Source organism: Halichoerus grypus, chromosome 4, assembly GCF_964656455.1.
Source record: "Halichoerus grypus chromosome 4, mHalGry1.hap1.1, whole genome shotgun sequence".
Taxonomy (NCBI): Eukaryota; Metazoa; Chordata; class Mammalia; order Carnivora; family Phocidae; genus Halichoerus; species Halichoerus grypus.
Window position 1 is genome coordinate 24,332,328 of NC_135715.1, and position 144,179 is coordinate 24,476,506.

A 144,179-nucleotide genomic window follows, 5' to 3' on the forward strand; every position below is an offset into this window, starting at 1 on the left:
TCTTTTCTTACCTGCTTTGGACCCAAAATAATGTATCCATTTTTGCACATTTAATTTGTGAGAACTAGTTACATGGCCCCTATCTGATGCAGAAACTCTAGAAAATGCAGTTTGTCTATGTGTCCAGAAACAGAAAAAATGTTTGCTCAGCAATGATAGACTATGGCATGCTAGTAATACCCCACCCAAGAAGCTGAGTACTAATAATTAAAAACAAAAAGGCAAAACAGCAGTGACAACAACTGGTATATATATATTGCTATAAATCCTCTGTCCTGTTCAGCAGTTTTGTGACATTTCTCTAGTTAGTTCACCCTTCTTTGTTATGCTATTTCTCTTTCAATTATCTTCTAAGCTCCGACCCCCTTTTTGCTTCTCTTGCTTTATCATAGAGAAAAGAGAAACCTCCAGGTAGAAATTTTATCTATCTCTTGCCACCATATCTAAACACATTCCTGTATCTAAGTCTTTCTTTCTCACTTTTGGTTCTGTTGCACAGAAAGAATTGCCCATCTCCCATTTCAAAGACAACCTTCCAATATACAAAGTCCCACATCATTATACATTTGATAAACAGACAGTCCCCATTAACATTCAGTCATGCCAGCGACTCCCATCTGTAGGTGTCTGTACAACTCTCTCCTGTTGTCTTCTCATTTCTCTTTTCTCCTCCAAAGTGTCTTGAGAGGGTTATGTGTATTGTTGCTTCTGCTTCTTGGTACCTCCAGAACTCTTCTGCCCACAACACTCGAAAGTTGGTCTTCCCAAGATTCTGTTGATTTTTGTCATAAAATCCAACAGCAACTTTTTAATTACACTTGTTATTTTACACTTTAACAACTTTCGATACACTTGAATATTCAATCCTATTTTAAACAGTTTCCTGGACTCCTCTTATGTTATGCTCCCCTTTTCTACTTTACTTTCAGTTCCATTTTTAGGTTGCATTTCTTTGCTGGAACTTTATATATTACAGCTCTTCAGATTCACCTTTAGTTTCTATTCAACTTTTAAAGACAACTCAAACGGAATATGTTCAACAACAAATTCATGATTTCCTCTTTTTCTGCCAAATCTATGCTTCCTCCATAATCTCCCACCTCAGTATCTCAGTTACTCAGATCTGAAATCTGGGAATCACGAAGATTCCTCCTTCTCTGTCGGCCACCAAATCAAATCAGTTATGAAGTCCTGTTCAGTGTAAATTGATGTTTCCAGTTCCATAGAAGCCACCACCATTTTTTTGCAATGGCACTCCAAAAATATGAAATACCTCTAATTTTCTTGAATCTATTATTTATTGCCATTTTTTTTGTATCCCCAAGAACATTCAGAATGTCTCCTTTAGTCACTAATCAGATCTTATCTTTCTCTTTTAAAACTCATTGCTTTTAAATTAAGGAGCATACCTATTTATCTTGCTCTATAAGACCTTTAATTGATTCTATCTTCTTCTTCCAATTTATGTTTGGCCATGCTCCCTCCTCACCTCATTACTTCAGTCAAAATGGTTCTTATTTGGTGCCTCAAATGTGTTCAGCTCCTTCTAGCCACAGGAGTTTCAGAACATTTGGTTCCACTTGCTCCAACTTTCACCTAGAAAATTGATCCTAATTTTCAGTTCTCTGTTCAATTTTCACTTTTCTGAGAACAAGTATGGCACCCTTTACTTTGTATTTCATTAATCGATTCAAAAAGTTTCTCAGAACCAGCATCATATACGTGCATTTAGTCGTACTTTAAAAACCCATGTATATGGTGTGATTCAGAGTTGCTAATAGGTGGTTACCTACTATGACCTTATGCTATTGTGTCCCCTCTGTTAACGCAAACTATTCTTGAACAGTGAAATCAATAATACTAAAAAAAATTTTTTTCTATACGTATCTCCATTTCTCAGTTGTTAACTCTATTCTGTTCTTCTGTCTAATGCCATTGTATTTTTCTCACTACTCCAGATTAAACAAGAGTATTTCTTATCGAATATTTTACATTTGTTAATTAGCATGTTACATCAATGTTGGAAATGTATTACATTATAACATTTTAAACTACAATTACTTTATAAAATGTATTTTTTTCCTCTTACGGTAGTTTCTGTGAAATGGAGTTTGAAGGAAATGAAATAACACTAAACTTGCTAGTCTGATTATTCTCACGTAAAAGGAAGTCTCTTGAGAGAACAATAGGAAAGCTCAGTAGCATTTGCTACAGATTATGTGACAGCAGTTATTTCTTTACTTCAAGACTTTTTAGTGCATTTGGCCATCAATAGCAGATAAAATCTACTGAGTACTCAGTCCTTTCCACCTGTGACTTCATTTCAATGTAACAGAACCTTAAGGCTGGGTACTTTTATTACCATCTAATGAAGAAACTTACAGCTAAAAATAATATCTACTTTGCTTAAAGTCACACAGCTACTAAATTGGGCTGAGATGTGAAGCTAGACTCTGTGAAGGTAGGACCCTTACTTCTAATCAATAAGCTATATGATACTTTATTTTACTATATAGAATACTCAGATGATATCTGGATAATCTGTGAAGGGCTAATTTTACCTGACTTTCTTTATGCATTTAGCTTAATTTTAATTATAAAATTCAGAGGAAGTCCAAGCCCCAGAGATCTAAAGTCACAGTATCTAGGAAAGGGTTTTTTACTTGGAATTTTATAAAAGTAATTTTAGGATTCATTGATATACCATAAACTTATTCTCAATAAAGGAAGTTTACAAATTTATTATATATTGTAGGGGAGCACTCTAAAGTTTATGAAGTTGCTTGTAATATCAGTATCCAGAGTGCCCTCATTAAGAATCCCCTCCAGATATTGGCTATAACTCATATTTATCTATCCTGCCTACACAAATATTTTTGCTATTTTGTTTCCTGACCTGTATTATTCATCCCAGATAGTTATTGATAATTATCTATCTCTCTAACCTAAAAATTCTATAGAGGTTCAGGATGTTATATGCTCTCTAGGAGTTCAAGGTTCCTGTGGGAGAGAAGGAGTGTATATATCCCTCTGGTGGAAAAAACAATTTCAAGATAAAAAACTAAAATAAATTCCACTATTTATACCATGTCATTTATTTTTACTCACGTGGAAAATTGTTGAAGTTATAGCCTCCAATTTTTTCTTCCCTGAATTATTCCTCCTTGGATAGGTCCTCTGTCAACACATTCTAGTCTTTTATTTTATTTTATTTTAACAAAAAAACATTTATTTCTCACAGTTCTGGAGGCTGGGAAGTCTAAGATCAAGGCAGCACCAGTAGATTTGATGTCTGATAAAGGCTCACTTTCTGGTTCTTAGACCACCATTCTTGCTATGTTCTCTCATGGCAGAAGAGGAAAGTGAGCACTCTATGATTTCTTTCATAATGGCACTAATCCCATTCATTAGGTTTCCACTTTCATGACGTAGTCATCTCCCAAATACCCCCCTTCCAAATACTGTCACATTGGTGACTAGGTTTCAACATCATGAATTTTGGAAAGGGATGTAAACATTCAGTCTCTAGCCTTTTTTTTTTTTTTTTTTTTTTAATAGTCCTTAGATAACTCTTCACTCATCCTAGTCTTGATAATGTGACTTGCTTTGGCCAAGGGGCTGGGGGATAGCTAATGTGACACAGAGACTTGACAAATGTTTATGCATCAGGACTTGATTTGTCTTGTTGCTCTTGTGCTTTAAATTGACCATGAGCAAGCCCATGCTAGCCTGCAGGATGGCACATGACCCAGTTTCTCCTGCATCCATAGTAGCTAATCATTAGTCAAATGGAGAAGGAGAGAGCCACTGTGTTGGATGGCTACAGATGACAGGTAAAAAGGTGAACCCAGTAAAGGCCAACAGAAGCACTGCTCCTCTAAGCATAACCTGCTTGTTGATCCACAGAATTTTGAGCCAACTAAATGGTGGTGTTTTCATTTAGTTTGGTGGTGTTGGTTTTGGTGTTTTGTTATACAGTAAAAGGTAACTGATGCAAGTATTCTCTCAGCTACAGAATTTATGCTACAGAGTTTAATCACTATTGGCCCTATAGCGTATACTTATGCCACTATATTTTCAAGTTAGTAATATTCATTTTATAGGCATCATAGCTGGAGGAGGAAAAAGGGAATAAAGGAAAAGGAATAAAGAAAAAAACATTAAAATTGAGTGTTCAGTTGGTGCCAAGTATTATATTATGTGCTTATATCCATATTATAAAATGTATGTGTTTCTTTGAGATAGCTCAAATATCAGCAGGAGTCCAAGAATCAATTATCTTGGTATGTGAAAAGAATTTGTGAAAAGAATGTGAAAACGAAATGATAATTTCCTTTTTTTAATTTTATTATGTTGTGTTAATCACCATACATTACCTCATTAGTTTTTGATGTAGTGTTCCATGATTCATTGTTTGCTCATCATAATCTCCAAGGTAATAATTCTCTTTTAAAGAGTTCTATGACTTGCATTAAATTAAAACCTGATTATTTCAGAGATTATGTGTACCATGATGGATAGAAATATTTCTCTCCCAGTTCATACACACTAGGAAGTAAAGTCTTACAATGGGCTAAAATTTCACAAATATACCTGTATTCAAAATGTTCCCTTAAAGTCATTCATACTATAGGAAGTTTCTTTTTCATTCATCACCCTGTTGTGGGAGGTTTTTCAACTGTATGGCAGACAGCTCTGTAAGCAGAAGGAGTAGCAGCTAAAATAGAAAAGTTGTTAGTGGTATTTTTAAATAAACAGAATAATAAATCTTTGTAAATCATAATAACCTTGGGAAACTAAAAACATGTCATATTTTTGATATTTTAATAACATTTCTTTTTTTCCTTAAGCAAGAGAAGTGAAAGTTTCCCATTATAAAACAACTGATATATATTTGTTAGATACCCATATTGTATAACTTTAAAGGATTAAATCTGCAATATTAAATTATTTAATTTGATGAATTAGATTTGGGGTTATATATTGGTTATAAATGGAGAGGATGGGATTAGTTGGTAATTAATGTAAAAAATTGGGCTGTCCACACTTTTTAATAGAGAATGAGAATAACTTCAAATTGATGAAATGAGATTTGTTAATGTACCAGAAAATATGAGTTTTCAGTCTATTAGCATAAATCAAAGATATCCTTTTATAATGTATTCAAAATATAACAATGCTAAAAATTACCTTTTAGCAAGTAGATGAGATACTTTAAATTGCTTAGCATCCACACATATGAAAACAAAATATTACTGAATATTTGAAGTTAATTTTGGAGGCAGATATACTTTTACATTGCTTGCACTATATAGCCCTGATTAATTTCTTCCTTCTTAAGATATTTAAAAATTTTTTCAGAATTCGATTTTTTCCCAAGAAGCATATTGTATAAATAAAATTATGTTTCTTTTTTTTTTAATTTTTTTATTGTTATGTTAATCCCCATACATTACATCATTAGTTTTAGATATAGTGTTCCATGATTCATTGTTTGTGCATAACACCCAGTGCTCCATGCAGAACGTGCCCTCCTCAATACCCATCACCAAGCTAACCCATCCTCCCAACCCCCTCCCCTCTAGAACCCTCAGTTTGTTTTTCAGAGTCCATTGTCTCTCATGGTTCTTCTCCCCCTCCGATTTCCCCCCCTTCATTCTTCCCCTCCTGCTACATTCTTCTTCTTCTTTTTTTCTTTCTTAACATATATTGCATTATTTGTTTCAGAGGTACAGATCTGAGATTCAACAGTCTTGCACAATTCACAGCGCTTACCAGAACACATACCCTCCCCAGTGTCCATCACCCAGTCACCCCATCCCTCCCACCCCACCCCCCACTCCAGCAACCCTCAGTTTGTTTCCTGAGATTAAGAATTCCTCATATCAGTGAGGTCATATGATACATGTCTTTCTCTGTTTGACTTATTTCGCTCAGCATAATACCCTCCAGTTCCATCCACGTCGTTGCAAATGGCAAGATCTTATTCCTTTTGATGGCTGCATAATATTCCATTGTATATATATACCACATCTTCTTTATCCATTCATCTGTTGATGGACATCCTGGCTCTTTCCACAGTTTGGCTATTGTGGACATTGCTGCTATAAACATCGGGGTGCACGTAGCCTTTCGGGTCCCTACTTTTGTATCTTTGGGGTAAATACCCAGTAGTGCAATTGCTGGATCATATGGTAGCTCTATTTTCAACTTTTTGAGGAACCTCCATACTGTTTTCCAGAGTGGCTGCACCAGCTTGCATTCCCACCAACAGTGTAGGAGGGTTCCCCTTTCTCCGCATCCCCGCCAACATCTGTCATTTCCTGACTTGTTAATTTTAGCCATTCTGACTGGTGTGAGGTGGTATCTCATTCAGGTTTTGATTTGGATTTCCCTGATGCCGAGTGATATTGAACACTTTTTCATGTGTCTGTTGGCCATTTGGATGTCTTCTTTGGAAAAATGTCTGTTCATGTCTTCTGCCCATTTCTTGATTGGATTCTTTGTTCTTTTGGTGTTGAGTTTGATGAGTTCTTTATAGATTTCGGATACTAGCCCTTTATCTGATATGTCATTTGCAAATATCTTCTCCCATTCTGTCAGTTGTCTTTGGTTTTGTTGACTGTTTCCTTTGCTTTGGAAAAGCTTTTTATCTTGATGAAGTCCCAATAGTTCATTTTTGCCCTTGCTTCCCTTGCCTTTGGCGATGTTTCTAGGAAGAAGTTGCTGCGGCTGAGGTCGAAGAGGTTGCTGCCTGTGTTCTCCTTTAGGATTTTGATGGACTCCTGTCTCACATTGAGGTCTTTCAACCATTTGGAGTCTATTTTTGTGTGTGGTGTAAGGAAATGGTCCAGTTTCATTCTTCTGCATGTGGCTGTCCAATTTTCCCAACACCATTTGTTGAAGAGACTGTCTTTTTTCCATTGGACATTCTTTCCTGCTTTGTCAAAGATTAGTTGACCATAGAGTTGAGGGCCATTTCTGGGCTCTCTATTCTGTTCCACTGATCTATGTGTCTGTTTTTGTGCCAGTACCATACTGTCTTGATGATGACAGCTTTGTAGTAGAGCTGGAAGTCTGGAATTGTGATGCCGCCAGCTTTGCTTTTCTTTTTCAACATTCCTCTGGCTATGCGGGGTCTTTTCTGGTTCCATACAAATTTTAGGATTATTTGTTCCATTTCTTTGAAGAAAGTGGATGGTATTTTGATGGGGATTGCATTGAATGTGTAGATTGCTCTAGGTAGGATTGACATCTTCACAATATTTGTTCTTCCAATCCATGAGCATGGAACGTTTTTCCATTTCTTTGTGTCTTCCTCAATTTCTTTCATGAGTATTTTATAGTTTTCTGAGTACAGATCCTTTGCCTCTTTGGTTAGATTTATGCCTAGGTATCTTATGGTTTTGGGTGCAATTGTAAATGGGATCGACTCCTTAATTTCTCTTTCTTCTGACTTGTTGTTGGTGTATAGGAATGCCACTGACTTCTGTGCATTGATTTTATATCCTGCCACTTTACTGAATTCCTGTATGAGTTCTAGCAGTTTTGGGGTGGAGTCTTTGGGATTTTCCACATAAAGTATCATATCATCTGCAAAGAGTGAGAGTTTGACTTCTTCTTTGCCAATTTGGATGCCTTTGATTTCTTTTTGTTGTCTGATTGCTGTGGCTAGGACTTCCAATACTATGTTGAATAGCAGTGGTGATAGTGGACATCCCTGCCACGTTCCTGACCTTAGGGGGAAAGCTCTCAGTTTTTCCCCATTGAGAATGATATTCGCTATAGGTTTTTCATAGATGGCTTTTATGATATTGAGGTATGTACCCTCTATCCCTATACTCTGAAGAGTTTTGATCGAGAAAGGATGCTGTACTTTGTCAAATGCTTTTTCTGCATCTATTGAGAGGATCATATGATTCTTGTTCTTTCTTTTGTTAATGTATTGTATCACGTTGATTGATTTGCGGATGTTGAACCAACCTTGCAGCCCAGGGAAAAATCCGACTTGGTCGTGGTGAATAATCCTTTTAATGTACTGTTGGATCCTATTGGCTAGTATTTTGGTGAGAATTTTTGCATCCATGTTCATCAGGGATATTGGTCTGTAATTCTCCTTTTTGATGGGGTCTTTGTCTGGTTTTGGGATCAAGGTAATGCTGGCCTCATAAAATGAGTTTGGAAGTTTTCCTTCCATTTCTATTTTTTGGAACAGTTTCAGAAGGATAGGTATTAATTCTTCTTTAAATGTTTGGTAGAATTCCCCTGGGAAGCCATCTGGCCCTGGGCTTTTGTGTTTTGGGAGATTTTTGATGATTGCTTCTATTTCCTTAGTGGTTATAGGTCTGTTCAGGTTTTCTATTTCTTCCTGGTTCAGTTTTGGTAGTTGATACATCTCTAGGAATGCATCCATTACTTCCAGGTTATCTAATTTGCTGGCATAGAGTTGCTCATAATATGTTCTTATAATTGTTTGTATTTCTTTGGTGTTGGTTGTGATTTCTCCTCTTTCATTCATGATTTTGTTGATTTGGGTCATTTCTCTTATCAATCTTGTTAATTCTTTCAAAGAACCAGCTCCTCGTTTCGTTGATCTGTTCTACTGTTCTTTTGGTTTCTATTTCATTGATTTCTGCTCTGATCTTTATTATTTCTCTTCTCCTGCTGGGTTTAGGCTTTATTTGCTGTTCTTTCTCTAGCTCCTTTAGGTGTAGGGTTAGGTTGTGTACTTGAGACCTTTCTTGTTTCTTGAGAAAGGCTTGTATTGCTATATACTTTCCTCTTAGGACTGCCTTTGCTGTATCCCAAAGATTTTGAATAGTTGTGTTTTCATTTTCATTGGTTTCCATGAATTTTTTTAATTCTTCTTTAATTTCCTGGTTGACCCATTCATTCTTCAGTAGGATGCTCTTTAGCCTCCATGTATTTGAGTTCTTTCCGACTTTCCTCTTGTGATTGAGTTCTAGTTTCAAAGCATTGTGGTCTGAAAATAGGCAGGGGATGATCCCAATCTTCTGGTACCGGTTGAGACCTGATTTATGACCTAGGATGTGATCTATTCTGGAGAATGTTCCATGGGCACTTGAGAAGAATGTGTATTCCGTTGCTTTGGGATGGAATGTTCTGAATATGTCTGTGAAATCCATTTGGTCCAGTGTGTCATTTAAAGTCTTTATTTCCTTGTTGATCTTTTGCTTAGACGATCTGTCCATTTCAGTGAGGGGGGTGTTAAAGTCCCCCACTATTATTGTATTGTTGTCGATGTGTTTCTTTGCTTTTGTTATTAACTGCCTTATATAATTGGCTGCTCCCATGTTAGGGGCATAGATATTTACAATTGTTAGATCTTCTTGTTGGATAGACCCTTTAAGTATGATATAGTGTCCTTCCTCATCTCTTATTACAGTCTTTGGTTTAAAATCTAATTTGTCTGATATAAGGATTGCCACCCCAGCTTTCTTTTGGTGTCCATTAGCATGGTAAATGGTTTTCCACCCCCTCACTTTCAATCTGGGGGTGTCTTTGGGTCTAAAATGAGTCTCTTGCAGACAGCATATCGATGGGTCTTGTTTTTTAATCCAATCTGATAGCCTGTGTCTTTTGATTGGGGCATTTAGCCCATTTACATTCAGGGTAACTATTGAAAGATAGGAATTCAGTGCCATTGTATTGCCTGTAAAGTGACTGTTACTGTATATTGTTTGTGTTCCTTTCTGGTCTATGTTGCTTTTAGGCTCTCTCTTTGCTTAGAGGACCCCTTTCAATATTTGTTGTAGGGCTGGTTTCGTGTTTGCAAATTCCTTTAGTTTTTGTTTGTCCTGGAAGGTTTTTATCTCTCCTTCAATTTTCAATGACAGCCTAGCTGGATATAGTATTCTTGGCTGCATATTTTTCTCATTTAGTGCTCTGAATATGTCCTGCCAGTCCTTTCTGGCCTGCCAGGTCTCTGTGGATAAGTCTGTTGCCAATCTAATGTTTCTACCATTGTAGGTTACATATCTCTTCTCCCGAGCTGCTTTCAGGATTTTCTCTTTGTCTCTGAGACTCGTAAGTTTTACTATTAGATGTCGGGGTGTTGACCTATTTTTATTGATTTTGAGAGGGGTTCTCTGTGCTTCCTGGATTTTGATGTCTGTTTCCTTCCCCAAATTAGGGAAGTTCTCTGCTATAATTTGCTCCATTATACCCTCTGCCCCTCTCTCTCTTTCTTCTTCTTCTGGGATCCCAATTATTCTAATGTTGTTTCGTCTTATGGTATCGTTTATCTCTCGAATTCTGCCCTCATGATCCAGTAGTTGTTTATCTCTCTTTTTCTCAGCTTCTTTATTTTCCATCATTTGGTCTTCTATCTCACTGATTCTTTCTTCTGCCTCATTTATCCTAGCAGTTAGCGCCCCCATATTTGATTGCACCTCATTGATAGCCTTTTTGATTTCTACTTGGTTAGATTTTAGTTCTTTTACTTCTCCAGAAAGGGTTTCTCTAATAACTTCCATGTTTTTTTCAAGCCCAGCTAGTATCTTTAAAGTGATGATTCTGAACTCTAGATCTGACATCGTACTAATGTCCGTATTGAGTAGGTCCCTGGCAGTCGGTACTACCTCTTGTTCTTTTTGTTGAGGTGATTTTTTCCGTCTTGTCATTTTGTGCAGAGGAGAATAGATTAATGAGAGAACAAAATGCTAGCAGGGTAACAACGTCCCCAGAAAATATACTCTAAACAAATCAGAAAAGACCTGAAGCAGTGGGAAAAGAAAGGGAAAGAGAGAAAAAAGAAAAGGAAAGAAAAAAAGAAAAAAGAAAAAGATAAAGATAAAAACAAACAAAAGCAGAACAAAACAAAACAAAACAAAAACAGAATGTGATCAAATATGATCAGGCTGGATTATAGATCAGTGCCACACACTAGATTTTGGGTGTATTTTGGTCTGTTAAAAGAAAGTCCCTCCCAAAATTTTAAAGAAAGAAAAACTTATATATGTACAAAAATAAGGGTTGATATGATGAAGGGATGGAATATGACTGTAAAGATGGAAATTATAAAAAATTTTAAAAAAGGATTTGATAAGTTGTTTGAAAAAAGAAAGAAGAGGATTAAAAAAAAAAAAAAAGAAAGAAAAAAGGGAGAGAATGTGATCAGGCAGGGGAGTAGAAAAAAACCATACACTAGAGATTTAGAATATATTTTGATCTGTTAGAAGAAACTATCTCAAGATTTTAAAGAGAGAACAACTTATATATATATGCCAAAAATACGGGTAACTACTATAAAGGGATAGAATATGACTTTAAAAATGAAAAATAAAAATGTTTTTTTTTTAAAAAAGGGATTGATAAGATGTTGGTTGAAAAAGGGAAAAAGAAAAATTCAAAAAAAAAGGAAAAAGGAAAAAGGAAAAAAAGACAGTTAAAAAAAATAATTAACTTTGAAAGACTAAAGAATCATGGTAAAAAAGCCATGAATTCTATGTGCAGTATTCCCCTAGCGCTGGAGTTCTGCCGTTCTCATTGATCGGTAAACTTGGTCTTGGCTGGCTGTTCTCGCTGATCTTCTGGGGGAGGGGCCTGTTGCCGTGGTTCCCAAATGTCTTTGCCTGAGGCAAAATTGCCCCGCCCTTGCCGGTCCGGCTAAGTAATCTGCTCGGGTTTGCTCTCCGGAGCTTTTGTTCCCTGCAAGCTTTCCGTACAGCTTTGGAGGCGGAGAGTGAAAATGGCGGCCTCCCAGTCTCCGCCCCGGCGGAGCCCAGAACTCGGGGTCCTGCTCCTCAGCGAGCCCCCAGAGAAAAGCAGTCAGTCACTCCCGTCTCCCCGGTCTCCGGCCACACTCCGCGCTCACCCGGCCTGTGACCGCGCCTTTCTATCTGGCACCCGACCCCGGGTGGAGTCTCCAAACCCAGCAGATCCCCGCGGTGCGCTCCCGCACCTCTCCTCCTGGGGGAAGAAGGTGAGTCTCCCCGGATCTGCCGCTTGTTGGGTCCCTGCTGGAGGAGCAGTGGCCCGACTGTGCCGCGGATCACGGTTTATGACAACCCCGAGCTGAGAGCCCGCGCCTGGGCTCCGTCTCTGCAGCCGGCTTCCCTGCTCCGATACCTGGGAGCTCTGCCGCACTCAGGCACCCCCGGTCTTTCTGTGACCCCGAGGGTCCTGAGACCACACTGTCCCGCGAGGGTTCCACCCCCCACTTCGCCACCAGAGTGACGTCCCTCAGCAGAGCAGACTTCTAAAAGTTCCGATTTTGTGCTCCGCGGCTCTATCACTTGCCAGAAGCGGCCGACGGAGGCCCCTCCCCCGCCGTCTGTCCTCCCGAATATCGCCTCGGATTCACTTCTCCGTGTGTCCTACCTTCCAGAAAGTGGTCGCTTTTCTGTTCAGAGAGTTGTTGCTATTCTTTTCTTCGATCTCCTGTTGAGTTTGTAGGTGTTCAGAATGGTTTGATCCCTATCCAGCTGAATTCCTGAGAGGAGACGAAATCCAGGTCTCCTACCCCTCCGCCATCTTGCTCCGCCCTCCTCTCAGTTTCTTTATATCAACTACTCTCTAGAAAGTTGCAAATTTGTCAGGGACATAATTTCAATCAGGTGAACTCTCACTTGCCAATATTTTTGTAATGAAACTTATTTTTCATGTGTTGAGGTTAAATTAAAAGGTGGGACTACATTCTAAAATATTCTCTTCTGATACAAGATTATTGAAAGCTGAAATACAGGGGGGAAAACTGTCAGCATTATTACTTATTTAGCAATTATCAAAAATGTATAGCCTACATATGACTTTGTAAAATTTTCTACATAACAAACCTATATAACTGTTCATTTCATAATATATAAATATCAAGTTTAAATAGTTATTTTACAGGAACCTGGGTAGAATAATATGTATTAAAGTTATAAAATAAAAGGAGATGATTTTTTTCCTATCATATGGCAACTAAAATAACATAGATTTAGAAATCATGGCAGTGGCATGATTTTAGGTTTGAAAGACATATTTGAATCTGATTTTTGATTCTCAAGAGAGTAAAGATGATGTGGCCATTTACTCCCTTGTGGATAAGAACAAGTGAGATGATTGAGAGGAATGACAACTATTTTTTTGACCACAAAGGTAATACTTGACCTACAGTTAAAATTTAAAAGGTAAATATATGTGTAATGGAGTCTGAACTTTTCAAAGAATATGAGTTTTGCTGTCATAGATAATGAAGAGATGGCTGCTGACTACTGTTATATAGTGACTCAGCCTGGGTAATTATGGCATTGTCATACAGAATCAACTAAAAACATGGAACAGCCAAGAGAGTTTTTCATGCATGGGAAGATAGGGGCCTAGAATAAGATCAGAACTATGGAAATACAAACAATGGCTTAAATCTTTAAGACATAGGGGTAAGTAAAAACGTGATCTAGTAGGTGAATAAAAGAGAGTGAGCACCCTAAAAAGGTGCTGAATAGAAAACAATACAAAACAAAACAAAACATATAAAGCCCCCAATAAGTGGTACAGATTGTTAATGGAGATAGAGAAATTCAGAAGGATCATTCCTGAAATGAGAAAGATAATAAGTGTATTTCTAAGCAGAGAACTTACTAGGTTACAAGAAAAAAAAAAAAAAAAACAGAAGGATGCTCTGCTGGAGATGCAAATATGGGAGTTATCCAGTTACTAATATCACCAGAGGTGCCTGTAAAAGCAAAACAGAGGAGGCAGACACTGACAAAGGGAAGAAAGGAAACTAAATAAAGAAAAATGCAAACAGTATCACAGAAGTCAAGAAAGGTGATTTGAGAAGGATAATAGTCAGGAATAGCAAATTTTAAAGATGAAAGAAAATAAGGCATTATCTAGTGGGAGAAAATTATAGGCAAAATTATAGAACAGTTTAAATGTGGTTATTAGGAAGGAAATCAAATTCTAGAGAGCTATGGAGGGAATAGTGAATGAGAAATTGGAGTCGACAGTAAAAAAAATCTTACTTAAGAAGCTTAGATATAAAAAATAAGAGAAATACAATATTTTGGTAAGCAAATGAAAGCTATTCTTCTAGTCCATTATCTTATTTTCCAATGTAAGAAAAAATAACTGGCAAATCTTTTCTTCTGTTATAAAATGGGGGAAAATTTTTGGAAAGTGTGGAATTTTAAGGGAAAACATTGGAGAATACTGCAGAAAAGGAAGAGAGGGAAGAGGAGGAGGAGGAGAAAGAGAGAACCAGGGAGATGTCAAGTAAGGGAAAAGATACTGACTGAGTGAACTTTCACCTCTTAATGTATACAGTCAAATTAAAGCAAAGACTGACATCTGCTTGGGCTTAACAGGAAAAAAAAATCAGAGAGATGGAAAATAAGGCTATATAGCAATCACTTTAAAGGACAGTTGTGACATCCTGGCTTTGGCTAGAGGAGAATTATCACTATTAATTCTGAAGCAGCAGTAAGTTAGAGCTAATGGATTCTCAGACTTCTTGTAGCATTATTTTTAACATATGCATAATAAATATTAAAATGCTGAATTTGTCTAGAATTGAGGTTCAGATGATGGCAGGCAGAAGTCTATTGTCCTAAAATGGAGGACAAGGCATCAAGTAGTAAATAAGGAGAGATTGCCCATATCCTGGGTAGGAGGAGTGCCAGAAATAAGAATTTCATATATAGAGTGACAGTGGAAAAGGGAGAATTATTAGAATAGAGAATTTGTAGAAAATAACATTCATGACAAAAACTGTGCAGGAAGATTCAAGCCATAAGGGAAAGTCTTATTTGGGGGTGACCCAGGGAAGAAGAAAAAAGTTACATAGCAAAAATTCACACAGAAATTCATGTGGAGATAGATAAAAGAAGCAAAAATGAAAGAAATATTGCATAAACAAATATGCCCTAGTAAATAGGTATAAACAATAATGTTCGCCTTTATAGGTATTAATAAGCAAGTGTATACAAAAAGGATGTTCTCTGGGGTTAAAGTTATTAAATACTACAGACTTTTAAAGACTCCATACTATTTGCAATGACGTGGATGGAACTGGAGGGTATTATGCTAAGCAAAATAAGTCAATCAGAGAAAGACAAGTATCATATGATCTCACTGATATGAGGAATTCTTAATCTCAGGAAACGAACAGGGTTGCTGGAGTGGTGGGGGGTGGGAGGGATGGGGTGGCTGGGTGATAGATATTGGGGAGGATATGTGCTATGGTGAGCACTGTGAATTGTGTAAGACTGATGAATCACATACCTGTATCTCTGAAACAAATAATATATTATATGTTAAAAAAAAAAGAAGATAGTAGAAAGGGAAAAATGAAGGGGGGAAATCGGAGGAGGAGATGAACCATGAGAGACTATGGACTCTGAGAAGCAAACTGAGGGTTTTAGAGAGGAGGAGGTTGGGAGGATGGGTTAGCCCGGTGATGGGTATTAAAGAGGGCACGTACTGCATGGAGCACTGGGTGTTACGCACAAACAATGAATCATGGAACACTACATCAAAAACTTAATGATGTAATGTATGGTGTCTAACATAACATAATAAAATAAAATTTAAATAAGTAAATAAATAAATAAATAAAATGAAGACTCCATGCTGCTGTTAGCTACTATAGCTTTTGTCCTTCTGTATCAAGATTTTTTTCCAGGGATAATATGCTTCACTTGGAAGTTTGGAAAACAAATGCCACTAAATATGCAAATTTTAACTCAATAACTGGTGTCTTTTTAGCACATGTATCTGTAAGACTATAAACAGCATTATTTGGAAATACAACTTGATCAAAGTTTATTCAATAAATATTCTTATTACTCCTTCTTATCAATATATTTTTCTACTATGAAAAGTTATTTTCTCAACTCAAAAACTGTACAAATTTTCATCAACTAGTTTTATTAAATTATTTATTAAAAGTGTATATACCAAACCACAATTTATAACATACATAGTTTTAATAATGTTACAGATACTGCCGCTTGCCTGCCTAATACCGGGTCTTATTTTTCTTTTTCAAAAGAATTCCTCAGCCTTTTAGAGTTTTATATAGGATACGAAATGTAATCTGATATACAAAATATTTCTTTGGAGGATAGCTTCATGAAAAGCTATTGCTTCATATTTATTCTGAAAAAAGTGATAAGGATTGTATATCATTACATTGATAGAATTTACATTGTATACAATGTTACATTGCATCATTTACATTGTGTACAATGTTAATTCTATCAATGTAATGTATTTTATGTCAATGTATATAATATTAATGTATAACTATAGTGATATAAAAGTGATAGCTCTCTCATGTTTCAGCTAATATGCATATTTTCCCTATGCATTTCTTCTTCTTCTTGACTTGAACACACACTTGATACTAGAAGATAGAGTAACAACCTCTCACAATGGGTAAGCAAGCTACAAACTGAGAAACACAGAGAAAGAGTAGAGGGGACCTGGAGTGTAAGCACTTGTCCCAGCCATAGTTGCTCATCCCCAAACTATGGATTATCTAAGAAAAATAAAACTTTCATTTGTTAAGCAACTGTTATACATAGCCAAAGATGGTCATAATTGATATTTAATGTTCTTGTTCAGAATCAGTTATATTTGTGAAGACTTCTGAATCCAAATGTTGAGACATGATATTAAAAATACATTAGCCTAGGGGCGCCTGGGTGGCTCAGTCGTTAAGCGTCTGCCTTCGGCTCAGGTCATGATCCCAGGGTCCTGGGATCGAGCCCCGCATTGGGCTCCCTGCTCAGCAGGAAGCCTGCTTCTCCCTCTCCCACTCCCCCTGCTTGTGATCCCGCTCTCACTGTGTCTCTCTCTGTCAAATAAATAAATAAAATCTTTAAAAAAAAAAAAAAAATACATTAGCCTATCAATCAAACATGTTAACAGCTTTAAAAGAAGCCACTAAAACTAAAGAACAATCTGGCCAGTATTCTCAAAAGAAAAGTTATGCTCTGACAGTTTTCAAAGATTTCTCTACCTAAACTACTGGAAAGCCCTATATTTTGTTGCAGGGTCACTGGGCAAGGTAAATAGGGGGGATGATTTATTTTTTTAAAAAGGCAGCAATCTTATGTATTGACTGTTAAAGCTGTATTAGATGGAAAAGATACTAAATTTCTCTTTTTGAACACCTCAGCACAGAATAAGCTCTAAAAATCATTTGCATAAGCAGGGGCTCTCAGATCCTACTTGAAGGGCCTACTTTGACTCCCGAAAACCATTGACACTTACTTCACATTAGAGTCAGAATGTTAGAGGAGATAAACTCATCTACTGAGGAGTTTCCTGGTGCATCTACTACAACATAAATTAGATGACCATTTTCTTACCACAGGGAGTCTTATGAATATTGAATCAGGTTCATATAAAGAAGTGTAATATACCTGGAGAAAATCTTGTTGGGATTATTTCTGGAACTCTCTTGGTTTGCTTAGAGTTTAAGGTGAAATCCATGACTTTGACAATTATATAAATTCTACCGTGCTCAGCTGATGCAGAACATGGTTTAAAGCCATTTTCCAAAGGCTTTAGGTACTTTAAAGTGAACAGAGCCTTTACTTCACAGCATGACTTCCTTATTCAAGAATAAAATAGAACTTGCAGAGCAACAATAAAAATGATACCAAATAAAAGCCTGTGCTTTGTTGAGTGGGGTAAGAGCCCAGAGCAATATTTTAATTCAAGCAGAAAAGCAAAAGTTTCACATTATTGGTCCGACACACCACTTCATGCTCAAAGAGACACATCTCTCCTGTGATGAATATATGCATAACAAAGAAGCATCTCTCTTATGTCCCAGCCTCTGAGGAGGATTTTTTTTTAAGATAGAGTTTGAACATATATAGGTTCTCTAATAAATTAGAGAGAAAGAGAGGCATGGGTTTGGATAAGATTCTACAAATACCAAAATGATATTCCTTTTAGTTACCAGTAAATAAACCCATGGGGGCTCAGATACTAGTGTGTCTTCATAGGTTTAACCTCACATGGTTCTATTTCTGTCATATTACTTGGCAGGGGATTGGGGGAGCGGGGATTGTTTACTTGCAAAATATTTATTTATTGAGCATTGAGAAGGAATTTTCTTCTAAATTGGTATAATTTCATACTGGGGTATAAGAAAAGTTTTACTTACAACCAAGCCAGACTCCAGCTATAAATAATTACGTAAAATATTAGGGAAAAAATCTGAGGGAGAGGAAAATTTTTGGAATTAACTTTTTGATACATGCAGCATTGCATTTCAAATATTAGAATAATTTCATAGTATAAATAACTTCCTGAAAGTCAGAAAAATATGAGAAAGTCTAAAACTGTATCTCAGAAAAAGCTTTTGTTGCCATTTCTCTGGAATTATTGCCAAGACCAATGTCATGAAGATTTACCCTATGTTTTCTTCCAGACATTTTAGTTTCAAGTCTTACAATTAATTCTTTAATCCATCCTGTCATAACGGCTATTATTTAAAAAAAAAAAAAAGTGTTGGCAAGGATGTGGAGAAATTGGAATTCTTGTTTCATTTTTTAGTTTTTGCTAACCTAAAACAGTCCCAGAGCAGTCAATGTGCAATTAATATCCCTAACTATGTATGGATAGCTGTGCCTATAATCAGGAATCTTGGATTTATTTGGGCTGAGACTGGGTTTTGTATATTTTCTTTTAATCCCTGAATTTATATTCTATTCCAAATTATGAAAGCTGGGCAATTTAGATAGCATGGAGAGACCATGGATGGTCATGGCTAAAATTAGTCAAACCAGAGGATTTTCTTTTTCATTGTCTTTGATTGATCACATATACTATTTAACTTTCTGCCTTAAAAAGCCTGGAGTCGAAAGGTGCTCCCCTTCTCGTCATGTGCTATATAAATGAGTTCTGAAAGTTAGCTCTTCCATATCCACATGAATAACAGTCAAATATATAATCCTAGCCTATTTTCTAGTTTTTTTAAAAAACCGATTTTAGAGGTCTACTTTGCAACTGATAAAATTCAACAATACTAAGTATAAATTTTGATACATTTTGACAGTTATATACAGTTATGCAGTTATGTAATCACCACCAAAATTATGAAGTAGGACATTTCCATCACCAGAAATGTTCATTTCTGTCCCTTTGCAGTAAATACTCTTTATACATCCCCCTGATTTCCATTGTGTAACCATAGGTTTATAGCATAAAAATGGAACTGTCCAATATGTGGTTTCCTGTATTTGTCCCTTTTCTCTTAACATCATGCTTCTTAGATACATTTGTGTGGGGGTGCATCTGTGGACTGCTCCGTTTTATTGCAGAGTTGTATTCCATTGAATGGACAAACCAGAATTTGTTTATTCATGCACAAACTAATGGCCATTTGGGTTGTTTTGAGGTCTTGCTTATTATAAATAAAGCTGCTGTGAATATTTGAGTAAAAGTCTTTGTGTGAGCATAGGTTTTTACTTTATATTTAGGAGTGGAATTACTAGGTCATATGGTAGGTATATGCTTAATTTTATTTAAAAAAAAAAACAAAAACTGCCATCTGTTTTCCAAAGTAGTTGTACTATTTTGATTTCCAACTAGTAAAGTATGAGTTCCGGTTTCTCTGCATTCTCTCCAACACTTTTTATTTTCTGTGTTTTTCAGTATATCCACTTTAGTAGGGTAGAGTGGTATATCATTGTAGTTTTAATTTGTATAGCCCTAATTGTTAATTATGTTGGGCTCTGTTTCATGTGATTATTAACAATTCACATATCTTCTTTGGTGCAGCACATGAACAGATCCTTTATGATTTAATTTTTTTTCTTATTGAATTGTAAGCATCGTAGCATCAGCAATCAGACAACAAAAAGAAATAAAAGAAAACTATTTTAAACCAAATATAATTAACAAAGAACAAGACAATGTTGAGCATCACAAATTTTGTAAGTCTATGAAACACAAAGACATTTTAGCATGTTTTCTAACCTTGTCCCTAATTGTAATTCCTGTGAATTTGCACAAAAGTGATCTGATTGACATAGGATCTGGGAAAAGACTAGGAAAGATAGTATAGATAGTGAAGTTTTAAGTATCCTGAAATGGAAACTCAAGAAAAGAAAACTGGGCGATCAGAACTTGTCATTCTCCAGGACAATTGTTTTAAGATAGAGAAAGAAGCTACAACCTATGTGAGGTTGGTATATTCCTGGCTGGGTGGAGAAGGTTTTGTTATGGGACAGTCAAGATGGCTTTAGAGAAAAAAAAAAAAAAAAAAGATATTATGGGATGCCTGGGTGGCTCAGTTAAGTGTCTGCCTTCGGCTCAGGTCATGATCCCAGGGTCCTAGGATCAAGTCCAGCATTGGGCTCCTTGCTCAGCAGGGAGCCTTCTTCTCCCTCTGCCACTCCTCCTCCTTGTGCTCTCTCTCTCTCCCTCTATCTCTGACAAATAAATAAATAAAATCTTAAAAAAAAGAAAGAATTAATAATAAAATAAAATAGGAGAGCCCATGTTCTCTACCCTATAGCATGAAGCCTTAGATGTATTACCTCCTTTTCTACAATTCAGATTGCAAACATATTGATTGAAAGCAACATCCAGACCTCAAATTACAGCTCTAAAGAAAAGAAATACAGGTCATAGGTAAAATGGAAGGGCAGAAATAAATTTCTTAAAAGGGGCAAGGGGAAAGGGAGGACAAGGGCAGAGAGAGAGAAATAGAGGGGCATAACAGAAAAATCAGATGAAAATAGAGTGAGATTATAATAGGCAAAAGAAATAAAACAATAGGGAACAAAATTTAAACCATAATATAAACTTTTTTTTTTAAAGATTTTATTTATTTATTTGACAGAGAGAGACACAGTGAGAGAGGGAACACAAACAGGGGGAGTGGGGGAAGGAGAAGCAGGCTTCTGGCCCAGCAGGGAGCCTGATGCAGGGCTGATCCCAGGACTCCAGGATCATGACCTGAGCTGAAGGCAGACGCTTAACGACTGAGCCACCCAGGCGCCCCTAAAAAACTTTTTAAAAAGTGTTTCAATATGTTACAAAAATAATTAACACATAAATTTATTAGAATAAGTGCTCAGACATGAAAGGATAAAATTACGTAGAGTATTTAAGAGCCAAGGTAACAAACATGAATCAAAACTATAATAATTTAAATAGAAACAGCAAGAAACAGAAATGACTCAGCTGAAAATCAAATTTTGGCATGAAGGTTTGGTTTGTAATAATTACAAGGAATAAAGAAACAAAATATATAGCAAGATTAGAAACAGAGAGGGGATACAGAGTTTTTTTAAATCAATATATTAATAACTGTTGACCATGATACAGCAGGATATATAAACTACTACTCAGATATATAAGAGGAAAAATTAGCATTGATATTAAAGAACATTAATGGTTTTAAGGTTACATCATATAAGATGAAAACTGTTACCAAATGATTTATTCAGTACATATCAAATTATGAAATTTCAGGACCCCTGGCTGCCTCAGTCAGTTAAACGTCTGCCTTTGGCTCAGGTCATGATATCCAGGTCCTGGGATCAGCCCTGAATTGGGCTCCCTGCTCAGCGGGGAGTCTACTTGTCCCTCTCCCTCTGCCCCTCACCCCTTCTCGTGCACTTTCTCTCTCTCTCAAAAAAAAAAAAAAAAAATTGGAAAATAAATAAATAAATATGAAATTTCAAAAATAAAGAATACATCAGCCACCCTGACAGAAAAATAACACCTATATGTGGGGAGGGGGTGAAAATATCCATTTAAGACCTTTCCACAAATTCTCAGCCAGAAAATACTGGTATAATTTTGCAAAAGAATTTGAGGAAACTTTGACACATAAAATTATACTGATGGAAGTTAATCCTTTGCTAAATATTTCTACAAACATTTTACAAAAAATTATTCTGCCTTCATGTTGAATAATGGAAATGAACTCACTAATTCCCTTGGGTTTGACTGAGGCCATGTAGCTGGTTGTGGCCAATCAGTTGAGAGCAGAAGGGCCCACTTCAGTCCCAGATGAGTCCTCCATTCAGACCCTTCTGTGGAGCATTATCCAACAGAACCTTCCATGATGAGGGACAATAGTGTGTCTTCCTATATAGTAGTTATTAGCCACATGTAGCTATTGTGGGTAGTATGACTCAGGAACTGAATTTTATTTTATTTTTTTTTTAAGATTTTATTTATTTGCGAGAGAGACAATGAGAGACAGAGAGCATGAGAGGGAGGAGGGTCAGAGGGAGAAGCAGACTCCCTGCTGAGCAGGGAGCCTGATGTGGGACTCGATCCCGGGACTCCAGGATCATGACCTGAGCCGAAGGCAGTCGCTTAACCAACTGAGCCACCCAGGCGCCCAGGAACTGAATTTTAAATTTTATTGAATTTTAACTATCTTAAAATTGATAGTCACATATGGCTAGTGATTGTCCTTTTGGACACTAGAGCCCAGAACATTCTTTTCCCTATATTGTGCTGACCAGCCTCAATTTATTGGCCTTGAGCTCAGAAATGAGTAGAATGGAAAGAACCCATGCTTGATCTCTGGTGGACATTTAGCATGAGAGATAACAATGGTGTGTTGTTTTCAGTAACTGAGATTGTTTTTGTTTGTTTGTTTGTTTTTTAAATAATATAACCTATCCTGATTTAGATGCCCAGGTAAGTTGATTTTAATTTAACAGACAAACATTCACACAATTGAAAGAACTCACTTTATAAATAATATATTCTTCTTGAAAATACAATCTATCTTGAATGCTAAATTGAAGTAAGAGCTCAAGAATGTGTAAGATTGATAAAGTCCTGCTGATAGGCACTAAATCAACTAATATATATATTAATATATATAATGTGTGTATATATATATATTTTCAATATATGTTCTCATTGTATTATACAATTTGAATATATATTAATATATATATAGAAAACTAGGAGAATGAATGGCTGACAGGTTGTAAACATACTTATATAAATGATATAAGCAACAAAAATGAGAATAGAAAGAAAATATAAAACTGGTATATATAAATTCTGAGCATGGGAATTGAATTTTTGCCATATATAATTAAAGCATATAGGTACAAGGAATATAATAACAATAATTCTTTTTTAAAAATTCTCATATTCCACATTTTCCATCTTATGCTTCTTTTCCAGTTTTTTCTTTAGTATTAGTGATACCTCAGATCTTTTATTCTTTAGATTTAAACGTTTGCCACTATCTTTCACTTCTTTCTACTGCTAATCATTCATTTCCAATGTAAGCAGTCCTGCGCTTGTTTTCTCAGAAAATCTCTAATGTTTTTGTCTTTAATTTCAATCTCTTGCAACCCAGTTAGGCCTCATTCACTTACTCTCTCCATAATGGCCTGACATAGAAAGTGGATCTGTAATTATTTGTCATGTGGATTAATGTTAAATGATAAACACCAATAGCCTCCTACTTCTTTCAATAGTTCTTATCACTCTGTTTTATTTTTAACAGCCTGAAAATAGGCTTCAAATCTCCTTAATGTAAGAGCTGTTCTTCAGCGCTCACATAGATCACATTTCTCTGCAAGAACTTAGAATTCACCTATTCTAATCTCATTCTTCTGTGTCATCCTTGAATGAGCCTCTATTCTACCAGTTTTATGAGATAATCATTTTTATCCTCATTTAACCTATCAGAAGACAGGAAATTAGTGTCTCAATGCTTGTCACAGACTAGTGCATGGTAAAACCAGCCTTTGAGTCCAGGTGAGCCAACCACAGAGACTCCCAATAGGCAAATTGCTAATGAAGACTATAAATGAATGAGCTAAATTTGCTTTATAGGGCTCTCCCTCAAGGCAGGGAATCAGAAAACACATGCCTAAAAAAACAATTTAGAAGCAAGAAATAGGACACTTGTAATTCAGAAAACAATGCAAAAATGTAGAAGTGCTAAACAAAATGTTACAAGGAAAAAGTGGACCCAGCCAAGTACAAGAAATAGAGGAAATGTTTTTAGTAGCAAAAAGAAACCTGAAAGCCAAAAGGAGCAAGTCCCCAAGCAAATAGCACATTGCCCCTGAATGTTCAAGACACAGAGAATAGCAGCAATAGATCTACATTGCTAGGTGATTGGATTTATTTCTGATTTTAGATTTTGTAAATGTCAATTTTGATATAATTTTAGATGTGTAGAAATGTTGCAAAAAAGTAAATATTTGCAAAAATAAAAAAGTAAATATTTGCCAATTGTCAACATTTTTGGCTCTTTTATTTATCATCTTCTATTTATCTATGCACACATATGTAAATGTATGAAAGTATATGCATATATATGTTTGTTTTTTCTGAAACACTTGAGAATAAGTTACAGTTTTCATAATCCTTTATCCATAAATATGTTAGTGTGTGTTTCTTAAAAACAGGATATTCTCTTTTATGACTAAAGTACAAGTACCAAAATTTGGAAATTTAACATTGATGACATTGATAACAACATCCACAGCCCCAAGTCAAACTTTACCAATTGTCCTAATGTCCTTTTCAACCTAGAATGGTTCTTTAACCATTTTTGTTCTTTCATGAACTTGACATTTTTAGGAGTACTAGCAGATGATTTTGTAATCTGTCCCTCAATTTAGGTTTGTCTGATGTTTTCTTATTATATTTGGATCAAACGTATTTAAAATTTCTTTTGGCAAGAATATTGCAGATGTGAAGTGATCTTGGTGCACCATTAACAGGAAGCATATGATGTCAGTTTGCCTCATTATCGGTGATATTCAGTTTGATCACTTAATTAAGTTTATGAAAGCCGTGTTCTTCCCCGGTAAAGTTACTATTTTCCCTTTCCCATTCATCATTTGTCCAGATATACTTTTGGGGTTCTGTAATACCTTGTTCATCAAACTTTCCTATTTTTAGTATCTATCCACTGATGATTTTTGTCTTAATCAACTATGACTATGTTGGTGAAGAATATAATTTTCAAATCCCATCATTTTTCTGTATTTATTAGTTCAGATTTCATGATGAGGAAAAGTTCTCTCTTCTACCTCATTTATGTACGTGTGTATGTATGTATGCATTTATTTTTAATTATTGATTGAATTTTAATATCCTCTCAGGGATAAGGCATGAGGTCTTGGGATTGTGCAAAGTTTTGACATTGGAACTGAAAATATATTTGAGACTCTCCAAGCACCGGATCTTTAACTTTAGGGAAACCAGAAAAATCTGAATATTAGTCAGGGAAAATGGCCAAAAGATTTTCTCTACCCAGGACTCTGTATAAATAAACTTTTTGTAACAGATAATAAGAATTAAAAATATGCATGCTTATGCTAGTTATAGATTTGGGGATTGACTTTGTATAATCTGCATTGTACAGAAATATCCAAACTTCGAAAGTAACATGTAATTGTTACTAGTCTAATGAAATCCCTGAATTCCATGGAATATGCCAGTGAACAACACACTTCCGTAATTATGGCAGTAGAGTGTTCCTGAAGGAAAACAATAACAATTTCAAAAACATTAACAGTAAACAAACATAATGGAATCAGAAAATACAACAACAGGAGTATTAATAAGCCCCAAGAATCCCTTATAGTAAATAAATGTTTAAAGTAACTAAAGATAGAAAGAATGGAGATGACGAGCAAAACATTTTATACCATGAGAAATATAAACAATATGAAAAAGAGCTTCAAAAAAATGAAAAACAGAGCCATTTGAAATAAAATGGCAAATGACTGATCAGAAAACACATTATACACCTAGCAGACAACTGGAAGATGGATCAGAGGACATTAACCTTAATGAGCACAGATAGAAAAATGATGTTAAAATGTGAAAGAGAGTTTAAGAGACAAGAAAAAGAGAATTAGCAAAAGAGATCACTGCTACAGGGAAAAGGAAAGGTTTTAAACATTCAGGTTAAACTAGAACTAGATGTATAACTTTGTCAAATAAAACAAATGTGGACTTAAGTAAGGACGGGCTTTAATGGAAAGGATGATGGCAATGGAGGAAAGGGATGAAGAGGGGAAGGGGGATTATTGTAACAGAGAGGATGCTCTGACCATGCAGTCTACAAGTGATTCTTTTCTCTGACAGGGAGGATTAAACAAGACTAGAAAGAACCAGGTGTGAGGGAGTAGGTGGCATGATCAGACAGTTGATCAGGAGAAGTCTTATGGCTAGTCAGTTCCCAAGATGGACTATTGAGGAGGGGCTGTATGCTGGATCAGGCTGAGCATGGGTCAGAATTCTCTGGGAGAAGAGAAGAAGCTTCATCAAAGTTTAGTCTAGTCAGGTGTTTTGTCCAAATTGGTCAGTGGACACAAACTTTTAAACTAATAATTTATGATGCAAAGAATGTAGTTTGGAGGATATGTGTTTGGCTTTATCATAGGCAAACAAGGGAAGAATCTTTGAGTCTTACCTAATTCATACTGGGAACATAAAGGATAGTGGCATTTCTTTCTTTTTTTTTTTAAGATTTTTATTTATTTATTTGACAGAGAGAGACACAGCGAGAGAGGAACACAAGCAGGGGGAGTGGGAGAGGGAGAAGCAGGCCTCCCGCTGAGCAGGGAGCCTGATGTGGGGCTCGATCCCAGGACCCTGGGATCCTGACCTGAGCCGAAGACAGACGCTTAATGACTGAACCACTCACTGGTGTCCAGGATCATAGGACTCTGATAACATTCAACATTGTAAATTTTAAACCAGTATAAGAAAAAAAAGGAAATGCAGAAATACACAGTAGTTTATGCTTAAGGGCAGTGTGAGCAAGAAAGGCAAAACATAATGCAATATTTCCTGTTCAATAAACTTTTATCTAGTAGAGGTTGTGCACTGCGTAACATTGAAAATCCATGAGTCGAATAGATAATCCCTATAACTTCAAAGGGTATCTCATCTAATGTGGGATTTTTTTGAGTCCTATTGCATAACTCCTATAACGTAGACATAAATTAAAAACTTTTGTAGCCCAGAGGGAAGAATAGTTTTCTTAGATGTAGGACACAAAAATACTTCCTGAATGAGGTATATTTGTGTTGCTTCAATCTAGTAAAGCTTGGTTCTTTTCAAATTGCTGTCACATATATAATCTCACCTGAAAATCATAGAACATCAAGGCTTAATCATAACAGGCATGGTTTTTCTCATTTTACGGTTAGAAAAATATGGCCAATTAATGATAGAATTAATTCACCAGACTCCAGTTTGGTTGACTGCTAATATAGTAACTTTTTTCCTACTCTCCTATATTATATTCTAAGGGTAGTCAAGAGATTAGTGAGATCATGAAAGAAGTGGATCTTCCTTAGGACGGAAAGGAAAATTAAGAAGAGGAAGAAGAGAACTAAGAAATTTAAAAAGAGTTAAGGTAGAAATATATACCACTGAGCCTAGGGTTTAGGAAGAAAACTAATGAAAAAATCTGTAAGATGGATATACCCTTGAATATGGCCTTACCTGGAATACTAGAATTTACTCTTGTGCAATGGAGTGTCTGAACATTTCTGGCAATCTTTTCTGTCAAAGCTACCCCCAAATCAGTTTCTCTTTAGAAACCTTGATTTTCACCCTGGTCTGTCCACTTTATTTCTCTTTTAGTACATCATCAATTTGAGTTTTCTTTAATCTGAATTTTAATTTTATTCTGTTTTTTAGTCACTTGTATTTTATTTTCTTTCCAAATTTATTGAGGTATAATTGACAAAGACTGTATGGTTAAGGTGTGCAATGTGATAATTTGATATACCCATACTTTGTGAACTGATTATCACCATCAAGCCAATGAACAATCCATCACTTCACATAATTATTTTATTTTTTTTAACACGTGTGGTGAAAACACTTAAGATCTACTTTCTTAAGAAGTTTCAAATATAAAATGCAGTATTATTAACTACAGTCACCATGCTATCCATTAGATTCCCCAGAACTTGTCATCTTATAGCTGGAAGTTTGTACCCTTTGACCAGAATCTTTCTATTTCCCCCACACCCCAAAAAGAACTTGTATGTGTGTATGCATATATAATATATGCATTCATTTGTGTATACACATATATATCTACAATGATATATTCAGAAATAATGCAAATAACGATGAAGGGCCTGCAGTAGATACTGAGACACTTAACATGCTGATTATTGTGCAGTTTTAATGGTTTATCAAAGTTATCTACTAATAAAGAGAAATACAAATGCAATACTGATATAAAATAAAACATTGCAGATTTTATAGAAAATGAATCTTTTCCTTTTTTTAAAGAATTCTTGTTTCATCTAATAATGAGATGATTTTCAGTGACTTGTGAAATTATTCAAGCTTGTGAGAACATCTCATCATTTACATGATTGCACGTTAAGGAAACAAATTTGATTAATAATATTCAAGGCTGGGCAGTGTCATTAGATTAAAAAAAAGTCATCACCTTTTGAAACAATCTTCTAGATTATTTTTGTTTATTAGAATATGCTCTATTCAAGAAGGTAAGTTAGACATTAATTATGTATTGATAAAGGTAGGCTTGCAATAAAAAATGAAATGTTCACTTAAAACATTTCCCTTTTTTTCCTGGATAAACATCAAATTCACTATATCCTTCTCACTATAGCTACAATCACTGTAGTAAAAGCCAAAAGAAAAGAGAAAAAATTATTTTTCAATAAAAACCTATAGTGTCACATACAAAAAGTTGAAACAATATGCATAAGTTTAGTTGTCACCATGTGAAGGACTTGAAGGAGCTATAATTGAAACATCCTGAAAGGAACTGATACTCTAATTTGCCAATAGTTTGTGGTAGACACACTAGCTGGAAGAGGCAGAATATCAATCTTTTTTTTTTTTTTCAAAATGAGTTGCTTTATTTGGATTATGTAAGTACAGCAAACGACAGAATATCAGTCTTAAGGAATACGCATAAAGGGGAGATCTTAAGTGATCCAAGAAAACAGGATGCTGACGAGTGCCAAATACTTTATATGGTAAATTGAAAATGTTGGCAATTATTTTCCTATAGATGCCCTGGGATTCTACTACATAAATGGGAAAATGAAACCCAAATGGGCAAATAACAATGTTTTCTCATATTACACAGTACTGTAATAATTTTAAAAAACCTATTACCTAACCTTTAACCTAAGCATAGTATCGTGTAAAAGTTAGGTGCTAATTAATTTGAAATGAGTTAACAAATACTGACTAAGCAATGGTATGTTCTATGCTTACTACTACACAGGTCCCAAAGACATAGAATGTAAAACAAACCCAGTGTCCAAACCTTATAATCTACTGAATCAGAGAAGGAATAAATGCATTAGATGGTTAACAGTGCTGCAGTTATTAAAATGATATATATATATATATAAAGACCTCTGTTGCTTTGTCCGTATCCCCTGCAATCTCTTTTAAAGTTGATGTGCCTGTCCTCCATCTTTCAGGAGTCTATTTCTACTGGCTGGCCTCTTCCATCTTTGGGAGATTGCCCTTGTGCTGCTGAAGCTGCATGACTCAAAGAGAAGCATGGAGCCAAAAATGATGGGAGGCACATCCCACCCCCATTTTGACTTTACTCCCCCAGAGTACCCAGGTGTCACTAAACACTGAACGACTGCTATAATATTATGGAAATTCATCTCATTTAATAGAGATGGGATAAACTCTGCAGTATGTTTTCCATGCCAGAGATCCCTAGGGTATCCAAGTGAAGCTGTGGGTTCATCTCAAATAACACTTTTGCTTGACTTTTTCCATTTTCATACAATTTTTTTGTCTCAGAAGCTGGTCTAAGAAAATAATTGTAAGAGATATTATATGATAGTAAATTATTAATTGAAAATAATTAAAAAAAAAATACTGATGCCTCAGAAGAGAGAGACATCATTGGGGGCTGGAAGAATAGCCTAATTTTCATAAGGGAGAGAAGATTTTGTGCTTGAAAAATGGATAGGGTCAGGACCGGTAGAGGAAATGAGCTATTCTGGTACAGGAAGCAATGTAACTATAGTCACCATGCTATCCATTAGACCCCCAGAACTTGTCATCTTATAGCTGAAAGTTTGTACCCTTTGACAAATACCTTTCTATTTCCCCCACACCCCAAAAGAACTTGAATGTGTGTATGCATATATAATATATGCATTCATTTGTGTATACACATATATACCTACAATGATATATTCAGAAATAATGCAAATAACCATGAAGGGTCTACAGTAGTGCTTAAGTTTTTTTTTTTTTTTCTTTTTTTTTTTTTTTTCCAGAGTAGAACAATTCCGCTAGAGTAAAAGTTGATGAGTGGTGATTTGCCTACAAATAGATTATAGAGGTTCTTAAATCAGAAAAAGAATTTGAGTTACAAAGGCCAGTACTATATAACCTAAAATATGTTCTCTAGCATTGGAGGAATTATTTAATACTTAGGAATAAAGGAGTGTTATAATTACAGCAGTATTTTAAGATTCATCTAGCAGTGGCGTGCTATATAATTTGAAAGACAGAGAGGTGAGACAGAACAATTTGAAACCTAATACCAATGTGCAAAGATGAAGTTACTGATGGACCTAAGTGTAGAAGAGCCAGGTTGGGAGTGGGGAAGCATTCTTGGGAATGGAAATGAAAGGTAATTATAATAACCAATGCTCTAAAATGTTATTTAGAATCATATACAAAGTTCTATGATTAACTTGATGGGAGGTGGGGGATGTGTGAACAGGTTTTAAAAATAGGAGTAAAAATGAATCCAATGAGACACTTTGATTCTTAGAGACTAAGTAATTAATAGCATCATCATGAGAAATAGGCATGCATAATATCAGAGTTCTAACGAAAAGAACACAGAATGAGGATTTAAGATTGTGCATTTTAATGCTAATTATGTATCCAAACCCTCAATATAATCTTAGATAAATCATGATTTTTTTTAGACTTTAAAAATCCATCCTTAGATAATTCTGAAGGCCATATTAGTTGTCAAATTATCTTCTAATTTTTATATTATGGTGAATATTAAGAATTTTGACTTAGATTTTCTAGAATGTAGAAATTATCTAGATTTATCTAGAATGTAGTTGCAAAAAATATGGAAGTGATCCTGAGAAGGTTGTATTAGGGCAGGGGTTCTCGCATAGGATTTTGATAAAACCTGGAGACATTTTTGGTTGCTACAACCAGGGAACTGCTACTGGTATCCAGTGAGTAGAGACCAGAGATGCTGCTTAACATTCTATAAAGTACCTGACAGCCCTCACAACAAAGAATTTTCTGGTTCAAAATGTCAATAGTGCTTAGATTGAGGAACACTGGGCTAGATATCATCATCTTATATTAGAAGCATTAAAGTTTCCTATACAGACAGACCAAACCAATGAAGAGTGGTGGTTTCAAATCTGCCTCATATTCTTGCTTTTATTACATAGGTTCTAATTATCTACTTAATCTTACTTGTATAGTTGTAAGTCACTATTCATAGCATGCCAAATTATAATCTCCATGCATTCACTATTATCTACTCAGTGCTTAGTATAGTGTCTAACCAGTGTTGGACAAGGAAAATATAGTTGTGAAATAAGTGAAGAAAAGAATAATATAATTTTATTATGATTAATATTGTAATTATTTTTATTTAAATTCAATTAGCCAACATATAGTACATCATTAGTTTCAGATATAGTGTTCCATGATTTATCAGTTATATATAACAGACAGCCACATTCAGAAGAATGAAACTGGACCATTCTCTACACCATACACAAAGATAAACTCAAAATGGATGAAAGATCTAAATGTGAGATAGGAATCCATCAAAATCCTAGAGGCGAACAAAGACAGCAACCTCTTCTAGTACAGATACTCTGGAAAACAATATGGAGGTTCCTCAAGAAGTTAAAAATAGAGCTACCCTATGACCCAGCAATTGCACTACTGGGTATTTACCGCAAAGATACAGGTGTAATGAAAAAAAGGGGTACTTGTACCCCAATGTTCATAGCAGCAATGTCCACAATAGCCAAACTGTGGAAGAGGCCGAGATGTCCTTCAACAGATGAATGGATAAAGAAGACGTTGTTTATATATACAATGGAATGTTACTCAGCCATCAGAAAGGATGAATACCTATCATCTACATCGATGTGATAGAACTGGAGGGTATTATGCTAAGTGAAATAAGTCAATCAGAGAAAGACAATTATCATATGGTTTCACTCATATTTGAAATATAAGAAATAGCATAGATGATCATAGGGGAAGGGAGGGAAAACTGAATGGGAAGAAATCAGAGAGGGAGACAAACCATGAGAGACTCTTGACTCTGGGAAACAAACTGAGGTTGCAGAAAGGGAAGTGGTTGGGGGAATGGGGTAACTGGATGATGGGCATTAAGGAGGGCACGTGATGTAATTATTTTTTAACTTACTTCCAAGATGGTGTACATGTTTTCAGGAATAAATATTAATTATGTATTCAAATATTAGGTATTTATATGCTAATTAATGAGTGATGCAATGCACATATTGGATGTCCTCCATACATTTTTTTTTTAATGAATACTTATGGTATGGGGCAGTTGGAGAAGGAGACTTAGGGAATTATATTTTCATATGAAGACATTTAAAGGCTAAAAAGAGGAAATAGTTGACTTAATATTAACTAGTCATCAATATCTTAATCCCAGTTTTGTTGATATGACAGCATATTATCATTTTTATTTGTATACTATGAACTTTTGTAGACATATTGATAGTAAAGGTGAAAATGAACTCCTATAGCCAATATCTGTTTGATGCTACCACTAAAATATTTAATAAGCATCTCAATCTTAGCATGCTTAAAACAGAACCCATGTTCTTACCCATCTTGGGACATAGCATCACCCTAGCTCTCTGGAGCTCAAGCTCAAATTTAAATATTATTTTACTCTTTCCCTCTACCTACAATCCAAAGAAACAATACCTTTTTTTTTTTTGTAAAATACAGAAGAAATCAATTTGCTTCTCTCCATCACTGTTGTTCATCTCGACATTAAGATACTGCTGTCTACACTGTGCATTACTACAGTAGCATCTTACCTGGCCTCCCTGATTTCACACTTAGTTCCAACTCCCCATTCTCCATACAGCAACCTAAACAATTTAGAAAAATCACAAGTTACTTTATGGCATTTCTGCTTAAAGATCTACAACTCTTCTGATTTATTTAGTGCAAACTCATTAGTACAGCACAATGGATTTTTTGGCTGCCTTTCTGGGATCATTTTCTATCTTTTCCATGGAGGATTCCTACAGTTCTGGAGAAAGTGACTCTACCAGGGCAGGATCATGAAACTAAAAAGTAAAAGCAAAAGGTCCTGTCAGCTCATGTTACATCCATGAGCACAAGGATTAATGAGGAGAAGGTATACTATTTAAGCCTATCTAATCAAAGTGAATTTATGACCAAAAGTATTTTAAAGCAGTAGGCATTAAACATTGTGATCTCAGGACTCCTTTGCACTCTTAAAAAGTGTTGGGCATGGGTTGCCTAGGTGGCTCAGTCATGTAAGCATCCAACTCTTGGTTTAGGCTCAGGTCAAGATCTTACGATCATGAGATCAGCCCCACCTCGGGCTCTGGGCTCAGTGCTCAGCACAGACTCTGCTTGAGATTCTCTCCCTTTCCCTCTCCCTCTCCTCCTCTGCCCCTCTCCCCACTCACATGCACACACTCTCTCTCTAAAATAAATAAATAATATTTTTTTAAAAAAAAGTGTTGTGTACTCCACAAAACTTTTGCTTATGTGGATAAATCTATCAATGTGTGAATTATTTTTAAATAACATTAGTAAACTAATGACTTGTTAACATGAATAATTTATAAAAGTAACCATTTTCTAAAACAATATACTGAGTGAAAGAATGGCATTGTTTTACATTTTTGCAAATCTCTATAACATCTGGCTCAATGACAGACAAATTCTCATATCTGCTTCTGTATTCAATCTGCTGCAATATATTTTTTTTTTTAACTTCATGGAGAAAATGTGAGCTCATCAGAATGTGCAACTAGTAAAGAATGAATATGTCAATAGCCTTTCATATAATTGTGTATAGCCTGTTGATACTACACCAAAACTCAACCAGTGGCCATTTCTTAAAAGTTAATTGCAGTGTGGAATCTAAAAAGCATATCAATAAATTTTTCATTATCTATTCTTTATTTAAAAATCCAATGGTGGGACTCCTGGGTGGCTCAGTCGGTTAAGCATCTGCCCTCGGCTCAGGTCATGATCCCAGGATCCTGGGATCAAGTCCTACATTGGGTTCCTTGCTCAGTGGAGAGCCTGCTTCTCCCTCTGCCTGCAGTTCCCCCTGCTTGTGCTCTCTCTCTGTCTCTCTGACAAATAAATAAATAAAATCTTTAAAGAATGAAAAAATAAAAATACAATGGTCTATATATAGCACCTGGATTAGAGCTGTTATTCATACAAGATTTTATAATATCATGCATTGGTCATATAAGAAATAATGGTTTACTGGTTTTTGCAGATCTTCCAAATGTTAGTGTATTTTATTACAATGTCAAAAATTGCATATATAAATATTATCACAGATTTTAGAAATGGCTCTATGTGCAAGTTTCATTCTTATTGTGGCAGATACAAATTCTCTAAAATTTACTTGAAAGTGTAGGTTTTATCATTGGCCACAAATACTGCTAATTACCTTAAATAGATAGTTTCACTTAGGTTCATATTCTGAATAACCATAGTTTTCCTGCCAGTCATTCTTTCAATTAAAAATTGTATTCCATGATTAAAGAGGAAGTTCAATTAAAAAATTTAAAAATCCCTCAAGTGCTTTTCCTTGAGACAATCATCATACTTTGGTTTACAACAGAAGAGTTTTAAGAATATTTTCCTTATTTAAACAATCAGAATATTTTTTAAAAGTTACATAGCCAATGCTTGAGATTTAAGAAAATTAGTATTTTTTTACTACTCCATGGACATTCTTAATGGAAACTGGCACTTTGTTACCACAATCGCATGGCACTGAAGAATACAAGGACTATTTATACAATTTGACTTTACTGCCTCGATTTTTACAAAAACATCAGCAGATTAACCAGCTATTGTTTTTGTATCATTAGTGCAAATGTCAAAATAATACAAAGGGAAAATAATGTCTTTGCATTGTTTTAAAAATCTTCTTAAAAAAAAAAAATCTTCTTGACTTTGCACATTCCCAGGGCCTGGGAAAAGCTGTCCTAACCATTCCCATTGACTATATACCCCTATATACCATTGTGTATTAGCCACTTATTGCTTACCTTCTCTCCTTTATTCACGACAGACTTTCATTCTGTTCTTCTAATACTTATCATTACACATGTTGTTCCAACTTTCTAATACTCTGTCTACTGACCTTTTGTATTGTTTTCTACTCATAAATTAATTCTCAAGCCAAATGCTACATCTTCAGAGAGATCTCCCTTGATGGCCACACCTTCTATTCCTCTTCATGTTTACAAAGCACTTTTCTATGACTTTACTCTCTTTTCATCCCAACATTTGGAATAAGATTTGGCACATAGTGGGTACATAATTAGCACTTATTGAATAAGTTAACAAATTTGTATTAAGAACCACTTACTTGACTAGCTGCTCTATTTTAATAAATATTTAATTTTTATAAAATTTAACTAGTAACATTTATTTTGGCACCAAAAGAAAAAAAAAAAAAAAAAACCACAGTATCCCTCTCACTCTCTATTCACCTGTTCTAAGGATGGTTTCAGTTTATTCTCTTAAATCCCATCTTTATCCTAAAAATATTATAGTTTCCAACTGTCCAGAAGTGATACTTTCTTATAACTAGAAGAAACATTTTTTTATTGCTTCTTCTGTTGGTTTACTTGTTCAATAGATGGGAGGGGGGAGCGTTTAAATGTACTTGACACTTGCCACAAAATTTTGATGTAGAGGGTGATGAATTTTGGGCAGGGAAAAAGTAGAAATTATGTCCTCCTATACAAAATATTATAATAAAATAGACATTTTTCTTAGCTGTTAAAATAATTCACTTCTTCCAGCATGTAAGAGAAACAAGCTTACTCTAGTAGTGGTGGGTATTAGATATGATTCATTTCAATGTTACTATTAAGTTGATTTTTTTTCTTCCATTTCATTTACTTTGTTAATTAACTGAAGGGTGGATGAATGGATCAGGTAACACAAAAAAGAACTGAAAACAGAAATTCTAACCATATTAAAAAATGGTTTGTGACTGTCACAAACTGCTAGGGAAAAAAAGACCATAGTCTGACACAAATTACATCCTACACACTAATTTGCATTCATTATAATGGCATATAGGTCCTAGGCTCTATTGGATCTGAGTAAGAGGAGCGATTATCTAACCACTCACTATTGTTTGATGGCAGTTGTCCTATTCCAGTGAAACTAGAAGTAAAGTCGTTGTTATTTTTGCTAGATAAGGCAAGACAAAGCAAATCAACATCTGCGGTCTTACCTCAGTCATGTGTGCCTTGTTAGAGAAGAAATAATGCTGCTGGTACTCTACAATTCCCATCTCTGCAACAAAAGGCACAATGATTTTTTGCTGTACAAAAATAGTTGCTCTTAGTCTTGTCGTACAAAACCATTTAGCACAGCTGATTTGGTATTATGTCACTAAAATTTCAAATAGAATAACTGTATTCTCATGCCAGTATCAGGCTGCATTGTGAATTTCTTTTCTAGTTTTTATTGTTTTGCACTCATGAAAGAAGGGTGGGAAGAAAAGGAAATATGTATGTACACACACACCCCAAATACTTCTAAATAATTCAGAAAGCTAAAAATCTTGTGTTTGCTAGCAAACAAGCAATGCTAACACTTACATACTCTATTTTCTCTGCTTCACTTCATCAGATAAAACCAAACCGGACACTCTGAGTTATAGTTTATGTGCACTGCATAGGGAATTAGCCCTGCAGTTTCCAGGGACAACAGCAAAAATTGTGTGCTGGATTTCTTTTGTGTGATGCAAAGTGACTCTTAAATATTTCTAAGTAAGCTGGTTTAGGGAAACTGAAATATTTCTTAAGAGGTTAAAGGGGGGTAAGACATTGTTTGGGGTTATTTCATAATAATCTTCTGTTAGGACCTTTGTTTTACAGAATGATTCTTTTTTCTATTTGTAGTTTCAAACTCAAAATAATTATTGAGAATACATAGTTATATGCCCAAAGAGAACAAATAATTTTCCCTTTATGATGTTTAAGCAATTAGAACGAGTTAAGTGCTGACAATGTGCAAGCTTTTTTCTTTATAATTTGAGGTTTAGAAGAAATTTGTATGTGTTTTTTATAAGCATTGTGATTTTCCTTTTTTTAAAAAATTAAGTCTAAAATTGCCTATTTTGAAGGAAATAAAAGCAGCTAACATAAATTGATTGTCTGTAAGGCGCTAGGAGATTTTACAATAGTGAGGTGTTGTATGAAATAGGCATATTTCCTTCTTTTCACAGTTGAAGAATTAAGTTTAAAACGGTAAATAATTTTCCTGTTAACTGGCCAGGGTAGGGCTGGGTCTGCTCTGACCTCAAAGCACCTGCTCAATGAAAGCCTTACCCAGTCTTTTCTCTTTTTGGAATCCAATTAGTGATTCATAAATGCTCTCTCTCTTCATTACCAAAGTATTCCTGAAGTAAAGAATGAAAAGACAATGAAGATAATTATAGATTACCAAAAAAAAAAAGTCATAATAACAAATCTAACATAATGGGTAAGGTTTAGCAATAAGAATTACGAATTTAAAACAAAACAAAACAAAAAAAACAATGACTTCTGGTATAGTATTTAAAACCACAGTGTAGCTATTACGGAGCGGGGGCGGGGGGAGAAGGAAAGAGAGAGAGAAAATAGTATATACAAATATTTACTTAGTACATGTAAGTGTATAATACATATATAAGATTACAGGTTAGACTTCCAAAGACTACTGGAGAATGTTTGCTCCTTTTGTTTAATTTTGTAGACTTTACAAATTGTGTGATTTGGTAGCCTTCCAGGTTTCGGTATTGTTAGGCTTTCTTTATTTGACAACATATATTTCTCTAGCAACTGCTGCTTTACTTGTTACAATTCTGTATCTCTCTTTGCCCTAATTAAAATATATATATACACTTACTTCATTCTAAAAATTCTTTTTGAAATGAGGCAGATAAAAATAACATGACTTTTAAAATATTTTTTCCAACTGTATTCACATTTAGAGAGCAATCCTTAGTAATCTGAGTATCACATACTTAGTGCTATTTTGCATACAATGTTAATGATCCCAAATAACTTTATGATGTCAGGTTGTAGCATTACCAATTAGACCTAGTTTTGGTTATGTCTTTTTCCATTTTTATCAGAATTTCTGAGTTTAATCTTGGCTTTGATCTCAAATCAACAGCAGACAACAAGAATAGATATAGAGCTATGGCTGGTACTGAGGGCTATCTGAGGATGAAGAGAAGGACAAACTTTGTACAAGTCATGTATTTGCTTAGAATCCACTTTGTGGGCGCCTGGGTGGCTCAGTTGGTTAAGCAACTGCCTTCGGCTCAGGTCATGATCCTGGAGTCCTGGGATCGAGTCCCACGTCGGGCTCCCTGCTCAGCGGGGGGTCTGCTTCTCCCTCTGACCCTCTTCCCTCTCGTGCTCTCTGTCTCTCATTCTCTTTCTCTCAAATAAATAAATAAAATCTTTAAAAAAAAAACTTTATAAAAATAAAAAGAAAGAATCCACTTTGTTTAAAAGCAGCATAATTTATCACTGTCCTAATAACCAGATAATACAGAGACTTCTTTAGTGCTGAAAAAAAATACATTTTTTGGATATAGACACTAATTTCTATAGAAATATACATTGAATAACGAGAATCTAAAACTTAAGATTGGTACAATTGGTACAATAAAATAAATAATAAATTTGTATAAATGATAAAAACTCTTGAATGTTACCTAAATAATCAAACCATTGTGAAAGTATTTGATAAGGCATAAAAATTATGAAATATATTGCTTTACAATGATCTTTCAGACTGCTCTAAATAAAATTAAGTAACTGATATTAAATAGCTATAAATTAAATTGTTGGATTTTAGAAAAATGGGGCAAGTATTCCTCAGAATGTATATAAAGTGTATTGTGTTTCAAAATAAAATATTGGCATTTTTCAATAATACTTTTTATCTCTACTGAGAATATAGCTTTTATTTAAATTTTATTTAACTATGATAATTAGTTTAATACTAGTATCTAAAATACCTACAAATTCTCCTGCACTGTTGGTGGGAATGCAAACTGGTGAAGCCACTCTAGAAAACAGTATGGAGTTTCCTCAAAAAGTTAAAAAAGAAAACTACCCTATGATCCAGCAATTTACTAGGTATTTACCCAAAGAGTACAGAAATACTAATTCAAAAAGATACATGCACCCTGATGTTTATAGCAGCATTATCTACAATAGCCAAATGATGGAAACAGCCCAAGTGTCCATTGGCTAATTCTAAAGAAGTGGATAAAGAAGTGGAATGGAATATTACTGAGCCATAAAAAAGAACAAAATCTTGCCATTTGTAATGACATGGCTAGAGCTAGAGAGTATTATGCTAAACAAAATGAGTCAGTCAGAGAAATAGATATACCATATGATTTCATTCATATGTGGAATTTAAGAAACAAAACAAAGAGGGATAGGGAAAAAAAGAAAGTGAGAGGCAAACCAAGAAACACACTTAACTATAGAGAACAAACTGATGGATACCAGAGGAGAGGTGGGTGGGGTAATGGGTGAAGTAGGTGTAGGGGATTAAGGAGCGCACTTTTTGTGATGAGCACCAGGTTTTGTATGGAAGTGTTGTACACCTGAAACTAAGATTACACTATATGTTAACTAACTGGAATTTAAATAAAAACTTTTTTTAAAAACACCTACAAATTCCATGAAAATTAACATAAATAAATGGATAGTTTCTGAATGATCTACATTATACATAAGCAGAAGATATATATTATTGACTTATATTAGAAAAAACAGATACAATAATTCTAGAATATTGGACCATTTGTTAATTTAACAATGATATACCTACAATCTACTACACACAAAGGTGCTGGATTTTGTCTATCATTACTTAAGTGCTTCCCTTTTAAGCTCTGATATGGGGGCCAAAATGAAAACAGACACAAAGTGAAATGAAATATATTATTGAAATAAATGCATTTTGTCTTTCTCCTAAAGTTTCAAATGCATTCATATTTCTGTTGCTACCATACACAAAGTGTAATTTCAAACTATTTTCACCTAATTAGGTGAACAAAGATATAATCATTTAAAGATGTTTTATTTTGATAGTTATTAAATTATTATGTTTAATTCTGTACTAAACTCAGTTTAAAAACTAATAAATTATTCACCGAAGTAGAAGGGTACCCACTTAATAGGCAAAAAAACCCAAAAACACATGCAGAAAAAAACAACAGCAACAACAAAAAACCCCATGTAATAGGAATATGAGTTAGAAAATATGAAAATAAAATTCCTTCAACAATAATGACAAAAATAAAATCCCTAAAAATCAATATAATAATAGATACATGAGACTTATATTAAGGAAATAAAGATAAATATTTTTGTAGAATACAAAATAAGTCTTGCACATAGTAAAAACAGAACATGTTCCTCTTGCAACAGAACTGTAGCAAACAGGAAAGCTTCCCCAGATAAAAATCACTCAAGCAAAGCAGAGAGACATTTATTCAAATTGCATAAAGAATGATGATAAAGTATCCATTTTCCTGAATAGTATGATATACAATAAGAATAACCTAGTCTTTGTCCTTAGGAATTGTCAATTGCAAATTAAATAATATTTTAAAAAATATCTTTAAAGCTCTCCCTTTTTTCTCATCATAAAACAGAATTATAAGACTTATATTCTTACTGAGGATGTTTTGATGTGAACCATTCATCATTTATGATGATATCACAACTTGGGCAAGAATTTTTATTTGAAAACGCAGGAGAAATATCTTTTGGAAAGGAAAAAAAATCCATCACGCTTGGAAGGATGAACCTACCTTATCTGGCAATTCCTACTCCAAACACAAACTTCTATAATGTACGGTAAATGGCGTGCATTAGATTTCTCTTTCGTTATAATATTTAGCTTTATTTTATTTAAATATAAATGTAGAAATAGAGATATAAATATATAATTATCCTCAATAGTTGCCTAACTACTTTCATTCTAATGGTGTTGAATTATAGGTATTTCACTTTGTTTAAGAGATGCATGTCTATGGGGGTGAGATTGTGAGCAATGAATGATATGACTCAATGTGATGAGATGTGTTAACTGTGCCAGGTACTGCGCTTCAAAGAGCCTGGAGAGACCAGTAGTGCTCTCAGGTTCTGTGAGTTTCACATTAATAGGACATTCCTGCTACAACTGAAAGGTGGAGCAAGATCTTGGAAAAGTCTACCAAAGAGAGCAAGAAAAGGAAATTTAATTGACCAACTCCCTCCGACCTCCTCTTTATTGTTGGTTAAGGTTGATCCTGCCCTGCTGTGCTCTTCATCTGGCCCCGACTGGCCACTTAGAAAGTCAGATCCCATGTGCCCCGTTGCGGTGTTTCATCTAAATCTAATGTGGAAAGGCAGGCAGTGGTGGGTGCTAACCTTGATAGAGAAAGTAGAAGGCAATCTCAGCACATATGAGAAGGCATACCATGTTTATGTTTAGCATAAAATTTGTCTCAATATTATAAATAAAATCATTAAATAGATACCATTTCTGTGATCAGTATTTTTCCAAATATAAACTTGAAATTTTGCAGAAACATTATCAATTGCTAAAAACAAAGTAAAACAAGCTCCCTCTAGTGAAATATTCTTTCCATTTTTATCAAAATAATGACCAGTTTAATCATGTTAAATATGAATCAATTCATTTTATGTTTGTACTCAGTTGTATGAATTCTGATTGAAAAATTTTTAATAATATGAAAGTGAATAAAAGCCAGATTTTAAAGTTGATTAGGAAATTATGCTTTCAGATAAAATTTTATGAACATTTTTATCTCACTCTTCTTTTTGTCTTTGTCCATCTATCTGTCTTTCTCTGTATGTCTCTCTTTCTCAGTCCTCTGTCTCATGTGTGTGTTTGTATGTCTCTATATATATTGACTTTGAATTTAACAGATTTAAAAAAAAATTCTCATGGTTCCATCAATAATCTCTTTCAAATAGCTAAAATACTAAAGTAGTCATATCACTAAATTGAAAAAAAATGTTTGTGACTCTGGTGATTTTTATATACTTTAACAGAAAGAACTTTGTCCTAGGAAATGGGATAATCAATGCTTGTCCCCACTTTCCTCTTTAATTCAGTGTCTCATTTTGAATAGATATCTTAACTTCTCCTAGAAAAGTGGCTCAAGATAAAATAAGCACATTTATTTTTCTTCAAGATCCAAGATTGTATTCAACTGTATTTTGCAAACCGCAGGATCTATTTCCAGTTCATGTCTGAGATCCTAAATGAAATTCAGAAAAGGTCAGATATAAACTTCTCAGATGCCAAGTTTATTCTACTGATTGATCTAATAAGAATCAATTTCACTTTAAATAGTGATGAAAAGTATAAAACCTCAAAAAAATGTAATAATTTATTGGCTAAGTGCTGTGGATACATAATTTCACAAAAACTACAGTTCTTTATCCTTTTTCTTCTTATAAAATATATTCAAATAAGCATTAGTGGTATATAGAATCTAGTGAATATTTGTCTTTACATCTACAGGATATGTGATGGGAGAATTATTAGGTATGAGTGGATTTATCTCTGCTTCTGAGATGCTTTGGTCCAAAGTTCTCCAAACTTTTGGTCATGGATCCCTCCCTCAAAAAAAAAAAAAAAGAAGAAGAAGAAGAAGAAGAAGAAATAGCTCCACCTTTATATATGTAGTTGTGAATTTATTTATACACTGCTTATTAATATATCAAGTAAATGATAAACCATAAGAAGCATACATCTTTACAAAAATAATTAGAATTAGAAATTATTCTCATTTCCCATATTTCATTAAACCATTTCACACAAAACCTCAATGCACATACTCCAGTTTAGCCATTAGTGCTCCAGAGTGGTTATAAACCTCATATATTTATACATTCATTCATCAAATCAGTAAATATTTCCTGAGAAACTAAGGGAAGGGCATAATGATGAACACCAATTACCCATATATTCTAATACTCTTATAAGAATATGATTTGGGGGGCACCTGGGTAGTAAGTTGGTTAAGCGTCCCACTCTTGATTTCGGTTCGGCTCATGATCTCAGAGTCATGAAATCAAGCCCCACGTTGGACTCCTCACTCAGCAGGGAGTCTGCTTGAGAATTCTCTCCATCTGTCCCTCCCCCTGCTCTTGCATGAGCTCTGTCTCTCTCTCTCTCTCTCTCTAAAATAAATAAATAAAACTTAAAAGATAAAGAATATGATTCTCATATTATCATATACTCTGTTGTTATATAGTGTGAGCAAGAAAGAATACCTCTGACACTCAAGTAATCTATTCTGTCATATCTTGGTACTTCCCCACTCAATTTTAGAAACAAATGCAACAGTGACAAACTGAGAAGGCCATGGTGACCAGAGGACCAGATGTCACAGGGATGTATATCTTGGTCACCCCACCAGACTTATGTATAAGAACAATATTAAAATCAACATTTTAACAGATGAAGAAGTGGAAGTTAAGTAACTTACCTCCAATTACATTGGAATAAGTAGAAGTCATGGGAGATATACCCAAATAGGTGCATCCTAGAATATCTGTCCTTAACCACTATCCGGCTTCCAGAGGATGCTTTGACATCCGCCTGTGATGCATAGTACATGTGACTAACCTGTCATCTCATTCCTGGAACTCATTGCCCAAAATGAGTTCTACATTTGTATTAATAACCCTTTATGGCAATTCTGCTTAAAAAAAAAAAATACAGCCAAAACAAACAACAAAACAACTGCCTTAAATGTTCTAAAAGCAAGACAGTTCCTAACAGTAAAAGTCCTCCTGGATATGCAATCATGGACTTTTCACTGACTAACCTATTTGACAACCAACTGAACTTCTATCATGGCCCAGGGGCTGTTAGCAATCTAATTTTCACTCTGAAAGGAAAACAGATTCCACCAAACAAAGACAATAGGAAATGAACCATAATGATCCTGCCTATATGAGAATTTCCCTATGATTAGTATGCACATATTTTAGAAAAATATCACTAGATAGAATAGGTTTTCTGAACAACGGAAACATATTATTTTTCTCTAGGAGCAAATTGTATCCATGAGGATTATATTTCTATAATAAGAATAGGGTACATAAAAACTAGAACATCAGTTTATCTGAGTGTTACTTATACCAAGGTTTCCAGAGTGCCTGGAGGCCGTTTTGCTATGTATCAAACTTGAGAAGATAATCTAATGCACTTTGGGTAGAAAGCTTTACTGAAAGGGCAGATGGTCAGAATTCTCAGAAGGCATAGACCCGGGCATGCAGGGCACACTCTTGCAAGCAATAAAGACTCATTGCCAATGAAACCAGATGTCCCAGCATCTGTGTGTGCTTCCACTGAATGACAAAGATGAGGAAATGATAGCGTTGAACTCTCAGATTCCACGGTTCTGCAGCAAACAATACTAGAATTATGACTTTAGGCCTCTTCCTTTTGGATCCTGCTTTTTAATGCCTATTACCAGAGGTCTCAGGGAAGACAGGGATATTCAGGAAATTCTTTAAAATCCCCTGCGACCCAAGTTTATAAGACTTTTCTACAGTAGGAGAGGTGGTAAAGCCTAGAATAGACTATTCTATCCTTTTTGTATCTATCTATCTGTCATCTGTCTATCATCTATCTATCATCTATCATCTATCTATGATCTATCACAGACATACTCAATCCAATGCATTGCAGTTCTAATCTTCTGGTTCACCAGGCCTGGGGAGATCCAGGGGCTCTATAGAGGAACCCTTGATAAGCCCTTGGTGCTCAGAAGCAGAACAGAATACCAGGAAAACCCTGAAATTCTGTCTTTAACCAGCCTCCCACATTGTTCTTGCCCAATGCCCAGGCTATCTCAAAATAAGCAAAGCCAATGGAGATCATGGAGTTTCCCACTTGAAATCAGTGATCAATGAGAAGTCGTTCTTGACAGTCCAGGCATTCATACCATAGCCATCTGGTATCATTCACAGAATAGGATATGGCCTTTGGAATGGGGTTCAGAGGCTGGGATCTGGAGCTTAGAATTTCAAGTTAGAACAAAATGGTGACTAGAACTCAAAAGAATGGCAAACATTCATTTGAAGGAATAAGGTCATTAATTTAGAATGAGACTAGCAAGTTTATTTTACGCTAAAACCTAGTGAAATTAATAGAACTTCTAAATAACTTCCCCACTAAGGCCAGAATCTAGTATGTCCTAGTAAGCCAAGATATGACTAAACTTGTTTTTCATCATCAATTGGCACTATCTTAGAAGAAATAGAATGTAGAGATTAGACAAAAATAAGCCAAAACAAAAGTAACGTGACCTGTCAAATTCCTAATCCATTTTGTACTTTCTCCTCAGTACTCATTTGACGAGTCTCATCTTTTCATTGCTTTTATGTCCTTACAACCTATGTACCGAGTCCTACAGATTCTAAATGAAGTCCTTGAGATAAATGACAAAAAATATATGACTAGCAAAGTTCATAGGGTCAGACAGTGGCTTTCAGCATTCATTATTCTGGGTCGTGGCTTTGGCCCTGGACTGCAGGGCAGATGACGATGATAAAGAAGAGCCACAGTCATGGCAAAAAACTAAAAACTCTGATCCTTGACAAAAGGATGAAAAGCCCCATTTCATTCATACTGCCTCACTATGGCATAATTTATTCCTGCAGTAATTATTATGTTAATTTTTATTTGAGTTGAGTTGGAAAGACCTGTTTTGACATTGACATAGCAGTTAACATTCTTTCAATAAACATGCACTGAGCCCAAGTTTTTCAGTAGTAGATAGTGAGACAACAAAGTAGTATGAGGTATAATTAGTGTGCATGTTTTATACTTCCTCTGCATTCTTTTTTAATGTTAGCTTTATCTTCTCTGCATCAGGCTAAAATGTCATTGAATTAGTATAACATATCCAATTTTGCATCCTTCAAATGCTAGGACAATATTTTTGTCTATGGACTATGTATTTGTGTGGATAAATGCATGTATAGATGTACAGATGATTAGAAGATGGATGGGTGGATAGAGAGATGATAGATGGTTGATAGATGATAGATAGATGATAGATAGATAGATGATAGATAGTTGATAGATAGATGATAGATATAGATAGATAGATAGATAGATAGATAGATAGATAGATAGATAGATAGATACCACAAGTAAAAATAATAACTTGTGTCACAGGAAAAAACTTAATTAAAACAAGATGATTAATACAGACACTGACTAAGAACCATATGTTAAAGAACTTGGCCAAGATAACAGCTGCATTCATTTCTCAAGAGTTTTTCACAGTTACCAGATTACACTAACACTCTATTAAGACCAGTGTTTCATTTCTCTTAAGCCACCTGGAATGATATTAAAAATTAGATCTATGGATTAGTGGTCCATGGACACTATGTTGTCATGTAGTTATCCTACTTTCATAACAACAATGTGTCAGCTTATATCAGTCTAGATTTTCATCACACACACACACACACACACACACACACACACACACACACGTATTTAAAAATCAGTGTATTTACTGTGATTTTAAAAATATCTTCAGTTTTACAAATGCTCATTTATCAAATTGTCAATTAATGTCATGTCACTACATTTTTCAAAACCATCCAGGCAGAGTAGCTTCCTGATTTTTTGGTACTCCAGAATGATTTAGCTATTAAAGTAAATTATGGATGATTTATTTATTTTCTACACAAAACCCCGGAACTATCCATTTTGAGGGAAGAGCATAAGAAAATCACTAAGTTTTTCAATGAAAGATTTTTAGGGGCAACCTGGTAGCTCAACTGGTTAAGCGTCCAATTCTTGGTTTCAGTTCAGGTCGTGATCTCAAGGTCGTGAGATGGGGCCCCAGGTGGGGCTCAGCACAGAGTCCCTCCCCCTGCTCATGCTCTCTCTCTCAAATAAATAAATAAAATCTTTAAAAAAAAATTTAACTAGGACATACTTGTCATTTAATAAATTTTGAATTATATAGGAAGAGAACTACCTAAGAATCTTTGATACATTAATACTATAGTTGCTTTTATAGATCAATAATCATTATTATTTCTAATATATTTTTAAGTTACAGTATCATTTATAAAAAGCAAGTCTGCTAGGAACTGATATAATGGCATTTTATTTCTCAAGTCAAGCATATTAAGGGAGAAGCACAGTGATAATCATTAAAGCAAGAACTCTGGAGGTTATCTCTCTGACTTAAAGTCCTAGATGGATCACTTTCTAGCCATGTGACATTGAATAGAACACTTGCCATCTTAGTGTCTCAGTTTTCATATCTGTAAAATCTGAATAATAATAAGGTTATTTTGAGGATTGAAGGAATTAATATGTATACAGCATAGTATTAGGAAGTTTAGAAAGAATTATTTTGACTGTTATAGGGCAGAAGGACTCTCAACTCTTACTTAGATAGGCATTAGTATAAGTAACACAAAATCACACACTAGTGTCATTAAATGTAATAAGTGCATAGTGGGTGCTCAGTGTATGTCAGACTTCAGCACACTGGTTAGGGCACTATTCAGATTATTTTCTTTTCCTTAAATGTTGGTTTAACAAGGAAAATAAAATTAAAAATTAATAAAGAAGATTTTTTTAATAAAAAGCCAACTTCAATATTAGTATAAGCTGTATTACTTTGATTTTCTTAACCATTCTGAGTCTTGATTACTTTGCCTGCAAACAGGGATAATAATGCACTTTGCCTTGTAGGATTTCTGTGAGAAGTACATAATAGACTTAAAGCCCTGAGCAGAGAGCCTGATATATGTAAAGTTTCCAAATAAAACCTGTTTTTATTATAAGCACAGTTGCATAACATGCTACTTTCCTAAACAGGGAATAAAACTATTATAAGATATGAGTTATGTGACTTTTGAGAGCTCAGAATAATCTCTCTTTATGTTAAAGTACTAATATCCTGGATATTGCTCTTAGCTCTAAATGAGATATGCTTTTTCCTTGTGACTATTGCAGATGTTTATCCAAAGGCCTTGAATTATTCACAAGGCCAGCTTATTAGTATACCTAGAGCCTTTAGGGAAATAGAGGGAGTTTCTATTGATAATGTAAAGAATGCCTGTATAGCAAAATCTGTTCAGTACAAGAATGTATACACATATGTACATAAGCATACATGTATGTTTTTACTTACTAAATGTGTGTATCTATTTTTATATTGACTATTTAAATCACAAGGAACATTATATACTTTATATAATTATATTATAGCTTTATATGTTTCCTTATGATTTAAAAAGGCAATACAAGAGTAAAAATTGTTTAAACCATGTTAAAAGAGAAAATTTCAATTAAACGTATTAAATATTGTGCATTTAAGCATTTGGCAACATCTAGATGTCTGATTATTTCCATTCCATATTTTTTATAGTCTATGTATCTTCTTATTTTTCCTTGAGAAATTTACATCATAAAATGAAGGAAAATCAAATATGTCACTTTTAACTGAATAATTGAAGGAGAGATACAGCATACAGAAATTTGTGTTTTTTTTCATTAAATGATTTGTACAATAATATTCTGTTTGTTTTTCTGTAATTGGTAATCAGGATCATATACTTTTTCTTCACACATGACCAAACACAGGAATTTATTCATCCTTCCATTCTAGACACAGATCTTTATAAATAATAAAATAAATTTTAGTGCTACAAGCTATACTATAATATTTAACACTTTCTATTTTTTTAAAAGAATTTATTTGAGAGAGAGAGAGCATGAGAGAGAATGAGTGGGGGTGGTGTGGGAAAAGCAGACTCCCTCCCAAGTGGGGAGCCTGAAGTGGGGCTCAATCCCAGGACCTCAAGACCATGACCTGAGCTGAAGGCAGATGCCCAACTGACTGAGCCACCCAGGCGCCCCAATATTTGACACTTTTTAAAGATAACACAAAGTTCTTCTGGATGCTCTAGCCTTTTTACACACAGCTTGTTTAAGGCATTAATCAAAATGACCAATATATATTTAGATCATGCTCAAAAAACCTGCTGCAGGATACAAAGTATACCATTCTTATTCTTGAGAAGATATTAATAATACCTCAATATATCTCTATATTCTTGTAAGATTTTACTGAGCCTCTTAGCTTCCTCATAAGGTGGATAGAATATAGACTAAACAAATAAAGACACTGTGGATCAGAGAGATGAAATAACCTAGGTGTCCAAGTTCACACAGGAGCCAGGAGGCAATCTAAAGATATGAACTTATTTGGGTCTACAATCACAGAACTCTGTTCATTATAGCAAATGCTATCTGTCTCTTGGTGATAAACTGATTGTAAAGGGATGTACTGAGCCAAAATTCATGTATAATAACTTATAATATAATTTATTTGCTAAATATTGTACTAGTATAAAGAAAAAGCATCTTGCTAAGAATATGACAGTTGTGCTAATAGTGAGAAACCCTACCATTTCAACCAAATGTCTTCTGTAAACAAATAAAAAAAAGATCTTAAGTTGGCTAAGATTTAGATTAAGAGAAATAACATTTTAAACATAAAAGAGATTCTAAAAAGTTTTATTAAACAAGGCTGGGGGAATAAAAAAAGGAGTTTCAGTTGAGTCCTCTTGTACTAGAGACAAGGATTCCAGAGAAACTTCATTCTGTTTTTTAAAATCTTTCATGTTGCCCTTGGGTATACAAATAATCTTGTGTAAAAGGAATATGTTTCTACTGCATAGAAAGAAACGAGTGGGATAAGAAAATTACTTTTTCCTTTGGATATAAATTCAGTAGTAGTATCACTTGCCAGGTAGAAGAAAATGAAGCTACAGGTATTTGTCTAAAAGTCTGATCTTTGGACCTAAACAATGAAATCATACTTACAAGAACACAAGAATATAGGGAAACCAAACTAGAGCAGCCTTCCTCAAAAAGCAGAGTGGTAATTCAGAAAGTAAGCATAGACCTTTAGAAGCTCAAATCTGGAGCAAAGCATGATGAGGAAGCCCTGAGACCTATGTTCAACATTCACATAAACCGTATTTGCAAGCAGCTATTTTGGATATTCAAGTACAATCACAAGTGATTCAGACAGGACTCTTTATATGGCCATTTAACGTTTTTTTGTTTGTTTGTTTGGTTTATTTTTGTTTTTTAATGGGGGAGTCTGAAGTTCCAGGGAAAGGCCAGCCACAGCCTGAGTACCTGAAAAGTCAATGAAGCCAGAACACAAAGTAGATTGGGAAGACTCCTTTCCATTACAATGACTTAGTCAGAAAGCCAAGAGTGACTTTATTCTGCACACAGTCTCTTTTCGACTCTGCAGGCTGCTGGATCATTAAATATTGTTTCAAAAGTTTAACAAACAACATGCAAGAAAGAGAAAATTTCCATTGTCATCTATATTGAATATAAAAGAATGAAGCAAAACTACTTTATAAAAACTTAAATATCAATCTTAATCATCATTTATTTAAAAATGTTAAGTATGAATCTATAAAATTATTACATAATAAACAGAAAATAGTATGGAGAGATGTTTTACTTTTGAATGTAAGGGAAAACAAAGCAATATTTAGGTAGAATTTTAAAGAACAAAATAAACATAAACCAAAAAATTTTGTAAAGCAGACTTGAGCAAGTCAATACCTTCCAAGGAAAGACCATTAGGACATACACAAAGTCATACAAATTTAGCTCTGTGAATTGTGTAAGACTGTCGAATCACAGACCTATACCTCTGAAACAAATAATACATTATATGTTAAAAAAAAAAAAAAAAAGAAGAAGAAGAAGAAGATAGCAGGAAGGGAAGAATGAAGGGGGGAAATCGGAGGGGGAGACGAACCATGAGAGACTATGGACTCTGAGAAGCAAACTGAGGGTTCTAGAGGGGAGGGGAGTGGGGGGATGGGTTAGCCTGGTGATGGGTATTAAAGAGAGCATGTACTGAATGGAGCACTGGGTGTTATACGCAAACAATGAATCATGGAACACTACATCAAAAACTAATGATGTAATGTATGGTGATTAACATAACATAATAAAAAATGCAAAAAACAAAACAAAACAAAATTTATGGCATTTACTTATTGAATAAGGAGAGACAACACAACATGGAGAACCCTGGCGTAAGAAAGTGTTAGGAGAGCATTTAATTCAATTGGTCTTGCATAGGTAATTGGAGGAGGATTCAAGGAAGCAGAGATTTGGTCTTGTTTGGGTGGAAATAATTCAGTAATTAAATGTGTTCTTTTTTTTTTTTTTTTTTTTTAATCCAGGAAGCAGGAAAAATGGAGTGTGCTAATCTGTAACTGGTAGAGAAGCAGTGGTGGTCACATTTCCTGGCAAAAGGAGGGGATTTGATCCTTTTAGTGGTGTGCACAATGTTCTTGTTTTTGTAGGTTTACAGCTATGATTATGGAGTGCCCTTCTTATGTACTTGATCCTGGGCACATAATGACCTTACAGAGAAACAACATAGCCTAGCTGTGAGCACCATGCCAACTCCCAGGGCAAAGCTGCCTGGGCTGCTTTTTTTGTCTTAAGAACTATTCCAAAATGTGAAACTACAGAGAAGAAGTACAAAAAAGATGAAAACAATGAGAAGCAATTATGGCTATTGAGGGCTCAGAACAAAGATTTATCTTCTAGTAAAGAAAACTAGAGTGAAAACAATTATCAAAGTTATAATAAGGCAAATTTTATGGCCCTGAAAGAATAATAAAATCAGCATTAAAAAGGTTATACTTACAAAAATTGTCTGAAAGATACAACATGTAGTTTTACCTAAGTAGGTATTAGAATTGAATAAACTAAAACCTCTTTATAGCTCCAAAAGAAGAAAAGATATAAATAGCTTTCATTATCTACTCTGCAAAATAACAATCAGAAAAGTGAACCTCATCACAGAAGATTAGGAACATGTTCAATATATGGCTCAAAAAATGAAAAATATTGATAGAATATTTGAAATGTCATATTCACTAGATCATTACATATTTATGCCAACATTACCAGATTAATGGGATAAAATAGGAAAACTAGCTGCAAAATTGAGAATACACATAAATTTACCATAGAACATATGTGGCCCTTTTAATGAATGGTAATGGGAGAAAGATATAATAATGACAGATTAGTTAAATATTTAGGAAAATTATAATACATATGGTTCCTATATACTATTTATAACAAAGTAAAATTCAGGTGAATTAAAAAGTTAAATGTGAAGAAATAAATTGGAAAAAAGTAACTATTAGTAAATGTATATCTGATTATGGTACACAGATCTTTTTAAGTGTTAAAAAGCATTAAATGAGTTGTGGGAACTAGGAAAATATAAAAGATTTGATTGAGATATTTGTGTAAAACTTTTATACATCTGTTTCTTTTTTATTTAAATTTAAGTAGCCAACATATAGTACATCATTAGTTTCATATGTAGTTTTCAATAATTCATCAATTGCATATAACATCCAGTGCTTATCACATCACATGCCCTCCCTAATGCCCATCACCAGTTACCTCATCCCCCCACCCATCTCCTCCAGCCAACCTCAGTTTGTTTCCTATAGTTAAGAGTCTCTCATGGTTTGTCTCCCTCTCTGATTTCTTCCGATTCAGTTTTCCCTCCCTTCCCCTATGATCCTCTGTGCTGTTTCTTATATTCCACATATGAGTGAAACCATATAATTGTCTTTCTCTGATTGACTTATTTTGCTCAGCATAATACTGTCCAGTTCCATCCATGTCAATGTAAACAGTAAGTATTCATCCTTTCTGATTATACATCTACATTTCAGAGAGCATAGTCAAGTAAATATTTTAAAAGTCAATATAATTTGATAAAAACATTCACAAAATATAAAACTAGCAAAAAAGTACTAAATTTTAATATCCACATTTAATATAAATGATTTTTCTTTAATTATTTGTACTATAAAATTATAAAAAGACAAAGCAAGTAGTACTCTCAAGCAGTAATACAAATATCATCTAAACCCATGAAAAAAAATCAACATACATTAGATGTAAAAGAACACAAATTAAATCATCATCAAGAGATGATCTAGGATTAGGGCGGCTGGCTCAGTTGGTAGAGTATGCCACCCCTGATCTCAGGGTCATGAGTTCAAGCTTTACATTGTGTGTAGAACTTACTTTAAAAAATAAATTAAAAAAATATATCCAGGATTGATTTGATTGTAGTAAAATAGGCACTCACAAATAGATTAAATGTACTTGGGAATAAATTTTAGATGAGTGTAGCAACAAATGTTAAATTATTAAACATAGTCTTCCTCTTTCATCCCACATTTCCATTTCTCAAGATTTAGTCTAAGGAAATAATCAGTTATGTCTACAGACATAAATGTAGAAGAAAGTAGAAAGCAGAACTGTTTATAATAGCTAAATGATGTAAATTACTGATATTTCCAAAAATAGGTGATTGTGGAAATAAACTGGCACACATCAGCACGATACAATAATTTTAAATTGTGTCATATAAAAATATAATGAAATCAGAGACAAAGGTATTGTAGTTAATTTTTTTTAGAAATGGCAAGGTGCATGGGCGCCTAGGTGGCTCAGTCAGTTAAGCAACCAACCCTTGGTTTCGGCTCAGGTCATGATCTCAGGGTCATGAGCTCGAGCCGGGCGTTGGGCTCCGTGCTCAGCATGGAGTCTGCTTGGGATTCTCTCTCTCCCTTTCCATCTGCCCCTCCCCCCACTCGTGTTCTCTCCCTGCTCCTCTGAATAAATAAAATCTTTTAAAAAAATGGCAAGGTACAAAAGAATGTAATGTTAATGTACAGAAACAACCTATGCATAATATATTTGAAATACAGATATACTTACCTAGTCATAGAAAAATACTTAATGAAATCAAATAAATGTTCTTAGTAGTTTTCACCATTGCAGAATTTTAGATCATTTTAAATTATTTTTGTTAATTAAATGTGCCTTCTGCATTTTAAACATTTGAATTATAACATGTATTTTTGTAATAAGAAAAGATTCAGGCTGCTACAACAAAATGCCAGACTAAGTGGCTTATAAAAGACAAGCATTTATTTCTCAGAGTTCTGGAGGCTGGAAGTCTGAGATCAGCATGACTGAATGATCAGGTTCTGTGTCTGGTGAGGACCCATTCCTGGTTCATAAACAATGGTCTTTTTGCTGTAACTTCACAGGGCATAGGAGCAAGGGAGCTTTCTGGGCTGCTTTGTTTAAGGGCACTGATCCCATTCATAAGGGCTCCACCCTCAGGACCTAATCACCTCCCAAAGGCCCCAACTCCTAATACCACCACATTGGGCAATAGATTTCAACATAGAATTTTTTTAATTTAATTTAATTTTATTATGTTATGTTAGTCACCATACAGTACATCCTTAGTTTTTGATGTAGTGATCCATGATTCATTGTTTGCGTATAACACCCAGTGCTCCGTGCAGTACCTGCCCTCCTTAATACCCATCACTGGGTTAACCCATCCCCCCACCCCCCTCCCCTATAGAACCCTCAGTTTGTTTCTCAGAGTCCATAGTCTCTCATGGTTCATCTCCCCCTCCGATTTCCCCCCCTTCATTTTTTCCTTCCTCCTCCTAATGTCCTCCATGCTATTCCTTATGTTTCACAAATAAGTGAAACCATATGATAATTGACTTTCTCTGCTTGACTTATTTCACTTAGCATAATCTCCTCCAGTCCCATCCATGTTGATGTAAAAGTTGGGTATTCATCCTTTCTGATGGCTGAGTAATATTCTATTGTATATACGGACCACATCTTCTTGATCCGTTCGTCTGTTGAAAGGGCATCTCGATGCCCTTCAACATAGAATTTTGAGAGGACACGAACATTGAGCCCATAGCAAGCTGTTACTCATTTTTGGAGGCTGGTTGAGGAAGAGAACTGTGGATTGTCTCTTAGAACTAAAGATAATAGAAACAGTGCATTTTCTCTATATTTTTAAGTACGATAACAGGGATTTAATACATAATACCATTTCAGTAGCAAATATCACAAACAGTAGTGTTTATCCCTGTGTTACCCACGTTTATTTGAGAAGAAATGTGTATATTCTGTATGAATTATTTTGTGGTAGCAAATTAGTTATCATAAAACAGAAAAACTAAAAAGGCTTTTGTGTTAACTCTATGATAACAAATCCCCATTACTTTCTAAATTTTTTTCAAACACCGGTCAGAATCAAAGCGTTGGCCTCCAGGTAGTCATTTAAGACTCTCATCTCAGACAACACCTCTATGCTATGCAATAGCACACAAACCCAAGTGTGCAGCTTGTGGAGTGTCTTTTGTGTTTGGTTGGTTGGGTGTTATTGGTTTGCTTTTGTTTTTGTTTTGTCATTTGCATGCTGTTTCTTTACTTACTACACCAGTTTCTTATTCATCTGCATCTCTCTGGGATAAAGGAAACATCTTAATACAGGTTATGGGATGAAACTCTCTCTCCCCCATCCCACCTTCGTGCTCCCTCTGGTGCTCTTTCAAGGGAGGGGGCTTTTGTTTAGTGTGGCTGGACAGTATTCCTTATCTTGTTGCTCTACTACACATTTCTAAAGAGACCACTTGGTATCTACAATACAATTAGTCTATCTTTCTTTGATGTAATCTCTCATTCCCTGCCTATTTAGTGTCTTAGCTTCTGCTGAGTGCTTTATTAACTTCCTGCTGTAAATCTTCTGAAGGCAGAATGGAGATAATCTAAAATCCTCTTATATGATCATACAATGGGGAAGGAGGGAGTACAGAATTGTCTATCTACAGCTGCCCTATAGATTTTTTTCACCCACTCTCTTTCTCCGCAGTAGTCTCCTAACATCTAATTTTCTGTTTTTCTCTGAGGCACTGTTGAGCTTTAAAATACATATATAATAAAGTAAAATAAACTTAAAATCAATAAAAAGTGCTATATAAAATTTAAAAATACAGCTGAATATATATCTATCCTAGAGTTTTCCCACCCAGGTTCCAAGAATTTCTCTTTGATGTATTTTCTACTTTTTTCACTCATTATCAAAACAATGTAATATGTGCAAATCCATAATAGAATATATAACAATACCAGATTAAAAATAAAGAGATTTAATTTCTTATTCTGGCTCTGTTATAAATTGTTTTGAAGATTTAGGCATATATCCTAATGCTATTTGTTTCCTCTTCTCATATACAAAATGGGGTTGATGATACACACCTACAGGAAAGAATACTGTATATCCTCTGATTTATGAATGCTTTTTACTTTTATTTTTGCTTTGTTTCTGCTATGTTCCTGTTTTCCCATTTGTTGTTGGAGACAAGAAAACCACATTTAGGAGATGATAGTTTTGTAGAGGAGAAATAAGGTGATAAAAAGCGGTAAATGTGAATACAGAGATCTTAACAAAATAACTTTTGAGCTATATTTTAAAAGATGATTAGGAGTTTTCCATGTGAATTAGATAGGGTATTCCAGACAATGGAGAGAAAACATACAAAGGTAGAGATAACAAAAGGCATGGTGTGTTAAGGGAACAATGAGAAGTTCAGTGTGGTGAAAGTTTAGGGACAGGTTAAGAGAATCTTAAAGGTAGAAGTGGATCATTTTGTGACAGCTTAACCTAAAGAATGTTAATTTTGTACTGCCAGCAAACTATATCATAGTAATGAGATTATCAGAACTTCTTTGGAATGTAATTCTGGAAGCAATATTGAAAACACACTGAAATCTTTGGCATGGAGTCCAGCAGAAGATTGTTGTAATATCTCAAGCAAAAGATAATGGGGTCTTGAATGGAAGCATTAAAGTAGCTATCAGGAGGCTAAGCCAGACGATGTAAATAATGTATTAGATGTGATGAGATTTTTTTTACCAACTCATAAAAGGAAAGAATGATAAGAAATTAAGGAAAGATACCTTGCAATCTGCTGTTTTAAGACACAAATTGATGATGTTAATGAAAGTTAAAAACAGAAGTAGAGTATCTGGCATGATCACTTGCTTTGTGATTTGGGTGAACTATGCTACGTTAGAGGAGTCTAGTGAGATTTCCACTTGATTATGTCTAAAGCTGGGGGAGAAGTGTGATAGAAATTGAGGTATCAGTGTCATGGTGAAACTGAGGTTGAACCCTAGAAGAAAGTTTTGAGAGAGTGATTATTATGAGATTAAAGATAGCCAAAGACAGACTCTTAAGGACCATTAGCAATTAAAGAGGGTGGATGGAAAAGAAGGAACAAGAAACAATATATGAAAAATTAACATCTGGAGAGGAAGGAAAACAAAATATTCTTGCAATTAGAACCAAGAGAGAATGTTTAAGATTTTATTTAAATTCAGATTAGTTAACATATAGTGTATCATTAGTTTCAGGGGTAGAATTTAGTGATTCATCAGTTGCATATAACACCCAGTGCTCATTACATCAAGACAAACTATCTTTGTCTGTGATGATTGTGAGCAGAAGAGTTATTTGATCAGAAGAATATTTTTGAAGGAGCCTTCTGACTAGTTTGTGGTTACTTGATGGTGAGGAGGAAATTTAAAGACCATTTAAGAAGATACTTTATTTATTTTTTTTTTTAAAGATTTTATTTATTTATTTGAGACAGAGAGAATGAGAGAGAGAGAGAGCACATAAGAGGGGGGAGGGTCAGAGGGAGAAGCAGGCTCCCTGCCGAGCAGGGAGCCCGATGCAGGACTCGATCCAGGGACTCCAGGATCATGACCTGAGCCGAAGGCAGTCGCTTAACCAACTGAGCCACCCAGGCACCCTAAGAAGATACTTTAGTAAAATAATGAGAAGAGATAATGGGAGCTTAGAGCAGATGAGGGTTTCTTAACCTAAGTACTGTTGACATTTTGGATGGGATACTCTGTTGTTTAGAGTGTTGTCCTCTGTGTTGTAGGATGTTTAGCAGCATCCCTGACCTCTACCCACTAGATACCAGGACTGCTCCCATTGCTTATGACAACCAAAAGTATCTCCAGACAATGCCCCATAACCTTGAGGACCAAAATCACCCCCAGTTGAAAACCATTTTTCTCCATAGACACATGGGCAAAGATTGATGAGTAAATAAATATATTTCAGAGATAAAGCTGAATGGATTTTCTTTTGAATTGGATGTGGACTGGGAGAGAAATGATGCCAAGGTCTCTGACTTGAACAGCTGTACTTTCAAATGGACATTCCTGAGATCTGGAAGACTAAAGGTACAGTGGGAATCAGTTTATCAGTTTTGGCCTTATTAAATTTGAAAAGCAGTTGAATATAAAACTGAAGTTCTGGGGAGAGCTCAGGTTGGGTATATAAATTTGCCTGCCATATGTCTATAGAAAGTATTTAAAACCAAAGGAATGGATAAACTTGCCTAAGGGAATGAGTAAAGACAGCAAAGAAGAGACCCAGAGACAATTCTGGGGCCTCCAGAGTCAAGAGTTGGGGAACAAGAGGAGGACGGGCAATGGACACTGAGAGTGTGGTATGTCGTGTGCCTGTGCTGTTTCCCACTCTTCTCATCCTCCTTTCATGAGCATGAGAGAAGGAAGGTAGAAAACACATTCACTCTACAGGTGCTGGCATGAGAACACTGTTACTTTACACAAATTTTTGGTGACACAATACCAAATCAATTATGTCTACAGAACATTTTTCTTCTCATAATAGCAGCTCCTTTCTTTGGGGCATTGTCACCCCCATCTCAGCAAACTGTGTAATTTGGGGCTGGCAGCAAGCTATGGTTTCCCACTCTGGCTGTAGCGATGAGAAGCTAACCCAAAGCTTTCTGTGCTCAGTAGTTGCTGGCAGCCATAATAAGAGACTTGTGGCAAAATTCAGTGCATTAAAAACCAAAACCAATATTCATAGAAAAGAAAAGAAATACAGTAAAGCTCTTAATGGCACCTGATGCCCTGATCTAGGAACCCTGATGCCAAATGGACCTTTGACCTTCACAAATTTTGTTCTTTGACTAAATATTTATCCCCTCCTACCTAAACTGATTGAAGTTGAAATTCTCTCACTTGAAGCCAAAGTAGTGCAAAAATGAGTAAAGGATGTTAAATACCAATCAAATATATTTTTAGTATTATGTGGACTAAGAAAAAACAAAACTTTCACTGAATTGTTATGGCATGATGTTTACATATGAATTATTTGCCTGTTTTTATTCCTGACTCCAGGTTGCGGTTATACCAGAGAACTCCGAAATTAACAAAGGCAAATTTCCTTAAAATCACTCAAAGTAGTCCCCAAATGTTGAAGCTACAAATGCCTGAGTGGGAAGTGACTAGAATCATTGTACTGGTTTCATAAATTCACATGCAAACACATTTCATAACATATGTGGATATTTAAAATGTCTTTGTACTAAAAAGGGATCCTACCATTTGAAAATTGGGGGAACCTTTGTGTTAAGACATAATTCATGATTTGCCTTCACTTTAAAATGAATGTTAGGGTCCATTGCTACCTTTCAGCATTACAGCATAGAGTTGGTCATTAACTGAATTTAGGGAGAGGAGTGAGTTTTCCTAAAAGGAACAAATGTGCTATGATTTTTACACTACAGAGAAAGGAATCCCTACTTTGAATGAGACCAGTTTTGTGTTTATATAACTGCTTGCTTTTCTGCCTGGCCTCTTTCCATTATTGGTTCCAATATATAACTCATCAAAACAATTCTGATTACTATTTTCATACTGAGTTCTTTGGTGATATTTTTTTTTAAAGATTTTATTTATTTATTTATTTATTAGAGAGCAAGAGAGAGAGAAACAGCATGAGAGGGGAGAGGGTCAGAGGGAGAAGCAGACTCCCTGCTGAGCTGGGAGCCCGATGTGGGACTCGATCCCAGGACTCCGGGATCATGACCTGAGCCGAAGGCAGTCGCTTAACCAACTGAGCCACCCAGGCGCCCTGGTGATATTTATTAAATGATAATTCATAATTATTATTTTTCATAATCTTATAGTGTTAGTATTCTTTACTAATGCTAGCATTTCCTTTCCCACTCATCATTTTTTATTCTTCTGTTGAAATTGCAGCATAGTGTAGCAAACTGATTAATTCTACCTCTACCACTTACTTAAACTTCCAATGCCATAGTCTCTCATCCATACAATAAGGAGAAATAGTAACACCAGATTTACACCTAACAATCTATAAGGATTAAGTGCTAAACTCAGGCCAGCTGGGGAAATGTTAGGCCTCTAAAAATGTCTCAGGACATGGAAGGTATTCAATAAATATTTGCTCATATATAAAACACTGAATTTTTGTTTTTTTCCAGAAATATAGTTATGTTTTACATAGTTGATAATTCCTGGATAATACATGCTGGTTTTCTCCAGCAATATAGTTATGTTTTACATAGTTGATAATTCCTAGATAATACATGTTATTTTTGAAGACTGAGTCTTAGTCTTTTTGTCTATTGCTGTTTGACAAAATATCTTAGATATAATATATGTTGCAAGTCATTTCACCCACTTGGTTCAGTTTTTTCATCCCTAAATGCACCTTTGGAGATGTTATGGTGAGATTGTGATTGTGAAATTTATTGAGAAAATTTAAATGTGACCTAAATAAATGTGACTTTTAAAATTAAACTTTTTAACTTTTATTTTTTTAATACCACTTTTATTTTTTTTTTATTTTTTAAGATTTTATTTATTTATTAGAGAGAGACATAGCGAGAGCAGGAACACAAGCAGGGGGAGTGGGAGAGGGAGAAGCAGGCTTCCTGCAGAGCAGGGAGCCCGATGCGGGGCTCGATCCCAGGACCCCGGGATCATGACCTGAGCCAAAGGCAGACACTTAACGACTGAGCCACCCAGGCACCCATAAACTTTTTAACTTTTAAATAATTATAACTCCATGTGCATTGTTAGAAATAATAGAACTCTCACATACTGTTACTATTCCCTGCAGAGGTAATGTCTTGCAAATTTATAGTACAATATTAAAACCAGGATATTGACACTGATACAATCCACCAATCTTATTTAAATTTCCTCAGAGTTACAAGTACTCTGTGTGTGTGTGTGTGTGTGTGTGTGTGTGTGTGTGCGCGCTTAGTTCTTTGCAGTTTTATCACATGTGTAGGTTAGATAAATGGGAAGGTTTACAAATGTCTATGGTCATTGGTATGCCTCTGTGTGCCACTCTTTCTTTTGTTCATTATTTTCTTTAGCAGTTCTGTTTATCAGTTCAGGAAACACTTTGACCTAAATGTTTTGATACTTAACTAAAGACTAATTCTGAATGACTTGAGGTGAGAACTTTATGGTAGAGGTGGAGAGTGTTCAACATGTGCAAATAAGGAAATGGGACAAGAGACAGAAAATAAAATAATGCATAGACTTAAATTCACCAAAGAAGAAATTATTAGAAATTAGATAGTAAACTTTATCATTATATGAGAAAACATGAAATCACAGACATAATTTTTTAAAAGGTGAGTAAAGCAATACTATTAGAAAAATGTACTAAACGGATATATATTGAATGAAATGTATATGACTGTTAGTGTATAATAATGATGTAATTCAATTAATTCCAATGTATACTTAGTGTCTATTATATAAATCCACTATAGACAGTGCAGATATGTAAAATCCAGTATTATTTTCAACGTGCTTAGAGTGTAAAAGGAAAAAAAAGAAATGCATGTGTGGGCACAAGAGTCAGAATGAATAATCTAGATAATATGTAGACAAGAAATCTAGAGGCATCAGAGAGCAATAAAGGTAAATGATATTCCACAAAAGAGATAGGGAATTAATTATACTTTGGTGGTGGCAGATTGCTGGAGAAAAAGTAAAAGGCAAGATGAAAACAATGAATCCAAGGTATGGAGGAGAGAAAGAAGCTGACACGGGAATTTGGATTGACTGTGAGGATTTATATTATAGAATGTGAGAAGATAATATCCAACTGATAGGTCAGGGGCCATATTATAGTAAGCCTGGAAAACAAGTGTGAGATGCTGATAGGGAATCACAGTCCCAAGATCAACGCATCAAACTGGGTGAAATGACAGGCATACACTTATTTTATTTCTTCCATTTTATAAGACACTATGAAGTTGATAAACACCAGGCATAAATGAGCATGTTTTTAATCTACAAAATATTTTATCAAAATTTAACCAGGGATTTTTTCATTTTTACAGTTTTGTTTTAGCCAGTATCCCAAACAATCTCTGAAGACAGAGATTATGGGTGTAACTCATAAAACTGCTTGCACAGACACTGCTAAATTGCTGTGTAATCAGAGTCTGATTGGCTCTGATTATGAAAGCTCTCTTTAATGAATACAAATGCTTGCTAGACTGTGAAAATTCCTTCTTATATTATTATGTATTCACTATAAAATATTCCTTTGTGAGGCACTGAAGAACTTGATCTGTTCTCTTTTGAGCCTCCCATACATGAAGTTTTAGTTTAAAAATGTTAGAAAAAAATTATATTAGTGGACTTTTAAAGTTAATTTTAAAAATAATTAACCAGTAAGCTGGGGTATCAGTATACAAACAATTGGTCATAATTTTGTAGTATCAAGTGTCCTCTTACCAAATAGCTTATGCAGCTTATTTATGCATACGTAGGTCAAATAATGCCCCGCGAACAAATGGTGGGAGTAATGATGCTGATGAATTTCCTTTTCATTTGGAGAGGAGTACATTAGCTAGAATCATCTTTCTAGTCCATAAACTATGTTTTATGACACAGAATATATGGTAGTAAATCAAATAAGATATGTATGTGTCCATGGTCATTAGGGTTATAATCCTGGGGGTTCAACTTGGTATTGCTCTGAAGAAAAAAAAAGCTCAAAAAGCTTTTTAAAAAGCATAAAGAAAGGTAATTCATAATAGACCTTTACTTTTACTGACTTTAAATTTACCAATTTAATGTACTGACTTTTCTGTACAGCTTACCCATTCCATTACTCTAGGAGGAGATGGGTCTCCTCCGGCCTTTTGAGGAATTTTCTCTCTGATTTTATACTCTCATTCCATAGAGATTCCTCCTTAGGGTACATCATCCTTGCATTCAAATGTGCATACATCTCGCACGTCTTGATTCTACAACCAGAATCGATCCTGATTTGTAATCTGTGCCCTAATACTTATCTTCCACAGTGCTGTGAACCATTGCTTTGAATTAGAGCTGTTTTTTCTAAAATTGGGGATGAGTTTCCTTCTTTCTAAAACGCTATTTCCTTGACTTCCACATCACAACACTCTTCTATTCTACTTTTTACTTCCTTGAACCCTGGTCTCAGTCTCCATTTCTAGCTTCTCCTCTTGTATGAAACTATTTAATGTCAGAAATAATTAGAGCTCTGTACCCTTCCTCTATTGGGTTCTGTCAGTCACTCCTCTGGCTTTAGTCATCATCTGTATGTCAGTGTCTTTTATTTTTTTTAAGAGATTCCAAATTCTGTATCCAACTTCTTGCTCCACTGAATGTTTTATAAGTAACACAAATTAAACAGTCTTAAATTTTAACTTATAATCTTCTTTTCCCCCAAATACTTCAACATCCTCTGTCTCCTTTCTCAGGAAATATCATTCTGCTTCATCCTGCTTCTCTAAGTCTGAACCTGGGTGATGATTCTTCATACTTTCTTGTGCATCTCTCCTTCACTCATTTACCACGTTCTGCCCGTTCTGAATGGTTTCAAACTCATCATATCCTCTCAGTCTCAATGTGCCACACCAGAGTGAAGGTCTTAACCTGATGATGTCTTTAAAAAAATTCTCCAAGCCACTGAATTCCTATCCAGTTGTTACCTATTCTCTGTCCTATCTTGGGACAGCTTTTCCCTCATTTTCCTGGACTGCTTTTCTTATCACTCAAGAAATCATTATCTCTATTTACCAGTTCCTTCTTGTGTGCTGTTTTCTCTGGTTATGACCAATCATCCTCCTATTTCACCCCTCTGCCTGCACCTAACCTTCATCTTAAATATTCCCTTCCAGTAGGATACCCAGTTAAATTTGAATTTCAGAGAGACAGTGAAGAGTTTTTAATAAAATACGTCCCTGATATTTCATGAAACATATTTAAGCGATTTTTTATTGTGTATTTGAAATTCAAATTTAAGTTTAACTGTATTTTCTTTTCCCTTCTCTCCAAATCTGGCATCCCTACATCACAATGCATCTCTTATTTTCTAGTAGAGTTTGTACTCTAAGAAGACAGGACTGTGGGTGACTTTGTTTGAGCTGCTATTCAAGTACCTACCAAATAGGTGCACAAACAGGAAGCATTTAATATACATTGACTGAATTTACGATTTATATGATGTTCAAGTTCTCTGAAAATTTATACTAATTTGCCTACACAAATTTCCCCCTTGCTAGTATTACATTTCTGCTACTCACCTTAGGCGTTTTTACTCAGATGTATTCATTCAAACCTATGAACTTTACTCCATGCTGCCTCTTGGAAAACCCCACAATTCCTCGTGGTACAAATTTAAGACATAAATTTCTGCTAAAGTCACAAATGAGACCCCTCTCTTCCATGAAACCTTTTTTTAATACCTCTGATCTTCAAGATTACTATATCCAGCTATTATACACAACAAAACTCTCAAAATTCACAGAAAAAAAAGTTTCATTTTTTAAGAAAAACCACTGTAAGTACCTAAGTTAGAAACTGAAAACATGAATTCCTGTTTTAAGTTACTGCCAGGGTAACTGTCAGCTTCTATGGAGTTTGCATTTCTTCACTGTAGGTCCAAATTGGTCCTGGTCGCGCGCACGTGTGTGTGTGTGTGTGTGTGTGTGTGTGTGTGTGTGTCTCTTTGGAGGGAGAGAAAGTGGACTGGTAATAGAAAACATTGGCCCTCAATTGGACATTGTACTGGATACCAGACACTACGTGGTCAGTGTAGAACTTGATATTTCATGTGCTGATTACACAAATGTCTCCATAATTGAAAACAAAAAGTGCTATTGAAACAAAACAAAAATGACCTCATTATCAAAATAATCTGTTGCTATAGGGTTTTAATTTTATATCAAAGATAAACCCTAGCTTAAAACAGAGTTTTTAATAAAGAATACATTCTAATCCTTATACGGCATCTTTCATATACTTATTAATGGAGATTTCATATTGTTAGACAATTTTGCTTAGTTAATTCTTAAGATTATTTCTTGTACATGTCAATTTTTTTAAAAATAAGTGTATTTCTCTCTTTTTAAATAAATATGAAACACTAAATAATAAATTTGGCAATATTATTTCTTATTATTTTCCATGTATTCCACAATTCTAAAGCATTAATCATTAAATAATTCAGATATTTTAATGAAGATTCAATATGCCATGTCAAGGTCACTCCACTCCTCATTTACCCAAATCTTTATTATCACAACTGTTCGGACACTGCATTGCTGTCATTATTTGGGCTATGCCAGTAGTAATTATAGACAGATTCCTGAGGAAGCCATTCTTAAGTCTATCATTTTTTTTTTTAAGATTTTATTTATTTATTTGACAGAGAGAGACACAGCGAGAGAGGGAACACAAGCAGGGGGAGTGGGAGAGGGAGAAGCAGGCTTCCCACTGAGCAGGGAGCCCGATGCGGGGCTCGATCCCAGGACCCTGGGATCATGACCTGAGCTGAAGGCAGATGCTTAACGACTGAGCCACCCAGGCGCCCCTTAAGTCTATCATTTTAAGGTAAATAGAGTTTACATAAAGTAAAGAGCAACACTTCATTTGAGAGGGACTTAATAATAGATTATGAGTCCAAAGATTAATGCTTGCATGCCCTAAGATGCTTAAAATCAAAATCTCTTGACCTAAATTAAAAGTAGGACCACAGAGGGAACAAAAATATACAAATAGCCCGGAGGACGTATAGCAAGCATTTCTTTAACTTGGATTATTTTGTCCTGGATTTATCCTCTACTATATAATAATTTTTACAAATTATTTACCAAGAATCAGGATACTTTCAATTTTATAACTATAAACTTTATATCACTCTGTATTTGGCACCTCTTCCTAGACTTTTAATTGTTCTGTTCATCTTACAAATAGCCAACAAGCCAATCCTGAATTACGTGTGCTGTTTTATACAGAAGTGGTTTTGTTTAACTTAATGTTTTCAAAATAACTTGGGGAGACAATTCTTAAGTTTTCCATATGGTGCTGTGTCCAGATCACTGTATTCCACATTTTCATACCTCTCCTTCTAAAGTTTTCTGAGGTTATTTGCCTGATACCTTCACTACGATAAGCATTTACTCTACGTCCCCAGTTTTATGTCTACAACTAAAGCATAACAGTACATAACAAACTCATAACTCTTATCCTTTGCCATATTTAAATATCCGAGAGTATCCAAGATAGAATAAGTCAGCACTCTGGCATTTGTCATGATGGATTGATTGCCTGAGTATTCCATTGCGGGCAGGCCTTGAAGAACAGTCCTGGACTTTGGTCAATATCAGAGATTTACATATATGAGATTGAGAATAGCACTTAATCATTCAATTATACATATGTAATCCCAGACACCATTTACTAGTTAATCCTCATCGGTTGAATATTTTGTATTTATATTCAATAATTCTGTAACTTCTCATAGAGATAGTATGTGTAGTAGCATATAATCATATATGTAGCATATAATTCCAAATTCCAAACTTACAGAATTTATCATATACCAAAACACTTAAATTGTGAAACCATTAAGTTGAAGTTCTAATTTCATGGAATCCTCCATAATTACTAGATTAGTGTATTTCCCTAAAACAGTACTCTTATTTTTCTCCCACTGATCTCTAAAATCATTCTTCATTATAAAAATATATACTATATTGGGGCGCCTGGGTGGCTCAGTTGGTTAAACGACTGCCTTCAGCTCAGGTCATGATCCCAGGTCCTGGGATCAAGCCCCACATCGGGCTCCCTGCTCAGCAGGGAGCCTGCTTCTCCGTCTCCCACCACCCTGCTTGTGTTACCTCTCTCACTGTCTCTCTCTCTCTCTCTCTCTCTCAATTAAATAAATAAATAAAATCTTTAAAAAAAAGAAAAAATATATATATTATACAAGACGTGATGTGTGTGTGTATATATATGTGTATATATATGATATATATATGTGTGTATATATGATGGAATATATAAATGATGGGATTTATGTATGATGGAATATATATAGAGGATGGAATAATACTTAGCCCTAAAAAAGAATGAGATCTTGCCATTTACAACAGCATGGATGGATCTAGAAGGTAGAAGGCTAAGTGAAATAAATCAGTCAGAGAAAGACAAATACCATATGATTTCACTCATATGTCAAATTTAAGAAACAAAACAAATGAATGATGAAAAAAGAAACAAACAAAAACAGACTTTTAAATACAGAGAACAAACTGGTGGTTGGGGAGGTAGGTGGGGGATGGGTGAAATACATAAGGAAGATTAGGAGTACACTTATCTTGAGGAGTACTGAGCAATGTATATAATTGTAGAATCATTTTATTGCATATTTGAAACTAATATAACACTGTATATTATTTATACTTCAATAAAAATGTATTATATAATTGTATGTTAGTCAAATCTTACCAATTTGTCAGTGTTTTAATTTCCACAAAATTACTAATGATATTTAATGATATTTAATGACTGATATTTGATAATTCAAATTGTGGCCAGAATATTAGAGAAAGCCATTTTTCTTCTGGTAAGTTCATCTATTAAGATTATATTAAGATTGGAAAAAAATTGGAATGTGTTTCTCTTAATCAGTTGTACCAACTACCTTCAGGTTTCTTACCTGACTAATTAGAATAGCAATTAATGATTATACTTTATTTTTTATCCATTTTATTCATTTTTTTAATTTAAATTCAAGTTAGTTAACATATAGTGTATCATTAGTTTCAGGGGTAGAATTTAGTGATTCATCAGTTGCATATAACACCCAGTACTCATTACATCAAGTGCCCTGCTTGATGCCCATCACCCTATTACCCCATGCCCCTCCCCACCTCCCCTCCAGCAACCCTCAGTTTGTTCCCTACACTTAAGAGATTTTTATGGTTTTCCTCCCTCTCTGTTTTTATCTTATTTTATTTTTCCTTCCCTTCCCCTGTGTTCATCTGTTTTGTTTCTTAAATTCCACATATGAGTGAAATCATATGGTATTTGTCTTTCTCTGACTTATTTCGCTTGGTATAACACCCTCTGGTTCCAACCACATCATTGCAAATGGCAAGATTTCATTCTTTTTGAAGGCTGAGTAGTAATCCATTGTAGATATACACTACATCTTCTTTATTCATTCATCAGCCAATGGACATCTGGGCTCTTTCCATAATTTGGTTATTATGGACTTTGCTCCTATAAACATGGAGTGCATGTGCCCCTTCGAATCACTATTTTTGTATCACTTGATAAATACCTAGTAGTGCAATTGCTGGGTTGTAGGGTAGCTCTATTTTTAAATTTTTGAAGAACCTCCATACTGTTTTCCAGAAAGGCTGTACCAGTTTGCATTCCCACCAACAGTGTAAGAGGGTTCCCCTTTCTCCAACACCAATATATATTGTTGAAGGCTCTTTTTTTCTGTTGGCTATTCTTTCCTACTTTGTCAAAGACTAGTTGATTATAGAGTTGAGAGTCCATTTCTGGGTTCTCTGTTTTGTTCCATTGATCTTTGTGTCTGTTTTTGCACCAATACCTTACTGTTTTATGATTACAGCTTTGTAATACAGCTTGAAGTCTGGAATTGTGATGCCTCCAGCTTTGGCTTTCTTTTTCAATGTTACTTTGGCTATTTGGGATCTTTACTGGTTCCATAGAAATTTTAGAATTGTTTGTTTCAGCTCTGTGAAAAATGCTCGTTTTATTTTGATAGGGATTGCATCGAATATGTAGATTGCTTTGGGTAGTATAGACACTGTAAACGATATTTGTTCTGCCAATTCATGAGCTCAGACTTTCAAAGACCAGTCTGTTTATGTGGGTATATTTCTTAGAAACAAATCTGTATGTAAGTAATTTATTGTGTGCACCTTAGGAAATCAATAAATAAAAGTTGAACTGATAAGATTATCCTATGGATTATATATTGCTACAAATAATCTTCAAGTTTTATGGTTCAAAAGGATTTAGATCATCTGTTTCAATTACCTTATAAATTATTTCATCAAATATGCATTTCAGAACCTTTTTATATACATGAGAAAGAATCCTGAGTAGAAATGTGTTTTGTTATCCAAGGTCAAAGAATAAGTCTGTCACAGAGCCAGCAGAGCAAAATAATAATAGTGAACAATTGCGATGTACTAGAACCTGTGCTAATATCCATCCTATTCTTTAATCTTTTCAACAAACCAATGAAGTAATTAAGATTTTCCCCATTTTACAAATGTGAATATACCAGTACTGAGGAGATGAGGAACTTGAATCCAGCTCATCTAGATTATACATTGGAAATTGGTATTCAGCTGTGTCTGAATGCAAAGCCTGTGGTCATAACAACCATAACCCAACTCATAGGTGATATACCTTAAAGGAATTTGATTAGGAAACAAAATGAAAGAGCAGAAAAATCACATGTATGTGCTTTACTCTTAACTCATATTCATATCTACTACCTAAGGGAATTCGCACTACAGAAGAGCCAATGAACATCATGTCATCGTCCCTCTCCCCCTCCTCCTCCTGTTCCTGCTGCTGCTAGTAATACTACTAACACTGCTATTGAAACGACACTCGTTTAAATATAATAATAGAAGTTCAAAAATGTTGAGCAAAATATTTTCCAGACAGGTTTCTAAGTTTTCACCTAAAACCTATAAGGATCATATGGTTGTTATCTCTCTTTTTATGGACAAGTCAAAAAGCACAGAGAGGTTAAATAAATGCTTGAGGATATAGTAGATGGATTTAATAGGCACATGGCCAATGCAGGAAGAATGACTGCAGAGTGTGCAGTGAAAATGACTAGAACACCAAAATTATCCTCAGACACATATGCACAGAAATATAGCATTATTTCCTTGGATTAAATTGGACTTCTGTGTGCATTAATTCTATGGATTTAGTCAAATTGTATTTGAACTTTTTCAGGATTTTTTGTCTTGTTTATAAACTAGAGATAATACTGATTTCATAGGATTATGTTTAAGATTAAATTAAATTGGATATTAAGAATTTAAATCATACTTTGTCTATGGTACACATTAAGAAACACTTTGTGTCACATAAATCATTGTCTAAATTTATAAGAATGTGAAGATTGGTAACACAAGTAAGATGTATGGGGGGTATAAAAACCCTATCTTATATGTATAAGAAATTGATACTTCTAGAAAAACTTTGGAATAATATTTTGTTATATTCCTCATCTTATATCTTAGAGAGGTGTACTAGGATCTGACTAAAGAAATGGAATGAGAATGAATAGCATAAGTAAATGCAATAAATTATCATTACTGTAAAATATGTCAGGAAAAAAATATACATATATGCTAAGCACTACAGGGCATGCCACCCAAACTACTGCCTCTAAATGAGGTCTGTAAGTTCTGAGCACAGTTCAAAGACCAGAATACAAACACAAATGAGCAGTTTTCCTATCATGAAACCAGCCTCTTTGGAACTGTAAAATTATTCATGAGAAAATTTTAAATCCTTTTAGATATACTTCCCAAAACTTCATGTCATTTCAAGAAAGTTATAAAAAAAAAAAAAGTCAACCAACTGCTACTTCCTACCGTTTTTTGTTTATCAAATATTTTTTTTACTTGAAGTGCCTTGCATAGAATAACCAGATACATAGCAATTTATAAGTCAATTTATTGTAACAGCCAGGAAACCAAGATGATTAATGTGTATCTCTTAATATATTCAAAATGTTGTGTCTACATGCAAAATATTCTTTCTCAATTCTACATATAATACATGCCACAAAAACTTGCCATGCACAAAGATTGAATCTAATAAAGTACAGAATTTATCAGAGTAATATAAAGCAGCACAGCTTTTCATAACAAGGACCTTCAAAAAACCATGAACTTTAACCGTGAAATATTGTTTCTTTTCTTACATTCAAACATATGTCACAAAAGCTTGTAGAACAGTGTGATTTTTTTCTTATTAAATGTAATTTTTCAGAACTGAAGTATAATTTCTTCAGAGTTTATGTATACTTGCTGTAGATGTCTTATTTTCTTACATTCTATACAATTTCAATAAAATATTTTGAAAGCCTCTAAATCTGAAAAAAGGGAAAAATGAAGACAAATTTAATGACCACCATCCAGAACAGAGACTAGGTTTCAGTTCATGTTTATGTATATCCAGATCCCTTCATGGAACTCAAGTGAAAATAAATAATTATAGTAAGTTTAATAAATAAATTGTTATTGTAGTACAAATCTATAGCATGTAAATACATCAATTATTTGTAGAATTTGTATTAATGCAAAACATACTCTCTTATTATTGCTACCCAGTACTATTATTTTTTCCATAGCATACACTAAAGACCAATGTATTACCTAGTTGGGGGGGGAGGAACTAAAAAGATAATTGAATACTTGTGAAAAAATTCAATGTTCAGATTCAAAGAGACTACAACTTCTTCCCTAGATTCTTCTAAAAATATGGCATAATTCTTTACTCTTTTTGATTCTGAGGGTGTAAATTAAGATTATAGTCCAATTAGCGAATAGACATATATCCTTGATATAAAGCACAGATAAGTAGATTCTGTTTGAATAAAGCTAATTTTTGTTTAACAGAAATCAGACCGGTTATTGCCTTGGGCAGTGGGTGGGGAATACTGACTAGGAATGGGCAGAATGTTTTTGGGGTAATGAAACTATTCTATATTTTGATTGGAGCAGAGAGTATACAAGTATATAAATTTCTCAAAACTCATCAAACTGTACACATAAAACATATCGATTTTATTGTATGCAAATTAAGCATCAAAAAATGGTGATTTAAGAAACTCCGCAACTATCTGAGTGTATATTAACTGCTAAATTGGCATATAGTTCCTGAGTTCTAAATTAGGTATAGTTTGGAAAATGGCTTAAAGAAACAATTGTCTTTCTGTAGTTTAGAGTATTTCAAAACATGTTCATCTTTTTTCACATTAGCATCACTTCAGTGTAAAGCTGACTCTGTCTCAGGCTACCTTCATTTGGTTCTTCAGTGCTCATATGAGCAGAACACTACTAAGTTTTGAGAGGGCATAAAAGAAATAAAATCCATGGCACCTGCCTTCAAAGAGTTGACAGTTTAGTGGGAGATTAAAAAGATTTAAAAACCTTTAAAAAGCAGCAAATAAATGAGAGCAAATTAACATAGCACTGCCAACATGCAAGTTGTGAAGTGAAGTAAACAAAAAAGCAATCAGAGTGAGTTGGGGTTAATCAGGAGTGGTGCCACAGTGATTTGGGTCTTCAGCCCAGTCGTAAAGGAGATGACAGACAGATTGGCGGAGAAAAGGAAGGAGGTTGTTTTTGGACAGATGAGTATATTGAAAAACAGTTTCTAGTGTAATAAAGAAAGATCTGCCCTTGCATTATCCATTTGTCTCTATCAAGGACTTTCACCTCAGTATCATCTCCAGCCTCCTTAGGATTCCATCCACACAGGACAAAGGAGGTTTGTGGCCCCGCGGAGATTCTGCCTCCTCTTTGTACTCAGAAGCAGAGATTTAATTTTTGTTACAGATGGATAAAATGACATTTCGCAAAAATGGTTAGTTTTTTTCTAATCTGTGGGAAAGAAAATAACAGTGACAAATTCCGAAAGAAAAACTTTTTTTCTGAGTAAGATTATTTCAATCTGATTATAGAACAATTTATTGATGTAATGTTTTAAATAATCACCATGCCTTATTTCCTTCCTCAACCAGTCTGGAAAACTGCCAACCTGAATTCATTTCAAATTTGCCTGGCAATTCAGATGAATTCACTAAGATCCATGGTCCTTCCAAATATTCAGGGTTCAGTCCTCCCCCTGGTTACAATCTGCAAGTGTGTCCTCAGAACCCATGGCTGCTCTCTTCCCAGTATCACTTTTCTCCTCATCCTAGCTAGATCCTGTTGGGTGCAAGAAATACAGAGCTATTTGTGATTCCCAGGGAGAGAGGTGTTTATTGTACTGATGTGTAAGCATACAAAACATGTGTTTTAAGTGTTCAGGACACCGGACACATGCATTTGTGTATATGTATGAATTTATTTTACATACACATAGGTAACATTTCATGAGTAATCTGAAATCAGGAAAATGGTTCTGCTTCTCAGCTAAATAATGTGCTAGAGGGAACTCAAAAAAGGATATACTGGATTGTGTTACATGTCAGAGAATCCACAGTGAACAAGATAGACATGATCTTTGAATTCACGCAATGCCATGTTTAAAAGGGAAGATAGGCATTGAGGAAAGCATTATCCAGAGAAGTGCAAGTAACACAAAAGTGTGTGGCATGGGGCGCCTGGGTGGCTCAGTCAGTTAAGCGTCTGCCTTCGGCTCAGGTCATGATCCCAGAGTCCTGAGATCGAGCCCCACGTCGGGCTCTCTGCTCAGCAGGAAGCCTGCTTCTCCCTCTCCCACTCCCCCCGCTTGTGTTCCCTCTCTCGCTGTCTCTCTGTCAAATAAATAAATAAAATCTTAAAAAAAAAAAAAAAAAGTGTGTGGCAGAAAATCATATGAGGTTAAAAAAAGCTTTCTATGGGAAGTTAAGTTTAAACTGTGGGCTAAATGAATGATAGTTAACTACTTTAAAAGTGATTGCGGAGCACCTGCATGGCTCAGTCAGTAGAGGGTCCAGCTTTGGATTTCGGCTCAGGTCATGATCTCAGGGTCATGAGATCAAGCCCCATGTGCAGCACCAGATAGGCATGGAGTCTGCTTAAGATTCTCTCTCTGCCTCTCCCTCTGCCCCCGCTCCCTGCTCGTATGTGCTTGTACGTGCTTTCTCTCAAAATAATAATAATAATAATAATAATAATAATAATAAGTGATTAGGGATTATTTTAATGGCACTGCAACTAATGTATTTCCCTAAAATGCTGCTCTTTTTTTTTTTCTCCCACTGATCCCTAAAATGAGTCTTCATTATAAAAATATATATAAGATGTGGTGTGTATATGTGTGTGTGTGTGTGTAGATATGATGTAGCTAAGAAAGAATTATGGGTGGCAGTTGTTTTCTTTAAAAAGTTCCTTTTTTAGGGGTACAATTGAAAAGTTCCCTGATCCCTAATCTAGACTATGAAATCAAAATCTCTAGAAAAGGGCCCTGGGGAATATCTATTTTTAACAAGTTGTTAAATGATTCTCATTACACATGCTTGGGAAACACTGGGGTAGAGAAAAGAAGTGTTTCAGGTACAGTTTTTTTATTTTTATTTTTTTTATTTTTTTTTTAATATTTTATTTATTTATTTGACGGAGAAAGACACAGCAAGAGAAGTAACACAAGTAAGGGGAGTGAGAGAGGGAGAAGCAGGCCTCCCGCCAAGCAGGGAGCCCGATGCGGACTCGATCCCAGGACCCCGGGATCATGACCCGAGCCGAAGGCAGACACCCAATGACTGAGCCACCCAGGCGCCCCTCAGGTACAGTTTTTTTAGTTGCTTTTTTTTTTTTTTAAGATTTTACTTACTTATTTATTTATTTATTTATCAGAGCGGGAGAGAGAGAGAGAGCACAAGCAGGGGGAGGGGTAGAGGGAGAAGCAGGCTCCCCGCTAAGCAAAGAACCTGATGTGGGGATCGATCCCAGGACCCTGGGATCATGACCTAGCAGAAGGCAGATGCTTAACCGACTGAGCCACACAGGCTTCCCTTTAATGTTTTAAAGCAGATTTATTAAGATATAATTCAGATGCCATATTTCAGGTATGGTTTTAAGCTTAAATTTAGCTACCATGTTGTTGAGGTGCATTCCTTTATTTTCAGTTTTCTTGATTTGGGGCCCAAAATAATTTTGTGCATTCATCTGAAAACAGATGTAATGTGCTTTTTAAACCTGCTTTTCTAAAAAATAAATATTCTAGTCTCTTTAGCCTTTCATCATAGATTAGTCTCCAATGCTAAACCATCATTTCAAATAAAAAATATTTTCATTTATATATTTTACATTCACTCTTCCTGGTGTACACGTCTATGAGTTTTGACAGATTCATAGAGTCACGTTATCACCATCGTAGTCAAAATACAGAACAGTTCCATCACCCAAAAAACCTTACCTCATGCTGCCCTTTTGCAGTCATACCTTTCCTCCACCCCTAACCTCTGGCAACCATACATCTCTCTCTGTCCCGATAGTTTTCCCTTTTCAGAATATCATATAAATGGAATCATGTAGTCTTTGGGTCTGGCTGCTTTTGCTTAGCATAATGCATATGAGAGCCATTCTGTTGTTCTGTGTGTCACTGGTTTGTATCTTTTTTATTTCTAAGTAGTATTCCATTGTTTGGGTGAACCATAGTTTATTCCTTCACCAGTTTAAAGATATATTGGTTGTTTCCAGTTTGAGCAATTATGAATAAAGTCACTATAAACATTTTATACAAAAAAAAAAAAAAAGAAGAAAGAGAGAGAGAGAAAGAAAGAAAGGAAGGAAGAAAGAAAGAAAGAAAACATCCAAACATCCAAAACAAAAGTTAACACCCAAAATGTAGCTCCGTTGTTATAAACTTAATAAAATGTTTAAAAATAATTCCTGAATTTGAAGTTAAATAAGGTAAACTATGGATTCTTTCATTCAACAAATAGTTATTAAGCCTCTACTCTATGTCTATCATTATTAGAGGTGAAAGAAAAGCAAGAGTAAACAAAGGTGATCAAACATGCTTGTTTGCCAGGAACCTTATAGAAGACATTATAGCACTGAAAGTCCCACATCTTAAGAAACCCCTAATCTCACACAAACCAGAATATTTGTTCAGCCTATCAGAGACAACCCACTTCCTTGCCTTCATAGAACTTAAATTCCGGATGAAGAGACAGAACATAAACATATGCTTTCCATGTGTGGGAGGTGTTAATAAATGCAATGCAGAAAAGTAAAGCCAGGCAGTGGAAAGAGAATTAAACAGGGGCTGGAATTTTTGGTACATTATTCAGAAAAGACCTCTCTAAGGAAGTGATATTTAAGCAGAAACTCAAATAAAATTAGGAACCCAGCCATGAGAATATCTGAGGAAGTTTCAGAAAAAGAACAGAAAGGGCAGACTTTTTAAAGAAACAGAAGGCTCAGTAGGCTTGAGAGTTCGATGAGGTTAAGAGGTAGATGGTGACCGGGTGCCTGGGTGGCTCAGTTGGTTAAGCAACTGCCTTCGGCTCAGGTCATGATCCTGGAGTCCCGGGATCGAGTCCCGCATCGGGCTCCCTGCTCGGTAGGGAGTCTGCTTCTCCCTCTGACCCTCCTCCCTCTCATGCTCTCTGTCTCTCATTCTCTCTCTCTCAAATAAATAAATAAAATCTTTAAAAAAAAAAAAAAAAAAAGAGGTAGATGGTGACCAGCCCAGGCCAGGCCTTGGTTGGATATTGATTATACTCCCATGTCATAGGAAACCACTGAAGGAGCTGAACATGGACTCAGTTATGAGCTAATAATATGCTACCTTGAAAAGCTTTTTTTTTTTTTTTTTTTTCCAAAAATAGTGCTTGGGAGTGGTCTTATTTTGGCTCATCTTTATTATAAAATTCTTTTTTGTGGCATTTACAACTTCTAGTTGGAGTTTTTAATCTTTTCTTTTTGGGACAATAGAGTAAGTTTCTTATTGTCTGCTATTGTGATAAATATATATTTGAAAAAAAAACCCATTATAAAAAGTTTACATCAGAAAGCTATCTGTGTGTTTACGTATCCTGAATAAGTTATAAAAAATCAATATTAAGCAATAAATAGTGATTTCTCAAAGAGATGAAGAAGAGTAAAGATAATAATAATTATTATAAGATAATATTGATTTTGTAAAACCAAGAATATAATTTTATATTCTACATATTAATATTATATTCATATTTCTTTTTTTGATACAGAACATTTTAAGTGTGTTATCATGATTTTTCTCCCCATTCTCCCTTCTCATATCATAACAAATATCCAAGATAATTAAACAAAATGAAAAACCAAAAAGAAAAATTTTTTAAAAATCTATAGCTGCCCAGGACAAAAATCACCTAATAAAGTTAATGTTTTAGAAATTGCCCATTACAGGGGCACCTGGGTGGCTCATTCAGTTAAGGATCTGCCTTCAGCTCAGGTCATGATCCCAGGTCCTAGGATCGAGCCCCACATCGGGCTCCCTGCTCAGCAGAGAGTCTGCTTCTCCCTCAGACCCTCGCCCCCCGCTCTCTCTCTCTCTCCCGTTTTCTCTCTCTCAAAGAAATAAATAAAATCTTTAAAAATATATTTATACATAATATCACTAGCTTGTGATATAGAAAGTAATTTAATAAAATATGTCTTCTTGGGACCTTTTCCATGCAGAAAAAAAATGTTTTAATTTGCAATGCAAGAAATGCCTTTGATTGGATTATAATTTGTATTCAGTAGTTCCAGTAGAGACTTGGGTGATAAACATGACAGTTCCTAAAGGGTTTGATAGTTATAGAAATAAAGTCAATAAAGAAAAGCTTATGAAAGTAAGTTTTTCTATCATTGTTTTAACACTGAAACAACTAAAAGCCCAAGGTTAACTTATTATAGCCTTCAAATACATTGAAGAATGTTTTCTTTATGAAAGTGAATAGCTTTATCCTTTAAAAAAAAAAAAGTAGAGTACAAAAAAGAGTGTATTTAGATTACAGAATGATGAATTCAGGTTTTCCATTAATTTTGAGTTGTGGAATATTTGAGTTTGTTGAGCCCTCAACCTTGGAAAATTTTAATATGAAAAAGTAAATCCAAAAATAGCTTTTATCTCCAATGATTTAAGTGTAAACAAAGAAGTGAATAAAATTGATTACAAGGTCTTCTTCCATTTCAGTAGTCTATGTCCCTAAGCAGATTAAAATATCATGGTTATAAATATGTTCCTTTACTAAAGATTTCAAGAGATTCTTTTATTACTTTTCTAAAATGTCATAAGCACCAAATCAAATCCCTTTGTGTATGCAATAGCATATCATGTTGGCAGGCATTTATATTTATTTGTGATGCTGCATTCTTTAATTGTAAGGAGTATCCAAAAGCCACCTTTGAATAACAGTATTTTTCACTACACACACACACATATTTAAGTATTATGTGGTCTTCATTATGAAAGTGTATATTTGTCTTAGACAGAAATGACCTCCAGAAATCATTAACAAGAAATAACTGTTTTTATACCCTAAGAAAGCCACATATAATGTAGAAATTTTATTTTTCCTTTTAATGTATACTAAAAAATTATTTATAAGTGCATCAATCCCAAAATAACTTGCATATTCTAAACATTTCAATAAAATTAATGATTTCATTGACTGAACATTTCAATGTGACTTCTTTGAAAATTTTTATTGCACCACTATAATAGCTAAGATAAATGGAATGTTTAACATTTATTTTCTTAATTCCATTATACTAAAAGTTTGAGGATATTCTCTGGTTATTAAGCACACAGTGACATATTTCATTTTTTTTCTTATTACATTGTCATCAAATTCCTCTTATGGACTAATTAGGTTCACATTATTCTTGCATGCTGGAATAATTGTGAGATAACAGAATGTAGAATTCTACATTTGAGCCAAGATGTTCCAAATATTTAGACGTTTTTTGTTTGTTTGTTATGGAAAAAAATAGTCCTTGTGAATATGAGGATAATGCAAAGTCCATTCTGCTAAAGACACACGTACACACACGCTCACAAACACAGAGAGTGACAGATAGTAAGACCGAGAGGCAGAGACAGAGAGAGAGATGATGAGAGACAGAGAACACAAGGTAAAAGTAAAACTGTATCCATTTTCAGATAACATTACATATAGAAAACCTAAAGACTCCACTAAAACATTTAAAACTAATAAATGAATTCGGTAAAGTTGTAACAAAATCAAAAGTCACAAAATCAAAATCAAAAGACACAAAATCAAAAGTCAGTTGCTTTTCTAAACACTAAAGAATATAGCAGAAGGACAAATTAAGAAAAAAAAATCCCATTTAAAAGAATATGATACAGGAGACGAACCATGAGAGACTATGGACTCTGAGAAACAAACTGAGGGTTCTAGAGGGGAGGGGAGTGGAGGGATGGGTTAGCCTGGTGATGGGTATTAAAGAGGGCACGTACTGCATGGAGCACTGGGTGTTATGCACAAACAATGAATCATGGAACACTACATCTAAAACTAATGATGTAATGTATGGTGATTAACATAACATAATAAAATTAAATTAAATTAAAAAATAAAAATAAATACATAAAATTAAAAAGAATGATACTTTTACAATTAAGAAAAAATCTCATTGAAAAGAATTAAATACTTAGGAATAAATTTAAATAAGGAAGTGAAAAATCTGTACACTGAAAATTTTAAGACATCATTGAAAGAAATGAAGACACAAATAAATGGAAAGATACCCTGTGTTCATGGATTGGATGAATTTTTATTGTTAAAATATCCATACTACCTATATTGATCTACAGATTCAATGCAACCCCTCTCAAAATTTCAATGTATATATTATCCATTAATTAACAACAAAGGAACCAAGAATATATAATGGGGAAAGGATCATCTTTCCAATAAATGGTGTTGGAAAAACTGGACAGTGACATTAAAAAAAATGAAACTGGACCTCTGTTGATCCAGTTGATACATAAATATCAACTCAAAATAGATTATAGACTTGAACATAAGACCTGAAACCACAAAACTCCTAGAAGAAAACATAGGGAGTAAGTTCCTTGACATTGGTCTTCCCAATGATTTACTAAAGCAAAGAAAACAAAAGCACAAATAATTGGGACCATATAAAATTAAAAGCTTCCACACAGCAAATGAAATCATCTACAAAATGACAAAGCAACCTATGGAATGCAAGAAAATATTTACAAATTATATATTTGAGAAGGGGCTAATTCCAAAATACATAAAGAACTCATACAACTCAATAGCAAAAAAACAAAATCCAATTTTAAAAATGGGCAAAGGGACTGAACAGACATTTTTCCAAAGAAGGTATTTAAATGCCCAAACAGGTACATGAAAATGGGCTCAACATCATTATTTGTCTAGGAAATGCAAATCAAAACCACAATGGGATATTCACACCTGTTAGGGTGTGAATCATCAAAAAGACAAGAGACAGTAAGTGCTTGCAAAGATGTGGAGCAAAGGGAGCCCTTTAACACTGATGGAGGAATGTAAATTGGTGCATGCACTAAGGAAAACAGCATGGAGGTCAAAAATTAAAAATAAAACAAACATATAATCTAGCAATCCCTTTTCTAGGTTTGTATCCAAAGGAAATAAAAACAGGATATCAATGAGGTATCTGCACTTTTATGTTTATTGCGGCATTATTCACAGTAGGCAAATATGGAAACAACATAAGTGTCAATCATTGGATGAATAGATAAAGGTGTGGCATATATACATACAGTGGGTTATTATTCAGCCATGCAATAGAAGGACATCCTGCTGTTTACCACACATGGGTGAAACTTGAGGGCATTTTGCTAAGTCAGGTTATCAAAGAAGACAAATGCTGCATGATATAACTTACATGTAGAATCTAAAACCCCAAACACATAGAAACATAGAGTAGAATGGTGGTTGCCAGGGGCTGGAGGGTGACAGAAAAGGGGAAATGGTCAAAAAGTAAAATTTCCAGTTATGAGTAAGTTCTGGGGATTTAATGAATAATATAGTGATTAAAGCTAATAATACTATATTATATACTCGAAAGTTACTAAGAGGGTAAATCTTCAATGCTCTCACCAAAAAAAGAAATGGTAATTATGTGACCTAATGGAGGTGTTAGCTAAGTCTTTGTTGGTAATCATTTTGCAATATATGTGTAGCAAATCAACAAGTTATAGACCTTTAACTTATATAATGTTGATTATATCTCTATAAAACTGGAGAAAACCTCCACTTTAAGTGGTTATGTTGAAGATTAAATGAGATAATATGTGAGAATATGCTTCATAAAATATAAAGTGATACAGACATAAAAATGTCTTAATATCATAATGGCTCTCAAGTTCCCATGATACTTCCACAGTTCAATTTAAAAACAATTTTGGACTGTTTTTCATGGAAACAAAATACCTATTAATAGACATTAGAAATAGCCTGCTGATCTCATTATGAAGAAAGCTAACTTTATATAGTTTCAAAACTGGCTTTCAAAGAGGCCAGTATTTGAAAATTCTATTTGTGGGTCTGAGTGAAATACACAAACCCCATTTTTTCCAATTTCATTGACTATGAGGAAGGATGCTGGGTATAGGTTATTAGAAGCCTAAAGGTAAATGCATTCCTTTGCTGAGGGAGCCATAGGCCCTATAAAAATCAAAGACAGAATGAAGCAGGTTTTAAACCCCTTATATAGCAAGGATTTGATTTTAGCAATATACAAAACACATATGCATACAACCTGAAAGATAGTTGATGGAAATTAATTTTTAGAGTGATATTTCTATTCAATAACAGGGAAAAATTCTGTTTGGAAGAAGACACTACAAGGATAAATCAAGCTCATTAGACTCAAATACAAGGCATTTTAAAATCTGATTCTAATTTGCTCCTTCAAGCCTGTCTCTCATGTCTGAATCTTATATACATTATGAGTGAAAATTCTACATCTCTATAATTATAAATTTATTTTTGTGAGTTATTCTATTCAGAAAAGAATTCCTTTTTTTAGGTTAACATCTCTGCATCAGACACAAATCTTAGGAAGGCTTTTTTTTTCTAAAATAATAGAAAAGAAAAGATAGGGGTGCCTGGGTGGCTCAGTCATTAAGCGTCTGCCTTCGGCTCAGGTCATGATCCCAGGGTCCTGGAATCGAGCCCCGCATCGGGCTCCCTGCTCAGTGGGAAGCATGCTTCTCCCTCTCCCACTCCCCCTGCTTGTGTTCCCTCTCTCTCTGTGTCTCTCTCTGTCAAATAAATAAATAAAATCTTTAAAATAAAATAAAATAATAGGAAATATAAAAGCATTATAGGGGAAGGAACATTGAAGGATCTCTAGTCAAATGAATTAATAGATATTAAGTAACTTTTCTATAAACATAGGGAAATAAAAGATATGAGCAAAAGTATTTTTAGTGCGAAAACTATGCCAGACATGTCATATATTTTTTTTTCTTTTCACAATTCTTGTGAAGTATATATTTTATTGGAAACAAATTATTTCCTTATTGATAGATGAAATCAGCAAAGAACTCTGACATCTAGCAAACAGTATATATATTTTTAAGTTGGCTGAAATTGGTTAGTATGACACAAACTGAGCTCTAATTTGGTGTTATTAACTATGAGACCTAGGTTCAGAATCAGAGCCTCTTTCTGAACAAAAATATTCTAACGTCTTATATCTTAGCTCACCTAAGAATTCACAAGAGGCAAGAAAGAAAGAAAGAAAGAAAGAAAGAGAGAAAGAGAGAAAGGGAGAGAGAGAAAGGGAGAAAGGGAAGAAAGGAGGAAGAAAAAAAGAGAGAAAGAAAGAAGGAAGGAAGAAAGAAAGAAAAGAAAGAAAGAAAGAAAGAAAGAAAAGAAAGAAAGAAAGAAAGAAAGAAAGAAAGAAAGAAAGAAAGAAAGAAAGAAAGAAGAAAGAAAGAAAGAAGAAAAAGAAAAAAAGAAAAGGCCTCAGCAATGAAAAATAACTTATGCACAAAGCCATATGGTTTGCTAGTGTCACAGATCCAAAAAAATGCATTCCTTTTCAACTGACAGCAACTTTCAGGCCTTCATGAGCCAGAAAATCAGGACCAGACACAAGTGGGTATACCTGAATACTTTTGGAATATTTTGGATTAACAGCATTGTGGATCTCTCCATCATGCCTTCTACTGTTGTAATTCACTAATGTAACTGAATGGTAATATTGGATTTCTCAGCTACATCAGGTCTTCCTGAATAGAACTTGACTCCAGTCCTCACATAGAATTACACTATGAATATGCAGCTTAGAAAAATATCCACTTATGTAAATTTGACAAAGTAGAATTTTAATGGAAGCTCCTTAGCCTGATGTGTACACAGTGGTTGGATTTACCCCAGGCACAATGGCTACAAAGCACATAACAGTAACAGGTAACAGGTTTCACCTCTTGGGTCTGGAACTTAATGCCGACTTGAGCACAAAGTTTAGTGGTGGTGGGCTTAAAGCTTCCAATTATTAGTACCTGGTGAACACAGATATATGTGTTACTCATTTAAAACTATTTCTGGCAGAGTGACACCACACTCTAAATGTTTATGAAATGAATAATTGAAAAAATGTTTGAATGAATAAATGGATATTTGAATGAATGAAATGGACAAAGCAGAAATACTTCTAATTAGTACTTACTTCTGTTTTTGAGACTGAGCAAATGTCCCATTGATACTATAAAAAAGAGAGAAAGAATGCTATAGGATAAGAAAAGAAAAGAAAAAAGGAAGCTTCTAAAGAGCATACTAGAGGGGTTTAATGATGTAAAACAGTTGAGATGGGAACCATAATGCTAAGTAATGACATTGAAATTTCTGATAACTTCCAGGCATATCTCCCTATTTTTCAAAGTCTAAGCTAGCTTCCAACTATACTAGTCATTGAATGAACAAATGATTATATAATATTAAATATCTTGTCTTAGAACAGTTTGGTTATGGATCTATGAATTAAACTTAAATCTTGAGTTCTCACTTTAATATACAAGTTAAAAAAATAAAATTACTGACCATTTAGATTCTAGTTGAGGTAGTGATTTGGTTATTGTACAGAATTCACCTGCCATATCAGTCTACTTAATTAAAAATATCTTTAACTTACTGTTAATGTTATCTTAAAGAGTCTAGATGATTGAAATTCAAGGTAGTCAATGTATTTGTATTGGAACAAATAAAAAATGATTTGGATTTTTTTTTTAAATCAACGGTTTCTTAACATAACCATAATGTCCGTTAGCTATTTTAGACAGGCATACACATGCATGCACACACACACACACACACACACACACACACACACACACATCCTAGCTTTAGATCATTTGGGCAGTAGCTTAGGAGAGGAGAAAATCATTTATGTTTTGCAAAGTATTTATTTTGATACTTCCTGGAGAAAACAGCAACAGCACAAATCCTAAACTGACCTACAAAGCACAGATGGGATTTTCTGAGAATTCTAGGTTCATATATAAAACAAATCCTTTTCTTTCACTCATTACTATCATCAAAAGATTTTCAATACACACAAATGCACTAATTGTTTTCAAAGGGAACATATGTTTTAAATACAATGAATGTTTTTTAGGATGCTGTTTACTGTTATGAATATTTCAGAGATATTGCCAGATTGAGTCCACACCACTGCAATAAAATGAGTATCGCAATAAAGTGAGCCAACTGAATTTTTTGGTTTCCCAGTGCATATGAAAGTTATCTTTACACTATACTGTAGTCTATTAAATGTGCAATAGTATTACATGTAAAAAAAAATGTACCCACCTTAATTAAAAAATATTTTATTGCTGAAAAATGCTAACCATCATTGAGCTTTCAACCAATTGTAATCTTTTTGCTGGTGGACAGTCTTGCCTCAGTCTTGATGGCTGCTGACTGAGCAGGGTAGTGGTTGCTGAAGCCCGGATGGTTGCAACAATTTCTTAAAATAAGACAACAGTGATATTTGCTGCATCAGTTGACTCTTCCTTTCACCAACAATTTCTCTGTAGCATGTGATGCTGTTTGATAGCATTGTACCCACAGTAGGATATCTTTCAAAATTGGACTAAATCCTCTCAAACCCTGCCACTACTGTATCATCCAAGTTATATAACATTCCAACTCCTTTGCTGTCATTTCAACAATCTTCATAAGCATCTTCATTAGGAGTAGATTCTATCTTATAAAGTCACTTTCTTTGCTGATCTATAAGAAGCAACTCCTCATCCATTCAAGTTTTATAATTGAGGCAGTTTAGTCACGTACTCAGGTTTCACTTCTAGTTGTCTTACTATTTCTACCACATCTGCACCTACTTTCTTCATTGAAGTCTTGAACCCCTCAAAGTCATCCATGAGGGTCAAAATCAATTTCTTCCAAATTCCTGTGAATGTAGATATTTTTACCTCTTCCCATGAATCACAAATGTTCTTATTGACATCTAGAATGGTGAATCCTTTCCAGAAGCTTTTCAATTTGCTTTGCCCGGATCCATCAGAGGAATCCCTATCTATGCAGCTATCACATTACAAAATTTATTTCTTCAAAAAGAAGACTTGAAAGTCAAAATTATTCCTTAATCCATAGACACATACTGGATTTTGTGTTAGCAGGCATGAAAACAACATTAATTCATTATACATCTCAATCAGAGCTCTTAAATGACCAGGTACTTTGTTGATGAGCAGTAGTATTTTATAAGGAATCTTTCTTTCTGAGTGGTAAGTTTCAACAGTGGGATTAAAAGATTCTGAAAACCATGTTGTAAACAGATGTACTGTTATCTGGGCTTTATTGTTCTATGTATAGAGCACAGGCAGAGTGGATTTAGCATAATTCTTAAGGGCCTTAGTATTTTCACAATGGTCAAAGAGCATTGGGTTCAACTTAAATTAACTGGCTGTGTTAAGCCCTAACAAGAGAATCAGCCTTTCCTTTGAGGCTGTCATTGACTGAAGCCAAGTATGAACTTTTCGTCTTTCCCTAAGAAAGTCCCAGATGGCATCTTCTGTTTGCATTGCAAATCTGTTGTTTAGTGTAGCCACCTGCAGTAATTATCTTAGATCATCTGGATAACTTGCTGCAGCTTCTCCATCAGCACTTGCTGCTTCACCTTGAACTTTTATATTACAGAGATGGCTTCTCTCCTTAAACCTCATGAACCTACTTCTGCTAGCCTTGAACTTTTCTTCTGCAACTTCCTCACCTCTCTGGTTTCATAGAATTGAAGAGAGTTGGGTCCTTGCTCTAGATTAGGCTTTAGTTTGAGGGAATGTTGTGGCTGGTTTGATCTTCTCTCCAGACCACTAAAATTTCTCCATATCAGCAATTAGGCAGTTTCACTTTTTTATCACTTATGTGTTCACTACACTAACACTTTCAATCTCCTTCAAGAACTTTGCATTCACAACTTGGCTAACTATTTGGTGCAAGAAGCCTAGCTTTTAGCCTATCTTCCTCACTAAACTTAATCATTTCTAGCTTTTGATTTTAAGTAAGAGACATATGACTCTTCCTTTCACTTGAACACTTACAGCCCATTGTAGATTTATTAATTGGCCTAATTTCAATATTGTTGTATCTCAAGAAATAGGGAAGCCCCCAAAAAAACAAACAAAAAAACCAACAAAAAACAAATAAACAAAAACAAACAAACAAACAAACAAAAAAGAAATAGGAAAGCCCAAGGAAAGGGAGAGAGATGGGAGACTGACTGGTTGTTTAAACAGTCAAAACAAATACAATATTTACTGAATTAGTTGAGAGTCTTATATGGGTGTGGTTTGTGGCACCCAAAAATAATTATAGTGGTAACATCAAAGATCACAGATTACCACAACAAATATAACAATAATGAAAAAGTTTGAAACATTGAGAGAATTACCAAAATTTGACAGAGAAACACAAAGTGGGCAAATGTTGGAAAAAACGGTACACATAGACTTGCTCAGTGCAGAGTTACCACAAACCTTCAGTTTGCAATGCATGTGAAGTGCAGTAAAGTCAAGTGCAATAAAATGAGGTATGTCTGTATCTTAAGAGGGAATAACATTTTCACATCATATAATTGTTGGTTAGTTCAATAACTATTAGAGTTGAAAGCTATCTTGGACAATTGATTTTGTTTTGAATATTAGGAAATTAAAGCCAAAAATTTTTAAAGTTTCTACAGTTAAATGGTACCTACATTGGGATGAGGGCCCATTTTCTGATCCCTGGCCTAAGCAAATACTAACCTGCTATAATCATTCTTGATTATTCAGTTGAGTGTTATGACAATGTATTAGTTACTGCCTTCATGAAACAAAAAGAAGTGAATTATGAATGTCTTTTGGAGTAGGAAAATGGATAAAAAGGGAATTCAGTAGGACCTTGATGATAAAAGCCACATTTATTAGCTCTTTTTCACTTGGTAAAGAGATAAGAAGTCTCCAAGAAAGGTATCTTAATGGGAAATTGCTGCAGATCTTGATAAGAGTGAAGCCCCATGGACCCAAGGAGGAAGACTTAAGTCTTTTTCAGATTCACAACAGTGATGTCAGAAAACAAAAAAGACCTAATTCTGAACATGAATTTTAGGTGCAATGAAGTAATAAAGCAATTTGTATTTGGCTAAGAGCAATAGACAGTATTATTCTCTCCCACTTGTAAGAAAATAGACTTTGAAACTCCATATCTGAACATTTTCTGGATTTCAGAATCCAAAAATAATTGTAGATACATCATATGGGTCTTAAAGACTACGATTTTGAGATCAACTCTATTTACACTTCAAATTTCAGATTCTTTAATACAAAATGATTTTCTGGATCTTTAAAAAATAACTTTATATCCTGAAACATATACAAACTACATGAAAATAGAAAATTGGTAAGTGCAATGTATCACTTTACCACTTGTATACCTATACACCCATATTGAGGCTAAAGGAGCTAAAGCTACTTTTCTTCCTTCATGTTAGAATACTACTTAATATAAACATCTTTCAAAAGTTAAAAAAAAATATTTGTGTCTTAGTAAAAGTGTATAGATACTTATCTTGAATAGCTGTATTAATAGTTATTCCATGTTCTGTATATAACTCTAAATGACTGCATGTATTTCATTTGATGTGAATATTATGCATATGTATAAATCTGTAATATAAGAATATGCATATATGTGGGGCATGAAGAAGACAGAGTGATCAATTTTATCAGATGTTTTTTAGAACCTGCATAAAATGGTTAAAGTAAAGTATACAATGGATTTGGAAAAGTCGAGATTCTGACCTTGAAAATAGCAAGTTTGATGGGGGAACTTGAACCACATTGGAGTAAGACACATATGGGATATGCCCCAGAGAGATGTAGTTGGAAAACACTGTGGTTGCTATTTTCCCCTAAAGAAGTGTTCCTTCTTTAGACACCTTCTATGTAGATATTTTGACTTTTATTCCTAGTAGGGCTATTTTCTCAGGATGCTAGTGAAATTATAAACTCTTTGGCATTTAGAAATATTTTGATATCCTATAGGAAAATATAAAGGTATTTCTCCCTCATTGAAAATTTATGATCTATTTTATAAAAGTTATTAATATTTTTTCTTAGATATTTCATATACATCCATTTAATAATATAGCATTGGATAGCTTCTAATTTTTATAGAGGTGAGTCCAATGAAGTAGGTCTTAAAATCAACAGTTTGTCTATAACTTAAAAATAAATTGGTTCATTGAGTTGATCTCTGTGACAACTACTTGGCTTTAAGCTTTGTCAGCATTGTGCCAGCTATTGGGTTAATGATAACTAGCTAATGTAATGGATTAGTTAATGGGATTCTTAGTCACCCTTATCTGACTTATGGATATATGACTTTGTTATTTGGAATTACAATTAAGCATCTGATATAATTAACCTTTGACATACAAAATAAACACAATAAAATGTAATATGTTAAAATATATATATATTTTCAATGACACTGTTCAGCCTTGGTAGGCATGTTATCATCACTTGTTTTATGAAATACATTTCATTTGGCACCAAGTCACGAAGCATGGAGAGAAAAGAAAAGCATTTTAGCATACATATTAATGCATTTAGCAACAAAGAAAATGTATGCAAATCAACTATATATTGCCATATTTTCTAGGGGGCACCTGTCTTCAGTAATTTAAGCCCATTAGGGATACCCTAAATACAATACTTTCATCTGATGTCTCCAGCTTATGACATTTATAAGACATGATAAAGATACATATTGTATGTTCAAATATTTTTGACAAATCAAAAAAGAAAAATTGTTTCCTACTACATTCACAGTTATTGTTGAACATTAGATACCTTATGAAAATATGACCTAATTTACAAATACAGGACAATTTTCTATAATATGGTCTATATGATATTGATAAATCTTCATATTACAGATCTTAGTGGGTTAAATATGTATGAGTAGACATGTAAGGTTAGGGTAAGTGTCAATCTGAGTGATATGATAAAAACTCATAAAATAATTATATGCAAAGGAGCTTTGATTCTAAAAGTTAGCAAACTATTAATTAAAAGGCTAAGTTATGGGCACCTGGGTGGCTTAGTCCCTTAAGCATCTGCCTTTGGCTCAGGTCATGATCCCAGGTTCTTGGAGTCCTGCATCCAGCTCCCTTCTCAGTGGGGAGCCTGCTTCTCCCTCTTCCTCTGCCACTCCACCTCTCATGCACGCTCACTCTCTCCCTCTCTCTCTCTTTCTCTCAGATGAAGAAATAAAATCTTTAAAAAGGCTAAATTATTTTTTTCATCTTTGAAGTCTTTCTCAATGTGCTATTTGGAAGAAAAATGTAATGGATTCATCAGAGTCAAATGCTTATTGTTTCTGTTACTTACTCAGACCATATTCCTGCACATCTTTTCCAGTCTTGCAGGGCTCCATCTTGTCTGCTCTAGCACTTGGGGCCTTCAGTACCGTATTTTGAATCTCATATATTCCTCAGGTCCTCTTTGCCTTGAAAGAAAGGTATAAAAGGAAGGATGGAGGATGGGAGGAAGGAGATCTGCTTCTCTGCATTTGACTTAATCACTCTCTTGAGGCATTCCTTAGTTGTAGCCTACAGGCACTCTTATCTTACACCAGCCTCAAACATCAAATGTGGTCAGCCTAGCTCCATATAACCTCCCCAATAATAGACAATATGAGAGAAAATAGATAAAAAGCTAAAAGGAGATATTATATTTTTATAAGAAAGGTGATAAGAAGAGTCAGATAAGAGAAAAGGAATACCCTATGAGAAGATAACGTATTTAATAGGGGAAAAAAAAACTGTCAAGCCATAGCTGGACAACTGTTCAAAGGTTGCACTTCAATCTCCTCATGTCATTATAAACAGGAAGAAGTATGCACTATTCTTCAGGGGATAATACTGTGTTTGGACACAATCCCACTCCAGTTTACCAATGCCTAGTGACTATTTGGACACTTATGTAAATGTTATCTATGTGGACCACATCGGTCTGGGAATAAAAATGAGGCTGTATTATTTGTAATAAGCTTTTCTCTAATAGTTAATCCATTTGCTGTAGAAGGGACTCCAGATTAATTTAAAATATGTTCTAATTTTTCCTGTGATCCCCTCAGGGGATATTTTTCGTTTGCTCATATATGTCTTCTTGGCTATATTGCCTTCCATTAATTCTACTTATATTACACTTATATTACACTTATATTAACTTCTCTTTAGTGATGCTTCATTTTGGTACCATCTGTTGATTAGTGTATTAGGCTTATTCACCTGCACGGGGTTGCGGGTTCTGTTACTACCAAAGCTCCTTTCCCATCCTAAACACTGGCAAGGAGTAAGCACTGTCCTTTGAAGCCCTCACTGTGCCAATGCCAAACTGTTTCAGGATCCTTCTTTACAGAAAAGTCTCTGTAATTTCAGAAAGTGTTATCTTTTCCATTTTTTGTTGATTTCCATTAGGGAAGTACCAAACCATACTCCTTTGTATCACAGTCTTCAGTGTCTTCAGAGTAAAATTATTATTAAACATGCTAAGGGAAGTCTAACCTAACGAAGACAGACATGAGCTTGCATTTTTCCTCTGGAACTCCTCATATTTCCAAGATTATTATATAAACTTATAAGAAGGAAGGTCAGAGAAGATTTGATTAGGTTTTGAGCCTGCATCCTGGTCTTCTGTCCAGTGTATGACATTGAAAACAACGGAGTAAACGGTATATATTTATAAATAAATATATATATATATACACATACACACACACACACACACACACACATATATATATATATATATAATTTCTCTGTGACATTCACAGTATAGTTTTTTTGGTAATTTTTAAAATAAAGTGAAAGAGAAATCTTTCTCCTATATGAAGATGTGATAATTAGAAGGAAAACATAAATACATGAAATGTGCCTAAGTTTAACAAGTGAATAATACCAACAGAAATAATCCAAGAAATTAAATTCTGAATTTACTAAAGGCAAATGGATCAATGCATTTAATTCCTTTAACCCTTGTATAACATAGAAACAATTTTTTCAGCTGAGATAAGCTATACTAATTTCACAGAGAAAAAGGGAAAAGCATAACAATGTTCAGCCTTTTAAAAACACCTTTAAAAAAATTTCATTTCATTATACTATGGTTTCTCTCTGTGCAAAGGATCTTAAAGTTTAGCAAACATCAGAATTACCTGCCAGGCCTGTTAAACCACAAAGTCCTGAGTCCCTCCCCCTGAATTTCTGATTCATTAGGTCTGGTGTGGTACTTGAGGATTTGCACTTCTAACAAGTTCCTAGGTGCTAGTAGTGTTATCGGTTCAGGAACAATGTATTTCCACCCCATGCAACATCACAAGCAGCATTCAAAGGAAAGTCTTTTAAAAGGTGAGTGTCCTGAAAAATCTCTTTTGCACACAAAGTTCGGGATTTCCTAGAAACCATTCCAAAAATATACAGCAAAAGATTTATATCCAATATAACTTAGTGAATGCTTCCCCTTGAAATACTATGTGGAAGTCTATAAAAAGTAATTACTAACTTTATAGAAAAAGATTTCAGGAATGAACTTGTCAAAGAAAGCTGAGGTCCATCTGAAAGATACAATGATCAATGTTACTATTATTACCACAAGGAAACCAGCACATTTGTCCTTGTTGCTCTGGTAGATTGGAGATAGGGAGATGATAAAGATTTAAAGTCTGTATTTCACTATTTTATGAGGAAAAACTATATTACTAATGAGAATTCACCCTGATAAATTTATATAAAATAATATGCAGATAGAGATATCTTTATATAAACCAAATTATAAAAATGTTTTACTTATTTCTCAGTTTAAAAGCAATAACAACACAACTGTGATAAAATACATGAAGTCCATTTACATATATAAAGTTCATTGCATTTTCTCTTAATATACCTAAAAAATCCGCCTCTACTAATAAAGCCTCCTCTACTTACTTCCGAGGATATTTTTTCTGGAATAGAAAACTATAAAAATAATATAAAAAACATTTTACCATATCTCACAATCATATGGGCAATAGAAGGAAATTCTTAACACTTCAAAGGATTATGCAACATGTGCTAATATATAATTTGTTGTAATCCTGTATTTATTTGAATGATTTATAATCAAATTAAAATTAGATTTTAAATATGTTATATTGTTCAAACTTTAAGATTAGTTGCTTTTCTTCGTTTTCTACATTGTCTGCCAAATAATTAAAGATAACTAAAAATTATAGAGGGCCAACAAAGCAAAACTCCAAATCAAGATCTTTAAAAATTAATCTCTCTTTATGTGACATTAGTATGAATGATACAAATAATCTTGCATATATACAAAATTCCCTGAAAGCAGAATTTTTATTATTTTCATTTTTATGTTTGCTGGTAGTTATATGCTATAGCATCCAACAATTTTTAAGAAATTGTCAAAAGTCTTGACGTTATCTAGCACTTCAATCATCTTTCCATTTCTCTTGAATCTTAACTGTAAAGCTAAGTGAAAGAATTTTCTATACTTTTCTCCATTTCCTTGTCTTTTTTCATTCCTTCATTTACAATAATTAGCCTTTCATCTCTACTCCTCCATTGAAACTGTTTTATCAAGTTCATAACAACTCCACTAAGCCAAATCCAATGGCTAATTCTAAGCCACAGTTTACTGGCTTTTAGTTCTATTTGGCTATTCCTTTTTCCTTTCATCCTATAATATTTACTTGGCATTTGGGACACCATTATACCCCCTACTTCCATATGCCTTCCCCTTTGCTGGCCCTTTTCTTCCCTACCTATAAATGTAGAAGCTCTAGAGCTTGACTTTGATGCTTATTCTGCAGACCTAACCATTTCCCTGAACTCAAAACTCACTTATCAAACTGTCTACTTCCCTTGTGACTTTAATATGTATTGATATAAAAAATGGATTTTGTCCAAAATGGAACTTTAGATTTCTCCTTTCAAACTCTAAAAGGTAGATTCTGTGAGAATAGGATCTTGTTAAATATCATATATTAAGAACTGACAATGGAATCCACAATATGGTATTCAAGGAATAAACACTAAAGCAAATTAAAAAAATTAAAAATAAAAAACAGGGACATGACAATTTAAATGCAGTAATGGGTGGGATCTAAAATAGTATGAGATCTCAGTGGGTAACATCATTTGATGCAATACCAGGATTCAAAAGAAGAAAATAATTGATATATTCTCAGAGACTTTTTCCAAAGTCAAGATATACTTGAACTGAGTTTCAGGAATTCCTTATGTAGAAACTTACAGAGTATTTAGGAAAAAACAAAAACGAAGAATTTATACATATATATAGTTATATATGTGTATACTACATACATATACATATTTCTGTATGTAAATTCTACCATATGATTTCACTCAACCATTTTTTAAAGTTTATAAGGTCTTTGTGGTAGAAAACATTCAGATATTAAGAATAACTATGGACAGTCTGGATCCCATTACAAGTATAACTATGGTATCCACTTTGGGCACAGCAGGAAAGCAGCATCTCTTGCCAGACTTTGTGAAGACTTATTTCTAAGTGTCTTTTTACACTACTACACAACAATGAGCAGACGAGAGACATTAACACAACCTCACAATAAGCATTCATGTAGGCTTTTTCTAACTCATATAACAGATCTCTGCATTTAAGAGTCCGCCATTGCTATCTCCTTACATAAGTGGCACCTTCTAGACTAAGTCATAGTAGAAAAAAAATGGAAAACACAAAAACACATACCTGCACAAACATACAATATCATGAAACTATATCTAAACAATAAGTAAGATGCAGTTTAATCTAGACTTGATATTGGATGTCTTCCAATTTCAATTCATCAGAGATTTAATCAGACAGGCGTGTTTCACTGTGAATATTCAGAAGAACATTTTAATTTGCTGAGCTATTAAATGAGATGGATGACTGCAGGATAAATTAAAAAAAAAGATAAAAGAAGTTCCTTCTATCTTTACTCACCTATATTGCAAACAAGAAATCATTACTCAATTTGAAACATATTGCTTTTTAAAAGGATTTTATGCTATTCCCCCTTGTTACATGTATGGAAAAAAAATAAGGATATCAAGTCCTGGGCTTGTGGATAAGAAGCAACAACCATTCCTAACTTTGATTCAGGAAGAAGCAGCTACATCCACTCCCGTTAGAATGTACACAGCTCCCTGGAATCCGTGGTCCAGCTGTGCATTGTTATTCTCGTTATTACATTTTTTATGCTATTCCATGGAGCTTAGGATACTAATTTCAGGATGTAGAATATTTAGCTCTTGCAGGTTTGAGGACATTAGCCCTCAAGCTGATAGAAATGTATTTATTCTTCAAGTTTGAATATGTCTTTATGCATCAGCATCTCTGGTAAATAATTTCTTGCTATTTTCCAACCACTGTGTGCATTTGATGGAGCAAGTGAGGCTACAGATTATTGCAGTGACACACTGCACATCTTTGTCATTTTCTTGGCAGTTTTCCATTCAAAAATATCAAGCATATTTTGGGTTTATTCTCCCAAACCATTTCAGTTTTGTAATTTTTGTCATCCTCAGCAAATTAATCCCACACATGCCTTTGTCTGTCATGTGAGCCATGCAGAAATTGTGAATTATGTCACCTCTATAAATGGGAATCTTGGAAGAAGGATTAAATGTTAAGGGTGATCAGTCAGAAAAAGTGGCAACGTGTCTGGTTCAGTGATTAAAGTCTGGACCTGAAAATAAGAATTACTAGATTCTATTTGTGGCTTTGCTATCAATTTGCTGTATGACTTTTAGTAAGACTTTTCACCAGGAATTAGTTTTCAGATATGGGCTAAAGCAAAAAATTATAGACCTCCAAAACCTAAGGGAAAAAATCATTTTATTTCTTAGAAATATTAGCCTGCTTATTAGGGGGACCTTTTAGAGAGTTTAAGCAAGTCTCAACAAAATCAATGTTATATGTCAGTTCATCTGATAATCAAAATATTAGCTGAAGAAATTTTACTCGGTATGTTGAATTCTCTTATACAGACAATTCAATCAGGCATTCTGTCAGTTTCAGTTTAGATATTATTGTATAAAGTAAGAATCTCCAAAGAACTTTCGTAAATCATTCACAAAATCAAATGGTTTCCTCTCTGGAAACCAAGAGAGGACTCAGGAAAAAAAGTGATAATTTGAGCATTACATTGATTTTGCCACTAATTCTCTACTTTTATGTCTGGGTTTAGACCACAACACCCACTTCATCCTTCTTCTTCTAGCATTTCACTGTCAAGTATGACCCAGCTGAATGTAACCTTGCCTCCAATCTGATGTAACCGGTTCTTCCCAGATGATTTGTTTATGATTGTTTTTTGCTTTGCTGGTTTTTAATCTTTTTTTTAAAAGTTTAAATATTTGATATGGGGAGCGTATGTGTTGTGGTGAATGCTAGGTGTTGTGTAAGACTGATGAAGCAGAGACCTGTACCCCTGAAACAAATAATACATTACTTTAAAAAATTAAAAATTAAAAATAAATAAATATTTGATATGCATTTTCTTTCAAACTACAAAAACCATATGTTTAATGAATCACAGTAGGCCACACAGATGTATACAAAATAGAAAGTCTGAACCTATGTCTGCTTTACTCAATCCTATATGCATTTTCTACATAAGAAACAGGTATGTGTATAAACATAAATTTTATTATTTACAAAAATGGGATTGTAAAATATATTTTTGGCAATTTATATTTCTTTTTAATAATGAAAGCAAACTTTATTAGGTGTATTATTCTGGGTTCTCCAGAGAAACAGAACCTATAGGGTGTCTGTGTGCATGTGGGTCAGGGGAGAGAGAGAGAGGATAAGGAACTTATTTTAAGAATTGGGCTCACACAAATGAAAGCTGGCAAGTCCAAATTTTACAAGGTTGGCCAGCAGGCTAAAGACCCAGCGAAGGGTCTTTGAGTTCGAAGGCAGTCTGCTGGCCGAATCTCCTCTTTTTTCAGGGACATCAATATTTCTTTTATTAGGACCTTCAACTGATTAGATGAGGCTCACTCACATTATGGATGATAATATAGTAATCTGCTTTACTCAAATTCTACTGAGTTAAATGTTGATATCATCTTTAAAAATACCTTCAGAGAAACATCTAGAATAATAGTTGATGAAATGTCTGGCTAATGTGGCCTAGTCAAACTGACACACAAAATTAAAGATCAGTTGTGGTCTACTGTATTACAGTTTGTGCTAATCACTTTACTCAAGCTATTTCACTTAATAATCAAACCCTATAACTTAGGAATTATTATCCCCATTTCATTGACTAGGAAGGAAACTGAGGAACAGGAAAGTTAATACTTCGCCCAGTGATTGAGCCAACATATGTCAGATCTGGACGTAATCTGTGGCTCTGTGGGTCAGGAACACATGATTTTAATTACAATGTTCTACTGCTTCCCAGAATATTAGTCTAAACATCCCTGCATAACAAGACATTCAGAACCCACTTACTCTGCTTAACAGGACTTCATTTTCTAAACTGTGGTTGTAGATCGAGGTATGGAATGCAAACAGTGCCCTTTAGGAATGTCACTGTCTCTCATGCTTTTGTTTCTTTTTCTATAGAATGAAAAAAATAACATCTACCAAAGACAATATATGCTGAGTGCTTAACCAGACCCTAGTATAGAGTAAGCACACTAACAGTTTTGTTATTACTATTTAGAAAATATTCAGAGATTCTCTTTTAATGGTTTTTTATGTTGTTATCAACTGCTTGGCATCACAAATATCCTGAATTAACAATTTTTATATATTTGTTAATATTTCTAATTCTACAGAATATGTTCACAGACAAGGGTAATTCACCTTCTCAAAATGTTCAATTCAGAAATTATTAGCACATTCACAAGATTGTACAATCATCACCACTATCTAAGTCTAGAATATTTTTATCACCTTAAAAAGAAACAATAGTAGCAATCACTCTCAATTCTTCTTCCCCACAGGACCTGGCAACCACTAATCTATTTTCTGTCTGTATTGACTTAGATTTGCCTTTACAAGATATTTTACAAAAATGAGATCATACAATATGCAGCCTTTTTCACTTGGTGTGAGGTTTCACGGTTCATCCCTGGTGTAGTATGTTTCAGCATTTCCTTCTTTTATACGACTGAACAATATTTCACTGTGTAGATGCAGTACTTTCATTTATCTCTCCATCACCTAATGGGCATTTGAGTTATTTACACAGTTACTATGCAGAGTACTCATGAACATTTATCTACAAGATTTTGTGTAAACATGTTTTAAATTCTCTTGAGTTTATACAAAGAAGTGAAATTGCCATATTGTTTCCCCATTATAAAAAAAGCATGCTCCGTGGGGGCTCCTGGGTGACCCAGTTGGTTAAGCATCTGCTTTCAGCTCAGGTCATGATCTCAGGGTCCTGGGATGGAGCTCCCCCCACCCACCCGCATCAGGTTCCCTGCTCAGCAGGGAGCCTGCTTCTCCCTCTCCCTCTGCCACTCCCCCACTTGTGCTCATGCTCCCTCTCTCTGTCAAATAAATAAATAAAATATTTTTAAAAAAATCATGCTCCCATCAACAGTATGCAAGAATACTTGTTTTTGTTTTGTTTTATGACATCATCATCACAAAGGAGCAATTCAATATTTTCCAAAAGTTTTTCCTCTTGGATAATAGCTATGAATGGGAAGTTCTGAAATAATACAGTTTATTTTTTTTTTTAAAGATTTTATTTATTTGACAGAGAGAGAGACAGCGAGAGAGGGAACACAAGCAGAGGGAGTAGGAGACAGAGAAGCAGGCTTCCCGCCGAGCAGGGAGCCCGATGTGGGACTCGATCCCAGGACCCTGGGATCATGACCTGAGCCGAAGGCAGGCGCTTAACAACTGAGCCACCCAGGCGCCCCTGAAATAATACAGTTTAAATATAGCAATTTAATTTCAACAGCATTTAAACTCTGCACTGAACATAACGATCTTAGCACATGCTTTATAGTTTAAGCTGGAGTGTGGTATTTTCTTCTGAAGTGATTGAAAACATTACTGACTTACCATTGTTTCAATCGTCGAGAAAAAAAAAAACGCAGAAACCATTGACACTTTCCTATGTTTTATTTGGGTGTTTAGAAAGCCGTAAAGAATATGATTTTGCTATTCCTAGTTCTAAAGACGTCAACATCCATCTCCTTCCTTATACCCAGTGCTTCCTGTGGGATAAAGAGTAGTTGGCCAGTTCCCTGGAGGCAGGACCTATTGGACAATAGTCCCACTTAATTTGGGGGCAAAAGTACTGACTCAGAAAGCAGTCAGCAGTTTCCACTCAGACTCTCTGGCTCCCTGCTGGCCTTCTGTAGATGAACATAGGCAGATGTAGGCATGGTAGATGAACCTTAGGCAGGGGTGGCCTTCTGAGGGTCTGTTCAGTTCTGGTTGCCCTTTGCCAATGTTTTTCCATTTGCAGTTGGGACTGATGAGAGGTAAGACTAGTCCTTATTTGCCCACTTTCAAGGAAGAAAGGTTTGAATGTCATGATGGTCTGAAGTCCCTGTTTCACTTTCTCAAATTCATTTTAGCAGGGAATTCTACAAAATATAGAATGAGTTCTGCATAAAACCCTATCTCTTATAGATGCCTTAGTAAATCTACTTTGACCACTAATCTATGAAAATTAGGGAAGAAATAAAGTAACAATGAAAAAATATGGGAATTATTAATTACTCATGTTTCTGCTTTCTTTTACTCTGCTAAATAATCACATCAATATTAAGCTAGATAAACCACAACATAGTTTTCTTGTTCAATATTATTTTACTTAAGCAATATCCAAAAAATTAACAATACAAAATCTGTTCAAAAAATTAACATTACTAATTAAAAATGTGCATGTAAGGAAACTAGAGGTTTGGGCAAAAATCTAATAGGAATCTGTGCCAACAGCTTTTTTTTTTTTTTTTAAGATTTTATTATTCATTTGAGACACAGAGATAGAGAGAGAGCATGAGCAGGGAGAGAGGCAGAGGGAGAGGGAGAAGCAGGCTCCCCACTGAGCCAGGAGCCTGATGTGGGGCTCGATCCCAGGACCCTGGGATCATGACCTGAGCCGAAGGCAGACGCTTAACCATCTGAGCCATCCAGGCGCCCTGTGCCAACAGCTTTAATTGGCATTTTGGATGTAGCTTTTTCAAAAATTAAATATGAAGTACCTCATCCCAGAGCAAAGTTTCAATTCCAGTTTAATAAAGAAGGTAATGAATTACATATTATTAGATATGTTTAAGTAGGGAATTGCTATTTACTGTTTCCTATCTTAAGGAATTATTCCAAGAAGGAAACCTTGAGGGGTGGCTGGCTGCCTCAGTTGGTAGAGCATGCAGCTCTTGATCTCAGGTTCATGAGTTCGAGCTCCATGTTAGGGTAGAATTTACTTAAAAAAAGAAGAAGAAGAAGGAAGTCTTGAGAAAAGCTTTTAGCTGCTTAGCTTTCCATTCTACCTCCTCCTCAGAGACTTGATTTGCAATCAACAGTTATGTAAATTTTTTATCAGATTAGACTTTCAGAACTAAATTTTCTATAATATATGCAATCGTTACCTCAGTAAAACTGACAAAATGTCAGAGAGAGGGACAAGGTACAATAATTAGCAAAATGGTAGGGATCTGAAGGAAATTTAAATTGAGAAACCTTTTTTTTTTTTTTTTTTGAAGGTTGTAATATCCTAGAGGATAAGCAGAAAAGAAAATTCCTATGGACCACTTGATGACTCTAGTTAGAATGGAGAGAATGTTGCATGTAATTTACATATCACCTAATTTAAAGTTCCTGATAAAATTTGTGTTTTATTATATAATAATGATAATTTTAGCTCTATTTTTTTGTTCAAATGAAATCTAATACCATTTCAAGGTCCTTTGCTATGGGTATGGTAATTATATGAAGTTTCTAATCATTTTTTTAAATAAATCTTTTACAGGTTTAGAAATGCTAACTTCATTTCATCACGTGTACTCTAGTGAGGTGACAACATACTGCCACTGATGTTATGATTTTCTTATTGTGCTAAATCTCTAATGCACTATGTGTACTAACTCAGAAGCAAAGCTAGCAGAACCTGGAATATATACATTCTGATATAAAATTTTTATCAATTTAAAGTTCTGTAAATAATATATAAATACTTATATGTAAGGATTGTAGTCATGCCTACATTTTAACTATAAAATATGTGCACAAAATAGTGACCACATGTACTATTTAAGTAAACCCTTTTCCCATATTAAGGATCTTTTTCATATTTAAAAGGATATTACCTCGATCAAATTCATACGTACCACAAAGTGCAGTTTTTTAAAAATAGCCATTTCTTAATTTATTTCCCTTTTGGAAAATTTGAAACATTTTAGATTTAGTTTTTAATGATTTCTGTCATTGTCAGTCTCCTCCTACCTATCCAGTGATAGTATGTTGCCAACACTTTCCAAAATACCAGACTACAATTTTCACTGCTTTACTTCATAAGTTTCTCAAATTTTTAAACTCCAAAATCAAAACATGCTCTTCATTACCTTTAATTGGGAAAAATTTTAGGTAAACCTTTCTCACCAAAATTACAGCGAAGTTGATATCCTGTATTTCCAAGTGGTATTTTTAACAAGTGATTTAACAGAAAGGAATTAGTTACAATGTCATTATTTCCATCATCTGCAGATTTGTAGAAAAGAAGGAAGATATTTTGGACAATAAAACCTCTCAAGTTACATCCTATAATTGTGCACAATAATATTTAATAATAACTTATTTTAATTAGGCACTTAGTACAGTATTCTTTGTAAACATTTACATATATTATCTCAAATACTCTTTACAATAATCCTATGAAATAGATGTTATTATTAGTCCCAACTTACTGATGAGAAAATAGATCACTGAACAGCCATACTGGTAGAATATCAGGTATAAAGAGGCTATAGTTTCTGGCACTTTCCGGACCAAAGAACTATAACTCTTCTCCTTTTCCATTTATCTTTACCACATCGTTGTGTCATGATGTTCTACTTGAGAAAATGTGAATTTGTCCTAATTATCTCACATGGCTAAAAAGTTTTCACTCTAAATAATATTCAGTATGGTCTCGATCACATTCCGCTGGGTTTAGAATAGATTCTGTATATTCTTGCTCCATATCAACAAACCAAGGTAGTTAATATCTCCCAACATGTTGGAGTTACTGTAACATAGAACACATTGGTCTAAAAGCATAAAAATTAAATATGTTTCAAAGAGTACAGATAAGCAGTGCTCTCAAAACTTTGACCTTCTGCATCTTTAACTACTTTCCCAAATTATATATCATGAAATAAAAAACTCTTTCACGTGCTTTACTGTTACAGAATTTTTACAGTCTGGCTCTGCTCTCAAAATAGTAATCTAATTGATCTGTTGCCATGACCCCAATCATTCTGATCACTTTATTTAAAATTTCTTCTCAAGGTACTTCTGCCATTGGTGAATGAATATTTTACACAATTTACATAAACTGTATTTACAGAGAAGACGAAAATACAACATATTTTTATGGAGTGATAGTCATTCCTTTTTTGTTATTGTATTTAGGCAAAAAGATGCAGTTTTCTAAAAGGTCACTGATAAGATAGATAACATCCATCATAAACTTATTTTTGCACTAAATTATTCATATACACAGCTAAAAGTTTAAAGAGTTTACCATTGCATAGATACAGATACATAGAAAAACAACACATACAACAACAAATAACTCAGATATCCTCAATGTCAACCTTAATAAAATTGGTAGGAAAGAACAAATCGGAGTGTGAGAAAGGTAAGATAAGTTGTATTTACTAGAAGATAGCACTGACCCCACATTAAGTCCAACCCTTACACAAAGACATACACCTTTTCCATCTTGACCATCCATTCACTAATTAATTTTATTTATTTATTTATTTTTTAAAGATTTTTATTTATTTATTTGACAGAGAGAGAGATAGTGAGAGCAGGAACACAAGCAGGGGGAGTGGGAGAGGGAGAAGCAGGCTTCCCGCCGAGCAGGGAGCCCCATGCAGGGCTCCATCCCAGGACCCTGGGATCATGACCTGAGCCGAAGGCAGACGCCTAACGACTGAGCCACCCAGGTGCCCCTCACTAATTAATTTTAAAATATTCATTGTGTTTCCATGATGCGCTACTGTAAATTATCTCCAATAATTGACCCTCTGTTCACTTGCCTATATGGCAATATGGATATTGCTAATATCTGTGAAATGAATAAAACAGGCTGAGCTCTTCATTACTAAGCACATTTGTCAATTTGGAGTTTTTGTTTTCCATTTTATAATGTGTACAAATTAATTCACCAGCTTTTACACAAGTTAAAACAGTATTCTACAATGTTAATTTGCTTAGGGAAAACAGTTTCTAATATAAGTTTCAGTTCTACAGTAGGTTTTCTTATAAGTCAATAATCTTTGAGGAATAAATAGTGTGTGTAACAAATTGTACAAACTGTCACAAGATTATGAGACATGAACCCTAGAAGCATAGACACATTGAGGACACAAGGCATGCAAACAATTGTAAAATAATAATTGGCAGTATATAATCCAGTATGAAAGTGAGAGAGAAGTTAGGAATGGGGTCAAGAATGTTAAACCTCCTGCAGTATGTGATGAAATCTCTCAAAATGAAGAAATACCCCAATTAACATGCAAAAAGTGCAATTTAGAAACATCACTATGGGAGGATTTAGTATTAGTGGTGAATCATTATGGATAGGTCAGTGACAGTTGGGAATCAATTTTTGTTGTGTTTTGATTTCATAATAGTTTCCTCATATTAAGTCTGAAATAATATTCAGAACCATTTGAAAGGTAGGACACTTATGAAGTCTTTTGGATACAGAAGACCATGAGCCAAGTTAGAAAAAGAACATAACTGTAATAATTTTCCACCTCCTTGAGTGTATCATAAAACAAACTACGTCATCTCCAAAAGTCCTTCCAAACAAGACTTGTTCCAAAGGATGTTGCTGGGTCTCATTAAAAACAAAATTCAAAGACCAACTAAATTTCTGATGTTCTGTATTTCATAAAAATGAACAGCTTTAATATATTAATGTTCTTTGTAATTCTCAAAATAGGAATTACACAAATAATTACATAGCATTTCTCAATATTGTGGAAATAATTTTTTGCAAAATATAGTTTCAGAAATGGGCTATTGAAAGTGCTTCTACCAAATGTATGAAAGTCACATCTTCAAACCATTGGTTAGAAAATCAAGCTTGATATGATTTCCCTTTTAATTTTTGCTCTATGACCTTTGCCGGCAAAGAGTGTATTTAATTATCTATATGCAATTAAGCACTTAAGGGATTATTAATTAGTTGGCATTTGTAACACTCTTAAAGATGAAAATCACCGTTAAAGAATTATCATTATTAATATGAACAGATGCAAAGGATGAAAGCATCATTTATGCATACTTATGGCACACCCATCAGCTCTTAGCTTATTCAGAGACATAATTGCTCTTTGAGCCAACATAAGCACCAATTTCCAAATATTAATCCAATGCATCTTCAGATATATTATGCCAAGTCATATTCAGTAATATTTATTCCCAATTACAGAAAAGGAGGACATATTTAAATGATGTGAGTAAATTATGACACCATTTTCAAAAAATATCTATTTAGTTGTCCTCTAATACTGAGCAAAATTAGAACTACAAAATTAACTATCAAACAATAAGTAATATTAAGTAAAAGAAGTAGGAATGTAACTTCAGTCATTCTATTCTACAACATCTAATAGTACTTGATATACCATTATGCAAAGTCAACACTTAATTTAAACTTCATAATGTTAAATCTGGGTATTCACTATCATTTTTATGATCCCTTTATCCACCTTTTTTTTTAAGTTAAAAGGTGTTTATCTAATGGAAGGAAAAATTATATGAAATCTTATTTTCACTTCTTATCTTTAGTATGTTGATTTAATAAAATAAGGATATTTTTGTACTACACTGATGTAAAGCCAAAACTCATTGATGGCAATAAAATCCACATAAGCTTTTGACTAAGGCTTTCATTTTAACCTGAGATAACACATTGAAACTTACAATTTGATAAGTGATGTACCCACACAATATCATAGCAAGTAATAAAGAAATAATATAGAGTTTACAGAGCCATTTATATCAACTTCTTAAATGACAGAAGCCTGTTATCTTAGCTCTGCAGGCTATCAATTCAAATATATAATACTAAGATGTGTTTTTGTTTAGAGCATTTTTGATGCTCGGTAAAGCTTTATACTGGCATTTGTCATTAAAACTATATGTGGGATGCCATAGTTATAAGGAAATAGCATTTCAATTTACAACCCATTTTCATGAACTTATGGGAATGAACACTGCTCAGAATAAAGTTTTAGGTACTTATTTTCATGATAGCACTTAATTGTGTTTCTAAATCTAATGCATAAACATTAAATTAATACAAAAGTGAAAGCTTAAGCATGCAAAGAATAATGCAAAGGAGGCTGAAAATTTTTCATAATCTAAAATGGAAAAATTTTCTGATTACATTCAGGGTCTAAATATAACAGATTTTCTTAAAACAATTCTATCAAGATTTATATATTTTAGGGGTGCCTGGGTGGCTCAGTTGTTAAGCGTCTGCCTTCGGCTCAGGTCATGATCCCGGAGTCCCGGAATCGAGCCCCGCGTCGGGCTTCCTGCTCAGCGGGAAGCCTGCTTCTCCCTCTCCCACTCCCCCTGCTTGTGTTCCCTCTCTCACTGTGTCTCTCTCTGTCAAATAAATAAATAAAATCTTAAAAAAAAAAAAGATTTATATATTTTAATTCTAGTTCTCTTAAGGTTTATAGTTAGAGGTGATAGATAAATCCCTTTGCAACAAAAAAAAAAATCTTATTTCTCTTCCTTAGGGATTTTAAAAATTATTGCAATTATATAATTTGTTCAAGTATAGCATGATTTATTTTCTCAGGATTCATTTTTCATTTTGATCTGCGATAACGATGATCCTTTTTCTAAACTACAGCCTATTTACTTGATGTTTTCTTAGAAAACACAGTCATTAAATGAAAAGGTTTTTATGCATCAAACTAAACAAAATCTATGCTAAAAATATCTAGAGTTTAAAAAAATCTACATTTTTTGTTGTTATAAATCACTCACCTAAGTATCTTTCCAAAATTGTGCTTAAGAAATCTCATTTAAGGGGCGCCTGGGTGGCTCAGTTGTTAAACGTCTGCCTTCGGCTCAGTTCATGATCCCAGGGTCCTGGGATTGAGCCCTGCATCAGGCTCCCCACTCCGCCGGAAGCCTACTTCTCCTTTTCCCACTCCCCCTGCTTGTGTTCCCTCTCTCGCTGTGTCTCTCTCTGTCAAATAAATAAATAAAATCTTTAAAAAAAAATCTCATTTAAGATTTTAAAGATTCGGGCGCCTGGGTGGCTCAGTTGGTTAAGCGACTGCCTTCGGCTCAGGTCATGATCCTGGAGTCCCGGGATCGAGTCCCGCATCAGGCTCCCTGCTCAACAGGGAGTCTGCTTCTCCCTCTGACCCTCCTCCCTCTCATGCTCTCTGTCTCTCATTCTCTCTCTCGCAAATAAATAAAATCTTAAAAAAAAAAAAAAAAAAAAAAAAAAATTAAAAAAAAAAAAAAGATTTTAAAGATTAGTTATTATATTTTGGGAAAGAACTCTTCACATAATTGAAGGCAGGTTTAAAATCAGCCTTCAGTTTTCTTCTTTTATCCCAAGTGTTGTGTGTTGAAATCTAGGCTTTAGATGTGAAACAGTTATTAACAGTGGCAAGGATGAGGGATATGGGAATACATGGCTAAAGTGGCATGGAAGGCAAGACCACTGAAAATATGGAGGACAGAGATATTTAAATCAAGGATGATAATAAGAAGTTTAGAGGTTACAAAATAGTGAGCCAGCTGTTAAAATATTTAATTGATTTGGAATATTGACCAGGAAGGTGCAAGGTCAAGAAGAAACTGGATTTTTCAGGGAGAAGGATGAAATGATAACATATAAGTGGTAATGAAAAATTAATTAAGGGTCTAGTCTCGCTTCTCTTCAGTACACATATGGTAAGGGAGAGAAAATAGTACCTTCATCTGACATCCAGGCTTTAGTTTTTTCAGGAAGCTTAGACAAGTTCTGAAAAAAAGATGAGTGTTTAATGGATTTTGGTGATGACAGATTTTTTGTTCAACCAAACATCAAAGAAAAGTTTGTGTTGACAGGGTTAGGAAGTGTTGGAAACTGCATTCATATTAAGAGACATACTGAACAGAATGTAGATGAGACTAAATGCTGGCAGATTACCTGGGAACCTGGGAATTTCCTTGCATATCAGGTAAACAAGGAAAGGAACACAGTTGGGATTATCTGGATAGCTTCCAAGGAAGAGCTAATCAATCACACCCTCCTTCCTGGAGGAGTATTAATGCTCTCTTATGCATTTTATTGTTAAGGTCCAAACTGTTGAAGAGATGGTGATAGGGAGTATTTTGGGGGTCCTTCAATCCTGCTATGAGCCATGTTGTAAGCAAGGGAGAACATTTTAAATTGAGTCACCTGGTTAATCCCAGTGGTTTAGAAATTCTAATTGTGCTTCCTGTGGGTTAATTCTCACTAAATGTCATGAAAATCAGATCTTCTACTTAAATTAAAAGAAAATATCTTCCCCTTTCATTCTGGGAATCACCTGTACAATCCCCCGGATAACTAACTCCCATTCTCCCTTTCCTAGTTTTCTATTTCTAGAAGTTTGGGGATTAAATCTAGATTGATTGCATAAATTTCTCATATCATCCATCTTTTATTTTTTTTCTTTTCATTCTATTCACTGGAGAAATCATCATCTTTATCTTCAAATGAATGTTCTATGGTTATTATATTTTTTACTTCCAAATGTATTTTTTGTTTATGGAATGTCCCTTTTATAGAGCATCTTGTACTTATTTTATGGATTTAATAAACTTTCCAATATTTCTGAGGATATTAACCATATTGATATGTTTTCATCTGGTCTCTCTTCATTGTCTATTTTCTCTAAGTTCCTTTTTAAAATTTTTGGTTTGGGTTTCTCTCATTCATGCAGAAATCTTTCCTCAAAGCTGCACGAGCACAGTTGTCCATTCATAATTAAGAATGAGGCATTAAAAACAGCCGGGATCTTGAAGGTCTTACTGTTCAGCATTTTAAATTTCTGTAATTGCTTTTGTTTTCAGTGTGAGGCCTCTCTGTGTTGGTTCACTCTGAAAGCCTTTTATTTTTTTCTCACAGAATAAATTTTCTACTTACTTCTTGGGGAGGTGTAACTACTTGATTACCTTGGTTCTTTAGTATAAGGACAGTATATGGGTTCTAACCTTTTCTTACTCATATTTTAAATATTCTTGTTTTTGGTCCCTCCCGCCAATTATGGACCTGTCCACGGTACTGAAAACTAATTCACTTCCCTACTCAATAGGCAGATTTCAGCTTTCTTAAAAAAAAAAAAAAAAAAGATTTTATTTATTTGAGAGAGAGAGAGAGAACACAGGCAGGGGGAGGGGCAGAAGAAGAGGGAGAAACTGCAGGGCTTGATCCCAAGACCCCGGGATCATGACCTGAACCAAAGGCAGATGCTTAACCTACTGAGGCATCCAGGTACCCCAGATTTCAGCTTTCTATTAGAAGATTATCTCTAAACACCTGACCACCCACTTTCCACCTTCCAAAAACTTGTTTATATTGCTCATCTGTCCTCTCCTTGACATTCTTATTCTTTTATGACCAATTTAATATTGTCAGAAATAGCAAAAATAAATATGTTCATACAATATATTATGTTTAGTTTATAAATCTTATATTTTATTCTCCTGATCATTTTCACTAATTTTGTGATTTTTATTTTTTGAAATTTTTTGAAATTTTAAGCTAAAAAACTGGTTACATATTTTAGTCAAAAAATTATTTTAAGTAAACTGATTTCAAGTAAAATCAAAATTAAAATATAACACCTGCATGGCATATTGTATTATTTATGCATCATTATTTCAATGCAAAGATCTGTATAATGGGCCAAGATAAATATAATTACAAATATGTAATATGTCTTCCCTGTGTATCATAGTTGAAATTTTCTTAGTTATTGACATTTAGGGTTAGTACTTATGTGGAAAACATACAATGAGATCTATGTTATAGAAAACAATCTTATGCCAAACATTTATTTTTTCCACAAATATAGATATAATTTTTTATTACACAGATTTTAAAGAAACCATTTGAAACATAAAATATTCTCATTTTCAATTTCTTATGTGCAGATGGAGGATCAAATTTAACAAATTTAACAAGTACTTAATGAGTACTTTTTTCTTTATGATAACCTATATCAGCTGTTGTATCATCATAAGTGAATGCTCTCATGTGAAAATATTGTGCCTTTGTTAAAGCCCCTTTGGTTCATCTTAAACCACCAGTTACAATAAACTTGCAAAACCTACTGAAAATCTTAGGCAATGAAAGCTGAGTAGAGGTTATGATTTTATAGTATATTGATACAATATTCTGTGGCCTTGTAAAAGTGAGCTGTAAACATCTGCTAAAAAGCTAGTCATCCTTACCCCAATACATTTGAGAAATTCTGTAATATTCTGCTATATAGTAGCCAGACAAGAAGAAATTGATTGCCCAAAAAACATGAACAATGCAAAAGCGATATTGTCCCTAAGAAAATATTGCAAATAGAATTATCCGATAAAATGTATTTGCTTAGAATATAAACAGTAAGAGAATGGAATTTTCTACAAATATATTTAAAGTAGTTGAAAAGTCATGATACACATATAAAGAACAACTTGTCTGTTCAAGTTGTTGTCCTGATATATGTAGGACAGTATTGTTACCTGGAGTTTTAAAAATAGAGGAACTTCATTACAAAAAGATTTTAAGAAACTATTTTCATTTCTCTTTATATTAGTATATTTTTTCCTATGGAACAATTTTTCTTAAGATGCAAAATATAGAAAGACCATTGAAATTTAAAAAAATTTACAGGTGAAGGTAGGTTTTGCTTTTAAGGAAAAGTCTCCTAGAATATAACACATTTAAGACAACTTAGAAAACTCATAATTCATAAAGAAAGCCTTTCATTCAAAAGTCTCCAGCTTGAACATTTGATTGTATGTCTTGCACATGTATCTTGATGATTACTTTACTTGGGAGATTTTAATTAAGGTGCTAGGAAATCTGTACTTAATTCACTTGAAAAAGTTTTACTAAGTATCTACATTGTCAAGCACTGATCTAGATTCTGTGGGTTTTACTGAATGACTTAGAGACCACATCTTCCAGAGTTTTACAATGAAAGTGAGAGTGTCAGTTACATACCTTGGGAGCAAATTAACAAGGAAATTGGATAAAAAATAATGAGAGACACCTGATGATATACATGTCCCTGACTTGAGGTTCCATATCAGTATGCTGGAACTATGTTAAAATAGTACATAAAGTACTGCCCGAGATGCATATTTAATGCCAAAACACTTAGGCAGAGAGCAAATCGATAAAGAATTCATTTAAAAAGTTCCATCCAAGTGTTATTTTCCATGTGAAGGTGTTTATCTTTTATATGATTTATTTTATAGAAGTACTATTAATTTAGTAAGTAAGTATAAGGTGTTGCCTCAGAAAAACTTTATCATTTGAGAGCCAAGGAATACATTCAGAATTCTAACTAGACTTACTGTGGTGAGCGTATAGCAATGTATACAAATATTGAAATATTATTTTGTACACCTGAAACTAATATAATGTTATATGTCAATTATACCTCAATAAAAAAAGAAAATGATAATAAAAAGAAAAATAAATTAGTGTTATGCCAAAACACAAAAACAAAACAAAAAAGGTTAGGCTATCCTTTCTCCTGCCCAATGTTTTCTTTCATGTTTTTGTTTTGAATGATAGAGCAGATCTATCTTATTTTTATAGTATCACACTGACAGTTTTTCTAAAATTTAAAAATATATTTGAAGTGTTTGCTCTTTGTTGCAAAAACAATTATATGCATAACTTCTTACCATCTTACAAATCAAGAGCTCCAAAAAAACTCATTTTCCTTGCCCATTCTTTCATATTTTGTTAAATGTGTATCGAATTCTAACTCCCCTTGACTAATTTTATTGCCTATTTTGCCTTGCATATTTGAGAAATTCCTTCTCAATGATCCTTTTAAATTTCATGGCTATATTATCAGCAACTATCTAAATTTAATTAGAAGTTTTACTGGATATATCTCTTACCATTGCTTCTTACAACCAACATCTTCCCCTGGATTCATTTTTTTGTTTTGTTGGAGCATTACCTTAAATAACATTTTTTTTTCAGCTACATGCTGTCTATGTAGCATATTGGTTTTATTTTGTAGTTATATGTTGGTATAGAATTCTATGATTAAATCCTTTTATTAAATTGTAGACATTGCTCCATACTCCTTTATCATCCAGTTTCACAACTAAGAATTCATTTGTAAGAATCCTCTTCTTTCTCTTGGATTTTCTTTGCAGTTTGGAATTTGGGAGGAAATTGTATTACTATTATGACTATTATCAAAATGAATGAATATAAAAATAATAATAGCAAGTACTTAATGGGTAATATTAAAACTTTTGCCAGTCATTGTTCTAAAAGTTTTACATTGCATTAACTCAAGTAATCTTGATAACAACATAATGAAGTAAGTTCTATTTTTATAAACATTTTCAAATAAAGAAGTTGAGCGAAAGAACTTATTATTTGTTTAAGGGTGCATGCCAGATAGTGGGGAAGCCAGGATATCAACATTCAGTTCCCTAAGCATATATGATATTAGTTCAGTAATAAACTCTTTAGAATTTCATTGTAAATGTGTGTCTGTGGTGACTAGAATGTCCAGATATATTGAATGAGGAGATGGTTCTTAATATGAAGACATAAGTAGGGATGGATTTAAGAGCATATTATATAAATCTATTAAGATAAATTCACTGATGCAGTGGACTGGTGTGTAGACTTTAGTGTACTAAAATCACCTGGAATTACTGTTTAAAAAAATACAGATTTCTCTTGAAGTTTTGTTTTGCTTTGTTTTAAGATCTTAGGTATAACAGGGAATTCTCTTTTTTAACAAGTTTTTTAGACTATTTTGATACCCATAGTCCATGGAGGACACTAAGAGAAATAATATACTAGTATTTGAACTCAGATTGAATTCTTAATACAAGGAAATGAGGTAGAGGGGATCAGAATAAACATAACACAATTTATGTCACTGGCAAGTCACACCTACATGGAAAGTAATGCTAAATACAATAGGAAACAGTTCTTGTTTCATACGTTTTGCATTTATTTGAATGTAAGCTTACAGTAATATTTATGCCATTGCCATATACTTAGTATCTAATATTATCTTACCAAATCTGTTTTTTCCCATTTCTAACCCATTATTGCCTATTTATTCCAACTATCTAAAAAGGATCTCAATTCTTATCATAGACCTATATTCCAGCATTTTAGCCAAGTTTTTTTTTTTTTTTTTTCCTAAGTGCAAGGGTACAGTTTTGTGAATAATGCTGATTCTCTTCTGTTATGGAAAGAATATTTATTCTTAGTGTTTTCAAAGTTCTCTTAGTAACACCCTAAATCATTCAGTGAGATCACATGGACCAATGACATCCTGAGCCAATTATTCCTACTTTATAATAAAATTTAAGAGTTTGGTTTTTACGTATTACTTTTCAAGGAAGATTATAGCCAGGTCAAAAAAAAGCAGCAGTGTGATATTGCTTTCAAAATTTAAGATCATTTTTTGATTACCTATGGTAATATGTGCAGACTGAAAGAAAAGAAGTTCCAGTTTATTGAAGTCATTGTGTCCTGCCCTGATTCCCTTGCAAGATTAGTTTTGCTCTTCTGCCTGGGACCTTGGTAATTGTGTCTGTGATGCCAGTTATCATTTTGCACTATGATGTTTTTGCTTAGTGTCTGTTCCATACTAGACTATATGCTTTCCCAGGGCAAGGCACATGTCTTTTTCATTCATTTGTTCATTCATTCATTTGTTCAGTCAGTCACTCACTCACTCATCCATTCAATTAAAATGTGTTTGAGAATATTCACCAGAAACAACATACAAAATATATAATAAAATTGCAACACAAAATGAGGGCACATTTTAAAAGGTAATGTTGCATGCTCTAAAAATGTAAACTGTAGTAGTTTGAAGAGTTAACCTTTTCTTCTATTTGCTCTGATGATTTGCACTTTGGTACCTACTAAAACTCAATAAATATTTGTTTAATTAATTAGATGTTCTACTATATCCCCAGAATAAATGATTCTTTAAAACATACCTTTCAAGAATACTCTTCAAATTAGTACAAATAAAAAAGTTACATCTGTGGTACAAAATTAAAAATTATCACCTAAAATATATTCCATATTTTATTTGTGGTTTTGGATACAAAAAATGAGAGATGGTCATTACTCAACCTGACTTTGCATAAAACCTAACTTTGCATAAAATAAGCTGAAGAATGTTTTAATAATGCCCCAACTATAAACACGGCATCAGATTCTCAGGTTATATAACAGGCAGTATAGGAAACAATAGCAGCTCCAGATGAATAAGCAATTGTGTACATTACAAAATTTGTTTCAGGTATTTTCCTTAAAGCATGGTATATTTTGGTTTTGTGCTTCAAATTGTGCTTGCGATAGATTAAATGTAGTATAGGTTTCAAGACTGGTTTTTGAAAACAGGCTAATAATAAAGTTTATTCTTAAAAGTTTACATTCTCAAAGACCCACAAAATACAGTGTAAATAAACGAATTTGTATAAGGAATGACAATTGGCAAATAGCAGTCAGTAGCATTTTTATATTATCTTCACTTTCTCTTAAACTGTTCCTACCTACATTCAGGAATGAGTTTCCAGGACACTTATGTTATAAATGTCCTATGATTGAATAAAATAAAATTTAAAAAATAATAATAATAAATATCCTATGATCTCAAGTTATGCACCGTTACCTACTTTGGTCTTCTCTGTCTTCTCATGGTAAACTTGCAAATAGAAACTCACCCAAAAATATGGATTGTCAGAATAAAGCACCCCACAGTTGTGGTATATTCTCCATTTTTACATCATAGAATTTAGAACTTAATTGGTGTTAAAAAAAAAAAAACTGGAATATCAGTACAGCTAGATCAGGTTAATCTGCTATCACAAAAACAATCCTAACATTTCAGTTGCTTCAAAATAAAACATTTGTTTCTTCATATTCTAAACCCATGGAATGCGGACAACCAGGGACTCAGCTCTGAGTCATCCTCATAGTTTATACCAGGCAAAGGCTAGTAGAGCAGCCACAATGTGGAAACTGGCCAGGCATTCTGGTGGTGGGAAAAGAAAACATAAAAACACATTTATCCTCAGAACATCTGCCTCAAAGTGACAGTCATCACACTTGAGTTCAATCAGGATCAGGGAACTATGTATTCCTACCATCCACTGCAAAGAGAGACAAAATATTTGGGAACAATAAAAAATGACTACTGCAGGTAGATTTCAACAAGTTTTCTAGATTATTTCGATATGGACTTAGTTAGAGTTGATTGTTCTCAGAAATCCTTTGCTTTAATTTAACTCACATTATTTTTAGCTAGTGAAACCTGTCTTAAAAGCCATTTAAAGGAATTTTTGCAGCTGTGAAATACTTCTTTAAAAATCTACGCTTTCAGTGAATTCCATGTCAAATTTGTATTCAGAAAGTAAAGGATCCAAATTGGTGGAGCCACATGGAGCTCTTATTTTATTGTAAGAATGAGTGAGATAGATAACTTAGGTATAAATAATCCTGAAAATTTTTATTTATATTTATTATATGCTATTATTGTTTATTTAAAAGTGGTAAACTGCAGTATACATGTGGTTAAGTGAGGGGCACCTTCCTTGAAAATTATCCTTCTAAGAACAATACATCAATTTTAAACATTCCTGAAGAAGGAGAGCATTAGAATAAGAAAAAAAAATACTTTGTAGCTTTTAAAACTGTAAGATGTAGGCAAACAAGAACGTAACAAGAAGGTTGTCATGATTGGTCTTGTAATTAAAGAACTATTTATTGTGAACCTTCTTGTCACAAGAAGTCAAGTGGGTCTAACTTACAACATTTTGAATCAGAAATTTAAAAAAAAAAATTACACTCTTCTTTATCCTAGGGATGAAATATGATATCTGAAGAGAGAAATCATATTATTATGAATTATAATGCTTGTGACTGTCATTTGGATTTTCAGTTCATTTGTCCATGAAATAATTTCCTTTAGTATCTGATAGGGTGATCACAAATTCAATTTCCACAGGACAATATAACATTTATTTAATTTTAAGAGTTTATTTCATTAATTTTTAAATATTTTTTGCATGCTTGTTTGTTTCTTAATGGGAAATTAGAAATAACACTTCATAAGGTAACATCATCCATTCTCTGACATACAGGATTATGAATTTTCTTTTATTAAATAGTATCTCCTTGAAAAAAATGACATAATTTAATATAACTTTGTATCACAGACTGATACGTTTGTTTGGGTATAAATTTTCATAGACTAAAATTGGGTTAATGGGACTTAATAAAGAACTACGTCCATTAGCATCCTAATTTTAGCTCCTTATAATTGGAGACATTTAATAACCTTAAGGAAGATCTTGAGTATATTTTATATTTAAATATTAGTGATAAGAATGTCTGATAAAAATATGTGCAAATAGTCCATGTGGTTGTAAAAAGTAAAGACATTATTTATTTATAAAGGACTATCAGTACTGGCTGCGTTAAAAAAAGGAGATCCTACTACAAACAGCAATAGCTGAAAAATTGGCAGTTCATAATAGATATTCTACTGGATTTGTCAAAGGGTTGTATCTAGTTTAAAGATACCATCCTTCCGGGGCGCCTGGGTGGCTCAGTCGTTAAGCGTCTGCCTTCGGCTCAGGTCATGATCCCAGGGTCCTGGGATCGAGCCCCGCATCGGGCTCCTTGCTCTGCGGGAAGCCTGCTTCTCCCTCTCCCACTCCCCCTGCTTGTGTTCCCTCTCTCTGTCAAATAAATAAAAATCTTTAAAAAAAAAAAAATTAAAAAAAAAAAAAAAAGACACCATCCTTCCTCTGTACCTTTCAATAAAACAAAAGCACATAGAGGTCTTACACATAAAATTTATATTAGAATACTGGAAAACTAGGGAAAAAAGGGGTCATTTTGTTTTATATTAGAAGATATTAACTTTCCTATAATAATTTATGTAAAAAATTCAGTAGAATACTTTTAATACCTGTTAGAAGTGCATCAACACCTAGAAGTAAAATAGAAAATGCCTTTATAATTGAATGGAACAAAGGCTCCTCCAAATGACTTTTACCAGGAACAACCTAAAGCTATGCATCAATTTGCACTAAATTAATTCAGTCCAAATGAGAAATCATTTAAAAACTTATGCATTTACTTCATGGCCCATTACCCCTCAGAGGTGAAGATGGGTCTATATTATTGTGTAACAGTATGAAATATTTGAAACTCCAAAACCTGCATTTTATTTCAATTTTAATGAACTGATAATAGTATTTACAAGTATAAATTGATAGAGTCTATTTTCTTCTCATTTTCATTTGATAAAGCAGCACGTCCCAGCTTAATTTTAAAATGCACAGTCTTTCTTCAGTCTTCCAGCTTATGTGTCAACCAAGGCAGATACATTAGTATTAATTTTTTTTCAGTGTTAAATGTTATCTGTAGGCAGCACACTAAGAGGAGATGGGAGACACATTTACTGAGCACTCACAATGTGCTCTGTCTGTGTTGGACACTTGGCATTCCATTTTCAGAGTGATCTTTGGTGGTAGGTGTGATTATTGCAATTTTACAGATGAGGAAACAAACTCTAGACTGTTAAATAATTTACTCAGGATAACATAGCTGATTAAGTGCCAGGAATGCTTTGAGTGTGTGTGTGTGTGTGAGAGAGAGAGAGAGAGAGAGATTCTGAAATTTCCTATAGACTGAAAAAAATGAGAATTCTAGTTTAGTTTATTTTTATTATTTAGGAGAAATGCCATGTCTTCTTGGATGATGCTTTATTGCTCTTATTTCATATGATTTGCCTTTTCCCTAACCCCCATTAAACTCTTCTTTCTTGGTGATCCCATAGTTTATGTAGACTACCCATATTGACAGCTGAGTGTACTTAATCAAGAGCTTTTTTTGTCCTTGTGTCAGTTCCTAATCTTTTCATATGAATAACATTTGGCCCTCCAGCAAACTGTAAACACCTTGAGGGCAGATGCAGAGGGTCATTTTTATTATTATTTTTTAAAGATTTTATTTTTTTATTTGACAGAGAGAGAGAGGGAGAGAGAGAGCACAAGTAGGGGGAGTGGCAGGTAGAGGGAGAGGGAGAAGCAGACTCCCCGCTGAGCAGGGTGAGTAAAGGATCCAAATTGATGGAGCCACATGGAGCTCATATTTTATTGTAAGAATGAGTCACAGAGATAACTTATGTGTAAATAATCCTGAACATTTTTTTATTTATGTTTGTTACATGTTTTTATTGTTTATTTAAAAGGGGTAAACTGCAGTATACATGTGGTTGAGTGATGTATTCCAATCGGGTAATTCTTAGTTCTCATACTCACAAAAAGACGTGGCCTCAAAGTTGTGTAACATATTGACAAATATGTTGAATGTGTGTTCAGAAATGATTGTTATATCCAAAATTATCTTCTGTCAATCCCTAACATAATATTGTTTTCCTACTTCAAAAACCATAATGACATTGTTTCCTATCATTATATTACTAGCAAAAAAAAAAAAAAAATCCTCTTTTAGGCAAATATTCTTTGGTAAGCATGTGAAAAGAAAATTACACTGTGCTTCCATCTCTAATTTCATATATGTGAGCATCGTGACCTATAGAAGATATGTAATGATCTTGGAATTAGCCTATCTCTCTGGAAAGTTCGAGTGAAAAGTGCAGACTTAGCTTAGTCTTAGAACTGACTTTAAAGATTAACAATTGAATTCCTGGGAATGCCATCCACTACCTTTGAATATAACTATCAGTTGATAGAGACGTTAGCAGATTTTACTTTTCAAAATCATACTAAAAGAATTTCAAAAGCATTGTTCATTTTCAAAGCGATATTTTACATCCTAGTAAATTTATCTGCTCTCAGATTCCAAGTCGTACTCCTTAGTTCTTACCTTTATAATAGAGAGGAGGGCTGTGCACAGAGTAGTTTGAAGTTAGGAGTTTAGAATTAAGCAGACTTAGATTGAATCCTAGTTTCAATGGAATGCTTAGATTTTCGTAAAAATTGGATTCTCTTTTCTATACATGAGGATATTAATACCTACTTCATAGGGTTGCTGGCACTATCAAAGGAAATGATTGATGTAAAGCACTCAGCAGTACTTGGTGCGTGGTAAAATTTTTTAAAAATAGCTTTATTTTTTTTCCCCTTCTGCTTAAAGATGTATGTATTCTAGGTCCAATTTTTTCCATAAGGAGATTGTGTCTCCCTTAAAGCTTTTCATATATGTCTGGTAAAAATGTAGTTTTCAAGGAGTTCTCTCAAGACTGGATTTATAACTTTTCTCCCTGAATGACCTCTCTGAATTGTAGTTTTCTTTCTATAATCAGGACAGTAACAACACTCTTATATGGTTATTGCGGAAATTAGAGGGAATAAAGAATGCAAAATGTATTATAATATTTTGCAAATATAAAGCACATAAAATCATTATTATTTTATTATTAAGACAGCAACAACAAAAGGTCTCTTCTTTTTTCCATCTGTGCTCCTTCCTCCGCCCCCCAGTCCTACATACACACCCTACCACCCCAGCTCTCCTGACAAAGGGACACAAGTACTGCTGTGTATTTTGTTTCAGATTTGAAGGTGAATGTGCACATACCCATATTTTTTTTCAGTTCATAAAAATCAGTTATCTTAAGCAAAAAAATGCCTTTTGCTTACTAATATATAAATTTTCCTCCATATCTGAAACCGGCTGAGTCATTTTGTCTCATAGGGGTAAAGAGGACATAACACTTGATCATCCTAATTCCTTTGGTAAATTATTTATAACTCAAATGTTCATTTAAACATCACAACATCCGTTTGCAAGCCAAATGTGATTGACTTTAACTCTCACATTTAATGACATGTATTGAGTTCAATGCCTACACTAGATTTCTAATAATTTCTGGGGTGGTGGGGATACATTTATTGTCTTGGTTAATACATCCATAAGTTTATACTACCCTGAATTAACTCAGGGTTTGAATCATCTCGTGATCCTACGCAGGAAGCTGACGCGGTCATGAAACTCCACCGCTTCCCCTGATTACCTGCGCATCTGCCAACTTTCCATTTGCCAAACCTTGATCGTATTTCCAACTACCCTGAAGGGTGGGGAGACTAGAAGATGAGGTGGGGAAAAGATAAGAGTAGAACTGTTACACAGCTAAATCATTTAGCAAGTAACTTTACAAAGTGAATGTTCCAGCAATTTGCCATTTTAATGTTGTTGTTGTTTTTCTTTGTCTCTCCGGAACTGGGATTCTCATTCTGGAGTGCAGGGGAATTTAGCTCTCTGCTACTCCACTCCCTATTGCAGCTCCAGGCCCATTTCTGTGTGAATTAAATTAAGGGGATTAGTTAACAAAATCCACATTTATTCCTTTTTAAAGATCCTGCTTGCTTAGAAGGCTGCTTTGCTTTTAAATAGAAATCTCTTTTATTTATTATTTCATTGAGTAGTGTCATTTTTCTTGTAGTGTTTCCTGATTTTGAATCCCACTGTTAGGTACCCTATATTTTAATAATAATGTATGGAATATGTTATAGTGGTATATATTATCACCGAGAGCTTTATTTTGGATGAAAGGGTTTCTCTTAAATTATAATACATTAATAAATTGGCTTCTCAAAGAGTGAACACAAAGTAATTCCCTCACTCATCTCTTCTTTTAATTTGTTTCTGAGGGTTTGAAGGATAGTTGAGTATGATGAATGGTGATTAAACTGAGTATGAGCAAACTAATGAAGAAAATATAAAAAATTTCAGTCTTGACAATGGGCATTAAAATAGGACACAGACCATTTATGTTGAATAGAGTTAAAGCCAAAATCCTTTTATAAGTCTGCATGATGCTAGGTATTGAATAAAGACAGGAAGTCAGAGTACATCACATTATAGTTATAAGCTAAAACAAACAAACAAAACACTCAGAATTTTTATTCTTTTCCAAATAGGAAATATTTACTCTTGTATATGTTATCAGTTTTCATGTTTTGTCATGAGAATTTGATATGTATATTTGGATATAGAAATGACTTAATTGCTCAAAGTATGAGGATCTTTCACTCAATAAACTTTTATATTTCTCAGTCTTATAAGCACCTTTAATAATGAAAACTTAAAAAGGCCAAATAAGATAGGATATAATAATAATAATTGCTAATATATAGCATTTATTGTATGATAGACAATGTTATTTTTATAAATATTAACTCCTTTATTTCTCATGAGCAGTTTATAATGTATATAAAACTATTTTTTTTTCATTTTTAGGAATAAATAAGCTAAAGTGATGCTAAGAAATTACTCAGTCTCTCTGACTCCTGTATGCATGTTTATCAAGGTTTATGACAATTTCTTCGCATCCTCACAAATACCTGCACCTGGGTATTCAGGAGAGAGATGATGTTGGTGGTTTAGATTCAAAGGGTAGCAATAGAAGTAGCAAAAGGGGTAAAATCCAGGATATTTTTTAAAAGTGGAGCTGGCAAATTTTGCTGTTGGATAAAAACGGTGTATGAGAAAAAAGTCAATAAGGACTCCAAGTTTTTGTCCTCCACAACTGAAATTTTGGAATTCCAATGGAAAATGGAAAAGACTGTAGAGGGAGCAATTTCAGGGAGATCATTTGAAATTTGGTTTTGGCAGCAGTCATTTAACATATTTACGAGACATCGAGGTGGCGATGACTAATAGCTGACTATAAGTATCTATATTTTAATTTCACAAGAAATGTATAAATTCACACTTTGGGTGTTTCAGTTTATAAATCATTTTAAAAGACAAGAGACTATATGAGATCAACAAGGGAGTGAGTGTAACTAAAGAAGAGGAAGGACATCTGTATCTGATAAGAAAGAGCTAGTTAATCTGGATAAAATTTATTGCTGTGGGCAACTAAAAAATCTGGTCAAATTATTAAGAAATCTGCTTGAAAGTTCTAAAAGGTAACAATGTAGTGAAATATTGCCAGACAAATATATCAGGGTTTAGTAGGAACCTAGAAAGGTAAGCTTCATATTTGAAAACAATCTTCTTCTATCAATTCAGAAAGACATACTAAAAAGCAAAGAAAATGAGCAGCATTTTGACAACCTTTCAGGACTAGAGGAACAAGGTCCAAGTTCTGCCATGGAAAAACAGCTAATTCCCTACATTTTGAGTTAAGACCCAAAAACCCTATCTTCAACCAGTTAGGGAAATGAGCAGTAAATCTGCCCTCATAGAGTCTGATGCCGAATTTTCAAGATTATTCATCCCAAAGGACAGTAGGGTGCCAGATTGCTGGCTCCCCTCTTTTATTTCTAGAAGCCAGAGTAAATCTCTTTAGAAGAAAATTACTTTATCTCAGACCTCAAATACCATTTATATTATTGAATGTCATTTACAACTCCCATTGCTCAATACAAAATAACTAGACACATGAACAAGTTAAAAGACAAATGAAAAACAAAAGAAAAAAATATATATGTAATAAAAATAAACCAAAGTAATACTGAATAAGCTATCCAACAAAGTTTTTGAAATTACTTTGGGTGGTATATATACAGAGATGTAAAAATATGCTCAAATTTTTGAAAGGGAAATTAAAATTATATAAAGGAACCAATGATAATTTTAGAACTGAAAAAATAGCTTAAATTAAGAAGTCAACAGAAAAGTTTTGCAGATGATTGACAAGAAAGCCACATCTAGTTATGTGCTTCAGCAATTTAAGACTAAAGGAAACAAAACAGAAATGTTTATAAGTAGCAAGAAAAGGAAATGACCCAAAGTTACCACTTTCCTTTAAAACAATAACATAGAGACTTACGTCGTTTTCTCAACCCAAATGAAATCCAAAAAAGCAATGGTAATATCTTTAAAATACTGAAAGACAATACTTCAACCTGGAATTCTCTCGCCAGCAAGAATACTCTTCAAATAGAAAGGGAAATCAATATATTTTCAGAAGGCCAAACCTGAAAGAATTTATCATTAACATATTTATATTAAAGGATATAGTTAGGTGGTTTTCAGGCCAAAGGAAAATTACCCTAATGGAACCTAGGAGATGCAGGAAAAAAAAAACAAAAAACAATGAAATGGTAAATATGAAGGTAAATATAAATGCATAGTGGTTGCCTAAAACAATTTTGGTAGTATTATATTTAATATATATCTAGTATATGTTTATATATCTATATTCATATGCCTATATATACAAATATATATTACATTATAAAACTAACATATAATTAAGGAGGCAGGAGTGTTCCAAGAGTTATGCACTGTACAGGAAGAGGTAAAATATCAGTTGCTTATTGTAGCCTATTAATTATTTAAGAATGCTAAAAGATTGCATAGACTTTAGGCTTACAAAAGGGATTTTTTTTAAAAAATAAAGATTAATTAAAAGGGAAGTAGAAAAGAAGAGAAAAAGGAACTTGGTAGGCTGGAAAAATAAAAAACAAACACTGTAAGGGTAGAATTAATCCTTGATATATTGGTACTTACATTCAATATAACTGAACTAAATGGTGCAATTAGTGGACAAAACATGTCAAGTTGGATAAAAAGCCAATTATATTCACCTTATAAATGGGAGTTTAAGAAGGATCTAGAAGGTAAATAATAGAAGAGATAGAGCACACCAAAGAAGAATTGCCTGTGGCCAAGTTCTAGTTAAAAATCTTTACTTTTGCGACTATTCTTATTGTCACTCAGCATGGAAATCAAAGTGCTTAAAAGGCTTCCCGTTAATCTTGCTCACCACTAGAAAGAGTTATGACACTGTACAAGGGGACATGAGCTTTCCCTGTATTTGAAGATCATTGACTAACAGTGGATGTTATTTGCTCTCATCTCCTTCCTCAGCGTGTGTGAGCGTTCCGTTTAAGCTTTGATGCCATCCATTTTTACATGATTTTGTGATCTTGCAATTACAGCAATCCTGCTTGAAGTTTTAAAATTTTCATATTACATTATTTTTAGTCTCAGTTTTTTTGTAGAAAGAATTTTAAGAAAGAGTTTAATGTGAAAAGAGGGAGTAGAGGACAGAGACAAGAAAGTAAGGGATGGAGCATTCAGTGAGAAAAGCAGAAGGAGAAGGAAGCAGGACCATTAGGAATGAAGTACAAGGAAATTGAGGAAAATTATTCAGTTGTAAAGAATGTACGTTTTTAAATAAAATTAAAGTGGGTTGTACATGGGTTTAGTGTTTAATGAGGGAATTATTTATTGACATTATTGGTAAATATTTTTTTTTTTGGTTTTTTGAATACCTAATTCTGAAAAAAAAAAATCAGTTGAAAAATTAGGAGACCAAGAATAATTATAATTCTTCTGGTATAATAAAGTCATTTGTGATTCCAAAAAATTCAATAACTTCAAGTGGGGAGCAAGATCAGGAAATGTTGACATGTAATGTCAAAGGGCTGGGTTGACATTTCTAGGACCCAGGACAGGAGAATGTGGATGAGAAATTGCCCTTCATTGACTACAACTGTAGCCAGGGGTGTTTGGGACTAGATCTGCACTTTCTTGAAAATGAAATAAATATTACTAAGCTATCATATGTGGTATACTTCACACAGATCCTATAAGTAGTGTTCCTTGATGCTTTGCAAAATTTAGTACCCAAATAAAGTCCTTAAATTGGCAAATCTGCTTGATGTAGCTATGAGTACCATTAATCTGACTAGGAGATACAAATGCTACATGAATAAATACTGTCCAATAATGTTTGCTGGCATTTTCTGCCATAAGAATATTCATAATAGGCTATAGTTCATTGTAAATATTATCAAACTTAATATCTTATGTTTAATTTTAAAGATATTCATAATGAATATGAAGATTGCCTCAGCATTTAAGAAAAAACTTTTGAGTTCAGGAATTCCACTCTCGTGTGTGTGTGTGAATCCTGAAGATTCCTGTCTGTCAGGATTTTGAAAACATTCAATGCAGTATCAAAAACTGTAGGAAAGAAAAACAAGGGAGTAGGGTGAAATGTACCAAAACAAGCTTATCTATATTGCCTAGGTTTTGAAGTGACATAAACAAAAAAGAGGTAAATATATATTATCTAACATGGATATATTGGATTTAAGAGGTCCAATGAGCATGAAAATATTCTGAGAAAAGTATAGGAATGTAAGAACCCAGAGTGTGAAGTGAAGTATAAACACCAATTGCATATATTTTCAGTCAACCAAACAAGCCAATTGTTCATCTTTATAGCAAAATAAAAAGGTACAAACACACTTTATTGAGCTCTTGTTCTTATTTTCAATAAGGACAGTGATAGAAAATTAGAACAATAAATCACTGATGTTAAAGAGTGCAATATGTGTGTTTTGCACCAAATAGGAGGAACCACTCTGGGAATGATGTATTCTCACTTGTCCACAATAACTATTGGAGTCAGGGTTATGTGAATAATAACTCCCCCTCCCTTTCCTTTGTGGTCCTGTGATCATCCTCAGGAGTCCTTTTTGGACATTACTGATTCTTTCAAGGCCATAGTTTATTCTAGTCTGAAGTGATCTTAAAGGACCAGGTCTTTTGGTGACTTTTTTTCTTGTACAACAGAAGATTTGGCATTCTTCTAGAACATGGAGAGAATTCTGAGATCTGCACCAAGTAATCCAGATAGGAGACATTAATATATTTCCCTTTCCTAGAGAATAGTTGTACAGAACGGTCAATTTAACCATCTCTCTCCTATTATTTTTTACCTGATTCCACATATTTTTTTTTGGATAGAAATCCAGTTTATTTTATTTTTTTGAATTTTATTGTGTTATGTTAATCACCATACATTACATCATTAGTTTTTGATGTAGTGTTCCATGATTCATTGTTTGCGTATAACACCTAGTGCTCCATTCAGTACGTGCCCTCTTTAATACCCATCACCAGGCTAACCCATCCCCCCACCCCCCTCCCCTCTAGAATTTTCAGTTTTTTTCTCAGGGTCCATAGTCTCTCATGGTTCGTCTCTCCCTCCTATTCCACCCCCCTTCATTTTTCCCTTCCTGCTATCTTCTTCTTTTTTTTTTTTTTTTTTTTTTAAACATATAATGTATTATTTGTTTCAGAGGTACAGGTCTGTGATTCAACAGTCTTACACAATTCACAGCTCTCACCATAGCACATACCATCCCCAATGTCTATCACCCAGACATGAACAGACATTTTTCCAAAGAAGACATCCAAATGGCCAACAGACACATGAAAAAGTGCTCAACATCACTCAGCATCAGGGAAATCCAAATCAAAACCTCAATGAGATACCACCTCACACCAGTCAGAATGGCTAAAATTAACAAGTCAGGAAATGACAGATGTTGGCAGGGATGCTGAGAAAGGGGAACCCTCCTACACTGTTGGTGGGAATGCAAGCTGGTGCAGTCACTCTGGAAAACAGTATGGAAGTTCCTCAAAAAGTTGAAAATAGATTCCACATATTTTTTATCATTCAACAAGCATTAATTGTGCATCCATAATACAGTGGGCATTGCACAAGATAATTAAAACACAATTCCAGCCTCCAAGAAATTCAGTCAGTGAACTTCTGGCAAATGTTTCACTCAGTGTCATCATTAACATTTTCATCATCTGTTGTTAGCTACTATATAATATTTATTGACCAGTGCATGTCTGTTAAGTATTCAGGTAAATATATTGCATTATTATCTCAACTAAAACCTCTGCAGCAACTACTGTAACACTTTCTGGAGCTAAAAGTATTGAATTTGGAGTAATTAGGCAATGTTCTCACAGTTAAAGAGCTAGACATTGATGAATCAAATGCTTAGCCCGGGGTAACTAGTTTCATTGTCTGAACTGTTAAGTACATATGGTAGACCCACTGTATACCTAAGTGATCTAATAGCTGCTTTGGAAACAGAGTAATATACTCTGCATAAAATAGGAGGACCTAGGAAGGCAATATAAAAATATGATGTTTAACCTTGAAGATAATATAGCAAATAGGAATTCACTCAATGAACAAGTTGTGGTCACACATTCAAAACAGATGAATCTATTCAATCAAAAAATTGGGCCTCATTATTTCTTATGGTAAATTTCCAATATGAGAATATGTATTAAACTAATTACCTGGGAAAAATTTTATAGGTCGTGGGATATGAAGTATGTATGCCGTATCATGAAATTTATTGGCTAAGTTGAGTCTTACATATTTCATTTTACCTCAATGATGATTAACAAATATTAGATTACTTGTTTGATTTTATAATATTGCAATGGTGTTTATCATTCCATCCAAAATAATCTTGTGCATTTATTGCATTTTTAGAAATAATTATTATTATAGATCAACACATTTTGGTTAATAGCACTGATATTGCAAATAAAGTTATTTTATTACAGGAACCAGACACATAAGAACAAGCCAAATAAATTCTGAGTAGCCATCAATATAATCATACTAATGGCAATTCTCATCTTCTTTGATCTATTTTAGTACCAACTCCTTTAACATTGATGGACAATAACACAGAGTAACGATGACAAGACAGTTAATAAGTTGCCGACTCTTACTTTACTGTATTTTTTCTATTAACTTCCTTTGATCTTAGATAGGAAGACTATTTTAAAACTGTCATTTCTACTGCAGATTAACCTATATATTTAATGTAAATTCAATGAACATCTCAATGTGATTTTTTTCTGTATTAGAAGAAATTGATTTTGTATTTTATCTAGAAGAAATATGCAATAGGTAATAAAATATTATTTGTAAAAGAAAAGCAGTGAAGAGGAACTTGGTTGCTTTGCCATATGTATAAATATGCCATAAATGCTAATAATTTAAAAAATATCCGACTGTGGAGCCATAGATAAAAATAAAGAAAGAAGTAAAATAGAATAAATTTTCCAAAATTAGATAGAAATATATGGAAATTAATATTTTTAACTAGTTGCACTAATATTTATTATCTACTATGTTTCTGTCATTTTCAATATTACTAAGTGGAGAGCAAAACAAGCCAATAACCTGTATGGTAATATTGGAAATTCAAATTAGTGGGAGAGGTTGATTATTATTAGTGAAAAAGTTGTAGGAGAAATAAACTTAGATCATCGCAGAACACATACATGCACAAACTCAATTCAGTTGTTTTATTATGTAATCTACAAGACATAGTCTTAAAAATCACATCATTCCTGCTATATTTTGTTGGTCAGAGAAGACAGAAGGCCTTGCTCAATTTAAGGGTAGGAAATATGGGACCTACCTCTTAATGGAAGGGGTATGAGTCACATGGGAAGAATATCTGGAAAATACATTCTTCCACAATAGAGTGACTTATAAATGATAAAGAAAATATGCAAAAATATGCATGCAGTAATTCCATAGTAAATGTTCTAGAATATTTATTGCATTAATGATTGTCATTTAAAAATAGGAAACAGGGCGCCTGGGTGGCTCAGTTGGTTAAGCGACTGCCTTCGGCTCAGGTCATGATCCTGGAGTCCCTGGATCGAGTCCCACATCGGGCTCCCTGGTAGGCGGGGAGTCTGCTTCTCCCTCTGACCCTCCCCCCTCTCATGTGCTTGCTCTCTCTCATTCTCTCTCTCAAATAAATAAATAAAATCTTTAAAAAAAAAATAAAAATAAAAATAAAAATAGGAAACAGGGGGCGCCTGAGTAGCCCAGTAGGTTGTGTCCGACTCTTGACTTCGGCTCAGATCATGATCTCAGGATCGTGAGATAGAGCCCTGCCTCTGGCTCTCTGCTTGGTGGGAAGTCTGCTTGGGATTCTCTATTTCCTTCTTCCTCTGCTCGCTCTCTCTCTCTCTCTAAAATAAATGAATAAATCTTTTAAAAAGTAGGAAATAATATTCTTATTTGGTATTAGGAGATGGACAAATCAATTAGAGTATATCCATAGCCTAGAATCTCATGACTATTAAAATATGATATAAATTACTATTTAGAACAATAGAGAATACACGATTTGTTGGTGGGAGAAATGTAGGTTACAAAATGGAATGCATGGTAAGTAGTCTCTGTACACAAACATTTCTGTAAGTGAAAACCCCAACAGGTTAATATCAACTGTTGTAGTTTTTTAACTTTATATTTACATTTTGAGGGGAAAAACGTTACTATAAAAAAAGGCAATGATCAAAATAATGATCCAAATTTTATTTAGTAATAATATAGGGAATGCGGAAAGTTAATATTGACAACAATAATGGTGCCAGATTCTAAAGAATGTTCAGTGTTTTCTGTCTTAATAAGAAATAAGAAAATTGAATTGCAAAATATTTAAGTTTTCAGTTCTGATATTCACAACTAAACCTACCTAGTTTTATTTAGCATTCCTTTGTTGTATTGGGCTCTAAAATTGCATTCCAGTTCAGAAATTGAAATTTTTTATTTATTTGCAAACACTGAGAAGTTTCATGTAAAGACATGCAGTATCTCTCTGTGGCCCAGACTGAATGGGAATATGTACTTCCGCATATAAACGTGTGGCATTTCTGTTCTTGCTAAGTAGCATGTTCAGTGACAGGGTAAGGTTCAATCAAAGACAAATGACAGGTGAATAATAGGTGTTATTTTATGTCATTGAAGATAGGGAGGGGGTATTGATGCCAGTGTCAGCTGGGGTTTGTTCAAATTAATGTTCTGGAACAGGTTTGGGATCCGGCCCTTCTTAGATGTCATCAGGTGTTTGGGGGCCTAGGAAAAACTCAGAGAATGAACTTTCTTGTTTCCTGCCCCTCCCTCATCCTGGAATGGAAAGATAACTTCTTTGTTTTATTCAGATGCAAAATATAGAGCATGAGTAAATAGCGCCAAGCAGAAAAGCAACCAAGATGGAGCCTTTCTTAAAATGGAGACCCTTCAGCTTCCCTATCTCCATACTTTATACATACTTATGCCACTTTTTTATTTGTAATTGTTTAGTGCGTCTTCCTGAGATCTTTTCTAATTACCTAATCTATTTAAATAATTTGTTATAAGGATTTGTACTAAACTAAGCATTATCAGTTCACTGTCACTGTGATTTTATATATAGCAAAATTTGTGTGATTTTACTTCCAAAGATTTTCATAGGACAGCCAGGATTACTTTGGTTTATTAGAATATAATTACAATTTAGGATTATGTCTTCAGGGAAGAGAATACAGTGTCTTTAAACTCCCATCATGGATCAGATACATGTACACATATACCCTGAAATATATATACATTATACATGAATGTGTGCATGTGTCAAATAGGAATAATAACGTGATAGGACTATTGAGAAGTGTAAATAAATAAAAATAAAGCATTCGGAACAGTGGCTGGCACGTAATTACATACTAAATCTCAACTTTGATTTTTTTATATGAATCTCCCAGAGTCTTTTAAGGTGAGAGACAATAACTGTTGAATTGAACTTTTATATCTATGATAAATCATTCTCCTGAGTTATAAAATAGAATCTCTCAAAAGTTTAAAACTGTATGGAAATTTAGATATGAAATAATTCAACCCTCTGGCATGTGTTATATTTAGACAGTAGAATAAGAAATATATAGTGACTTGCCCAAGATGGCACACTTAGTTTGATTTGCAAAATTGGTACTAGAGTATGAATCTTATGAGTCTCTGCACCTTTTTAACTCATCATCTTACTTGCAGTTCTAATTTGTTGTAACTTTTATTTGTGGGATTTTGTCAAATAATTTTTTAAAATAAAAAATGTGTTAATTTTTTTCCCTTTGTCACATAATTTATCATAAAATCTTAAGATTGTGATTAGTTCTTATATAACCCACATTGCTTATACTGTCACACCTCCAGGCATTTATGATCACAGATGGTCTATTCAAGGCCTTTGTTGCACATACCTGTGGCAGGAAGAACTGTCAAGAGAAAAGTTTTGAAGACTAGCGGTCCACCAAAACTTGTGCTTTACCTTCCATAGTGTAGCACTTTCTCTCTCACTGGGAGGTGGGTGCCCAGAAAGGAACAACATCTCCCAGAGACAACACTCCACTTGGCCTCCAGCTTTGGCCATGTGACTAGTGTCACCAACAGCGTGTGAGTAGGAACAGAGATGGCACTTCTGCTGTAATAGTGTTTGTCTTTTCATTTTTTCTCTCCTTTCTCCAGTTACAAAACTTTCAAATCCTAGGGGATAGCAAAGCCTCAGATAAAAGAGTCTATAATCCTGATTCAACCTATTGAACAAAGTTGCCTTGCAACCAGGAACACCAATTTGGACTGTTTCAGGAGTGGAAAATAAATGTCTGTTGTCTTACACTCTTAAATTTTGAAGTTCTTTTGTTTCAGCCACGCATTCCAACACAATTCAAAAGATTGGTCATCTCCTTAGTGTTTCTGAAAAGGATTCAATATTTGAAATTAATAAAATTAGCTTCTTATAAAATTAAACTTTTTTTTAAAGATTTTATTTATTTATTTGACAGAGAGAGAGACAGCGGGAGAGGGAACACAAGCAGGGGGAGCAGGAGAGGGAGAAGCAGGCTTCCCACGGAGCAGGGAGCCCGATGCGGGACTCGATCCCAGGACCCCGGGATCATGACCTGAGCCGAAGGCATACGCTTAACGACTGAGCCACCCAGGCGCCCCTAAAATTTTTAAACATTGTGGACTTTCTACCAATTCAGAGAGGCACTTCACAAAAACAGGCTGATTTAATATCATTAATATATGCACCTCATCTATGTGTAGCAAATGAGCCTATAGAGATTTACAAACTCTCTAATAACATTTGAAGCACCGGGATTCACTTTTACTTCCACATCAATCACTCTACATATTCTCTTTAGAAAGTGTCTAAATATTATCAGGTGCATTAAAAAGTAAAGGGTGGGGAATACGCTTGAATGAGAAATAAATAAATAACGAAAAACAGTTTTCTCAGCATGAATACAACAGTAGAAAAATGAAAGCAGGTTATTTGTGAGTATTGTTACTTAGAGGTAACGTAGATAAAGTTTTTGACAATAATACAGATCAATCATTCTTTTATATTTGTTAAAACATTTTCTGAGACTTTGAGTTTTAGTCTGATCTTGATTTTTTCCCCCTTTTGTTTCCACTTCCCACAGCTGTAGCTTCCCTGTGACATAGTTAAGCCACATCCTGCCCACCTTCTTTAAAAATGTCTCTTCTGTGACTTACTGGAAATAGGCTCCCAATCGTTTTTTAATTGCCATGCATGGGAAATGTTTTTCAACAGCACAGCTGGCTCCAGGATATATCTCTGGTATTGGAGTAACTAGTTTCTAATTGCTTTCCTACCTTTCCGATTAAATTGCAAAGAACCCAGCTGGGGGCAAACTCTTCAAATGGATAACCAGCCCTACTATGTCAGCTTCTAGTTGCTCTGATGTGATAATCAGGGAAAAGAAAGTGCTCTTTTTGATAACTGAACATCAGTAGTATTGTGAACAAAAGGGCTTCAGTAGGAAGGAAGTGGGAGTTTATCTACTCTAGTATTTTAACCTCAAGGGAAAAATCAGAAATCCTGAGATTCTGCCTGTTATTCAATAGATGCCTAAATTCCTCTGCACTCTCTGTACTAATTATTCTTTTTTTAAATTTTTTTTATTATTATGTTATGTTAATCACCATACATTACATCATTAGTTTTTGATGTAGTGTTCCATGATTCATTGTTTGCGTATAACACCCAGTGCTCCATGCAGTACGTGCCCTCTTTAATACCCATCACCAGGCTAACCCATCCCTCCACCCCCCTCCCCTCTAGAACCCTCAGTTTGTTTCTCAGGGTCCACAGTCTCTCATGGTTCATCTCCCCCTTTGATTTCCCCTCTTTCATTTTTCCCCTCCTACTATCTTCTTTTTTTTTTTTTCACATATAATGTATTATTAGTTTCCGAGGTACAGGTCTGTGATTCAACAGTCTTAACACAATTCACAGCGCTCACCATAGCACATACCCTCCCCAATGTCTGTCACCCAGCCACCCCATCCCTCCCACCCCCCACCACTCCAGCAACCCTCAGTTTGTTTCCTGAGATTAAGAATTCCTCATATCAGTGAGGTCATATGATACATGTCTTTCTCTGATTGACTTATTTCGCTCAGCATAATACCCTCCAGTTCCATCCACGTCGTTGCAAATGGCGAGATTTCATTATTCTTGATTACATACTTCTAATCCATTTTAGTGGAAAAGCTCTTCCTAGAGTCTTGATGTCCACTTTGTTTTGTTCCTGCCCCTAGGTTTATTGTATCCTAATAATGAAAATTCATTTGATTTTATTAAGTAGTGTCAGAGAAAATTGTGTACAACCACATAATCAGAAGTTATATTTTCCTCACTAGATGTGCAGATATAATTTTCTAATTCTAACTAAAAGATATTGTATCCATTCTCATAAGAACTCCTTTAGACTCCGTTCTTTAAGCTTGCTTACTGAAAAATATGTAGAAGGCAATACTTAGGCACTCTTGCTGCTTCCATTTTGGTCTGGTGAAGTAGTTTTTGTTGGAAACTCTTAGGTAGTTTCCAAAATGATAAATTATGCACAAGCAACACTTCAAACTTAGATGATGAAAATTTTTAAATATAAAGTTAATATTATTGGTTTTATTCAAGTAATTTTTAAGATTATTTTGTTATGACACAGTACATAGTACTGTGTAAACCAACCTAGACAGTGTGTAGGAGACATGTCTCCAATACCACAACCAAGTAAAGGCAAATTGGGGGGAATTTGATGACTTCCTCACTGCAGAATAAAGAGGTTGAGCTCCACGATCAGCATTTTGTGATTAGTTGAGTATTTAGTAATAAGAGCTTTGCTTTGTCTTTGTAGTTTCTAAATACTATTTCAGCTAAGAACAAAGGGACATTTTATTATATCTATGGTTTTAAACAAATTTTTGCTTCAAAGCTTCCTCAAGGCCACAAGTTCTATTAGTATCCTTTTACAAGAAAATCAAACCAATTAAAAGAACAACCCCACAATTATTTAAAGGGTTGAAATCAAAGTGTAGATCAGAGTCTCAGGAGAGCTTGTCTTAAATTGGTATCTTCACACTTATGAGTGCTAGAGAGGTAAAACGTATGCCTTATGATTTTGATTTAGTTCTTCAGTGTTTTGATGGGAATATTCTGATTGATCCATATTTCTTTAAACTTTCTAGAATTAATAAGTAGCCGTGATATTTCATTTTGGGGATAATGATTATAAGTATATATCCCTTAATGGAAAGTAAGTATAACAGTGGTAGTTTAGTCTATTATCCGAAATTAGTAAATGCTGGTTTCATAACTGAAAGAACAATTATCAAAAAAAAAAAAAAAAATAGTGATACCTGTTTTAATATTAAGAATATAAGAACATGGACATCTTGGTTCTAGATGAATGGATAAAGAAGATGTGGTATATATACACAATGGAAATTATGCAGCCATCAAAAGGAATGAAATCTTGCCATTTGCAGTGACGTGGATGGAACTGGAGGGTATTATGCTGAGCGAAATAAGTCAATCAGAGAAAGACATGTATTACATATGATCTCACTGATATGAGGAATTCTTAATCTCAGGAAACAAACTGAGGATTGCTGGAGTGATGGGGGGTGGGAGGGATGGGGTGGCTGGGTGATAGACACTAGGGAGGGTATGTGCTATGGTGAGCGCTGTGAATTGTGTAAGACTATTGAATCACAGACCTGTACCTCTGAAACAAATAATACGTTATATGTTAAAAAAAAAAAAGATAGTAGGAAGGGAAAAATGAAGGGGGGGAAATCAGAGGGGGAGACGAACCATGAGAGACTATGGACTCTGAGAAACAAACTGAGGGTTCTAGAGGGGAGGGGGGTGGAGGGATGGATTAGCCCGGTGATGGGTATTAAAGAAGGCATGTATTGAATGGAGCACTGGGTGTTATACACAAACAATGAATCATGGAGCACTACATCAAAAACTAATAATGTATGGTGATTAGCATAACATAAAATAAAATAATTTAAAAAACTCAAAAAAAAAGAAAAAAGAACACAAGAACAAATTCAGTAAATTCTCCTGCAAAAATTATAGTCTGAGTCACAGGTTCTTAAAGAATTCATTTCACAATAATGCACACAAACACAAATGTATGTGTTATAACACCTAAATTAGATTTTAACATATTATTCCCTTTTAAATTTTTTTACCTCTTAAATATGCATGGCAATGAACTTGTCTAATTATGCTTAGATAAAAGCATATTGGCACATTAATTTTATTTTTTTTACTTAAATGTAGCAATAAACACAAACAATGTTGAGCTCAGAAGTGAATTTTAAAAATAGAATAGAAACAAATTAAGAACATCAAATAAATTAGTATTTTGAAGAAACATAATTATGCTTACATAATTATTTTAAAAATATTACCACTTGAAGCCTGTACTCTCAGAAAACTATTTTCAATTGCCTTCTTAAGCACAGATTTTTTTTTTTAAGATTTTATTTATTTATCAGAAAGAGAACACAAGCGGGGGCGGGGGGGCGGTAGGCAGACAGAGAAGCGGGCTCCCTGCTGAGCAAGGAGACCGATAATGCAGGACTCGATCCCAGGACCCTGGGATCATGACCTGAGCCAAAGGTGGACGCTTAACCAGCTGAGCCACCCAGGCATCCCTTAAACATGGATTTTAAACCTATAGTTTTTTTTTTTTTTTTCCAACATAAGCTATTGCTTGAAGACATTTTTCATCTCTCTTCATACTATATCATAAATTGCTGTGACACACAGTTATAAAACTATATACCAAAAGAAATCAGAAGAGTTTTTTTTTTTTTTTTTTTTTTTTAAAGATTTTATTTATTTATTTGACAGACAGAGACACAGCGAGAGAGGGAACACAAGCAGGGGGAGTGGGAGAGGGAGCAGCAGGCTTCCCGCGGAGCAGGGAGCCCGATGCGGGGCTCGATCCCAGGACTCCGGGATCATGACCTGAGCCGAAGGCAGACGCTTAACGACTGAGCCACCCAGGCGCCCCCAGAAGAGTTTTATAAGTAGGAAATGTTTGATTTAACTTATTCTTAAGTTGAATTTGACAAATTTATCATTATAATCATCATTAAAATATAAATGATAACATGTAATCCACTTTTAGATTGTTATGAAATAACACGGCATCTCTTACAGATGTATATAATATTTTAGGAGAACTATATTTCGCATGCAGATTATTTTGAATTGAGGACTATCAAGGTCCAATAGACTCAAGAGTTGTTGTTTTTTTTTTTTTTCAACCTCTCCCTTAATTGTCTAAAAGAATTTAAATTGGGAGCTTATACCAGGCAACTGAGATTTATAAGCTATCCCGAGCTAAGGAAAAGGGGGTAGGAGTTCTAGGACATCAAAGGAGAGAAAGAAAATTCACAGGAAGATAGGAAGAGCAGATGTTTGATAAACAAATGTTTGCCCTGCCTAGAGAGAGGTCTTTTCTCTGTAAAAAAGATATCTTTGGAGAATGTGTCCTCTTTAATACCCATCACCAAGCTAACCCATCCTCCCGCCCCCTTCCCTTCTAGAACCCTCAGTTTGTTTTTCAGAGTCCATCATCTCTCATGGTTCGTCTCCCTTGTAATGTATGGTGATTAACATAACAATAAAAATTTTTTAAAAAGATATCTTTGGTAAAGTTTATTTCCTGGTATAGGCTCCCTAGGCTTGCCGAGGTGGCGCATTTTGAGGCAGCCTGCCCTGGACCATCATAATGAGATGAGACCGGCTGGGTGTCTCTGGTTCCTGCCATGGTGTCGTTCTCACGTGTGCAGTACTTTGATGCACTTAACACCTGCTTAAACCTGTTTCTCTTTCCTCCATCCTTCTGAAGCACTGTTATTAACACTTTCCTTTCAAGAACAAAATGTGAGTGCTCACCTTAAAAATGTGCTTTAGTATAGGAGTTTCTAAGGACATTATTGCTTGCTGGCTGCCAGACAATTGTGGCATGATTTGTGCTAGACTTTGAAGTGTAAGCTGCCGGTTGCGGAGGTCAGTAGGAAGAATGGGAAATTTATGTTTAAATGTATGTAAAGTTTATGTAGACAATAGAGGCAGAACAGAACTGCCTTAGAGAGCTTGCGAAGTAATACAAATTCTTTTACCATAGTATTTTGTCATTTTTTAAATGATTCGAACCTATTTACATTTTGTTGGAAAATGTTTTTATAATTTCACAATGAGTCCTTTTACCAATAATAGGCTTAAAAAATAACATAAAAGGAATGTTAAGTAAAAAAAAAGGCAATAAAAATTTCATCAAATAGGTTGCCTTATTTACTTATTTGGATTTGTTCTCTTTACTTGCCCTGCACTGTGAAAGTTGTGTTTCAGTCACCTAGAATTGAATAGATTGATTTTTATCAGTATTAGGTGATATTAATTTACCCACAATGCAAAGGAATGTTAAGAATGACCCAAAGTCACGTAAATTCTTAGAGGGAAAAACAGAATTACACACTCAGATATATCTTATTTTCGAACCTAATACTTTTAACTTTTACTATGCTACTCTAGACAAGGTAATGGGGAAGATCTGCAGAGAGATTAAGAATTAGAGAAAAACAGGCTGAGTAAAAATTTAAGTACCACTCAACTAGATCTGTGTCTTGAAGTAAGTTACTCCAAGACTCTGCCACTGCTGCGGACAGTCACTTTAGTGTGCTATGCTAAGGAAACCACAACCCCTTAGAAGCCAGGATACTGTATGACCTTGTGATTTTGCCTGTGCTCTGTCCAATTTCTAGTATACTGGGTCCTCACAACTTCACCTTGAAATCTCATATACAAGTCTTTTAAGACCCTGTTCAAGCCTCCTCATCAATAACACTTTCCCTGGCAGAGTTCACTGCACCCAATCCTTAGCACACCAACTTAAAGTACTCTTTAACAGAGGATAATCTGCAGGCAATGGAAAATGTTAGTTGAGAATGATTAAACCCACAACAAGGAACAATGAATCTCAAATCATAGGGTCAGAAATTAGAGGGCTTCTGGAATGAAATTTTATAAAAGAATGAAAAATGCTGATGAAGACATTGCATAATGGTTAGTACCACAGTCAATCTCTGGAGATAAACGGGCTGGGTTAGAATCCCAGCTCTGCTACTCTGTGTCTGTGGGTAGACTATACAACTTCAATGTATTTCAATGGTCTCACTGGAAAACACACACAGGTAGATTAGCAAAATGAAAAAGAAGAAGAAGAAGGAGAAGGAGAGGGAGAAGAAGAAAGAAGAAGAAGGAGTAGGAGAAGGGGAAAGAGGAGGGGAAGGAGAAGAAGGAGAAGATGGAGAAGGAGGAGAAGTAGAAGGAGGAGAAGGAGAAGAAGGAGAAGATGGAGAAGGAGGAGAAGGAGAAGAAGAAGAAGGAGAAAAGAAAGAAAGAAATACAGATAAGACCGGAATGGAGTCCAAATATTTTCCCCAGCAACTTAGGAAAAAATGTACATTAATATTAGAAACTTAGATTTTATAGATATTTTGTTCTAGCTATTAGTTTTAAAATAATGGTGTACCTTTAGCTCTCTCCGTGATTTACTTTAAAATAATCTAATGGATTATGCAGGGAGACATGATGGGGGGCATAAATGTAACACATTTTCCTTTGATATGATAATTATAGAAGCTGGGTAGCAACAACACTGTTCTCTTTACTTTTATTTGTAAGATAATTTTTGGGTTATGAACATTTTCAGATTTGGTCTGAGACCAGGTGACATTTTTTAATACCGTTCCTGGCAGCAACATCTCAACACTGTTACTGTGAACATTTGTGTTAATAAATGAGCTAAAACAGCATTTATATACTGCCCTTAGCCCAGAATTTCACAAACTTTAGTGTACATCAGAATCACTCACAAGGCTTGCTAAAATACAGATTGTTGGCTTCCTCCCCTCAAGAGTTTGTGATTCAGGAGTTCCAGAGAGGGGGCCCCTGAACATGAATTTCTTTTTTTTTTTAAGATTTTATGTATGTATGTATGTATGTATGTATGTATTTATTTGAGAGACAAAGAGAGCAGGAGAGCAAGCTGGGGGGAGACAAGCAGATTCTAGAGCCCGACAGGGGTCTCTATCTCAGGACCCTGAGATCACGACCTGAGCTAAAATCAAGAGTCAGATGCTTAACTGACTGAGCCACCCAGGTGCCCCTGAATGTGGATTTCTAACAAAGTGCTAGTGGATGCTGCTGATCAACGGGTTCACACTTTGAGAACCTTTAACCTGGCTTGTATATTCACCACAGTTTCTCCCAAATTATTAAGCACTGAACATCATGAAGTTGGAGCTATAATATTTTCTTTGGATTAGCAAGGCATTGAACAGTACCTGGCAAATTATGTAAGATTAACAATTGAACATAAATGTACATAATATCTCTGGTTTTCTCTTTGCTCATATTCAAATGAGGCTATCAGTTTTAATTACCTCTGAGAGTCTCCATTAGATTGTAATGAGAATGTGAGAACAATGGATACCATTTTAAAATTTACTCAATATGATTTTAATTGGGATAGTAACATCTAATCATTCATTCAAAAATAATGAATGGGGAAATGCATTTTTTGGTGGCAGGCACTACCCTGGGGAAAGGGGCACAGACTTGTAGAAGTCTTCAAGGCCCCCGCTTTCATTGACTAGAAAGATTAATATTGTAAAAGCATGCAAAAAGAATTAGAATAGAGTGAGGCAGAGAAATCATTTTATGGCTCCTGCAAAAACACAGATGTAAGATCATATACATATCATACTGCAGGTTATAAGTGCAAAAATGGAAAAAAAAAGAGTGGATGTAAACTATATTATAAAAAAAAAGATAGCAGGAACTCTATCTCTTCAATTCAAGGAATAGAAAGCTACATCATGCTTCTTGTTTCTACCATAAAAGTATATTTCTTGAAATGGATAAAATTACATTAACACAATATAAATTAGATATAAACATATAATTGTAAATTAAATATAAATACAATCTTTAAGTTAGGTAAGAACATAATTTTCCATTTTCGAAAATTGAAAAAAAAAAACACTTAAAATCACAGGGGTTATGACTCAGAATATTGTGATTATCATATAGGTAAAGTTTATACTTCTCATTATTCATGCATCAAAGAATAAACTGAGTCTTAAAGATGTCGTTTTTGTTCATGCTATGTTTTTATGATTCAACATTTTGTTGTGTTTTGTTTTGTTTTGTTTCCTCAAGGGCTAACCATTGCTTTTCCCAGCAGGGAGAAGAAAGCCCACCCAGCAGGTCCCCTCCAACTTTCACTGATGAGATCTTGGGGCTGTTTACATTAGCCATGCAAATTTGAAAACCCAAACTGTTTCCTGGTGTTTAATCTCACAACCCAATGTGTTTCTGAGGCTGGCATGCTTAGCAGCTGTGCAGCAATGCTTTGCCTAGTTCCGCAGACAAAAGATAAGAAATAAAAATTAAAAGAAGAGGCAAAATACCCCAATACCTTAGACAGATCACTGCATTGAAGGAGGTAATTAATGACCCTGGACAGTCACAGCCAACCTATTTTCAGTTATAATTAAGAAGAAAATGTATGTGTCAGGTATTTTTCTGGAACTGGACCATATGTATAAGTCATTCACAAACACACTTAGAAAAGTTGGTAATGACAAAATGTATGTGAGTAAGCAATTTCCCCCACCACATCAACAATAGCTCTTTCTTACAGTTTATTTAAAAACATCTGTTTCTGGCAGATTTAAGAAAATGTGAGTTTGGGTTAAAAAAAATCCTGCTGCTGTTACAAGAAAAAAAAGAAGTATGTATTTGTGTATTTGGGCTCAAAATGTCCCTCAGTGGAGCCATTTCTGAAGAAAAGTGCCTTTAACACAGGTCTCTGAGACTGGGGTGTAAATAAAAACCTCAGAAAATGAGTATCTCTGAGCTTTGAATCTGGAAGTGAGTTGGATCTGACACTGCTATCGTAAGGAAATAAAGGACTTCTAACTTTGGATTCTAATACTCCATTCTGCATTTAACACAGTATTTTTTTGTATATAGAAAGATTTACTAGCTTAACTATGCAAACACATTAACATTGTCTATTAGACCCTTTATAATTTGGTATTGATCTACTTCTCCCTTTCCCAACCAACTTTTTTTAACAGCAACATTTCTCAGTGTTTCCAAAAAATACATATACCCCTTTGTGTTCCTATGCTATTATTCAACATGATAATGTTGCTTTGACTGCCTTCCCTATTGTTTACCTTTTAGTATCCTACTTATGATTCAAGATCCTTCTCCAATTTCATCAGCTATCCAAGCCTTCTTTCACCCTAACAGGCAATATTTATGTTTACCTCTTTGCTGTGTTAGCAGTAACACTGATATTAAACTTATCTATTATGATTATTTATATAATAATATATTCTACTCTGAACTAAAAACCCCAAAAAGTGCCCGGGTAAAAGTCACCCTGTATCAGGAAATCAATAGATGAGTAATCCAAAGGTTTCAGATAGACTACTTAATAAAAGAGTCCCATTAAGAATTAGTTAACAGGGGCGCCTGGGTGTCTCAGTGGTTAAGCGTCTGCCTTTGGCTTAGGTCATGATCCCAGGGTCCTGGGTTGGAGCCCCACATCAGGCTCTTTGCTCAGCAGGAACCTGCTTCTCCCATTCCCTCTGCCGCTCCCCCTGCTTGTGTTCCCTCTCTGGCTGTCTCTCTCTCTTTCTCTCTGTCAAATAAATAAAATCTTAAAAAAAAAAAAAAAAAAAAAAAAAGAATTAGTTAACATTTGTCTATTTCAAGTTTATAGTGCTGCACTTGAAATTCCTTTAAATAATTTTAAATGAATTTTTTGGATATATGAATCATGCAAATCCTATGTGAGTCTTATAATGGGAGTAAGTTGCTTTTAAAGTGTGGATGACACTTCTCCACCTCTGGTCCCCTCTTTTCTATTTTAGGAAATGGTCATGTTTTCATGATTTCAGGAATGGTGCTTAGTTAGCATAGGGTTGCTTTTGAGAGATAAAGTATGCCTTCAATGGCCTAATTAATTATGTACTTTGCAGCAAGGTTCTGCTTACAATTGTCTCCTACATCATGGCACTTCAGTACTAACTGAAAATTTAATCAAGCAGGAGCAATGTAGATTAAGCATGGTAATGTTTTAGATACGAGTAAATAGAACCTAAAAAGAAGATAAACACACCTTTCTAATTGAAAAATAAGGTGTCTCTATATAGCTAGAAGAAAATGAAGAAAGTACTCCCGTGAGTTAATGTAGCATACCTGCACTTTAAAAAGAGAAAAAAATAAAAGAGATAGGTTTAAGAAAGCCTTTTCACATGAGAGTCTCCTCTTAACACTTTAAGCATTATCTGTCATGAAATGCTGTGAGGACAAGCTCCTAGAACAACCTCAAATCAACCTCACATGTATCGTTGCTTCCTGGAGATAGATTATATGTGAAGCCCCAGGAGAAAGATTGCAAAAGGAGTCATGACTTGCTTTTCCCTCTTGATGAATTATTTAAGTTTTTTGAATATGTCCTTTCATTCACAACTGATAAATACTCAGGTAAGCCTAGTTTCACATTAGAATAAGATTTTTTTTTTCTTAGCCACAAAAGGAGGATAATAAAACTTAGCACAGTTGTAGGTATTAAACTTAGGATTTAACCTGATGAGTCCCTAAAGTGAAAGGACACACATCTCAGTGTACCTCTGATCCATGCCCTCAGAAGAGAATGACCCCATAAAGTCAATCATATTTAAGATATTCCAGCAAAGACCATGAACAAAATGTATTTCACTTATTATTCAAATGATATTTATTTATGTGTTATAATTTATCTGTTTAATTTCTATCTACATTCTTTCTGTAGCTCATCAGTGTAGTCTTCCCAAAATATAAGTTACATTATCTAGCTAGCATTTGCATAAAAATCTTAGAAATAAAAGTCCATTGCTTTTTATGGAATTAGCTCCTTATAATTGAAACACTATCTCTGAAAACTAGAAAATATATGGTTAATCTATCTCTAAAGGTTCCCATGATATTCTACATATAGTGCCTCTAGAGAATAGCTTCAGGGATCATCCCTAAACTGCCCTGAAAAACTAACTTCTAACTCTGGAAACAATTTATTTGATGAAACTCATGTAGATTTCCATTAAACAGCTGAAGACATTTATGAGCCAATATTTTCTCTCCCTTGTGAAAATTCTGTCCCATATCAGGGGTGACAGTGGTTCATAATACTCATTTATTTGGATAAGTGGAGACAAAATTAAAATCTGAGGCAAAAGACAGGAGTTCAGTCTAGAATCCTCCACTTACTAGCTTTGGGAATTGGGACAATTTTCTCTTTTTCTTTTTTTTAAGATTTTATTTATTTATTTGACAGAAAGAGACAATTTTCTAAACTCTCTGTGCCTCAGTTGATACTAGGATTAATTACTTTTTAAAAAAATTATATCTTATAAAAAGTACTTGATAATCATCCTAAAATAACGTGGTTTTGTAATTTTGGGCTTTCTGCCCTTTTCTTAAATGCCACTAGAAAAATAGTTTTAACTTTAGTCTGGAGGTCTGGACATTCCAGTTTTATAAACACAAATCAGCCATTCAGTAGAAACTGGGGAGCTAGGGATTTTCCTGCTTATACTTTTCTATGGGCTTGCAAACCATCTTTTTGAGACATTATTCTCAAAATATATTCTATTTATAAAATGGATATCCTATCTTCCTAGGTGTTCTGTTTACTTTATTGAGGTATTTCTAGATCCCCTGAATGAGCATTACTTCATGAATTTTGAAAGTGCTCTCTAATGCCAGGACATACACTTGGTCAGAAAAAAGTCTTAGTGTCCAGCAACTTCCGGTTTCTCATGGCCACATGATTGGTTTCCCACCCACATGTGTCTGGACATTGTTTTACCACAATGGTGTCAGAGACGCCAAATTAACTGACCCATGTCTCTCACAGTCTAATCTTGCTTTTTGTCTCTGTTTCTCAAAATTATGAGATGACAATAGAATTTCCACCATTTTTGTTTATGAAACCCCAGTAGTCCTGTCCTCTTCTCCCCTTTCCTCTCTCACAGATGTAGGGCTTTTAACCTGAAAAGCAATCACATGGTTTGGCCTTTTATTTCTCTGGCAGTTTCCTCCAGTTGCCAAAAATAATCATGTAAAACCAAACTATTATTCACATAAAGAGAGGACTCCTTGAATAAGATATATAGAACATCCTCTGTTTCCCTTGCCACCTTGTAACTAATAATTTAATAATAGTGCATCCTCAAGTCAAAATTTTAATCTACAAGCACAGAACTTGAAATTTCAATTTCCAAGGGCTTCCCTTGCATAGTCTTCTCATAATACATGAGACACTAAAATCCTGGGGGCTCCTACTGTCCCAGACATGGCCCCACTGCACTCAGTTTTGTATCAGAGTCCCCACCCCACTTGTATGAAGCTCTCTCTGCCTGGTAACTGCACCTTCCTTTCAGGAAAGGTCAGCTCTTTCAACAGGTAGATTTCATTCTCTGTCTGTGTAATCCTTATTAGTGCTTTGGCTTTATTGTTATAAATATTGATGCCAACAAGTGAAATAAGTCAGGTAGGGAAAGACAAACACTGCATGATTTCATTTATATGTAGAATCTAAAAAAATTGAACTCATAGAAACAGTGAGTAGATTGGTGGCTGTCAGGGGGCTAGAAGTTTGGGTAAATGAAGATGTTGGCCAAAGCATACAAACATTAAATTATAAGATGAATAATTTTGGGGGATCAAATATACAGCATAGTGACTACAGTTAACAATACTGTATTGCATACTTCAAACTTGCTAGGAGAGTGGATCTTAAGTGTTCTCAGTACACACACACACACACACAATGGTAATGATGTGAGGCAATGGATGTGGTATCCATTTTATAGTATATAGGCATACCAAATCATCATATTGTACCACTTAAGTTTATATAATATTGATCT